This window comes from Centropristis striata, chromosome 16 (genome assembly GCF_030273125.1).
Source record: "Centropristis striata isolate RG_2023a ecotype Rhode Island chromosome 16, C.striata_1.0, whole genome shotgun sequence".
NCBI classification, from domain to species: Eukaryota; Metazoa; Chordata; class Actinopteri; order Perciformes; family Serranidae; genus Centropristis; species Centropristis striata.
The window spans coordinates 6,205,001-6,349,179 of NC_081532.1; the positions used below are offsets into that span (position 1 = coordinate 6,205,001).

The window sequence follows — 144,179 nt, forward strand, 5'->3', positions numbered from 1 at the left end:
TACTTTCACAAAGACATGAGTGGGTGAGCGGCGAGCGGACAAATCCAATGACAGCCACGGTCAAGGCTCAGATTTAGCCAGGCCCCTCTCAGCCAACAGCTGTTAAAATCAAAAACGGACTAGTTGCGGTTTATTTTCGCACCGAGCAGGATGTGAGAGGCCGGAGGTAGCTGGGTTGTGTGTGTTCCCATTGATCAGGGATGTTAATCTTTGGAGGATATGGAGAGAGGTCCTCCCAAGGACAGGACAATGAAAAGGCCCTATTGATTAGTGGAACGTTGATCAATCGGTCCCAAGACAGATAACAAGATGTACAAGTCTTGAGTAACAAAGGGTATCTTGTAGGATGTGGACTGCACAGGTTGATAGATATATAAATATATATATATATATATTTTTTTTTCTTCTCTTTCATATTTTAGCATCCTAATGTGAAGCCTTCTAATTAAATCCACAATCAGCCTGATTCATAGGTTGGTCTTGGCAAGTATCCTAGCTCTGTCGCACACACACACACACACACACACACACACACACACACACACACACACACACACACAGTGTATGAAGTGGAAGACTGAACACATATTCAACCCACGTATGACTATTCAAATCAGATCACTTGTCCATACCAGATTAGTACCCCGACACATCATTGCTAAACCAATTACACTAGACCTTTTTAAATCTATGCAACAACTTGGGCTGCTGTTCTTCCAAGTAGTCACTGGAATGTTGTTTCCACACTGGATTGGCAGCCTTTAGGACCGTGCTCATGATCTTGTGTAACATAGAGGAGAAGGAGAGCAATACAAAAAGCCGCTGGCACATAAAAAGTTATTTATTAAATGTATTAAAAGTTTTTCTTAGAAAAAGATCTGATCGGCAAAGGGAAGTTGGCTTGTGATTGTTAATAATTGAAGTTGGAATGTTAATAAGTCAAAATAAGAGGACCATTACAAAGAAAGCTGGAAAATAACATTTTTTCACTCACAGTTTTGGTATTAAGTTATAAGATAACTGCCGACAGTGCCATACTTTTATGGTACAAAAAGATTATTGGAGTATGCACATTTTTAAATCGATATAATGTAGCTGTTAGCAGTGGTGGAAAGTAACTAAGTACATTTACTCAAGTACTGTACTTAAGTATCATTTTGAGGTACTTATACTTTACTTGAGTATTTCCATTTTATGTAACTTTATACTTCTACTTCACTGCTTTTTGAGACAAATATTGTACTTTTAACTCCACTGCATTTAGCTGAAAGCTTTAGTTAATTCACAGGTCAAGTTTTAACATGAAAAACATGATCAATTTAAAGTGATTAGACATTCTTTTTTTTAATTAAACTTCATAACAGTATATTAAGTGGTTTAAATGAGCCCTACTTTGAGAAAATTTGAACACTGCTTATATAAATGCATCCATCATAATATATTTAGAAGATATAAAATAATCTAAGTGGCTCCATTCTGCATAACGAGTACTTTTACTTTTGATACTTTAAGTACATTTTGATGCTGATACTTTTGTACTTATACTTCAGTAAGTTTTGAATTAAGGACTTTTACTGTAGTGGAGTAATTTCACAGTGTGGTATTAGTACTTTTACTGAAGTAAGAGATCTGGATACAACTTCCACCACTGCTCCATTTAGTATACTGATATAAGATTTAACTAAAAAAAAGTCTCATCATTTTAAATTGATCATATTTTTGTTAAATCTCGACCTGTAAAGTAAATAAAGCTATTAGCTAAATGTAGTGGGGTAAAAAGTACAATATCTGCCTCGAAATGTAGTGAAGTAGAAGTATAAAGTTACATAAAATGGAAATACTCAAGTAAAGTACAAGTACCTCAAAATTATACTTAAGTACAGTAATTGACTAAATGCACTAAGTGACTTTCCACCACTGCTAACAGCTACATTATATTAATTAAAAAATGTTCATTCTCCAATAATATTTTTGTGCCATGATAGTATGATATATAGATAATAGAGTAAAAAGTACAATATCTGCCTCAAAAATGTAGTGAAATAGAAGTATAAAGTATAAGTATAAAATGGAAATACTCAAGTAAAGTACAAGAACCTCAAAATTATACTTAAGTTCAGTACTTGGGTAAATGTACTTAGTTACTTTCCAGCACTGCTAACAGCTACATCACATCAATTAAAAATGTTCATACTCCAATAATCTTGTTGTACAATATCTGCCTCAAAATGTAGTGAAGTAGAAGTATAAAGTTACATAAAATAGAAATACTCAAGTAAAGTACTGAAGTAAAGGATCTGAACACTTCTTCCACCACTGGCTGTTAGAAAGGAAAAGCAGAAAGAAGTAAATCTGTGCTATTCTGTGTTGACAACACTTCTGAGGCATTATGTGCATTCCTGCGCACTGCACCGCATTGGCCCGAATTTCTGTCACTCATTGCACCAACCGCCACGCCCCGCCCCGCTTGTTCGGATCTGAGCGCTCATTGGTTCTCCCATTAGTCCCTGAAAGCCGCGCCGACCAATCGCCGTGCAGGAGGACGGAGCCTTTCCGGTGGAGCAGGCTGTCGCGCCTACAGTGGAGGAATCGAGCGTCCCCGAGCGCACACGGCGTAGAGGAGAGTACGGCGAGTCTCTGGAAGGAAGATAACGGTGTCTGTGTTTGCCCCCTCTCCACTCAAACAACAAGAACAAACCAAACCTGCGTTTTTTTAGGGGGGTTTACAGAGTCTTCTCATACCAAGGAGGAGGGAAGCGAGGGATTGGAGCCGCAAGTTTTTTTTTTTTCCTTTTTTCGTGTTTTTTTTTTCTTCTCCTTTTCCTAAAAGAGGATTTTCTGTGTTTCACGGTGGTTTGTTCTCCGCTCTCGCCGCAAAGATGATGGTCGGAGAGGTCGAAGTGAAGGAGCGACCGAGGCCGAGTCCCGACTATTTGATGCAATTATTAAACGAGAAGAAGCTCATGACCAGTTTGCCAAATCTCTGCGGCATCTTCACACACCTGGAGAGGCTTCTGGATGAAGGTAAGAGGGAGTCTGGGAGAAGGAGGAGGAGGAGGAGGGGATAGGGGGGCAGCGTGGCCACGGCGCAGTCCGGCTCGGCTCGGCTCCGCTGGGCGTCCCTGCTGCAGAACGGTAGCCAGACCCGTACGCAACACTGACAACGGGCACAAAGATATTGCACAACACGACTTAAAACTACTACTCCGCATCCAAACAGCAGGACAGCCCGTAGAGTCCTGAGTGGCTGTCTTATTCCAGTGGATCTCAGAGTTGTGTTGTTAGGCGTCCACTGAGTTTGTTTCTGCACTCTTGACTTTGTGGCGACGAGGCGAAAACTTTCTCTTACGCACTTAGAAAAATCACCATCACTGTCAGTTTATTAACAAAAAAAAAAAGCCCGAGCACTCGGAGCCCTTTGAACCACTCTTTAGGCTTATCTCAGTTAATTCACACGGGGCCCTGGTTCCACATGTTCCCCAGCAATTTAGCTCGTGTTAGCCACATTTTGCGCTAGCGAGCCTGGGTGTCTGCATTCCGTTGAACTCTTCAGGAACCAAAACGGTAGCGTCAACTTAGCTACGTCTTTTGAAATAAAGACTTAACCAGCCAGCAGAGCGGTTCACACACAATGTCAAGAAGTGTTAGAAAAGTTTTCTTTATTTTTTTGGCTCAGAGGCTTGTGTTAGTTGTTGCCCAGCGGCCGAGTGTAAAAGCAACGGAGGAATGTGTCTGCTTGTTGCCCAAACAATGGCCAGCGAGTTGCTGCTGGGAGGGGGAGTGCACCAAGATTATTTCAACCGTCTAACTTTTTTAATAAAAGGGACACCGTTTTGTTTGTCTCCCTCCACTACAGTATTTGTCTTCACGCGACGGTATGCTGCTCTCGGTTCTATTTCCTCCCCTTGCTGCAGCAGTCGTCGTGGGGTTTTTTTTGCCAGTCAAGCGTGCTCTACCAAAAATTGCGTCGCCTTTTGTCGGCGGCGCCGTCCAGACGGGATTTATCAGTCGATGTGTGTTTTCTTAAGCTTTGTCACTGATTTTGTTTTGGCACAAAGCCTCTGTGCTCGGAGACAATCCTTATTCCCCATTTCTGTTGATAGTATCAATAACATAAGCTGGTCTAAGCGGAAGGTTGGACCTATGCTTTATGTAACTGAGCTGGGGACACTAGAGAGCGCCACAGCCCCCTAGCACACTGTCCCCGTGCTCTGTGTAGTGTTCAACTGGACACCATGACACTTTGATGAATAGAAATAATCGCTATACTGACTGATCCGAGGCGTTTAATAGTGTTTCCTCATAGACAAGACAGCAGGAACAGATCAGTGCATACCTCGTAGTTTCGGTTGCATGTCTGGATGAGTAGGCTCTGTACTATGTAGTTGACAAACCGGTCTGCAAAGATTTTCCTGCTTCCCTGATGGGGGATAAACAACACTTAAAGGCCTTAAGTGGACTATTTACTCCACTTCTCTGTATTACAGCTATATAAAAATAAATCTGTAACGCAGGACACACTTCCCCCTACCCAAAAAGGTAATGCAAGGTCCCCTTTGAATGCCAAAGACACTGCATGAGTATTTATAGAAATGTTATAGCGCCTTGCTTCTTGGGGGGAAAAAATCGACATTTTTAAGTTTCAGGTTGAGGCCTGCAGAAAGTAAAGCAGTTGAGCAATAAATCAATATGTATTTTTAAAAACAAGAGAGAGAGAGAGATTTCCTGCTGTGTGATGATAACATTTCCCCAAATATTTGCAACCTGATTTTGTCTTTAAGAGTAGAAAATGTGATTACTATGCACGCCCCTTAAATTCCCTACAAAAGAACTATTGTGGTGTTTTTTTTTATTCCAAAAGAATCCATTACTTTATTGGACTAAGTTAGTAATAATGGGTGTGCTGGTGTTTTCATTCAGGGGAGAGTCAGGAAACAGACTTGTTTTCTTTTTCGTCCCTGTTCCCCTTTGCCATTTCCCAGCCCCCATACTCCCAGACCCTAACGATCGCCTCAACAGTAAAGAAAAGGGAACATGCACACAGTCTGTGAAGTGCTTAGTGTTGCTGTTGGCATGCTGTGTGAGCTCACTCACTGAGAGCAAGAAACTGTGCTTTTAGCTTCTGTGTGGTCAGCAGTGATTAAAAAAAAAAAATCTAATGTATAAAACTATCTTAAACTTACTGGCCTTCACTAATTTGGTGCCAACTTACAAAAAAATCTTTCTGAACCAGAATGAACAAAAGCACTGCATTGATTGGTGAAAAGAGTTTGGATTTGTGTTTTTAAATAAACTGATAACTCAGGAAAATACTTAAATTTAGTTGATTCACATTGAAAAATGTGAAAAGTTTGTTTCTCTGTGAACTCCTAAATCGGTTATATTTCTTCTAAATACCAATCTCCACAACTAAGGCTGTTTTCAGTAATCCTGGGGAGTGAATTGTCTCACATTTTATTCACCTATCTTTGCATTTGGTCTGTGGGTCCTGCTTATATAAACCACTAAAGCTGTGCACTAACTGTGGGCTTTAAGAGGGAAATACGTTGTACTCTGTAGAGATGTTGTGTGCTGAATGTGGGATAAGCAGTAAGTGCCTGTGAGACATTTACCGTCTATATGCACAATGTAAATGGTGCTGCAATAATTTTGACCAGTGGGGATTTACGGTTACAGATTTATATTTTGCTTAATTTGCAAAAATGAAGTAAAAGTCAGTGAGCGAATGCTGGAAATAAGATGGTGGAATTAATTTGCGTGTCATTCCTTCTTTTCCAACATGTAGTTTCATGTCATGCAACATGATTATGTGCATTCTAAGAGGTGTTGGTGTTTAAGGGATTTACAAGTCAAGTCATTAATGACGGACTGGTCCGACACGCTCCACAGATAGACGTTCTCACCTCTGGTGTTAAAGAAATCACAACTGGGACACTGGTTACTCCCCAGCCTCAGTCTCGCTCCTCTAGAGCCACACAAGTCTAAGGTTTACAAGCGTTTCCACGGCACCAACCCAAACTTTACCCTGCCGCCAAATATTGCGTGTGTGTGATGAAAGCCAAGCCACTGCAGAGGAGGCCTGTCTGACTGTCTGGTTCCTGTTAGGGACTCTTTGCTTTGCTTTCCCCTTTGAACGGGAATGAAGCTCTGATGTGATATTCGGGGCCAGCCTCCTCCCTCTCCCTGTCCTGGACTGGTGAAACCGACCCCACCCAGGTTAAATCCAAAGGCACACTCCAGTCTGGGCAATTTATATCAGGCAAAAAAAAAGACAGACAAAAACAGTAACAGTGCTCAAACTAATAGCCCTTCCCTTTGGCCTAATAATCTTAAAATAGTTATGAAGTGTGTGTTATTTTTAATGCGTTACACGATGTGCCTCGTGCTGTCAGATTGCTGCAATTCCAGAAGTTATTTTTATTTTTTTTCTGGTAGTTTGAGGTTGTTTGTGCAACTTTTAAAAAAAATCATGTTGACGAATGAAGCACGTTTTGTGAATGTGGTCTTTGTCAGCAGTCAAGATAAACCTCACACTCCACTGCAACTTCCAGTCAGACAGGATAGACTCCATGAGGAAATCTTTAACTTGTGGTATTGTGGTGTGACTAACGTTTGATCTGGAAAGTTAGTTTGTTAAGTGTGTGTGTGTGAGTAGTTTTCTCCTTAATGTGTTGCAAGAGACTTCTCAGTCAATTCTGTCTAATTGAAAGTGGGTGCCTTTTCAAGGCGACGTGGAGAGAGCAGATGCAACATGAAAAGCTATTTATTCTCAAGCAGAGGTGCAAACAGTCAGTCAGTTTACTGGAGTTATCAAATAATGAAAAGAAAATCCCCCCCGAAAAACAGTTATGGACTGTCCTAATCTGTCAAAAACAACAGCCGTCTTGTCTCCTGAGGGACGAGGTTTTTGTCTTCTGTTGATAAAATTACAATGACGGCACTTCTCTTCTGAGAAATCGCTGTGTCATAGGCTTAGCTGTGATTGAACATCTTAAATGCTCTCCTTTAGTCAGACTTTAATGTGCCTAATAAGAGCTAAAAAAAAAAAAAAAATCTAACCAGTTACAGTTGAATGCTTCAAACTCTTCTCCAAATTATCCGCATCTCAAGAGGATAGCCTCCGACAGCTGCACGTCTCCCTCGCCCATCCTTCGTTTGTGCGTGTCTACACAGCTGTTTCCATGGCGGAAGAAAGCTGACACCACCCTTGTGTGTGTGACGGCTGCACCCACCCCTCCTCAGTGCCGTGAGTGCACGGACGCCCCTGTTGCGTTCCCAATATGTGTGTAGTCCCTCAAGGTCACTCTAGCCGATTGACAGGCCCCTTTTGAAATCCCCTTGCGTTGCAGTTGTTCATCTCCCTGAGGTGACACCTGCTATGAAGTTTTTTTTATTTCCCTTTACGATCTGCCAGCCAACAAGCTGCTTCAAATTGCTATATTTTCTCTTGGCAGGAGGAGACAGCCCATATAACATCTAGAGATGTAGCTTAGTAGTGAAGTGCAGGCTGCATAGGAGAAAGAGGGGTTTTTATTTTTTTTTGTTGTCATGAATCGTGGCAAGTGTCCGGGGGGGGAAATAATAGTTAGATTGATCGGAAATATTTATTCTATGCTCCCATTACCTTTCCTTGTTTCGAGCTGTGTTTGTGTAATAGATTAAATGGTCCGTTGTTCCATCGCACGCTGTGTGGCGGAGACACGTGGTGCTTTGTACCATTTGTTCCTGGCTACAGCACCCCCCTTTGCATATACAGTCCTGTGTCTGCTTGTTTGTCTGTGTGTGCCGTGATTTAACAGGACCTTCCCGGGAGAGCTGTCAGCGTTTGGAGGACAAACTGTCTGCTGTCCACCGAGGTGCCTGTGTAGGGAACCGGTCCTCTGGGAACAGCTGTTTAGAGAACAGATTTTGATAAATGGGAGAATGCTCCAAGTCCGTGTTTGGTTTTTCTATATTTCTGTCTGTTTGTCTACGTGGTTCTCCCCCTTTTTTCTTTGTCTGTGTCTGTCTGTCGCAGCACTGTTTTCTCCCTTGACCCTTGACTTTCTCTGTCTAGGCTAGACTCGCTCTCACCCCTGACATGCAATCAATTTAGCCGCTAACAAGACTGAGTAGCGCTCACAAAATAAGATACAGCTTAGAGCCGTGAGAGAGCACAGGAAGAGAGAAATGGGGGTGTTAGGCCAGGACTGTTGTTGCAAGCAGAAACCTGTTATATCCCCTCCACCCCAGCCCCGTTTCTTCCCCCCCGCATTCTCTCCCAAAGCACCACTTATAAGCTGGAATTTAATTAACCGAGAGCCATTCTGTGAGCTGGTTTACTGAGCCGTCGCCACCAGTGAGGAAGCAGAATTGGAGGCTTTGTGCTGTCTTTCTCTGTCTGCCTCTCTCTCGCTCTCATGCGGTCCCTCTTTTTCAGTCTCTCCTCCCTGGTAATGAATTAGGTGGTGGCATGAGTCTGACAGGATGAGGTGTAGGGGTTGTGGCAGGACCCAGCGTTGGCTTGCCTGTCGTCCCGGTGACGTGCCTCTTCCTATCAGGAAGCCCCACCGCAGCGCCGTGTGAGCTCCGGTCCCTGTTACCAGCTCCAACCCTGGACCCGTCCTGCTCCCCTGGCCCCACTCCAGCCCCAGCAACGCCACCCCCCCAGCGGGTGCTGTATGATAAAGTCATCCAGCGACAGCTCCGGGCTCTTATCTCGGGCCTCAATCCCGTGAGTGCTGGGGCCTCCTTATCGCTGCTGCCTCTGCCTGGCCTCCTGTCTCCGTGCCCTACCCTGACTGCCTGGCTGACTATCTGGCTCGCTGTCGCCAAAACTAAGTGTCTTCCCTTCTATTACTGCCGGCTGTTAGACAACACATTGCTAGAGGCAGTTTATCTCTCTCTCTCTTTAAAAAAAAAAAATTCCTCCAGCCTTAAAGCAGAGCAATCACATTAAAATTAATAGTGAATAAGGTAACTAGATGCACAGTGAATTTCGCCGAGGGGATTTTATTGTGTCGTTTCTGTCAAAGCGAGAGTCACAGTCCTGTGTATGTGTATGTACTAGATGGTGACAAGCAGTGTTAAAGAGGATGTTGTAATAATTATGTCACAACAGCTTCCTGACATGGACTTGTTCATTAAATTGGGTTGTTTATTCCCCTTTCTGAAACAGTGGCTCCTCCCGTTGCCCTTGATCCAAGTTTTGCCAGTTTTTACCATTTTATTCTTTATTTTTTTGCGGCTCATGCAAAAACATCTGCGGGAAGTAACACCCATTTCAGACAGGAACGGACTATGGAGAATGCGAGTCAGTCAGTGGTTTGTTTTTCCTTCAGACAGACAGACAGGAGGAGGGGGGGGGGCTGTTTTCTACTGTGGTGACAAGAGAAGCCTGCTCTCCTTGTGCCCTCTCACAGAGGTGGCTCTGTCTCTCAGCTTTCTTTTGATTAATTTAGATTACATCATGAATCATGGCCTGTCCCTCCTCCAAACATTTGTGTGGATACGCATCACGCACAATATTTCCCAGTGAGGAGAAGTATGGGCCCCACCCTGTTACATTCTTTAAATGCTTCAAATAGCTCTCCCACCCCCCTCGCTCACTCACACTAGTCCCCCTTATTGACTCCTTCTTTCTCTTTGTGTCTTGGTTTTCAAGCCTCTGAACTGTCACAACAGATATAGTGTCTAACAATTAGGTTTTTCAGGAATCATACCAGCAACATTTGTCACTGTTTCCTGTTGCCTTCCCCGTTTTTATCATAGAAAAATGAGCTGAATGCTCACTCTGTTCCTCTCTCTGACTCGCCCACCCCTCTGCATTCATTTTCTCTCTCTCCTTTCAGAGGAGGAATGGCAAGCGAGCGTTGGCAGACAGCTCAGGAATTTTACCGGGAGCACAGTCAGAGCACTTAACCTCCAGCCTGGTGTTTGTTTTCCCCACACACTCTCTCATAGTGTGTTTTAGCTCAGCTTAACGTGAATACCATCCACACCGAGGCACAGGAACTTCTACTTTGCTTTAAATATCTAAAAATGCATAAAGATGCATAATTTTTATGTGATTTGATAGTTGCTTTAAAGCTGGCACGAGCAAGCTCCCTTCTACTTGTGTGAAACTATCAAAGTTCTGTAGTCAGGGTTCGTACGGGTGCTTGAAATCCTTGAAAATGCTTGAATTTTAAATGTATTTTCAAGGTTTGAAAAGTGCTTGGATTTTGGATAAAGTGCTTGTAAAAGCTTGAATTCTTACTTTATTTCTCTTGCAATCTGACTATATCCATCTATAGACTATAGATAATAGGGTTGTCACGATACAAAAATGTTACACTCGGTACCGATACTCAGGAAAATATTCAATACTCGATACCATATTCGATACCACAAGGATAAAAGCAAAGACCCCAAAATTTAACAGAAATATTTTTTTTAACAAGAAAAATGCAACATGTAAAAATGAACAGAACCACCAGAGGTTAAATATTTATAATAAACAGTTGTGCAAAAAGAAACTGCAACTATGATAACAAGCTTCAGATACTCGATGCTTTTGAAAATGAGTATTGTATCCGGATACAACGTTTAAGTATCGATACTTTTTTGAGTATCGATACTTTTGACAACCCTAATAGATAATCACATGGTCAATGTAAAAAGTAATGAGTAGCCTATCCTAAAAGTGTAATACATCGCTGTTGGTATGGTTCAGTGAAATCTCCCCCTTTTTAGTATGTAAGTACTCATCTAAAACATGCAATTTACAACAGGTGTAAGATACTGGAAAAGCTTGAAAATGAACCTTGAAAGTCCCTGAAAAATGCTTGAATTTGACCACTGCTAAAGTGTATAAACCCTGTGTAGTGTTTCCCTAAACCCTTTTGTTTCTGTTCCACTCTCACCCTTATCTCAAAGGCTACTTCTATTTGCCACATTTCCCCGTCATCCCCCTCCAAGCTCTAGTCCAAGAGGTTCCCCAGCCCCATGTTCCTTTAAAACACCCCAGTGGATCGGCCTGCCTGTGGTTAGCAGCCTTTCCCTTGGTTTCTTACTAGTTGCAGGCTGGCCCGATAAATCAAAGATGAATAATTTACCTGTCCCTCAGCAGCCCGTGTTGTTTCTGTGAGGCTTGGCAAGAGCAGGCGGTGCTGCCATAACCTCCCCTTAGGGCCACAGAAAGTGAGGTGGCAAGAGGTAGTCAGGTTCCTCTGCAGCGTTCTGCCATCTAATATGAAGCAGTGGGAACTCTTAACCAGTCTCAGCTGCTTCTGACTCTCAACAGCTTCAACACATTTTTTTAGTCCCTACATGTCAAAGTCCATGTCATGCTGTTCACAGTGCTGTTGCTCTTTTTTTCTGCTCGCTTGATATTGTGCCAAATTCAAAGTCCTCTGACATTTTTCACTTAAATCTCTAATTAAAAGCTTCTTTTCTTAGCTCATATTTTGCACTACATGTTTCTGCACAATTTGTTCGAATCAGAGTTTTTACTCTTTTCCACCACCACTTTTAGCTATAGTTTTTATCCACTGTTACATTGATTTCTCATGTGACTCTGAGACTGTAACGTTGTCTTTGATACATCTGTTAACAAGCTGTCCAGTGCCCGTCCTCCGCTAGAGAAACTGTATTATTGTTTGGCCTGTCGTTAACATTTAGACTTGTTTTCATGTTGAAGAAGTGGTTTGGAAAGAGCCACTCTCACTATAACGCTTCAGTTTGTCAATCATGTTTTGTTTGCAGTTTACCCAGGGCAGTCATTCAACTGGCTTTGTATCTTGAATGCAGATGATGTCTTGTAAAGATGTTTGCTACACTGTTTTTAGATGCTGTTGTCCCTTTAGATTTCTCCGGGTCTTGCTTTGAATGAAATTGACATATTATGTGAAAAATCTTTCTAGCATGTGTTGAGCTGCCACCCTGGGATTGCTTTTCAGCGCTGAGGAGAACAAATCTCTACCTAAATAAGTATTTTCAACACAACTGTAAATATTTTTAGGATGGTGTTTGATGTTAAGGTAGCGGTAGGAATTTTAACCCACAAAGGAAAGTCTTATTTTAGTCTTTCAGAGCTCAGATTGAGGTAACAGTGTGGTTCACCTTTTAAAAATTGCCTCTAGGTAAACCTTCCATTATTAATGTATTAATTGTCTATTTTAAACAGGACGAAACAGATTTAATCGTGTGTGTGTTAAGTGCAAAGTGGAAGCACAGCAGTAGGGGGAAGGAGACTAGCCTCTGAGCCTTTCTGTAAGTACAGAGAGCTCTGTGTTAGTGTGCAACTTTGAGATGTTTGTGAAAGAGCTCATTCCACACTGCAGTTATTCAAGTTCATGGTGGTTCTACAACCTGTGCCAATCCAACCCTGGTTTGAGTCCGTACAGTCTTGTGATTGGTTGCCATCGAGACTTCATTCATGTTTTCATTTTGAAATGCACATGTTTTGCCATGATCACGCCTTGTATTCACATCACTCTGTTAGACTTTTGAAACCTCTGCTGACCCAGTTTAAATTTAGAAACTCGTGGTTGTCTTTTAGTCTTTGTGGGCGGAAATGGAGACGTTTGAGAACGATGATGCAGTCAACCACGTTGACTTTCTGATCGCGGCTTTTCAGTCACAACCTGTCGAGACATCTCAGCTAGTCCGACATAGCTTTTATGATTTCATCTTTTTTGTGTGGTTACTCCTTCCCCATAGCCAGGGCGCCCTCCAGCAATGATAACAGTTAATGCTCCCTGTACTGCTCTAATATCGTTTGACTTCAAGTTATTGTTTACGGACACAAAAAATACACAAAATGACAGAAAAACAAAATTACAAAAAGACACAGAATTGTTTAAAAAAGACACAAAATGACCAAAACAGACACAAAAAAACTAAATTACTTAAAGAAGAAACAAAATGACCAAAAAAGTCACAGAATTACCAAAAAAGACACACAATTACCAAAAAAGTAATTAAAGGAACCTTCCACACACAACACAGTAAAGTGCCATTTATATAAAACTCGCATTAAACTTTCATATCAAGGTAGGGGCCACAAAATATCGTCACAAGGGGGGCAATTGGCCCGCAGGCCGCAAGTTTGAGACCCATGCCTTAAAGATTTGCTTTAAGTAACAGTTGCACCTTTTTGTTGGTCCAAGCAAAGAAATCTGTGGTCTTACTTTTTGTTGCCACTGCTGTTCTTCCTCAGTAGTATTTTCTGTAGTACGTAAACCGTCATGTGATGTGCTTTGTCAGGTTATTTGTGATACTGTGTTGAAATGCTTATGTGGACAGAGATTGCGTTCATTTTAAAATGACAACATTTAGCCGTGGCTGTAGTCTAAGCCATCAGATCAGAGAGGGGTTGCAGGTAGTGCTGATCAACTAACTTTAATAAGATTTATGCTGATGTCTTGGTGGAAGTATTCAGATTTCTAGAAGGAATGTTGCAAAGTGCAGTCACTTCCACATGGTTTTTAAATCCACCCCTCCCTCTGCCTCTTCAGCAATGTTGCATTTGCTCAAACTTTGTCTCCCGACAGTTGCACACAGTGACTGTCTAGCTCAACTACAGCTACATGTGTTAGGCGGTTGTATTTTACAGTGGCTGTCTGCCTCGCAGACTTGTGTCATAACGTACAACATTTTGCTTAGCATAATTTATGCCCATGTGCAACACGTTTCCACCCAAAGTGATTATAGCGACACATGGATAAAGTCAGAGTTGTAAAAGTGTTCTGGGACTGAGCCGTTTGTTTGCTCTCTGTAACTGCTTGTGCTGTTTGTGGCGCGGCTTAAGTCTGCCCGTCCTTATCAGTTCAGTGGTTCGGAGGAGATTTGGGAGCAGAAACAATGGGAGGTTTTGTATGATTAGACTTTAATTGGTGGAACAAAGAGCCTCTTTAGCATTAGCACCGTGTGTGACATAGGAAAGAGTGGCATAAAACCCCACAGATAACTGGCAGGAAGGAATGTGCTGTGTATATGAAAGGGTTAGTGAGCCTGAGCCTCGTCCTGCTCAGTTGATTGATTGTGTTCGCTGAGAGAAAAAAGGAGAGCAAGGCTGCCGGGAGGGGAGGATGGTGAATGTGATAAAGAACAGTGGGGGGAGACAGAGGATTCCTATGTGCTGTGAATGAGGTCATTTGGTTGGTTATGAGGAAGGTCACTGACCCCTCCCTCAGCTCCACACTCCACCCCTCTGTCTCTCCCTTCCTCCCCCTCAGCTAATGATACACAATGGCTTTTTGTGCTTTAATGGGCCAGACGCACACACTGGGTCAGTCCTACCGGTTCACATTGAAGTGTGCACACAAGTGCTGTCTGTAGAACAAGCCCGGCACATTGCAGTGCATTTTTACTTATTGCATTTGTCGGAGGGTTTATTATCTTAGCTGCATGCACATTGCTGAATGTACTGTTCTTAAGCTGCTGAGTGATGTGGTTTGTGCAACCCAAGACCCTCCCGTCAGGGCTGTTGCTCTCACAGTTGCACGCTGATCGTGGAGGCAAGTTGGAGCATGTTGAAGAAGGTCCTGTGATATTTCTCTTATATATTTGTTATCTAGAAAAGACATTTTCAGTGTGTTTTCAGTCGCACATATGGCTTTGAATCACAAAGTGAACAGGAAGCATATGCTTTTGTATCAAGCTGTTTAGGCCATTTCCTGTCAATTTTCTATACTGGAGCTGGGCTATATGTCCAAAAGCATATCTTCATATCTCTATATCTATATATCTATATAGATAGATAGATAGATAGATAGATAGATAGATAGATAGATAGATAGATAGATAGATAGATAGATAGATAGATAGATATTTCTTTCATGTTTTTTGGTAATTAAATAAATAAAAAGTCTGTATAAAATAACAATATGGTGAAGCCTATTGTTATTTTTCTATGGTTTGTATTTTTTATATATTTTTTAAACACTGCAACAGAAACGATATAGAAAAATGGACATTTTTATTAGTTTTGATGATATATATTGCACTTATATAGCGCTTTAATAATATTTTATATTTATTTTTTACAATATACAATATTGTCATATTCTCCAGCCCCACCCTATCTCATTGTAAAACAAATTAACACTGTAAACATTATATTGAATGTATGAATGAATGCACAGAATGTGTTTGTATGCTGCAATCAACCAGTAGGTTAAATCTTAGGTTGCTAAACTGTAAAATAGTTCTAAACTGGAGGAGTCTATGGTAGCATTGTAAGAACATCTACATGAAGCATCCTAATCGTGCAGATCAGCTCAAGAACGCCCTCAACACACACACTACATAGACATTCACCCCCCTGACCCCGACTGGGATCCTAATTACTGTGGACTGAATTCTGGATGCACCTTTGACCTGGCAGGTCTGGGTCACATCAATTATAAACACACTGTCACAAATAATGCCACTTTACATTGGTAGTGTTGTTGTTGACAGCTGCAGAAACATTCCATGCTGCCATATTTGACAGGTCACACAAGTTCTAATTGAGTTAAAAGAACTCAATTGATGTTAAAAAACCAGCTGGCCCAGTTAAAGTGTTGCTCACCACCTTGAGGATGCTGCTCCAGGCACACTTTGATCTTAACTTTAGCCATCTCTGCTCGGTGCCATTACCGAGGAATGTTGGCCATAAAAAGACTTACAAGGTGTTGCTTTATTGTCGTCTTGGATAAGATTACAGCTGCTGCTCCTGTCTGGCTGGTGTATTTATATTTTCTTTTCCGGGACGTGCCGGGACACGCTCAAAGACATGCAGAACAGTGATTTTACACATGCAGTGATTTGATTCAAATTGCGATAACAATTAGAATTTTTCGATTGCATATATGTTTGCGATCACCTGTTTGTGTGGGAGACTCAAATAATTTATTGTAAAGCTTAATGGTGCTTTAGGGAGAGTTTAAGGCAGCTGGGGCTGGACGGCGTGTAGACACAGCAGGCAGACAGGTGTGGCTATGAGCCAGGTGCCAGGCAGCCAGCTGCTGTTGACACCTTAAGGTGAAGAATACTCTGCCAGGAGATGGACTTGTCTCTCTCTGTCCCCTCTAATCCGTCTCTCCCCTTCCCTTTTCCTCTCCTCTCCCCTTCTCTGCTTTCTTGGAGAGTATTTGTCTGACATGAGTTTAGGCTGTTTGTGATGGGAGCTCTTCCTGCAACCTTATTTTTATTGAGCGTCTGACACTTTCAATGAACCAAACCTCGATTCCATCTCTGCTCCTCCTCCCTCATCACCATGTATAAAATCCGACTCTCTTCCAGTTTCACACGCTCAGATGCAGCGTGATTTGCTCTCTCCCTCTTATCGCTTCCTTTACGTCTTAACCATGTACATGCTCCCCCTCTCATTTGTTTATTTTATACTGCCTTTTATCCTTGTCATAGTGTTTTCCAAAGGAGAATATCAGTATCCATTTTCCCAAAGGAATGACTCATTTTTCCTGGCTTTGTGTTTCTACCTATTTATTTTAGCAGACTCTACTGCTCCCCTGTCTCTGTGTTCTCTCCTCTCATCTCCTGTTTCTCCAGATTTCTCTGCACCCGTTCTTTCCTTCCATTCGTTTCCTCCTTTGCAGCTTCCCTTCTCTACTACTGGTATGTGAGGCGAAAAAAAAATCCAGCCTTGGGGCTACATTGCCTCTTTCATGTGAGGACCAGTGGTGACATTAAAGGCCTGCTACGTGGTCTGTCGGTTTGCATCAGCCCCGCTCTCGCTGTCACTCTCACTCAGGACCCTAGTATTCGCTTGGCTCTCCACTCAATCACTCCCAGGCTCAAACGCTGGTTGGTAGAGAACAACATGCCTGCTGGATCTAATTGTGCACATTTATATGCACTTGCAGATTTGTCGAGTCCTCACGCCCAAACACTTTGAGGCAGATCGATGTTTAAAGGCTTAAGCGTGCTGCAAGCTCGGTCATTGACAGTTAAGTCAGAGACTCGTTCTCTCCTCCTTTTACGACACTCTGACCCAGTTGTTGCAGCCCCTCCAATGCCTTGTTTTTTTTTAAATGCTCTAAATGATACATGCAGCATGACTTGGCAGACAAAACAAATCAACTGAATGATCTCCAGGACCAGACAACCAGACCAAACACGCAGCCAAAGAGAGGCTCCTCTGATGATCTGCAGATAGAAGGGAGTAGGTCAGGGGCAGCCGCTTCCTCCTCATTGTCTGTCCTTTAAGACAAGACGTCCTATCTGGAAGTGCATCAGATGCAAAGAATGTTTTTCAGTGTCTCTAGACTGTGCTGTTTCGGTTTTGTTCTAAATTGAGAATCAGTATACGTGTCAATGACGTGATCTAACCCAGTGTCAGGTGGGGTAACCAGGTATTTTTTCCCCATATAAATCTGATAATATACAGGAAAATAAATGTGAACTAAAATGAGAAAAAAAAATACAATCCATTGCAACTTTATGGTATATAACAAATTTTACATAATTTGTCAAATCTTTAGAAAAAAATGGTTGTATTTAGAATATGTTCTGCTCAATATTGACGAAATGTGTAAATGTAGAAATACAAAAAAAATGATGATAATTATATGTATAAGTCCACTTAAATACACTGTAGGTGGATAAAGTATTTAATATGTATCATTCTTTTGTGGTTACACCATTTGATATCTTGCCAACCCTTATTTGTCACAGTTTAACTTAGGTCAACCTACACAATCCATTCTTGTGTACTTGGACCAGAACAGTTGGGCTTCTGGCAGCAGTTCATGCATCCATCCAGATATTCATCACATTTCTTATACGTCTAATTTGTGTTTTACAAGAGTAGGCGTTGAAGTGATTGGGGAAATATGGTATGTCACGCTGTGAAGACGATGAATAGCCTGCACAAAGACACAACAGCAGCTGTGGCGTTGGTCTGTGTGTTGTCACACCCAGGGACGGCCACTAAGTGGCTGTTGGACTTCAACTTAAGATGCTAGCTACAAGCCCCAGCAGGTCCTGAGCCTGAGGATGAAACAACAGCTGACAACTGCATACGTACACGTTGTGATGTAACCTGTTTGTCTTCCTGTGCTCATAACTGGGGCCTGTCTTTGGATATTTCTGCACATAGAGTTTAAGCCTTGCTCAGATTCTGTGTTGCATTAAGTGCGTCTCTGTCAACTGTAATCTCAACTGCAAAAATGCTTCAGGGTAATCACAGGTGATGTAGCTGAATTATACACTGGCTTCTAAAAAGCTTTCTTGAAACTGCTTTAGAGAAGACCTGATTAACCCATTTAGGCCTAAAACACCTGGGAAAAATGCCTGTAAAACCTCTGGGCAAAGTTTTTCTGGAAATTCAACAGAAGTGTCAACGCGTCACCTACTAAATAATAGATTTTTCAGCCTCTGTAGCAGATAGAAATGAAATTCAAAAAGTATTTGAGAGCTTATACCTGTTATATATGAGCTCCCTCCGCTATAGTCGTCTTCCGCCATGATTCCAGTTCTGGAAAAGTCCCATGTTGCATTGCGACACTCCCACATGTATTCTGATGCATTTCATTGGCCAAGAGACCGAAAATAGATGGAAAAAACTACAAATACTACAAAACGACGTATCCACTTTCCCGGCTTTAATGGTAGAATAACACAAGAGCGCCCCAAGTTTTAATGGTAGACATGCAGTAATTCTTTCCCGGCTTAAATGGCGTAAAAGTTATGGCCATTTTTAATGTTTTAGTTTGTGTTGCAGTTGTTATAGTTTTGAATCTGGTTTAGCCAGGTGTACCAAATAAGGTAGCAAAGAGCACATGTTTCAAAAAAGGAAATATGACATTGAGCTGTCTTCATTAATGCTTTGTTTTTGTTGTTGTTGTTTTCATTAAAATGCAATCCAATAGAACAAGGACACAAGCTTCAGCAAGTTAAGCAACCATAGAGTTGAATCAATGTCTCTCTGGCACACAGCTGAATATGATAAGATTAATAAAGGTAGGAGTTATTACAGGCTCTGTTCGGTCTGATTGCATTAAATTCTAATAGTATTTTTTTAGTAGTTATCATTTTAATTAGAGCTCATTTAACAAAAAGGAAACTTATTGACTAGGGATGCAATGGTCAATTAATTAGTTGATTATTTTCTTTATTAGTCATTTGGTTTATAAAATGCCAGAAATTAGTGAATAATTTCCATCAGTTTCTCAGCCAAATGTGACTCTTAAAAAGTCTTGTTTTGTGAGTCCAAAACCCCAAATAAGATATTTAGCCTAATATGATATAAAAACAAGAAAAGCTTGCTCCATATCTGGGAGGCTGACATACATCTGCTGCAGCATTTTCTGCCATGTTTGCATGTAAAATAAAACTGAAACATTTAAAATTTTGATTTAAAATGACATTTTTTCATCGATGGTGTCTCAGATTAGTCAATCATGTAGCTGTGCTGCATTGTTTCTCTTGTGATCCGGGGAAAAACAACTTCCTGCAGGTCAGCAATCAGTTTTTATTTTGCTCTCTGGACAGATGATGAGACTGCTGATGTCTGACAGCCTGTCACAGAAAACATGTTTGAAGAATAATTGATAACAAAACTAAGACATGAAGGCAGTTGTCGCTCATTTTGCTTCAGTCTCTGTTTTGTGACATCAATGCTTTTCTTGTAATCAAGTGACCTCATTCCCTGATAATGAGGGAGGGAAGGGAAAGTGGTTGTTCCTCATTCTGTCACTCCCCACCTACATAAACATATTAAATAAAGAGATTTTTTTTCACTCCGTTTGTTGACATTCTCAATACTCAACTTCTGGCAGGCTTCTTCTGCTCCCATCTGTTCCACGTTAGAAAACCACAAGAGTCACAGTTGATGTAAGGATTTGCCGAAGGTTTACTGTTAAAATACAAGCCCAGTCTTCAGTCCTATCCTCTCTGTGTTGCCCGTTTATCTGTGATGGAATGACCACCTGAATGGTACCATTTCCCATTGTGTTCCTTTTACGTTTGACCATTTGGTAGGGGTGCACCGATTGCAATTTTCTGTCCGATTACCGATTTTTAAAAAGCCTGACCTGCAGATTTCCAATTTTTTAATAACTCACAGCATACACCTTCAATGTTTGAATCTTATTTTATTGAAAAACAATAACACAGACGTTTTTTTCTTTAACAAATAAAGGAAATCACAATGTCTGAGGTAGTTAATAAAATATTGAAGTTAAAATAAATAGCAACAATTTACAGGACAAACTAACAAAAGAACTGCAACCATAAATAAAGTGAGTTTTTGGTTTCGTTATAGTACAACAAGAACAAATGCAGCAGCTTTGTGGCTATTCAAATGTTAAAATAAATGGCAAATAGACCTTTGTGGAGGTAGATAAGATCGCTAGATAAGATCGGTTTGACGTAAAAGAATCGGCCGATCCCACAAAATGAAGGAAATCGTTGCCCCCCTACCATTTGGTGTTCTGTCAGACGACTTTATAATCCCACCAAAGGCCCAGTGCTTTCTCGTGGATTCAGATTATTCAAGAAGCATTTGGCAGCATTGGTAAAGTATCTCTTTGGATCAAAATCTTTTTTTAACTGATGGTGGGGAGTGTGACAAATTATCCTCCGTATCTTCCTCGTTGGTTGTGAGCACTGTGGTCTCCTTAGTTACGTGGGTGTGGACAGGAAGCAGCGTGCATGTTATCTTCTCCCGTCACATTGACGGTCAGAGCCTTTCCTTCCTCCCTCTTCCCGTCTTGTTTCCTCTTCTGACAGCTGGACCTTTCCTGCCATTGTTGCATGAAGGAGGGGACAGCCGTGTGTCAGGGTGGACCCAGTGGAGATGTGTTGAATAGGTGAATAGTGCCCAGAACGTATAGAGCATCTGAATGTTTGTCGACAGTTTAAGCTCAGTTTTTCTTCTGTTTGGTCCACCTTGGAGCCATAGTCGTTTCTTATATCCTATAACTAGAACCAGTCCGCCTACTGACAGGAAAACATTTTTTTGGGCCCCTCCAGGCAGCAGGCAAAGGAAAGGGATACCCTCTCTTTACAGGCCAGAGGACATGGTTCCTGGGCAACAGTCGACACAAAATGAGGCCACGGATTGCTTTTCCAGTCCACAGACATGCCCCCCATCAGCATGCATCCTGACTCTTCATCCTGTTATTCTTCCCATTTCTTATCTCGTATTCTCACATCTTGTTGCGCGCACAACATGCATCCTGTGCTTCATTTTACATAGCATCCCCGGCATTGTTGGGGGCCGTGTGTATATATGTGTGTGTGTGCAAGTGTGGATGCATGTTTATAAAAGTTTGCCTGTGGCCTCAGTGGATAAGAAGGTTGTTTTTCTAGATGGCTAAGTAGTGCGTGTACAACGACCGAAACACAAAGTAAAGCTAAATGGGGTAAAGTAGAAGAGTGAGGGAGGGATTCTTGAGTAGCACCCTGCAGTACGGCTCGGGCCTCACTTTTGTTTGTCTGCCTGTTTTTTACTGGCAGGTAAAGTCTGTGAAATGAGTTCCCACGAGATGCAGAAGAACCAACAATCTGCTTGGCTGTTTGCACGCATGCTTTTTTCATGCTTTGAGAGTGTGTTTGTGTTCATATTAATTAATCCACCAGGTTTGACTGCTCCTGTCTTAAGCAAGCATCCCTTTTAGTATGCATGGATCCACACATATACAGGTCGTATTGCATGGAAGTAAAAGGTGGGACTCGTCCTTGTTTTGTAGCTTAGTTGAGGAAGGTTATTTCCTTTTTTTCGACCCGAGTGTATCCTCTCGAATTTGTGAAACCATTTTCAGCTCATGAGGCTTTTCTTTTAAAGCCAGCCTGTTTAAATGACTATTGCTGTGACTTCCAATTTAACGCTACATATCGTTCCCCCTTTAGATGGCAAAAGCAGCAGTAAAATACCCTATCTTTGCTTGGTATTTCAGAGGGAGCCTGAGTCTGCATTTGTGTGCATTAGGTTGGCTGTTTCAGCTGAGCTAGGGTATTGGGCTACTTTAAAAGGTGAACCGAGGAGAGGGGAAGTATTAGCACACAACTCTAGCTTCTGCTGTGCTGGATTAGAATATTTTTTCGCAATCATTGAATAATTAGCAATGTTATGAAAGTAGCCTAAGAAGGAGCTTTTAGCTTCTCTGTTAACTATCACACACACACACACTCCCCTGTGCTTCCTTTAAGGGAATTTTATCAGAGTGTGTGAAAGAAAGAAAACAGTTTCTGTAGCGTTCCACCTTGCTCCCACGCCTTGGGGTGCCTCCCCCGAGTTTAAGTGTGTGTGAGTGTGCATGCACTCACAAGTCTCACCCCAGGATCCCGTTGAAAGTCCCCCCACGCAGAGAGTAATGAACGTTGGCCCCTCGCGGCAACCATTAAGAGTAAGCCATTATGGTTCAGTATCGAGCCAGCCCTCCCTGCCAGTTTCACCTCACTCTATGGTAGACCCCACTAAGTGCACAAAACTGGCACTCCAATGGCTCATTGAGCTGCCAGCGTGCCCCCCACCAGCACACAGCCCCATAAAGCAGTTCCACATCATCAAATGTGATGATCCCTAGTTCTAATTTTAGTCCGCGGTCTTAATAGCTCTGCAGATACTGTCTGAACCATCATTTCACTGTTGAGCTTCGGATGGGTTAGCATGGCGGCGGTGTGAGCGAGGAGGAGAAGATGGGTTTTCGCTACAACTTTTTTTTAGGATTCATGTAAATTATTTAGGCTGGTAGTAGAGCCAAATGTGACTGAGTGACTATAAAAAATCCCTTTTTGTAAAATATGTCTGAGGAAGTGATGCTTTTCTTATTTTTAGAGTCTGGCAGATTTATCAGTCACACGACTTTATCAGCTGATGGTGGCGTCTCATAAAAACCCCCTTTAAGGACATATAATGCATAAAATGAATGCTTAGTGTGATTTAGTAATATATAATATGTAATATATTTATTTAATTTGTGATTTAATTGTGATTTAATGGTCCCTAATTGGCTGATCTTGAGAGTCCTGTTTATTTTTGCTATTTATTTTATTTTTATGTATTCTATTCCATATCGGTCAGCCTCTACTTATTTTTATCCCAAACTTTTGACAGGTTTTCTTCTATCCGGATAGAGAATCCTGCCTTTTGCTAGACTGATAACGTTTTTAAAATTCATTGTCCTATGTAAACAACAACTACAAATAAAAGAATAAAATCACTAAATAGATTTGCCACAGTTTTAAGATTAGATTAGATTCAACTTTATTAATCCCACAGCGGGGAAATTTCTTTGATACAGCCGACCACAAAATTTGCACACAAAATGATTTCCCTTTTAGATAGATAAAAAATAAACAGTCTAATAGAAAAAGACATTTTACAATACACTATGTACAACCTAGTGCAAATTAAGTTAAGAATGTCTAGTGTGCAAATTATATGCAAAGTGTGCAGAAAAGAAAGAAAGAAACTACAACACGTTCAATTTGTGCTAAATAGGAATTTTCAAAATAAAATACTCAAACAAAAAATGTCCCACTAGTCTTTTTACTTCCATTTTCCTATTCCAGACAGCTGGCATTAACCAAAGGATGGAGGATTTGGCAACGTCTAAGTAACAGCTCTAGGAATGGCCATTCTGTCATTACATTTTTCAGACATGTACTGACACTCTTGGAAGCTGCTAGTTTTGGGACCACAACAAGATTCTCTCTGACATTTTAAAGGCCTCCTTTGTGGTTTCGGCACATTAGGACATTCTGTAACAGTGTATTTTTTGTTCACTTGACAGTTGTGTAATGCCTTTGCCTCACTGATTATCATGATCTCAAAATTGGCATCATAAGAACTCCTTCTCAAGCCTCAGTTAACTTGGCCTACTTTAGCGCCGTGTTTTCCAGGACAATCACAGCACCTGTTCATTTGTCACTGCTGCTGCTCCAGTCAACTGACATTAGTCACTCTAGTCAAACTGTATTAGTTTTGCATGGACCTGCATGCTGCCGTGTGAAGGTAAATACATTTCGTCAAACGTAGGACCACCAACTTTTTCAAATTAATTCCAATACAGGCTAACATTGTATTTTTTTTCTGAAATGGAATAAATAGTATATGGGTGATTCTCATGAACATGGTACAGCTCATAGCAAAAATCCAATAGCTTTGAATACATATTTTCTTTGACCCTTTTATAACCTATACAATCTAAAGTCACTGTTTAATATGAATTTATAATCTGTTTAAACATTTTAAGGTATTTTCTGACATTTTTAGAGACACTGTGAGCAAAATTCATTACTATAATACATTTTTAAATAAAAAAACGACAGTTTTTTTTTTCTTTTTTTCTTTGGCAAGCACTTAAATATGCTCAAGGGTAGCTGGTAGCACCAACATGTATTTTATTAAGATATACACATATTTTAATGCAAACGATTCTATCATTACCGTAACATTTAACCATTTTTCTCATCAATTTTCATTCAGATTTTGTTCTTTATACATTGTTAAAACCATTTTTAACAAATCTATTTTTATTTTTATAAAGTTTATTAAATATTTATTGTGCATAAGTGTGGGGAAACCATGACATTTTTACCTGGATGCATTACAGTAATGAATTTGTGAATCAAAAATATGTTCAAAAATATAGAAAATATTATTTTAACACAAAACAATGAATTCTGCCTCATTATGGTTTTATTGTCCGTTCATATAAAAGTGAAATATATTTAGTTTAATAAAGTATGTCCTTATAATCTTCACAGACATAACTTAGACTGGCTTCATGAGAATCACCCATATTCAGTCCCTTTTGTCCCAGTCTATCACTATTTCTGCTTCTTTCTTTCTTTCTTTCCTCCTCTCAGCTCAGCCTTCCTTTGCTCCCTCTCTCCTTGTCTCCACTGTCTGTTTGCTTTGTTTAATCACCAAACTAACGTGCTATGACACGCTCCTATAGCACACCGTCACCGTTTCTGCCAGCAGCCACAGAAAGCCACATTCAGCTTGGCACCTCTTCCCCTTTCTGCATGCAGTCACAGTGACAGCCCCAGAAAACATTGCATTTGCCACCGGTTATGATTAATGGCTCCGCTGATTGCTGTTCTTCTTGGCCATCACCACACCTACACATTCTGCTTTTAGCATGCATATTCTCAGGGGTTCGGCTAGAGTAGAGGAGGAGGTAAACTGTGTGTCCAATTCCTTAATGTTTCAGACGCAGTTCTGAACGGTGGAATGTGCTCAACTCAGAGTTTGATTTGATAGACCAGTGATTTCAGGCACTTGAGGAAAAGTAAAATCAAAGCTTGTGTTGGAATATTCCCATTTATGCTTGCCTTTTACAAACTACAACTCTGTTGCACTGGTTTCCACTGATGTAAGCCATTGATAAAATATTAAAACCAGTCATGGGAGAATATGAAGTTGGTTTGTAATAAAGAGCCTTTTCCCTCCATCTCTTTGTCAGTAGACTAAATATGTGTCAGTGGATAGTAAAGCGCGGTAGAGGAGAGATGTAGCACTATTTCCTACTTGTTTCCTGCTGTATTTGTTTAGCAGATTTTCCTCTCCGGCAGTTTCCCTCCTCCTTCCATGTGGAGTGTTATTTCTGTGGGTTCACTGTCTCAGGAGACTTGCCTGCAAACACACAAAAGCTCATTAGCTCGTGTGTGTGTGTGGATGTTTTAATGTTAAGTTGGCCGTTTGTTTTTATATGTATTACATGGACTTAAGTTTGTGTCGGGGCATTCCTGTGCATTGTTGGACTTTAGCTTAATGGTGTGTGAGTTGTTATGAAGCAGCTTCAGGTCATTATTGATAATCAGAGGGTGGAACTTGCTGCTTTCAGGGGCTGGGATAATTAAAAAAAAAAAAAAATGTGTTATCGTGTAAGCATTTTATTGGTGAAGAATGCACCAACTGGGTGATTCTCATGAACATGGTGCAGCTCATAGCAAAAATCCAAGAGTATTGAATACATAATTTATTTGCCCCTTTATAACATATACAATCTAAAGTCACTGTTTAATATGAATTTATGATCTATTTGAAAAATAGGTATTTTCTGACATTTTTAGAGACACTGTGAGCAAAATTCATTACTGTAACACATTTTTAAATAAAATAAAACAATGTTTTTTGTTTTTTTTCTTTGGCAAACACTTAAATTTGCTCAAGGGTAGCTGGTTTCACCAAAATGTATTTTATTAAAATATACACATATTCTAATGCAAACGATTCATCATTACTGTAACATCCAACCATTTTTTCTCATCAATTTTCATTCAGATTTTGTTCTTTATACATTGTTAAAAAACATTATATTTGATTATATGCTGTTAAATTATACATTTTTAAAGAAATATATATTTATTTTATGAAGTTTATTAAATATTTATTGTATATTAGTGTGGGGAAACCATGACATTTTATATCTGGATGCATTACGGTAATGAATTTGTGAATCAAAAATATAGAAAATATTATTTTAGCATAAAACAATGAATTGTGCCTCATTATGGCTATATTGCTCATTCATATAAAAGTGAAATATATTTACTTTATTAAAGTATGTCCTTATAATCTTCTCAGACATAATTTAGACTGGCTTCACGACCCAATTTGATTGAAAGCCCAGTTCCTCTGTGTCTTGGATGCCTTTTACCCGTGAGATGAGTAAGCATGTTTGTACGAGAGTGTTTTTCTGTAATTTAATAATTTTCTACCTTGCTCAGGGAGGAGAGAATCCAGAAACCTTGTTACGCCAGTCGTTTATTTAGTAGCCTATCTACTTAAAGACCCGACGCTGGAGCTTTTTACCCAGCCTGCCTTAGGAGAATCCCTGACACACAACATAAATCTCTCCCTCTGGCTGCCAGCAATCCACACCGTCATTCCTATCTAGAGCCATTTAGACCCTCAGCCTGTGGGGGCCGGCGCGTATATCCACATCATGTCAGGGTTCAGGAATTGTGTGGATAAGTCACTGAAAAGCAAAGCTGAGATGTATTTTCTAGTATTATTTTTGAATTAAAATACATTGTGAGAACATTAACACAGTTTAATGAATAGGTTAATAATATTCCACATCGGTCTCACTATACCCACATGCCATATGTACATTTAAAAAGTTGTTGTTCACTGCGATTATATATTCTTCCTGTTCATTCTGGCTGTGAAGAGATTCTCTGTTAGTGTAACTCCTATGTAAGAGGTGTGCAAAAAAAAATCTCCTGCCAAAAATGTAGCCGGAGCTAATATGATGCCTCAGCAGTCTGGGTCAGTCGAGTCAAGTGTTTATCTTATTTATTATTTTGTTTTCTTACCTCTTTGTGTTAGTGTCCCTGTGCTACAGCTCAGCAAGGAAACACTTAAAGGGGAAACTCAAACAGGGAAACACAAACAGGGAATTGAAACAGAAAAGACTTATATCTCTGGAAGATACCCAGTAAGTAATTTAATGAAAACAAAATGCAATATATCTGTTTTGCTCCAGCTTAATTACGAAACTATTCAGATGGGAATGAACATTATGGTGGGGGGCCCGGGCACTTTGTGTTTTTCTACGACTGAGTTTAGTCACATATCCACAGCAATAAACACTCCTGTGCCGTTCATTATTGCCTTTTCTCTCTCTGAATCTGTGGGAAGTGGCTGCCTGGATGCCATGGGGAGAACAACTTGCCAAGTGTGTTTTAGACAACCGCAAGTAATGGACACACTTGGGTAATGCTGTCGCAAATGAGTTGGTGTGTTTGATGCAGCCATTCCCAGAGACATAACATTGCCTTAATTGGGTTGAACAATGTTGATGCACAGTCTGATCTGTTCTGCTTGTCCATTGTTGCTGTTATTTACTTGGAAACTTATTTGCTAGCCCAATATTTCCCTGGGTTCAGAGGGTCACCAGAGCAGAAACAAGCCACATAATGAACAAAGCATCCTGCACTGAACATCGTCTATTGTTACACTCCTACTGTCCATTAAATCAACTTTAGAATCTGGTAAATTATAAACAAAGGCAAGTGACCCTCTGCTTACAGCAGGGGTCTCAAACTCAAATTACCTTTGGGCTGCTGGAGGCAGTATCAAAATGACCCAAAAAAGACACAATTACTTAAAAAAGACACAAAATGACCAAAAAAGACACAAAATTACCCAAAAAAGACAGAAAAGGACACAAAATGATAGGAAAAAAAGCTAAATTACTTAAAAAAGAAACAAAATGACCAAAAAAGACACAGAATTACCAAAAAAGACACAAAATTATTTTAAAAAAGACACAAAATTACCCCAAAAATACACAAAATTACTAAAAAAGACAATTATTTAAAAAAAGACACAAAATTACTAAAAAAAAAGACACAGAATTACCAAAAAAGACACAAAATTATAAAAAAAAAGACACAAAATTATCTTAAAAAGAAATTAAAGGGACCTCCCACACACAACACAGTAAAGTGCCATTCATATAAAACTCACATTCAACTTTCATATCAAGGTGGGGGCCACAAAATATCGCCACGAAAGGCCGCAATTGGCCCATGGGCCGCGCGTTTGAGACCCATGGTTTACAGGATGCTGACATTACAATTCACTGATCCAAACTCTTAGGACAGGATATTTCAGAGCTAAACCTGGTATTTTTCCTTGTAAGAACTGAAATAACTCTGCTGTTCTTAACTACACTGATGGTGCAGCATACTCATTAACAGCACAGGAATAGTTTGTGCATGAACATCAAAGGGCTGTGCAACGTAGGCCTACTGTTAAATCAAAGATTAAGAAGTAGAAATAAGACAGAGGCATAAGAAAAGTTTTTTCCCCTCACAAAGAGGGAGGGGGAGAGAGGAGGCAGCTGTGAGTTGACGATAAGACCCAGAAATGCATACGTTTTCATGGCTCAGTCACCCCCACCAATGCACACTATATTTCCGCTTCTGCTTTAAAAGAAACCTCCGTCTTTCATATGCTTGGCCTGCCAAACCCCTAAACTGTTGAAGTGGAGTGTCGTCTTGGATAAAGTCGTCTGTGCCGTGAATAAAGGGCAGGAATGCATTAAACGCCCAAATCCTTTCGTTTGCAACGGGTACCCAGGCTTTGTGATTGCTAAAGTGCACAGCTTTAAAGTGAAAAGGCTTGTTCCTCGCCTGAGTCTTGTTTCACTCAGCACCGGCACATTTAGGTGTATCTGTGATTGCCGTAGTTTCTTTGACATGACCACCATGTTTTTATGTCTATATTTACCTCGGCTCTCTTGCCTTTTTTTCTTCTCCTTCTCTTTAAATCATGAGTTGAACATGCATGCATCTGAGAGCAAAGAAATGAAATGATTGAAAAGGAAATGGGATGCTTTAGAACACTAGAGGGTTTTAAATCCCCCTTACAGGTAGGACTCATTCAGTCTCTGCAGAGTTGAACATTTGATCATTTTGGCTTTAAGATTAATTGGTGTTAGACTCAATCTGTTTCAGGTGCCAGATATTATCAGGCCTAATACCAGGCATCACAAGGCATCTAAAGCTGCTTTCCTCAGGCAAAGCTGATCACACTGATTACTCACCCATTACATTTCTTTTGCTCCTTCTCTCTCTCTCTCTCTCGCTCTCCCTCTCTCTCTCTCTCACACATCACACTTCTATGGACAGATGTGCTCTGCGTGGTCAGGGGACGTTTGGCTGTGAGCTACAGGAGGACAAAGCAGTTATGGAGCAGCTCTATTTTTGGGCTCTTAATGGACCTGTTCCCATTCTCTAGTGGAGCAAGTCTAACTGAATGATCTTCACCACTCTTAAACCTGATTACATTATCTCCTTCTTGACTAGTCCATTGTTATCTCTGCCAGACATGAGCCTGGAGGGGATGATGGGTTTGGTCGTGTGTGTGCATGCATGTATCTGTCAGTCTGAAGATAATCTCACATAATTCTGACCAATCCACCTAATATTTTCTGCACATTAGACTGTTTGCTCAGGATAGTTTTGCTTGTGATTATTATTATTATACCTAGTCTGTTGCAGGTCCATATTTTGGCATTTTCGTGGCTCAAACACTGACAATCCTAGAAATGTTTAATTCCATAACCAATATTTTTCTGTCCCCCTAAAGTTAGTTATGATACAAGATGAATAAATCCCTTTTTTCATTATCTTCTCTGCCATCTTGACTGTGCAGGAGCCAATCCCGTGGGGCAACACAAATCTTACGGGAGCAGGCAGTTTCAACTTTGCTGAAAGTCGGAGCAGGCCGTTAGAGATAGAGGGTAACCTTAGAAATGGGTAAAAAAAAGAAATTTGGGTCCCAGAATTTAGTTACACCAACCAGAAGGATGTAGTCAACAAATTAAGTTATAAAGAAGCTCAAAGCAAGTCATGAGCTGCATAATCCACCAAAGAACATGTGTTGATGTATTTTAATTTTAACCAGATACTCCCAAAGAACATGTGTTCTCATCTCACCAGATAAATGAGTGAGATTCAGCTCTTCTTTGTCTGGTGGAGGAGAGGGAGACGTACCTGGCTGAGCTCTGCATTAGACTGAGTGCCCTTTACTAGTTTTTCATTTTACTTTCCCCCTTCCTCTCTTTCTCTTAGCTATCTATTTGTGCCTTCTTTGATCTCTCCTGCTCTCCATCCCATTCCCCATGTTTGTCCTCATGCTGTGTTTCCATTCATTAGATCACATTAGATTGGGGGGGGGGCTGCATCATTAGAAAACATTTCTACCTCATTGGCTATTCTTTTGTCTTATGCCTTTCCCCCATCTCAGCCTCTCCTGAATGCTTTCTCTTGATTCTGCCCGTGCTTCTTCTATGGGATCATGAATTTGTCTGGGTAAATAAATGAAAAGCCTCCTTATCCCGCGGTGCCGAGTTCACCGTGGCTGTGTCTTTCAAATATCACTCATTCGAATGAGTAGATGCGTTTAATGGATTGTCCCCCGTGTCATTTCCGCCCTCGTGCACATGACTCTTCAGCCGAGGCCTAGTTCTTCTTTGCCCTATCGAGGGGTAACAGTTTGTGTGTCGGTAAAGAGCTAACATCACACCACTCAGTGCTGTTTTCACTTGAGAGGAAAGTCTGCCTGCCAAAAGAACTGATCGTGACAGTGGTGGGAGCTAAGCAAAAGAGCTAATTGTGCAGATTATTTGCTTGGCATGCTGCTTTTAAGCTTCATTACATGATGTCAACACATTTCATTTTGCTTATCAGTAAATTAATTTTTGTAATTTCTAAGAATTTAGCTATGTTTACTCTATCAGCGTCTTGATTAAATCTGAACATAATTCTACAGTCTATTAATTGCTTGAACCCTAGAGTCATTAATGATGGGTTTGTATTTTAGGATTATCTTTCAGTCTGAACGTTTTCACGTGGTCATGAAAGGCCCGTTGTCACAGCAAAGATATTCAGAATCTTCTTAAATTTGATCAAAAAACTCTTTGCTTCAGATGTCTTGGCCGATGGTTTTTGGTCAGTTTGTCCTGAGAGGTTTGGTAAATCACACTGGGTCACATAATGACACCTAAAATGACAACCTTCCGTTAACCCATTTAGGCCTAAAATGCTTGTAAAAAATGCCTGGAAAACCTATGGGAGATTTTAAAATAACCCGCTAAAACCTGAAGTTTTTCTGGAAGTGTCAACATCTACTAAATAATCGATTTTTCAGCCTCTGTAGCAGATAGAAATGAAATTCAAAAAGTATTTGAGAGCGTATACCTGTGGCTTTCATGAGAAGTTGAGTTTATTTGTCCAAAACCTTCAATAAAGTTTTTTTTTTTTTTTAAATCATCGTGTTGCATTGCGACACTCCCACATGTATTCTGATGCATTTCATTGGCCAAGAGACCGAAAATAGGTGGAAAAAACTACAAATACTACAAAACGACGTATCCGATTTCCCGTCTTTAATGGTAGAATAACGCAACAGCGCTCCCGGTTTTAATGGTAGAAATGCAGTAATGCTTTCCTGGCTTAAATGGGTTAAGGGCGAAGTGGTTAAGATGTTTTTTTTTCTCAAGGTGAAGAAATAACTTTCACATCCAGCCACCAGACCACTTGCTAACTCTTGGCTCTCAACTCACAGCCACTTCCTCTTCCATACTCCTAAGACTGTAGCCTCTCAAACCCCTTCACCTACCATTGTCCTCTCCCATATCCTTCCTTCTGGGTACTCCTCTCTCCTCTCTCCTCCTCCTCCTCGCCATAAGCCGAGGAGAAATCATCCTTTTACTTGAACTTACAAAGGGCAGCAAGATCTGCAGCCACACGCTGTGACATTTTCTTTTTTCACTTCAGGTTTCAAAAGAAAGGGCAGAAATTGAGAGAAACAAAAAAAGAGAGCGAGAAGGATAAAATGAAATGTGTTTCAACTTACATCGAGGCAGAAAAGAGTTGCATGAGTCAAGCACAACTGCACCCTGCTGACTCAGCACCCTGGTTCTAATTCTCCCTCCTTCCTTTGTCTCTGCCTCATCAAACCTTCTTCCACTCTGCCCTCCAACTACTCCCAAGGTTGATTTTTGTTTCTTCCTGACAGATGTCTGGGTGAAACGCTAAACAGAGATATTATAATCTCTTCCTGAGAGTGTGTGTGTATGTGTGCAGCCACCCTCTATAGGTAAATAGACAGCTCTGACAGAAAGTGCTGTTTATGTGTGTGTGTGTGTGTGTGTGTGTGTGTGTGTGTGTGTGGTTTGCTGAGTCAGGTTGTGGATGTCACACTGGCAATGAGCTGAGAGACTCTTGAAGGGGAGTAAGAGCAGATCTGTTACTGGCCCTCATGTATAGCTGCATGCATTTTTGTCATCTAATGCCAAAAGTTCAAGAAAAATGTTCTTTTTTACGCTTCTTTCAGTTCCGCTGATTGTCTTCCTCTATTTTCTGTTCTTTCAAAGATGGTGATCCTCAGTCTCCCTCACTTGTATCTTTCTTACAAAAGCCTTTTCTGCCTGGGTGGACAGCTAGACAAATGATTTTGTCGGTCGTGCAAGGCAGGGGGTAATTTTTAGGTGAGCGCAGCGCTTCAGAAAAGACTTGCCACACTGAAATTAGAGGTTGTCAAATGCCGCACGTCTCCACTGATGGCCCAGCACGGCCCCCTTATGTTAATGTGGCATTTCAGCAAGAGGAAATAGAATTAGAAGCAGGAGGGGGGGGGTGCTGCTCGTTGTTGGGTAGCTTTGTCACATGTGCACACTTGTTCTTTTTATTTTCTCATGCTATTTGAAGAATCTCTTCGCAAATAGCTCACAGCGAAAGCAAATAATACTGTATGCTATGTGCAGAGAATTGATTTTCTAACCTACAGAACACTGGCTCCTCTTTACTCGTCATTAATGGCTCCTACACACATGCTTAGCCCACCAGTGGTCTGTTAAATGGCTCCTCTGTGTTTATAATGTTAGCTTGAAGACACAGCAAGCAAGCTACTGAGATTTATTATGATGAGGAGCATTTCATTTTTTATAGAATACCGTTTAATAGTAATCATCTTTTCTAGAATTACTAACTATGAGTGATTAGGCTGCGGGTAGATTTGCATATTACACATCAAGGAGTTCCACGGATTAAACTTGTGACCTTGTGGTTAAAATACTGTCTCTTTAACCACCAGGCTATCTTATTTATGTTTTATGGACTTTTTTTTTGGACACCCAACACATAATAATTAGTAGTTTACTGTTTTGTTTTTCATATTCCCATTACTCCCTGTGTTATGCTGTATGATGTGTCAGTGCCAAGCCCCTCTGCTCACACACAAAGACTGGATGTGGCCTGGAGCCGCTGGTGTCGGTTAGTGCTGATGTAATCTGTCTTCTGGGCTAGATACCACGAGGATGAATTCATCTTTAGGGACGACTGGGAGTATCTGTGTGGACCACAGAGTGCTGAGGTCATGTTATTTGGGAAGGAGTCGCTCTGGGCTCGTTGTACGGTTCCGATGGTTCCCGGCGGTGTTGCCCACGCAGCTGCAGGCCAGATGTTTGTGTGTATGCTCATCCGTGTCCGTGAGCCCATCAATCACACATTTGTCAGTCTGTCATCGACAGTATCCAGAGAAAAAACACTTTCTCAGCTCAACAGGAAATCCCCACAAACTGATTCCACGGCAAATCCAATTGTCTTTTTATAGTGTATTTTATCCCTTTTTATAATTCGTCAAAACAGGGTCGTACAAGGTCTTGAAAGTTTGAAACATGCTTAATATGAAACATTTTGTTTCAAGTTTAGGAATTTGCTTGAATTTGAATATAATCCTGGAGTAATGCTTCATTTTTAGCAAAATCTGGTTTTGTTTTTTTAACTGGTTTTCCATTTATTCAGTCACTGCAAACAGAGAAAATCTTTTAATTTTTTAAAAGAAACAATCCTGTCCTCTATTGATCACTTACTCTAGAATATTGCAAACATAAAAAATAATAGTTAGTTTAAGCAGCCGAAAATAGTGTAATTTATTACTATGGGTATAAATAAGATATGTGAACGTTATTTTTCACAATACATTTATAGTAATAATAATTATAATACCTTTTATTTGTAAAGCACTTTTCATTATTAAAAGCAATCCAAAGGTGCTACAGAGTATAACAAGATTAAAAACAGGTTAAAAAGGAAAAGCACAACAATACGTTTAAGAATCGGCTTAATGAGGTTTAGTAAGTTTAAATGTACTGCTTAAAGCTCAGAGTTTTTTGGTTTAGGTGCCTTTAACATGTTTGAAAAGTACTTGAATTGTACTTGAATTGAACTCTTAAATATCTGTTCAACTCTCTAGCTCAAAATAAAACTAAAGACCTCCACTAAAACCTTATGATGCACGTTTGACCCACCTTCTAATTTAGCCTCAGCATAAGGTTAAGGCTTAGAGGTCAGTCAGGCTTTACTGAGGGCATCTATAGTCGAGTGTCAGGTTCCGCAGCGAGAGTTTAATATAGAGCTCCCAACTGCTTGAGAGTCTCTTGAGAGATGGAAATAGTGCCTAACACCCACCACCACCCTCCACCTCACACATCATTCATTAACCCTTTATAGGGCACTCCTGGAAATTGAAAATATCAACCCTGAAGTGTTATTGGAGGATATTACAAGACTTTTTGCAAAATGTTTCATTTTTATATTGCAAATTGAGGTCAATTTGAGTCATTATTATTATTATTATTATTATTATTATATTTATTATAGTCTCTTTCCCACAGCAACCCTAAATAGACAATAACACATCATTTGCATCCATCACCACTTTATCTTTTACCTTTAAACTATTTATTATCTTTTTAGACTACTTATTACATATGCGTAATGTCTGAATGTCTTTTTTTTAAAGCACCTTATATATTAGAAGCACACGTAAATTCAGTAGTATACTTTTTTAATACAATGACAATAAAGGAAAGCTTGACTCTTGTATGATTTACTGATCGGTCAGTGATGTATTAATCCATGTGGTTCTATGAGCTCACGGAGAGAAAGGAGACCTGTTATAGATGTCCGCTCAAGTTAACAAATATGGTTCTTTGCCTGATAAAGGGTTAAGGCCTCATTCCTGGAGCACTACCACGTCGTCTCAGCTGTTTCAGAAGTAAAGCCCTGTATCTTTCTTGTGCTGTTATTAACAATTTGGTTCGGCAAAGGCACGACTGTTTGTATAGTGGTGGCAAACGTGGGAAGTTAGAAGGTGCGACTAGTGTGTGTTTCTTATTAATGGGTGTTACAACTCCAAACGTCGATCGTCATCCAACTGTGACACACTCACACACACACACTCACACACACACACACACACACACACTCAGGACGGCAGGATGAATGAATGTCTTTTCCTCAACCTGCACAGCACAGCATTCCTCTGCTGTGTGAATTTGTTTGAGCTACAGAAGCAGTCAGAGTGGGGTGCGTGTGAATTAGAGGTGAGCACGTTTGTGTGTTTGTGTGAGCGAGTTGGAGCGGAAGTCTCTGTTGGCTGTGTGTGTGTGTGTGTGTGTGTGTGTGAGAGTGAGAGAGGTCCATTAGTTTTATCTGACAGCAGGATCAGATGTGAAGGCATATACCTGAGCCATTCTTTGCGTCTCTTCTCCGCACCTGCCCAGCCGCTCGCACAGGCTGCTCTATTAGAGAAGAGCCACAGGGGAGTAGCAGGCAGAGAGGAAAGATGGTGGTCTTAACCCCTAAATAATGCAGTGCTTAACTTTTGTGTCTGGCATGTAGAATAACTTGCACAAAAAACACATATTTACAGTTAAAAAAAAACAAAAAAAACTCTGCAGGTATTAAGAAGTACTCATGCTCGGCTGTCATATTATTTTTACACTCGCAGGCTATGATAATTAATCTCCAAAAACAAACGTACACAACTGTTTGTCTATAAAAGACAAACAATGCTCAAGGCAGTCGACAAATTTCTGTTGTTTTTCTTTTCTTTTTACAACAGAGATTTATATGCTACATTAAGCCTTTGCCCAGAAGTCAAAATCAATATGACAGTGATATATATCAAATACAAAATAAATAAATAAATATTTGATTGTATTGTTGCTACTCGGTTGCTCACCACAGTGTACATGTTTGTTGTGTTTCAGAGATCAACAGAGTGCGTAAAGACATGTACAGCGACACAGTGAATGGCCTTGTGGACAGACACCCTCTGGAGCTGCCTGAGCCTATCGGACCCATCGTCCACCTGCAGGAAAAACTGTTTGTGCCTGTCAAAGAGTACCCTGATGTAAGTAGCTGCTTCACACACCTCACACCATTACAGCTGTGTCACACTGACAGTAATATTGTTGCACTTGCCTTAATTGACCCTTCGCTAGGCCCCTCACTACGGCTGCTGTCAAATTCTACATTAGCAATTGTGGCTAGTGACAGAAGGCCTGTCAAGCTTTCAGGGTTTTGCAGCATTTAGAAAGTAACGTTAACCCTGGAATTGCATGGGATAATGCCAAGAGTAGTGCATATGAAACCTGCAAGTCTAAAGGCTGGTTGAAAGCAGAGGAGATGAGAAGTTGAGTTGCAAGTATTTTTGTTGTATTGTATTGTTTTTTGTCCCTTATGTGAATTGTCTAGTCGCTGGTTGCTGCTGACGCTTAATTAAAATGTCCTTGAAAAATTATATTGTGAAAGTAGCTCTACTCTCTGATACTTTGGAACTATTTTTCCAGAAGTATGCTATTATTTTCTTTAGAATATCTCTATATATATATATAAACGCCCAGTGCAATAGCAGGTCTGGCAACAGTTCCCAAGGGGGGCAGGACTTAGTGAAAGGCCACTTGTTATAGAACTAATATTTACACTGGAACCAATGTAAATATCCATCTTTCATTTCACTTTCTTTTGATGGTTTTGTTAGTTTGTTAAACAACAGATGCTCCACTCACAAAACGCATACCAAGCTGTTAATGGAGTGCCTTTAAATATATATCAGGTGGCAGTCTAAATTGGTCCTGGACTCAGGAAAACATGGCCTGCTGGGGTGTTTACGGGCCGCCTCAGTGGTAGATTAGTGCTGAGAGGAAGAGAAGGAGGGGATTGAGACGAGGACTGTCATCAAGTGTAAAGTGCGATTCCATAAATATTCAGTTGAAGGAGATGGAAATCATTTGGACTTACCACTCGAATCGGTCAGAGCTGTGGTACAGACTGATGGAAAGACAAACACATTAAAAAGTGCACACACAGCTGAGGAAGAATAGCACATGATGGAGTGATGATGCTGCTTGAAGAGATGAGAAGGGTGAAGAGGTCAGTCAGCACAAGCTTTGTCTGAAGAATGACTGATGTGTGTATTGGTGTGTATGTGTCTCTACTGTATGTAGAGCCAGGCAGTGGGTGTGTAAGAGTCTGACCACGCTCAGTCAGCCACCTTCCTGTCCTCATGGTAATCCTCGGTACCCACATGAATGCTTGTGTCACATCTTGAGGAGCAACGTTTCTCTTGGTAATCCCAGCAGCTTGCAGTGAGGAAATGAATGGAGGGAGGTGACGAAGGATAAGAGACACTGTAGAGCAGAGCAAGGCTCAGCCAGCCGTGGATTGCATTTTCCCCCTGACAGAATTGATAAAGGGCACCGGGGACCGGCTGGGATCAGCTTAGCTCCAGCTGACCCTCGGACCAGACCCAGCCTCTGAACTCCAGCTACACCAACCGACCAACCACAACACAGACTGGCACCTCTCGTCTCTAGTGCCACGGCTTCAGGTCCTTGGGCTCCCCTCATTATATGTCAGGATCATATTTGCACTTGGTGCTTTTATGTGCTAATTGCTTTGTTATTATTTCTCAATTTTTCACATTATCCATTGATATTTCTACCAAAACAAAAAAAATGTGGCATTTCATGGCAGTTAAGTTGAGTTTACTTCTAATTACAGGGTTTCCGCTATATTCATTTAGTAGCGGCGCCCCGCCGCTGCTATATTATTCCCTCTGCTACTACAGAATAGGTTGCTTTATATTTTTAACTCTGTAGCAGTGACCACAGCAGGAGGACTGCCTGGACGTCAAACACTCGAGATGCCATAACAACCATAACAGCACAAGCACTCTGTTAGCATTACTGCAGTCTGAGTGAGCTTAGACCATAGACTGTATATGGGTTAGACTACCTGTTAGAGCGAATGGTTAGTTAGCATTACTGCGGCCAAGCTAGCCTCCACTTGTTATCCCGGTGCACGTATTTATTAAGCGTTACGGTAATAACGTGCTAGACCCGCCTTCAAAATAAGAGCAATGTTCTGACAAACTTTATTTTAGTGCATTTTTGCAATTTAGAAAATTCACAAGTGCGTCACTTATGAATACTGTAAAAAAAAAAAAAAAAAAAAAAGTATAAACAAGTAAAACTAAATCAATTATAAAGGGAAAGGCTCAAGCTTTTTGATTGTTGAGACTTTAGTATTTCAGCTATGAGTAGCCTGGACAGACTTTAATAAGGACTTCATTTACAGAACCCAATGTGACTTCAAAGAGAGTACACCTCCTGTGCCAATGAAAAGTTGTTTATATCCCAAAAAGCTAAAATCTGTACCCTAGTATTAATAGTATTATAAATTAATTTGGTATTAATTGCTAACCGTATGATTTACTTTTGTTGCTAGACACATGTAGTATGTATGTTATGCTCCTTTGAAATAATTCATTAAAGTATGCAATGATTAAGATCAGTGTATATGATGGAATAGTGGCATTAGAATGCGTGAGAGGCACCAAATTAATCATTTTCTCATTAAATCCTGTCGGAAACACTGGTGATTCACCTCCAGGTGACTAATAACCCTTTACCCCCCGCTGCTGAAAGAATCCTAGAGGAAACTCTAAATGACATACATTACATATACTGTAAATGATGAAAGTAGAATATTATAAGCAAACACCTTCTCTCTCTGGGTAGTGAATCAGGTATGCAGTTGACTCATCAGAATTTCAAGTTAGCAAAATTGCTGTGTTTATGTTGTTAAAAATGTTATTTCTGAAGGGAACATTTCATCGAAATTATCTATTTCCTGTAGACCATTCTGTTAAAAATGTAAGGCAAAAGCCTTTCCTCTTTTTTTGCTGTCAGATCCCCTACAGTTATGTTATCCATTACAACTGAAACCACTGTTTTGTGTGTCAGTCACTGTGTGTGTGTGTGTGCTAACCCTGTAAATGGCCGTATACATTTTATAGCAGATTGATGGAGGTCTGTGAAAATATGTGGAGCAGTGGGTGCCACCTGTGGCTGTAAAGACTCATAGACTCATGACTCCCTCACACACTCACTGACACACAAACTATTAAAAGTGTGGCATCCTCAGATGACCCCTGTGTTCCCTTTGCTCGGCGTGCTATGCTGGTGTGAGCAGAGCAGAGCTGTAACTCTGTGTTGTGTTTACGAGCTGCCGGGAAAGCTACTAAATTAATTAGGCTTCCCCCTGGTGGCCGAGATGACTCACTGATGACCTTAGTAGACACTAATTTATACACACAATAACATGCACACAAGGGTGTGCAAATAGAAGCAAACAAACACTCATGGTGATGCAAATCTTTATTGGTTCACACATGTAACACATCCTTTCTACCATGTGTGGTCATTAAGTGTGCAGGAGCAGAGGAAAGTGTCAGAAAGCTTTGTTATGTACGGATATGATGATTGGAACCAGGGGAAATCAGCAGCAGGTCGAAATTTAATTAATTTTCAATTCTTACTATTTTGTGTTTGAAACAGGGTTTGTGTCCACTGTTATTACATCTGCAGTTACATGCACGTTGTGTACATTTTAGAAGTATACTGACCTTTTACTTCACTTGGCCTTGCAGTTTTTAGCTATTGGGATGGGCAGAGAGGGAATGAGAGCTAGGATTTCATCATTTGGACATTAGACCGTGTCAAATAAAGTGGTACTGTGTGCTCATCTCACGTCCACCTAGAGCTGAGCTTTCCTCAGTACTGTAGTTTGAAAAACAAACACAGCAAGTCACAGTATCTCCATTACCAGCTTTTCAAGCAGGACAAAGACTATAATAATTTATTGGTGAGGTAAGAGGGGAGGTGATGTGATGTAGGATCACTGTGTAGAGGAAGAGAGGAAAGAACTAATGAAGGAAGGGAAGAAAAATGTCACTTCCTATCCCCATCTGCCCGCTGCTAAAAGGGTAGGAAACTGTAATGATGATTATTAGACTGGGGAATAATCCCCCCCCTCTCACATTTCCGTCTGATTTCCCAGATTCCCCCCATCGAGAAGCCATATGCATATGTGTATGTGCTCGGCTGTTTGTGTGTCTCACTGACACAACTCTAGGTTTTCCCAAGAAACTACAAAATGATGGTCCAAGCTTCTGTTCTGTGTTCTTGGCAACAACTCCCCTGCCATGGAAGATTTGTCACCGTTCCTACTATTTCCTCATCTTTTCCTTCTCTCCACACTTCCCTCGTCATTTTGGGACAGTCGCCATCCACTTGCCTCTCTCTCAGTTTCCGCTTTCATTTAAAGAACATAACTCCCACTTACCTTTAGCCACCATATCCTTATGCAGAGGTCACACTCGCTCTGAGGGGCTTTCTCTGTCTCACCTACGTGTCCCCTGCTCTGGTTTCACCAGCAGATAATTAGATTTTCCTGGTGCCTGGATGCAGTGCAGCATGTCAATTCTACCAAAATAACTTGCCTTGCCAGCACGCCTCTACTCTAATTCCCTTAAGTGTGTCCCTCTCCTGGCCTGTGTGTACTTGCCTGTGTGCCCCACATCTGTCTGTAAATGTGTTTGTGTGTCTTTATCATTCAGTCTGCCCGTGTGTCTGCCTCCCCACTCCCTCACCGTTCTTCAAAGTCAGCCATTTCCTGGTGTCGTCAGTGGTGCAGAGCACTGTGAAGCGTCACCGTGGTGACTGCATCTTGACTGACAGCTGAGTCGCAGGCTATCTGATAACTTCAACCTTCAATTAAATGCTATCTGTGGCTCCGCTTCTTTCCCGAGCACACGCTCACACACACATTGACAGGCAGCTGACTGACAGCTCAGCATGTCATTTCCTCTGACCTTCAGGCATCCAATAGGGCGTGTGACATGTCTTTTAAGCGCGTCTCTGTCTCTACTTTATTCCCTGTGTGTTTGTGTATGCCAACTGTTTAATGCCCAGGTGGGTTGTGGGCAGGTCACTGGGTAGTAAGAAATGCTTAGGAGTGAAAATACGCACACGCACCAACCCACAGACGGCACCTTTGTCGTGCTGACGCTATGAAACGAGACCCTCAATGAGACAGAAGCTGTTGAGCGACTGCTAAACAAGACTGTCTGAAGTCCTCTCGGCCCCAGTGAAGAAAATGATCACTTCTAGATAGGCCTGTAAAAACAGCAGTGTGGTAGAGCTCCGGTCCTGGTGTTTCTGTGGCATCAGTGTTTGTCTGGTGTTTAGGGGGTTGTCATGGTACTTTAGGTTGTTTGCCTCAGTAATGGAATCCTTTTAAACCCCCTCCCCACCCACAATTTCCCCTCTTCCGCTCCACCCCGTCGCCTCTAAACTAAAGATCCTCAGCGGAACATGTGTTTGATCCCCCTGCAAGTCTACATTTTTTGGTTATTAGTCCGTGTTTTGAAGGCGAATGAATCCAATCGAACCCCGCAAATGACTTGTCGGCTTAAAAACAGCCATGGAGCGGTTGATCAATAATGGCTCTATGCACTCAGTCGTCGGAGACGGGAGATTGGTTTCTTTTGTTGTTCATCAGTATATTAAAGCTAGAAGAAAGGCCCTCATCAACTTCGCCATGTCTTAAAATCTTAAAGTAGTGGCTTTCTTTAAGTAGAAAATGCTGCACAGAATCAAACACAGGTAAAACATTTTTATTAAAACAGGAAATTAAATGGTTAATTAAAACAGGAAATGAAAATCCAAAGTAGATCAAGAGTTTATTTGTGTGCCTAATTGGTAACAATCAGGATTAAATTTGGTTTGTCTTTCTGTGAATCCTCCTGTGATGGCATGAATATATTTAGGTGTGATGCACAACTCTTAAAGTTGTCCCAAATTTTTTTTTACTACAATATGAAAAAATGCAACATGTAAAAATTAACAGAGCCACAGGTTAAATATTTATAATAAAAAACAGTTGTGCAAAAAGAAACTGCAACTATGATAACAAGCTTCAGATACTCGATACTTTTGAAAATGAGTATTGTATCCGGATACAACGTTTTAGTATCGATACTTTTGACAACCCTAATATGTACACATGTGCTTTATCTTGTGGAGAGAGCATTTTTGCTACAGTGCCTGATGATGCTTCACTTTGACTGCAATGCACAGAGATTTGAGAATACCAAAAAAAAAGTGCTCTGGTGATTCAAGCAGACAGGATGTCCTGGACCTTTCTGTTTCACTGCAGTAAAATTGCCCGGACCAAACCAGCCAGTTCCCTGCACGGGGAAAGTCATTAAGCTTGTTCCCATGAGGGTGTCATCACTTATCATGCCAGCTCCTGATATCCTTCTGACCCCCTTAAGTCATTACCAGTCCTGGAAATGTACCGCCCCACACCTCACCTCACCTCGCTGATAGAGCAGCAGAGTGGAGGATTTTGATATCTCCAGCTAGCCAGCCATGCATGATGATAATTTGATGAACGGATGGTCTTCTAGTTAGCTATTTGATGAGGAGGGTAATTACAATGATAATTTAAACAGAGAGGACTCTATTTGTTGTAGTCAGTTAACATGATGAAGGGCAACAGTGTAAGCTGTTAGATGTGTATTTATAACTGTACTAATGCCAGTGATTGCTGCATATTACCAACTTGTGCTCGTATACTGTAAGTGGATGAGGTTTAATGCTTTGTTGGCCTGTACGTCGTCAGGCCCAGAGGCAGAGAGGGCTGGAAACAGAGAATGAAGGACAAAGGAAGCAGGTTGACCACACAGGAATCAAAGGCTGCTCCAGGGACTTGGTGTGGGCCCGTACAGGGTCTGTGGGCACACACCAGATCCTACTGACACACGACACATTTTGAGACCAAAAACCAATATCGCCGGTTTTTTTTTGAGTTTCATCAGGATCACAAAATTATATACATGACAGTATTATTGCAAATGTCCCCTTTTTACAGAAACACATTTTTTGCAAGGATCTCAGGTTATTAAAAAGATGTGATAAAGACATGAAGGGTATTTTACAGTTAGACAAGTGGGCATGACAGTAGCAGCTGGATAATATGTGATTTTTAACTGCATGGTGTGGTTTGACTCTACTCCACTAAACTCAATCTGTTTTTTGTTTTTTTTCTGGTCCTTTTTTTAGTCCCACCTTGGTCAAGGTTCCAAGTGAGCTTAGCCAAAACTAGAATTGGGAAGTATTGCTGATTGGTCAGAGAGAACTGTTACTAGCCCGACACAGGACTTCTTACATGAATCTGAAACTTTGAAATGGCCAAGCTACTGTCAATGCAATTCTTTTTTTTACAGCCTGTAAAAGTGCGCTGCACACTACCAGACACACTATGTACACTACACCATGCCATTGATGAAGTGCAGTTATTTCTTGGTTTCATTACCAATGAAAGGATTTAGTCAGTGTTGTTTTGAAGATGATGTCACAGTAGGACCAGTAGGCCGTACAATGCAACAATAGTGGCAACTGTGTGGTTGAAAATGCCTGATTAAACTATTAACCTGATTGATTCCTACTAGTCCTTTGGTAGCCAGTCAGATGATGTGTAAGCCAAAGATGAAGCATGAGTGTTACAGCTCATGACTGATCAGCTGATCACAGTGCAACTTGGTGACCCTGATTCAACGCAATTCTCTGTGAAGGGATTGGTATTGGCTAGACGTGACCAATCGAGAGTCTTTTGGATGAGACTGTAGCAGATAAGGTAGCAGCATGCTTAGCATTACAGCTATCTCAGCTCTGTCAAAGGGCAGTCTATTGTTGACTTGTGATGAAATCAACCAATCACTGAGGTAGACACTGAATGTTGGTGTCTCCCTACCCATTATATTTTTTCCCTCTTCCTGCAGCTGGCTTATCTAAAAGTTCACAAACTTTGCTCTGTGCTTCCTTCACTCACGTCTTCCTAACTTCCAGCCGACATCAATCTTTACGCTTTCCATCTCTCCGTCTTCCCTCTTCTGTATTTCCACCCTGCCTGCAACCCCAAAATAAACCCAAACAGAATTATCAAAGGAGCCATGGATTAGGCGCTAAATGCTGGATGTGCTGAATAGAGCGCTTTGAAGTCTATAGGGCTTTGAGGCGAAAATGTCACCATTGGAATCTAAGTCTAATTTTGACTCCTCCATCGCCCCAGCCTCACCTCCGCTGTCCCTCCCGTAGATAAAGCATGCAGACTGCTGTAGGTGAGGCACCTGTCTGCTCCTTCCTACTGCCTCACCTCCACATCCCTTTACTGTGTCTAAAGGTATATAGAGCTGCTCTGTCTGTGTGTGTGTTGGGGGGATCAGACCACAAAGCAAAGGTAGGTGAGATGGATTAATTAAACAATGGAATGTTTCCACCCAGAGATGAATGAGTGATGAAAGGAGGGCAGCCAGCTGGTGCTAAGGTTGTCATGTGGAGTCAGAGAGAAACGTTGATTTGTGCTATGAGAGAGCCATGCACATGAGAGGATGACTGATATGCAGAGAGGAAAGGCAAGATCCTGTGTACTACGACAGAGAGGAACAGGAAGCCTGCTCAGTTTCCAGAAGCTGTGAGTGGACACAAAGAGAGGAGGTGAGGGAGGAGAAAGAACAGTTTTCAACTCTGAACTCTCTGAAGCCTCCAGATACTGTGACTGAAGTGGATAAAGAGTGAAAGAATCTTGGGAATTAGGAAAGGGGAATTTTGCTGTGATTAATGAATAGCCATGAGTTTGGTATGTGTTGTTGTTTCACGTTCAAGTGAGCGAGAGGAGGAGAAGGAGGAGGGAGATCTGGTGTAACCACAGATTCCACCTTGCTTTGATACATTGCACTGAATGAACCGTTCCTCATTTCCATAAGCCCAGCGAGGCCGGCTAATAAGTGATTGGTATTCTCCTCGCGGCCCGGCCCGCTCTTCGATAAGCTCGGCGCGCACACAGCCAGAGCCCTCAGCATGATCTCATTTCCTGTCTCCCCACCGCCACAAACAAACGCAGTCAAAGGCGCAATTGTTCTGCTTCCCTGAGCATTGTTGGTGAAACTGCTGTTGTTTCTCAGTTGTTCACACAAAAAAAACAAACCACAACGCACACGGACACAAACCCATGCGACAATCAGCTCCGGGTGCCGAGGGTGTCTGAGAGAGTTCACTCCATAGATTGTGGTTTCACACACACACTGCTGCTCATAAACATACAGTGTTGTAGACGTAGATATGCTCACAACATAACCCGCCTGTGGAGTAGCGATAACTGAGGCTAAACAAAGGCCCTTTAATGTCAGTGTAAGCCCTTGTCCTGAAGGGGGCTTTGTGTGTATGTGTAACTGTGTGCATGTCTGTCTCTCTGTTTGCACACAAACTATGTTTGTATATACTTCATGCAGTTTTTCTGTATTTGTGTGTTTGTTTGAAAAACGGAGATAAAATGAGACCGAAACAGTGCGAGAGCGAGGAAGAGAATTGGTCCACCAAAGGTCCCAGTGTCTCTAATCTTCTAATTCTGTAAATGAGCAGAGGAAATGAGAGAGCAAATATACAAAGAGAAAGTTTCCTAGTCAGCAAAACACATAGTTTATGCATGTATTCTGTTCACCAGATGGGTGTTGACAGTAGCGCCTGATTAAACAGAGCTAGCAGACATACATATTCTTTTTCACAGTTGTTTTTTACAACCCCATGATGGCCTATTGCTCTCTATCTCCAGTCAGTGGGGAAAAAAGATAACTAAAGATCATAATCTTCACAATTTTACCTAGACACATTTTATATTTCTATCTATTATGTATTATTAAAACCCTGTTAAATCTCAACAAATTTCCCTGTCACTAGTAACTGCTTCAAGGGCTCATAGAGGCTGCAGAGCTTTGGAAATCCAGCCAAAAAGCCATGGTGGTTCCCAGACATGAGTTTTTTAAAGACCTCAGTCTGGGGAGCCAGTGGAGTTGATGTAACAGCAGGAATATAGAAGATGAAAACTCTCTTTTTTTAGTCTGTGCGGAGGAGGCTAGATAGTTTAGCGAGAGAAGGTGAAGAGCGTATAGTGTATTTGGCAGTGAGGGCTCTGTATCCATCCTACTCCTCTGGCTGCACTGAGTGCAGTTCCTGGCAGGCTCAGTTGCCCTGCACCCTTCTGATAACTCACCGCTTGGCTTTTTCATTGTCTCTACATTCCACTGGCTTAAAACGGAGGTCACCTTTTTCTAACGGCGTATCAGCATCCATCGGAATAATGTCAAAGCGTCCGTGCAGAGCAGGAAGCCAGGGAACAGAGAGCACCAGCTACTACAGTTAAAACATGCAGCTTTATTCCACCACTCGGATAATTTTGGCATAATTTTGACTTGCAGAGCAACACTTCTCAAAAAGAGATTATTCCTTGTTACAGGGCCAGATTGTGGTGAGATGCTGGAAGCACAAACAGTCATTTGATGTGTGTTTGCGTTGCAATTTTCCATGAGTGATGTTTGTGAGTAAACCTTGTGGTAACCGCTTGGCCAGACATGACGCCTGCTCTGCTCCGGGCCCTGACTCCGCCCCTCACATGTGTGAGTTTGTACACATGCTTCTGTCACATCTGACACTGGGACACCAGTCTAAAGCCACATGCTCTTACGCCATGGGGGGGACGGCCATAAAACCCGAGCCACATGCACGTAATTGCCTGCCGTAAAGTTTTATCCCTGAGCGACCTCTCAGATGGAGCTGAGCTCCACATCTATAGTGGGAGGACTATGAGAATGTAGTGGCACTATGTAGTTAGCCCTCCCTGCTCATAATAGCTCACCCAGTACTGGAGGAAAAAAAACAAGACATTTGTGACTTTTCCCCTCTTTTCTTGTGTCATCATCTCGCTAACCTTTTCTCTCTTTATTTCTCTCAGCTTTCCTCCATCCCTTGCTCACTGTCAAGTCCAATCGCCATCAACATATTCATGTCCACAGAGAAACACATTCCACTGTCGGAGAGAGAGCGATATTAGCAACAAAGTGAGAGAAGGACACAGACTTAAATGTTAAATGCTTTCTGTGTCATTTTGGGCCAGTGACCACCTCATATTTTAAAATCTGATATACTTTTACTATTTCCATCCATTGGATTAATTCTGTCATTCAGCTACTGTGTGTGTTTAATGTATTTATAGTGGCTTAGTGATGGGATTTTGACTGATGGAAGCTATTTTAGCCTTTTAGGCTCGCGGGAACTCTCACACGTCCAACCTACACGCAAACCGTCATCTAACTATAGAAAGTCTTTAGACCTCGTAGGTGTACGTTTTGTCTGTGCCAAATGACAGCGAACATTTTCAAATATGGCACTGCAGTTGCTAGCGGGGTAAGCCGTATAACAACACCCAGGATATTGCCACTGTAGCTTTTGTGTAATAGTTTGTAGGCCATGTGTGTGTTGATGCGTTGTGTTGGAGTAACACAGTAGCACCATAATGCCCACAGCTCGGGGTTCACCCTTGTCTGCAACGGGTGCTGTGATGCAGACAGACAGCTCTCTCCTGTGCTCCTTGAGGCTGTGTGTGTGTGCGTGTGTGTGTGTGTGTGCATACAAGTCAGAAGGAGGCCACTGTGCATGGTTTGGTGGCTGACCTCCGAGGACAGGTGCCCCCACATCCCTCAGTAGGCACACACACACACACACACACACACACACACACACACACACACACACACACACACACACACACACAAATAGCCTCTGCACCATTTTCCTTGATTTGAGTTAACCAAACAGACAGTTGCCTTGTGACAGAGACACACGCGCATAAAGCATGTGTAGCTGCATGCTATGATCATCCACAGGGCCTCAGCCTCTCTCCAGCCATAGGGTGTGTCCTTCCTGCCCGAGACAGGCTCCAGTTCCAGGCCAGCCCAGCGACGGGGACAAGGAAAAATAACAGCCCCGAGTTTTTGACTGTCCTCACAAGTGTTTGTTTTTCACGTAGTTTAGGGAAAACACACCAACATCGCGTTGAATTTGCAATCCCTCTGTAATTAAATGTGACTTCTCTGATGGCCTTTTGGATGCTGCGGAGGCGCTGGTGCGGCGGAGTGCGTAAGCAGATGTGACGGCGTTTAAGAATTTAAGGCAGCGGTGTCACGGCTCATTGTTACACTTCCAAGAGAACAGTTGTGCTTCTCATTGTCAAGGAAAGCTTTCCACTGTGTCACTGAGCATTTGAATATTTCAGGTTTGGAAAATTTTGCCTGAGTAAAAATATCCCATTTTCATAGTGACAGATATTCTTCCCCATCATGCTCTCTCCCAGACGGAGCCCTGGCTGTTTAAACAGAGGGTTTGTTTACCTCTTCCAGCGTCACCGTGCTCCCCCTCTCCCCTGCTCTCCTCCTTTCCTTCTGTTTTTATTTTGGCTGAAAATTGTGTTGGATTATTTCAACACATTTTCCCTTTATCCCGTTGGAAGCCAGTTTCAAGTGGAGAGGATTACGTCGGTAAATACGTTTCCTTTTGGTACAAAGCTCCAAAGCCACTCACCAGTGAAAGGGGGCCTTGATAAGAAAATTGTGTCAAGCACGCTACCTCACCTCAGGATTCACCTCCCCCTCATCACCCTTCCACTCCAGTCTCCCCTTGTTTCCTCTCCACCATTCCCACCCACACTAATTCCCTCTATTTCCTATTTTCTCTTCAACTATTTTGACGTCTAGTGGGGATGACAAAGCCGACCCCTAGAGTTGAAACACATTAGTTATCCATGTGTTAATAAATAATTTTTAACTTGCAGTTAAGTGCCTCAGATCCTTTTTAGACTGCCAACAAAAACCATAATAATAATAATAATAATAATAATAATACATTTTATTTGTAAAGCACTTTTCATAAAGATATCTCAAAGTGCTACAGAAACCAGAAACGAAATAAACAAAAGACTAAGAGAAAACTCAGACACATTAAAATCAGCAGTAGATAAAAAAGACACAGGTAATAAAGTACATTATTAAGAGATTAAGGTGCAGAGACAATAATAAAAACATTGAATAGACTTCTAGTAAAAGTAAGCTGGGCAGTAATTATCTTTTATTCCAACGGAACTACTTGATTAATATCAGGTGCCAACACCTGATATTAATGCTATTGTACTGGTGACAGCCATGGCCGAGGCATTTCGATTTTTCGTGTTGCACGTGTAGATCCGCCCCCTGGGGGGATAGAATGAAATTTAGCAGAAACGGACATTTTTAAGTAAAGGATACTTAAAAATGGCCTGATTAGAATTTGGAGGTCAAAGGTCAAGGTGTCTGTGACCTCACATACACTTTAACTAAGAATTTGTATGCTGATTATGAATTATTTTTTATTCACTGGGACATTGTAATGTTCTGCAAAAACACTTGCACATACATACCTCGCATAGATTGTGACCATGTTTTACATTTGATTGGATAATGAATTGGTGACTCTAATCTTGAGTGTAAACCTTGAAACTTCATGAAATTCCTTCAAAATCTTCTTCATATATTAAGAGTCTGCTCAGACACAAATGCAAAATGACACTTGATGGCAGAGGAATGTAACCACAAAGTGTTTCTGTTTTATTCTATCATCACCAACTCCAAGTTTCTTACAATGTATTAGAATGTATCTTTTAGCTTGTATAAAGACTGCACTCTTTTCTTCCTTGGTATTAATCAGTTAAGCTAATTTATCAATATTGCATATTGTTTAGCTGATGGGAGCCCCCTTCACTTTGTTGTGGAGAGGCAGAAAGCATGTAGTAGGTTTCTTGTGCTGTGTGTCGTTATGGCAGCAGAGGCTCGATATCCAGGAAAGCTGATGTCATTCTCTCTGGAAGCTCATGGAAAGTTCAGTCTTTGTGTCTGTTCTGTGTTGAGCAAATTCAATATGAACTTGACCATCTGTATTCAGCCCTCGTTATTGATGGGATACATTTAATAGCTTATTATGTCTTTCTCCACTGCGGTCTGATATTTTTTATACAGACATCTTGATGTAAAGTCATGTCTGACTGTATATTCACCCGTAGACTCACTGCTTTATTTCTTCCTCTGTCTCTGCAGTATAACTTTGTGGGGAGAATCCTTGGCCCTCGGGGACTCACAGCCAAACAGTTGGAAGCAGAGACGGGATGCAAAATCATGGTGCGAGGCAAAAGCTCCATGAGAGACAAGAAGAAGGTAAGCTCATCGACACGGCAGAGAGAAAGCCGAGCATGTTTCATGTGTTTTAACTTGGAGTCCACTTACAGAATAAAAAAAAAAGTCCTACATTTCTTTTACCAAAGCAAACACACTAAAGCTCACCTCTTTTTTTTCTCCACAAGCATTCATACCCTGTCGTGAGTATAGCGTAAAACTTGCAGTCACACAAAAACATCCCAGTAGCGCTGTGCACAGACAGACATGAGGCAGACACACGCTCCGTTCATGCCTGCTGGCTGCATTCTGACATCTGATAGGGCTGTTTGCAAAATGCTGCGCAGTGGAAAGTACAGAAGGCAGTAGTTGGGAGGACGGCTGAGGCCAGGGTCAGCCTCTATTTCTGGACCTCCTGAGCTGAGGTTGAGGACTTAAAAGGTTAATGTTGTGTGTTTACACATCCTGAGACCCGAGAGGTGAACTTAGGCAAAAAAACTGCGACCAGATTGGTGGTCAACAAAATTCCCCAGCAGCCACAATCTGCCCTAGAGCATGGGTCTCAAACTCGCGGGCCAATTGTGGCCCTCGTGATGATATTTTGTGGCCCTCACCTTTATATGAAAGTTTAATGTGAGTTTTATATGAATGGTACTCTACCGTGTTGTGTGTGGAAGGTCCCTTTCATTTCTTTTCTTGGTAATTTTGTGTCTTTTTTTCGTCATTTTGTTTCTTTTTTAAGTAATTTAGGGTTTTTTTTGGTCATTTTGTGTTTTTTTTGGTAATTTTGTGTATTTTTTTTGGTCATTTTGTGTCTTTTTAAAGTAATTTAATTTTTTTTTTCAGTCATTTTGTGTCTTTTTAAAGTAATTTTGTGTCTTTTTTTGGTCATTTTGATACTGCCTCCAGTGGCCCCCAGGTAATTTGAGTTTGAGACCCCTGCCCTAGAAGGCTGAATGGCATCGAGGTCACATGTCTGTGGTGTGTATGTGAATGCACATACAGATACATCTCAATCTATATTATATAGATTCATTACACATAGAGTGAAATATTTGTGTAATATTACAAGAAAAACAGGCTTGAAATATTTCTCTTTAATACGAGTTTCACTTTCTGAAATGATTGAGAACATTTTTTGAACTTTTTCATGATATTCTAATCTTTTGAGATGTACCTGTATGTGGCCACAGCTATTTGCACCTGTTGTGTTATTTTACCTGTATTTTCACAAATTCACAAATACAGCCACATTTCACCATTTGAAAACCATTTGAAGACTGACTATGATGTAAAACTATGCTGGTGAGAGTCTGACCATGTTTGGTCGTCCTGTATTGCCCTACTGTCAGGTCAACCTTGCAGAGTTCCGTCTTTAAAGCCTACACAGTTGACTCATGGCACATTTGAGCTGCCTACATACTGAAATTTGATGCACCATACCACTAATGCTACAGCAACAGCAATGTACATGCATCCCCAAGGGACCGCAGAGTGTGTCGCATCAGATTTGATGATGTACTTTGAAGTTACTGTGAGGACAAAATGACAAATTGTTTTAAAAATCGTGGTATTTCAAGCATCTGTGCATACATTGCCCATGGGTTTCAACTGTGTGATAATAGCTACTTTAGGCTGTTTGTTTTTTTTTCTCTTCCTCATTGGGTGACACCTTTTTTTTCTTCTTTTTTTTTTTTTTTAAACTAAGAGAAACACATGACATTGTTTTTAAATACTTTCCCAGTTGCTCAGATTTTCCAGGCAGTGGTGCTATATTACAATACATTTACATAAGTCAGAAGGAGTGTATTTTCATCCCTCTTGGTTTGGGAAACACCTTCTCTCCACACACACACACACACACACACACACACTCTCTCACAAGCTCAGTCCACAGTGCATAGTAACAAAAACAGGATTCATACTCACAGACGTACACATATTTTTCAGCTGAGTCATAATCTTAGAAGCTCCAGTTTGCTGCAGGGCCAACGTTTTCTTTCCGCTTTGTGTTTTTTATGGCTCCTCCATTCGTACTTTAATTTCTATCTCTTCCTCTCATTTCCCTCTGAGTTTGTTCATTATCACAGAACAAGATAAAGATGCTCTGCTTTGGTTCTTTCTTTGCAATTAGATCCAGAAGTAGTTTAATGGGGTTTGAAGGCACCAGTACAAACTCTCTCTCTATCTCACACACACACACACACACACACACACACACACACACACACACACACACACACACGCACACTGATGTTCGTGTCACTCAAGTTCGTCTTAGCTCATTACATGAATCTATGATTACCTTCATAACCTCTTACCATCTTAAAACTTAATGGGCTGTGACAGTTTGTTTGGACAGGACATGTCAAAGGCTTTGTGCAATTACCAAGCTAACAAAGGCTCAATACAGTTAAACATTTTTATAAAAACACAGCTGAGCAGGGGATCATGTCTTTTCTCAGTGTTGTGATATGGGCTGGTCAGGGAATTGCCCAACACTAAGAATATTTCACAGACAGAACTGGCTTCTATCTAAGGTAATTATATCATAATTATAGAGGTAATTGTATTTTTAAGATGGCAAAATACTTATTATCATCTATATAATTAACAGATTTTTGCCTCGGGAAGCACAGTTTGAAATATATTTCTGATGGCAATCATTTTAACTGATTATATATATCAGATTCAAGATCTTTTCATTAGAAAATATATTAAAATCATTGAGATTTGTCCTTAAATTGATTTCCTTTTTTTGCTAGGATCTACCAAACAAAAACTTTTTTTCTAGTCTATAGAATACAATTTGGATACTGCATATCGTTCATAAAGCCATTACTTTAAAATTTTGAAGAGCCATTGTTGCCCAAAAAGAGAGAAAACATGTTGGAATGGAGCCACAAACCTTATTTTGAGCTTTGCAATGAAGATGAAACAGCCTACTAAGTCTAAATTTGTCTACAAACATTACTAATAGGTCATAATGAGCATTTATTAATATTATTTTATCAGAATGCAGCGAGGACCTGAGTGCAAATGTGGAATCGAAAGCTTGCCTAGTTATGGAAAACTCAAAACTTCACTTGAAGTTGGCAAATTTAGAGGTAAAGGTGCCGGGCTGTAGACTTTTGTAAGCTATAATACACAATTTAGTTGACTAAAATCTGAAAAAATAAATAAATAAATAAATAAATAAATATATATATATATATATATATATATATATATATATATATATATATATATATATAATGATACTGTATAAAAGCTATTAGGGTTGTCACGATACAAAAATTTTGAATTCGATACCGATACTCAGGAAAATATTCGATACTCGATACCATTTTTGATTCCACCAGGATAAAAACAAAGACCCCAAAATTTAACAGAAATATTTTTATTAGCAAGAAAAATGCAACATGTGAAAATTCACAGAACAACAGGTTAAATATTTATAATAAAAAACAGTTGTGCAAAAAGAAACTGCAACTATGATAAAAAGCTTCAGGTCTGAGGTAGTACAACAAGTAAAACATAAATACAATAAACAATAACAATTATAACAATATTTTCATCTGCGTGTGTTTGGGGGGTGTCGATACTTTTGAAAATGAGTATTGTATCCGGATACAACGTTTTAGTATCGATACTTTTTTGAGTATCGATACTTTTGAAAACCTTAAAAGCTATACATTTTTACAGTTGAAGAATACAAATAGCTTTGGGCCTACACCAATGTAAATAAAAACATTTTGTCCCAGCCACAGGGAGCCACTGTAGATGGCTTGAAGAGCCACATTTGGCTCCGGAGCCTCAGGTTGCCCACCCCCTGGTCTAGCCCTAACTGTCAGTTTTCTATACAACACTTAATATTCTTAATTGTCCATTAAAATGAAATTCTCCTACCTCTCTGTCTCTGTCCCTGACGTCAGACTACACTGGTTCTAGGTTTTAATATTTACATTAATGTTCGGGTTAGGCCGCGGAGAGGAAAAAAGACAAAAATAACCCCAAAGGTCTGCCAGTTGTTACATCCGTCGCTGTCTCCACTGTCATTAAATCACAAGAACCAGTGTGGGGTTAGCTCCCTGGGACCAGCAGCTTGTGGAGGGCCGGGGTGAGGGTGTCATCACCGTGGCTCGGCCCCAGACAAAGCCTCCGCCGCAGCCTCCAGTCGCTGCGTCCTCAACCTCAGTATTTCCAGCTTGATGCCCTGTGGCAGCAGAGGAAGCCGCGGGAGCAGCTTAGCCAGTGTGTTTATTCAGGATCCATTAGCGGCAGCGTTTTTATGCTCTCAATAATTCAGCTGGTTGCTCCCTCCTGGGCTGCACTGCCTGGCGGGGAGTCGGCTCACTGGAGCTATGCAGTGGGAGAGAGACGAAGAGACGGAGGGAGAGAGGCAGAGTCAAATAAAGAACAATGGCAAGAGGAGAGCAGATCAAGGAGACAATAAGGGGAGAGATGCAGGCGAAGAGAAAATGTGCTATTTAACAAAATATTGCTTATAATTAGGGATGCACTAATCTTTTATTTTTTGGATACTGAGTATCTACCGATATAAAGTTAAACCATTTGTGTTATAATTATTTTTTGGATTTCCTTTGATTTTTTCTTATAATAATTTGTATGCTAATTATTTTTGATTGACACCATTTATCATTTGACATCATTTGTACTTTTTAAACCTGCTTTCACTAAATATTTTCCTGAAAAAGACTTTGCTTCGTCAGCTGTTTTACCGTTTTCGTCACAGATCTGAGTCACTGTAATGATGTCATAGGAACTTTGTCATTTAAATGCATACAAACTACAACCCAGATTCCAAAATAAGCTGGGATCCTGTGCAAAACAAGTAAAAAACAGAATGCATTTAATTCAGATTGTAGATTTACAGAAACAATATATATTATCTATGTACAGTTTTCAATTTAATATTTGTAAAAACGGATTGTCAAGTTCTCATAATCTGATTTATTTTCATTTTGGATTTTTTTTTAATCATTTGTATTTCTTTATTTTTTCTTTATTTTCTTTCTACTGTTTTTATATTACAATATATTACATTTATGTAAATTCCACTAGAAGAGGTTGCATATTTAGATTCGAAAATCGAGAAAGAACCCTGCAAAAAATGCTTTTATGATACATGTATTTACATGGCAGTTATAATTAGGGCTGCAACTAAGGATTATTTTCATTATCGATTAATCTGTTGATTATTCAAACGATTAATCGATTAGTTGTTCGGTCAATAAAATGTATAAAAATATCAATCAGTGTTTCCCAAACCACAAGATGACGTCCTCAAATCTCTTGTTTTGTCCACAAACCAAAGAGATATTCAGTTTATTGTCATAAAGGAACAAAGAAACCAGAAATATTCACATTGAAGAAGCTGAAATCAGAGAATTTGGACTTATTGTCTTTAAAAAACTGCTCAAACCAATTATCGGATTATCAAAATAGTTGACGAGTAATTTAATAATCAATTATTGTTCGATTAATGGAATAATTGTTGCAGCTCTAGTTATAATCACAGTATGGAAACAGTGCAATTCCTAAACCCACCTGTGCATGTGTGGGACTTTGTTAAGCTCAAATAATGGGAGACAAAAGAGACAAAGGCAGAATAATAAACTGTCCCAGGACTTCACAGCCTGATCAAACTAGACTAAATATAAAGTGTCGGTGAGAGTGACTCAGTTCAGCTAGGATCCTGTAATGACACTTCTGGACACCAGACCAAACCAGTCTTTGTTCAGACAGGATGAATCACAGACTCTTCAATAGGGAGCACCTCCTTTAAGATTTCCATGACACCAGTATGCTCAGCCCTCTTCCAGTCTTTAGTATTTTGGGGCTTTTTCTTAGTTTGTTGTTAAACCTTGTAAAGTCTTTGGTTATTGCCCAGAGGGATGAAGCTTGTGTGCTGTGTCCTTTTTGATGATTGTTGTCTAAACAGTTTGAAGGAAAGAAGGACTCCTCCTGGATCCTTGTTCCAATCCAACTTTCATCTAATGTGGCAGCTTGAGTCCCACTGGTTTTCCCTCTTACAGTCAAGCTTAATGCAAAACAACAGCAGGAACAACAGCAATTAAATTACAGGTACGCTATATCGACCAAGTAGAATAGGGATTCCCCTCCCTTTTTTTTTTTGCAAAAAACAATTTACTAATTCTATTTTGGCTACCACACAGTGTGAGATTACAGTTAGCACCACAGACAGCTGTTCCACTCTGAGCCAAACTAAGTGTCCTTTCAAACTTGCACTGTGAGAAATGCTTTATATCAAACGAATTTCTTGTGATGAGTTTTTCTGCTGATTGTCCTGATACGTTATAGCTAAAATTGTGGTGTCAGCACGGCCACTGGCAGGAGAACAGAACGGTTCACAGTGTTGGACCTTCAACCCTCTCCAGTAAATTAACAGTGCCACACACAGCACCCACATTCTAGTGCTTAGAACTAATGTGTGACATTGCCAATCAATATGTTAAACTTGATTGGCCTCCTGGCACTGCAGCACGCCCACTTGTTTTATTTAAAGTTTAAGCTGACTTGTTTTTTTCCCCCCAGAGTTCTGATTACTTGACCCGCTGCAACTGAAAGTTAGTTTCTTCTTCATTAAGAGTTTATAGGGAGCTATTGTGTTGATGAGCAAAGCACTGTGATGTCCTGGTGTTACTTTTGATGGGCTGTGAATGGCTTTGAGAGAAGGAAATAGATGTCACATGAATGGCAAATATCATGAAGTGTAGTGGCTCCTGAAACATGGTTTACAGGGGAAATCATTTATATAATTTCCTCTTTGTGTGTGAATAAAAGAACCACAGTACAGCACTCCTCCAGAGCGAGGTAACCTGACATGTCGGTAACTCTTTGTCCTTTTAAATGTAGACCGTTCATATAGTGTTATTTCTTAACAAAAAGAGACAAATTAGATCATTGGAGTTGACCTGTTGACCTTGATATTTTGTGAATATTTCAGTTTTTGAAAAGAAGGCTACATGGAGTTAAGTGTGATATAATTGCCTCTTTTTTTTCAAGGCAATATGGTCATTTTCTTTCTTTTTTCAATCCCGCTTTTAATTGGAATAATTTAAATTAAAAGCTGATTTTGATTGATTTTGCATTCTGAGATAAATTGTGACACCCTTTAATTTGAAGGCTGCCTGTGCTGTCCTGTGATTTGTTTTGTATAATATTCAATTCATCATTTATTTTTCATCATCCTTCCCATACAGCCCAGCCTGTCCTCTCATGTCCTTCTATGCCTCTGCAGCTCTCCACTGCACCTGTTTGCTGTGCTGGCATTTAGCCTGTGTTGCATTGACCCCAGTTGGAAACGTCCTCTAGGATCAAAGGAGAGGGGACTGTTCACAGCAGAAGAGTTAAAACAGTGCAAATACTTTCATTTATGAGTGTTACGAGTGCAACATCGGCATGACAAAATTGTAGCGCCGCGTAGTCCGAAATCCTGTTGAAGCAGCAGCGGTGTGGTATATTAAGTAGGACTGACCTTCAGTCAAAACTCCATGGATTGAAGGCTTTGTGTCTGCAAATATGTCCTTGAACAATGCAATGAATCTCTTCTAGCTAAAGGGGTGAACCTGACCCTGTGACCTAACTCTGTTGTTGAAGGGGGGGCAGGCACAATGACAGTAAGAACAGGATCAATAAACAGGGTTGGTACGGGTGCTTGAAATCCTTGAAAATGCTTGAATTTTAATGTCGAATTTCACGGTTTGAAAAGTGCTTGGATTTCGGATTAAGTGCTTGTAAATGCGTGAAATGCTTACTGTATTGTCTCTTGCAATCTGACTATAGATAACCTATAAAAAAAATATAGGGCTCCTGAAGTAGCCTATTTGTGGGTCTTTCCTCCTAGTTTGGGTCGTGTTTAGTTCCACCAGCTGCCGGTTGATGATTTTATTGAGCTTCCTTTTGCTCCTAGCCCCTAGATTCCCATACCAGCATGTTTTATGAGATTAGCAAACTTTTAGTTGTTAAAAGTGTAATACCATTGCTGGTGGTATGGTTAAGTGGAGGCACTATCAAAATGACCAATAAAAGACACAAAATGACCAAAAATAAATAAATTACTTTAAAATGACACAAAATGACCAAAAAAAGACACAAAATGGGGGAAAAAAGGGACACAAAATGGAAAAATAGACACAATGACTGAAAAAACACTAAATTACTTAAAGACACAAAATGACCAGAAAATACACAAAATATTTTTTTTAAAAGACACAAAATTACCAAAAAAAGACACAGAATTACAAAATAAAGACAAAATTATTTTTAAAAAGACACAATTATTAAAAAAAAGACACAAAATTATTAAAAAAAAGACACAAAATTACCAAAAAAAAGTAATTAAAGGGACCTTCCACAAACAACACTGTAAAGTGCCATTCATATAAAACTCACATTAAACTTTCATATCAATGTGGGGGCCACAACATATCGTCACGAGGGCCGCTAGTTTGAGGCCCATGGCTTAGAATAACCTAAAAAGGAAGGGAAGGGTCAAACGATAAAGACAGTCTTCCATTTCTGTCACCATTTGCATGGGAGTGTCACCCATGTTGAGAATTGAGGCCTTAAACTTTATTGGGCTCAGGCTGAAGGGTGTGAAAGCCAGAAGGGAAACAGGTGCTGTACAGGCCATGGAAGTCTGGCAACATGACCAGTGACCATCAGTCTTTCCCTCTGATCTATTCTTAGATGTTGTCTCTAGAAGCAGCGTCCATGCTATTTATTCATGCTACATATTTTTGCCATAACCGATTACCCTCTGGTATGTGGTCACTGCCACGGCATTTGATGTGGGCAAGTGTGGACATTCTCTTCAAAGGCCTTCCAAGTGTTCCCCTCAGTGCTCGCCTCCCTCCCTCTTTTCTCACCCTCCCCCTCCTCCCTTCCTCCTGTTTGTCATGCTGTCACTTTCTCTCAGAGGGCACACCGTGACCTTGTTCACAGGCCGTCATGCTGCTGTGTGGGTGTGCGTGGATTCATGTGTGTGTGTGTCAGTGTGTGTCTTTTGCCATATCTTTGTCCACAATCCTAAATCAGAATCTGTCAGAGCAAACACACTGTACACACACACACACATGCACACAGATAGATGATTGACAGGTCTGGTTGGCTCCAACTTGGGCACCAATCAGTCAGTACAGTGCATTACCTGTATACCTGTATGGCTTCATACGGTGCCCTGAGTTCAGAGGCAGCCCTTATGGCCTGTCTGTCTGTGTCCCCTCTAGAAAATGCTGAGTCACCTTCCAGTCCCCATGTCCCATAATAGGCCATAAGCAAACAGCCATGGTGAAATAATGGCCTGACTGCTGAAACTAGGTCCTCCCCCCTGTGTGGAAAAGGGGAAAACGAGAGTGGAATATTGAACTCTCTTTTGTGCGCGTGTGTGTACACATGTGTATGTGTGTGTGTGTGTAAAGAGCAGTGCCATGGCAACAGGTCTCTGTGGAGTACAAAGCAGGTGGGTGGCACTCAAAGTGTGTGTGTGTGTGTGTGTGTGTGTGTGTGTGTGTGTGTGTGTGTGTGTGTGTGTGTGTGTGTGTGTGTGTGTGTGTGTGTGTGTGTGTGTGTGTGTGTGTGTGTGTGTGTGTGTGTGTGTGTGTGTGTGTGTGTGTGTGTGTGTGTGTGTGTGTGTGTGTGTGTGTGTGTGTGTGTGTGTGTGTGTGTGTGTGTGTGTGTGTGTGTGTACCCCCTGCAGATCGCCACAATGCATTGTTTGTAATTAGACACCCTCACAGTGGTCTAACTACTCACAAATGAGCAGTGATGTGAAGTTGGGCTGTTTGTGTTGTAGTGTTCATCAACAGTGTGTACAGACCTGCACTACCAGCAGGAGGGAGGAGGCTGAGATGCTCTTGACTGCTTGAGACTCTGACCTCCTTTTGGGAAAGGAAATCACAGTTTGGATTTTGAATCATGCTTGACTTACATTCCTTTTGACATTGCTCTTTTTTTTGTCTGTATAAATCAAATATTAAATATTACAATTGTAACATTATAGTCCTGTTTCAGGGTTTTAATGTGGTGTCACACATCAGAGAGTCTGAGGTTGTGTCTGTTTCAGACGACCTAGACCTCAACTCCTCACCTCGGGGGGAAGTCGTCAGCTTTCAAACCGCTGACTTTCATGGTTGTACAGTGACATGCGATACAACCTCAAAAGCTTTTTAGAGCACTCTTAGTGTCTGCTCACTGCATTTACTGTCAGTGGAGCAACCAGAACAGGGAGGAAAGCAGCTATGCTGAATGGAGAGGCGTGTTTTTAAAAAATGCAAATGTGAGGCTACTCCATATTTGTCTCTACATATTCTAACTTCTCACAAAAGAGTCAGGTTGGACTGGGCTTTTCATGGAGGCACCTGAAAACGTTGTGCAACATTTCCTAACCTCAGCCTTCCCAATTCAAATCTGGAAACGGCTTCCTATTTAACTGCATTGAAAGGCTATCGAGCTATGATGTCGGTTTTGAATACAGCCCATTTTGCCTTTCAGGCACCGCTAGTGCTACAATTTGGCACCCTCTGAGTGCTTTGGCGCAGCTTTTTCATGGGGGAAAACGACTCCCTCAGAGAGCTATTGTTACCCGAACAGCATTGTCCAGGCAAACACAAGTCAGAGACAGAGGCACACACTTTTATACCTTCACACAATGCTGCAGCACTTTGAACTATATCCATGTATCATTATTGCATTGCTACTAGTTAAGTTGGTGTGGCTTAAAAAAATCCCCATCTATCTCTCTCTGATCCCTTCATCCATCCATCTTTCACTGATATTAATTGCTGCAGGGCTAGCTGTCTTCTTTGTCTCTGTGAAGCGAGGGATCTATTAAAGAAGGGTGTCCTTTCAAAGTTAAAGCTAAATAGCTGACTAAAGGACCGCTCCTGTCATCCTGCTTCTCTTCACAGGGCCCCGTCGTCCTCTGTGTATGCCTGCCTCTCGCCTCCGCTTCCTCTGATATGCTGTGTTACTGCACTGGTGCTCCAACACACCCACACTGTCACATTCACTCACCGTCTCTCTCCCGCTCTCTCTCTATTGCTGTCCAGGAGGAGCAGAACAGAGGGAAGCCAAACTGGGAACACTTAAACGAAGACCTTCATGTCCTGATCACAGTGGAAGACACACAGGGCAGAGCCGAGATCAAGATGAGGAGAGCGGTGGAGGAGGTCAAGAAGCTCCTAGTACCTGCTGTGAGTACATACCACACACAAGCTCATAAATATATATATATATATATATATATATATATACAGTACAGGCCAAAAGTTTGGACACGCCTTCTCATTCAATGCGTTTCCTTTATTTTCATGACTATTGACATTGTAGATTCATCAAAACTATTAATGAACACATGTGGAATTATGTAGTTAACAAAAAAGTGTGAAATAACTGAAAACATGTCTTATATTCTAGTAAGCAAAGGGTGGCTACTTTGAGGAATCTAAAATACAAGACATGTTTTCAGTTATTTCACACTTTTTTTGTTAACCCTTTGATGCACAACATGGGTCTAAAGTGACCCGACAGAGATTTTATGTTCTATATCTTTGCAATAAATGATTTTCATCATTCAGTATTCAAGGTTTCCCTCAATTAGTTTGTTTTTGGTCATCATACATCCTAATTTTATGTTTTCCTTAATTCATTTTTTAATAAAATCCCTTTGTGTGTCACTACCCTTCTAATGCACAACATGGGTCAAAAATGACCCATATCAAGTATTTTGCAAAGCTAACTATTTAGCCAACTTTTTGGCTAAGTATTTAGCTATGGAGCTTGCTAAGCTAACTACTTAGCTAACTTATTGGCTAAGTAGGAAGCTTAGCAAGCTACTAAGCCAAGTAGTTAGCTATGTAATAACACAAAAACTTTTTTTCTTCATAAAGTATGAGAATCAAAATGGAAATAATTATCTGTTGGCATTTTTGACCCATGTTGTGCATCAAAGGGTTAAGTACATAATTCCATATGTGTTCATTCATAGTTTTGATGCCTTCAGTGAAAATCTACAATGTAAATAGTCATGAAAATAAAGAAAACGCATTGAATGAGAAGGTGTGTCCAAACTTTTGGCCTGTACTGTATGTGTATATATATATATATATATATATATATACATACACATCACGCACTATGGTAGCTGCTTATGGCTTAATAACTTATGTGATGTCATTAAAGTTTACTAGAAAGACGTGGTTTAACTGTGATTCAGTAGTGCTGAGAGAGGCCTTTTCCACTGTCTCAGTCCAGACAATACATTGATGGTGCTGCATATGGAACACCAGCGCTACCCCACTGTTAGCATCCTGTTTGGTTCCACATATAGAGCAGGAGAACAGGTTGGCCGTACCCCCGGTGGAGTGGAAAAACATAGCTAGCTGCATACACCTCCTGTGACTGCCACATTTCATCTCCGCTTCCCCCTGCCTCAACTTCCTCATACACTGTGCCCCCGGTGATTGCTGCTGATAGCTTTTTGGCGTGCAATGTGTATTTTCCCTGTTAACTGTGGCGACCAGGTGGACGGGGCAGCTGAAGGCCCAGATTTGCCATCAGGTGGCAATGCACAGGGATTGGTGGCCTGCGGAAACGGGGCCAGCCAATGCCAGACATGCAAGGTTAAACAAGAGATGCAGTGTCACTTGAATTGTAATGTTGTTAAGCTGCTTCCCTTCATGCCCTTTCTCCTGTAAATGCAAAATTATGTTTACACATGTACTTCATTTACATTCTTCCACTTTGGGAGAAACAAATGCAGCAAGGACAATGTTTGCCCTAGATATACCTGCATTACAATGTATCAGCATATACTTTTAGTATAATTATGATGCTTTCTGCAAACACTCGGCAAGTGATATCTCAAGGAAGACGACCTTTCTTTAATTATAAACCAGGGTTCATTCAGTCTTTTAACTATAATGGTGCCAAAGTTCAGAATATGCATGGAAATTGAATATACTCCAAGAAAAATGCTTGATTTCGAAAACAATCTGGTGCTTCATCTACACAGCCACTCATGTAAAACATACCTTTTAATATTGGAAATGAAACAATCTTTGTGATCATTGTGATATTTGTTTGTTGTTTCCTGGCGTCTCACACCAGACAAGCTAAGCTAGCTAATAGCTAGATAAATCCTCTGTTGATCCCTTAGTCTGGAAATTAGTAAGAATTTAAATAATGATGATCAAAACATGGAGTAAAAGTTGATATAAAAAGCTTGCTTCGAGGGTTTGGACATTTTGGGTTTAGGCTCCTTGAAAGTGCTTGAATTTACTCTTAAAAGGTTTTATGAACCCTGATATTAAAATAGAAAAATCATACAGGGGTCAGGAAGAGGTCAGCAGCATTTTGTCATGATACACATTTATATGTGCACTTTTATCAGGTTTTATCTGTAAAAATGCCTGATGGGGATAAACTTGGCTTCCAACTTCATTATGGCTGTATCTATGGCATGGGTCTCAAACTTGCGGCCCGCGGGCCAATTGCGGCCCTCGTGACGATATTTTGTGGCCCCCACCTTGATATGAAAGTTTAATGTGAGTTTTGTATGCACTTTACTGTGTTGTGTGTGGAAGGTCCCTTTAATTACTTTTTTTTGTAATTTTATCTCTTTTTTTTAAATAATTTTGTCTTTTTTTAAGTAACTTTGTGTCTTTTTTTGGTCCTTTTGTTTCTTTTTTTAAGTAATTTAGTTTTTTTTCTGTCATTTTGTGTCTTTTTTTAAAATAATTTGGTGTCCTTTTTTGGTAACACTTTGTGTTTTTTTGGTCATTTTGATACTGCCTCCAGCGGCCCCCAGGTAATTTGAGTTTGAGACCCCTGATCTAGGGTCATGAACTTTAACTTTTTGTTTAGCTCACCAGAACAGTGCAAGTTATGGATGTTAATGTGACACCAGAGGTGCCATCATGTTAGGATCTCCTGTCTAGTATGATCATTGCTCCCTGTCAGTCTCAGCGAGGCCTCAGTCCAGCCTGACCATGTGGAATGCTCTTCAATTCATGTCCTCTTGTTTAGGGATTGCTTGTTTTTATTCAGCCTGCCTGTCACTTCTTTGGGCACTTGTTTTGTTTCTGAGAGTAGGAGTGTTTCAGATCTGCACAGCCTGTATGTACACAAAGAGGATGTTGACACACTTATACATGCACACACACACACACACACACACACACACACACACACTCACACTCACACACTCAGATATATGTGCGTGCACACAGAAACTTGGAGGATGAAGCCATCTCTGGAAGCGGTAGTGTTCTAAAGAGTGATGCAGAATGAGTCACTGTTAACACACATGTGTAGACACATACACAACAAAAACCCCTTTCGGCGTCCTTTTAAGTCAATGACAGCTCTTGGCAGCGAACACTCATCTGAATGGAGTGCCACAAAAATAGCGTCCTCACTTTTTCTTGAAATCTCTGTTCATTTCGCAGCCTGACAAGTGCATCAAAGATGGTCTGGTGATTCAGTACCTGAACCATTTATTGGGTTAAGGAGAAGCTCCTCTTTTATTTCTCACACGCAAGAAAAGCGGCGTCAAGCTCTTTTGAGACACTAATGAAATTTTTCTCATAAAAAGTTTCACTTTACCCTTAATTCAAATGAGAGTTTTATAGGGCTAATTAATGACCCATTGCAATCCACCAGAGGCCATTTTCCTCCAAGCAAAGGCGTCTTTGTTCATTTAAATGTAATGAAAAGATCCCTGCGTTAGATAGACGTCGTTTGTTTTAGTAAGCTTCTCAAATTCACCTGGAAATGCTTTTATTCTTTAGGCTTAAATAACATCAAATGCACATGTCCCTGACCTTTCATTGTGCTTGCACTCAATGGCCTCGGATATGGAAAATAAAGGTCAATGGAAGTGACTTAGTGTCAGTATGGAAGAATAAGTAATCTTTTCCCTAAATGTAGGGTTGGTGCATTATCTCCCCATGAACCACTGAGGGTACGACGTGTTCTTATTGTGTTGCATTCCAGTGCATGAGTGTGTGGGCAGTGGAGCTAGATGGCAGTAATGCCCTTTATCATGCTAAACTTGATTGGATTAAAGTATAGACACGCTGGGAACACACTGTTCTAATGAAGGGCATCTTCTCCACATTTAGCAGCGTAAAATCGCCTTTATTAAATCGCACAGGAAACAAAATGTGAGGTCATGCTTTTTATTTCCTTTCAAGGAACGGGCTTTACTTGTCATTGAAGAGGACCCAGCTGCAGCAGTTAAACAAAGAGGGAGAACAGGATGATAATCAGAAGGTTGCTTTGTCTGCAAAGCTGGTAAACTGGAGTTAAGGCTTTATAATGATAGTTTTGCTTTTAAATAATCTTCTAATTGACTCACTTGGGATTAGAAGTCAGGATGTCTGACATTAAAACAACCTATACTTTACCAGCTAAACTAAACTCACAGTAACAGTCAGTCATTTGATGAGAGAACTGGGTTCTGTATACAATATTGTTTCTCGGTTATGTGTTTAATTTGAGAGTTGTTCTGTTTTGAAGATTTGTTCAAAGTCTTGAAACTAATTAGCTGCATTTTGCAATAACAATGCACTTATTCAGCTCAAACAATGTTTCAGAAAGATTTGGGACCAACCAAATGTGAGATGTTAGATGCAAACTCATCTATCAAGACATGAGTAAAAGGATCAGTTCAGTGGTTGACATGTTGGTCAAACAAACATTGACTGTTGCCCAACACCCTGTCAGTGGCCCCCCTCACTCACAGATTGATTGACAGTTGAAGATTATCCTGATGGGAAGCGTTAAAGGTTCCCAGTTGTTTCTCTTTGCCCTCGGTAGAGCTCGTTTGCTCCCTCGTCCTGTGAACTCTTCAACTCTCCATGAACTGGGAGCAGGGGAACATCGGCGAGATGAGAGAGACAGAGGGAGGGAGAGAGAGAGAGATGGGTGGGAGAGCTTGATTGAGCTACTCTTTCAAGTGTGGATTTACTCCACTGATCCTTCCCTAGTACACGCACACACGCGCACGGAAACGAATGCCCAGAAAAATACTTCCACATACATGCACGTACACTCACATACACACTCAGTAAAATGCTCTGCTCATCCCTTGAGTCCTGGTTAAGGCCCTCAAACGGAGCCGGCAGCAGAGCCCCACTGCACTTTAGGTAACCTCCGCTCAGATACTTGCAGAGCCGTATGCATAAACCCTGACTGGCCCGCTCTACTTGCCCTTTCTGTCCCTAGAAGGGCTGCAGAGCAACAAGCGTTGACCTGCAGGCTGCTATTGTCCTGGAGGCCAGTTATAGAGGGACAGAAAACCAGGCTTGTGTAAATGCCTTGATTATGTACGATGATGTAACCATTACAAATAAAAACCAGCTCTCAAACGACATTACAAACAGACTTAAGTCCAAATCCATCTAAATTACCTCCATATGTTATTAATAATCCTCTGCTGAATTGTACTCCCCATGTCAAACACATTTTGGATGCTGAACACAGAGATTCTTCTGCTGTGTAATAAGACTTGGTCTGGCAAGCGTTTGCACATGGGGTGTCACGACTTGGAAATAAGCTGCCTTTGGATGTGCAATTAATCATTAGAAGGCCAAACATGTTACATGAAATGTAGCAGCGGCACGGACAGTAAACACATTAACCATGAAAATCAAACCAGAATCACTTGAGACAGCCACTACTGTGTTCCTCTTTATGGGTTGAAACATGTGAGCATGTTGCACCTCTGGCCACAGGTATTTTTAACCTTTGACAACTGAGACAAAAATGGCTGTTATGACATCATTGATTGGGCTGCTAAAGTTAAACCTGCCTTAAAGTTTTACCGCAGGTCGTGCCGCAGCAGTTGTCTCAAACTCACACTGTGCTTTGTGATGGAGTGCAAATTTGCTTTTTAATAGGAAATATTTATGCTAGTTGAGAGATGCATTACAATGATATTAAATCCAATTTAAATGCACAGAATGTTATGCACAGTGGGTGTTGAAAAGAAGAGAGAATATGATATCTTTTATATTTTTACTTGCTTTTTCGCTTCTACAAGCTGGCTTTCTATACTGGTTCACACCTTAACCACGGTGAAGTCAAACTTAGCAACCTTTGCCCCCCCATGCATGCTTTTTACAGTGCGGTTTAAGGTGTTGTTGGGCTTATGGTGTCATTTGTTGGTGGTGAGCAGCAACGTGATCCCTCACAATGACAGCTTATTTAGATCTATGACCGATCCCCTCCTTTTGCATGAGGTATTTGCAGATGAAATGTGTGACACTGTGCTTGTGTCCGCACACACATTTGGCTCTGGCTGTCTGTTTGTGTGTCTTTATGCACACATGTGCTCATTTGTGTGTGGGTTTGATTGACAGATGTGCACACTGGACATTGTTATGTGTATAAAAAAAAATCTCATTGGTCCCCTCTGGTCACTGTGCTGTATGAAGGGCTTATGGGAAAATGACAGACAGGCAGACAATTGGACAAGGCCATCTGAGAGCAGACAAAGGCCTCGTCCTTAGCTAACCCTGAGTGCTTTCGCCAAAAGGCACCTTTTCCTTTCTGATATTAGAAGTCCTAGAACGCCCTTGTGTTTGCATTTTGCTTTTAGGTGCTTGTGCTAAGTCTCACACAGGTATTGTTTCTTTTGGGGTAAATTAAGCAGTCCTTAGATTTTCACCTGAGCCTTGTACAAAGTTGTCTGGCTTAGACAGCAGAATCATATTCTATTAAGACGTCTCTTAAACCATTCTGATATAATTGGGGCGCAATGGCTTTGACTTTTGCATTATTTTCAGTTACGATGTTGCTGATCTGGAAACTGAAGCTTATGATTCTGGCACATTGCACACTGCAAGTTGCACCGTAAAAATCCTAAGCAGGCAAAATCCTAAAATGTCAATGTAAACACGTTACCCTGGAAACGAACCCCCAGTGCAGCACCTCGTGCTTTCTAAGAGATCACATTTTTATGCTCTGTAGTGATAAGTCAGCTACGTGCAGGGTTTCTGCTCTGGTGAAAAGTCTGTTGATTCTGTTCTCTTATGAATATTATTATTTGATCTGAAGGGACGGCTGTAAAAGCAAATACACTTTTTGATTTGATGACAATTCTGCACATGTTGTGGTGAGTACCGCAGTCACGTAATGCTGTTTAACTTGTGTCCTGACAGCTACAGTACAATAAGATGTGTACACACACACACACACACACACACACACACACACACACACACACACACACACACACACACACACACACACACACACACAGCTCCGGAGAAGCAGGAAAGGTTAGGTTTAAAAGGAGAACAGTGCACAGAGAAAGAAAGAGCTCATTGGCGCTGCAGCATTGTGGCCCTGGAGAGCCAAGTGCATGTCTCCCTGAATGAAACTGTCATTGCAGAGAACAAAGTGAGCACGGTAGCAGCCTGAGCAGACCAGCAGCCTTGAGCACTATTCCATTTGTAGCGCGGTGGAAACCCAGTCCTGCTCTCTCACTCCAGCTTACTGCTCCCTCTTGTGCTTCATCTCCCCACTTTACCCTAAATCCTTTTTTAAAGTTCTATTTTTGGCATTTTTCTCACTTATGAAGTTCTAGTGCACATTATGGAAATTAGGAGACGGTTTTAATGCTCCACTTTTATTTTTCATTTTTATAGATGTCTTGGCAGTGGATAGCAAAGTCAGAGCTCTTCAGTTGGTGCCATGTTAAGCTCACCAGTCTCATGTAGTGCTTCTAGGCCAAGAGGAAGTTTCTCCTTTGGTTAAACCTGTACACCCGCCCCTTGATTCTTATTCCTGTCTGCTGCTCCCCCGAGCCTTCTGTCTCTCCTCATCTCTCCGTCTCCTTTTTTCTCTCCTCTTTCACTCTGCTACGGACCACCTTTGAGGAAGAACATACAGTAGATGGTGTTTTTGTAAAAGCCAGACAGATGGACCTTAATGGACGCCAAGTTTGGCGATCTGCGGGGTGTTGTGTCTGTACTCGCCAGTATGCATCCGGCTTGGCAGTGTGCTACAATGGCAGCACCATCAGAAGCACTCAGACAGGAAAGGCACATGCACAGAGAGAAGATGATGCAGAACAAGCAGAGCTAGATTTTAACAGTGGAAGTCTGTTCTAGGCAGCAGTCTTTGCAATCAATAAACACCTCTTTTTCTTTTTCTTTCTCTCTTTCTAGCTCTCACTCCGTCCTCCTCTCTCTCTGTCAGCAGTGTATGACAAATGAGTACAAAACACCATCTGGCTGCATCCATCCTTGTGTGCCTCTCCAATTAATGATGTTTATTCTCTGTTAGGCCTACCTATCACTACCATTCTCTTCTTATTTACTCTTAATCTACTCCAACCCCCCCCCCCCCCCCCCCCCCCCCCCCCCCCCCCCCCCCCCCCCCTCCCCCCACTGTCTTCTGTCATGCATGATATCCAGCCATATCCCCAACAACACAAGCTCACATTTGTCATTGAGCCTGATTGGGAGGTGCATGCCTTCCACTGTGCTTGATGTTATTGTTTTAAAGCCAATCGTCTACAACAGGTGTTGTGTCTAGCACAGTGTAATTAGCTAAAGATATAATATGGAGCTTCGTCAGTTGGTGTATCTCAACACATAGCATTTAAAGTTGGCCCCTCTTCCCCGACTCACAGAGCCAAAGAGAGAGAGCGGTGGTTGAGCGAGGTAAAGAGTGAATGAAGAGGGAGAACAGCATTGGTGAGAACAAAGTAGCGAATCTGTGGAATAAAATGTTATTTTATGATTGAAGACAGCATCCTTTAATTATAAACTAGGGTTTGTACAGTCTTTTAAGTTTGATTCCCAGTTAGGAATGTAGTTGAATTTGAAACTTTTTGAAAAATGCTTGATTTTCGACATAATGTGGCATTCTGTAATCTACTTAATCACTCATGTAAAATAAAAACATTTTTAATATTTGAATAAAACGATCCACTCATCATATTTGTTTGTCTCCAGGTGTCTAATACCAGTCGAGCTAAACTAGACAAACCCTCAGTTGATCCCACTCTGGAAATTTACAAGCACTAAATAATCATGATCAAAACATGCAATCAAAATAATTACGAACAGCTCATAAAATAAACAAAGTGTCAATATAAATTGATTGCTGTGTGAATAAATATATTGTGTTAACATTATTTTTCACAGTTGCATTTATAGTAACAATTAATATTTTAAGATAACGGCTTCAGGAATCTGGAAATTTTATTTTAAGTACCTTGAAAGTGCAAATACTTACATTTTTTCTCTTAAAAAGCTGTGTGAACACTGTATGTGGGAGATTTTGTGTCTTTGGTTGCTTGAAAGGAAAAGTCTAGGTGTGATGAAACTTGCTCGTGCGTTTCTATCATCCATGGACATTTTTGATTACCCCCACACCGTCTCGTTTGCTGCCTGTAACCCAGCCAGTGCAGCTGCAGAGTGAATGCAGTGGCAACACACAACCCAATGAGCTAAAAGCTGTAATATCTGTCCTTGTCCCATGGACTACACATTTCTGTGCAAGAAAATGTGATTAATGACAAACGTAGCAATGATGTCACGGTGCCAGCCAGCTCAGGTAGGCTTAGCGGCCTTGCAGGTAGGCACTGGGTAGGTAGCTTTAGCCTAGCTTGCAGCTGCTCCGTCCCTGTAGGCTGTTATTACCTTCATCAGGCTAATGAAGGAGTTGGATTGGATCATATTAACCTCCTGATCTCACCCTCCCAGGACGCCACAGTTACAACAGGCTGGACTGCACTGTTCACTGCTCTCATTATATATGTGTGTGTGTGAGAGAATGGTGAGCTCATCCCACCTGCACGTAGACGCCGCATCTCCCACATGAATGTTAATCATCTTTTTAATTGGCTTCCTTGACTTGGTGACCTCTACTTGAGACGGCAAGCCTGCATCACCGTGCTCCTCCTTCAGCGCTCTTCGGCTGTTTTCATACTTTGTATGTGTGTGTCCGCGTCTGTGTGGAGGCTGTTTTTAGCTTCCGTTCACTCTCAGACAGTGGAGATTGGAACTGGCCTGGAGGCAGTGTGACCCTCGACTCGCAGCCATCCTCTTGTCCTCCACTTTCATCATTATCTGTCTTCACATACTCACACTCTTTGTACTCATTTACTCAGCCTTTTGGTCCTCGTGCCCTGCTAACACATTTGAGACAGGTACTTCACAGACACCTATTGAAGGCCTGTAACCAGGAGAGCAAACACTAAAATTGTGTGATGTATAAATCGCCTCTGATTAATGATCTCCAAGTGATTAGTGTGTAATTGAAATTGACCACTCAAACCGTTTCACCGCAGGAAGCAGATGTGGCTTTTCCCACACTTGTGTCAATAATAATTACTACTTCATGTCATTTCAGTGTGTGAGAAGTGACCGTGATAGGGCATGTCAGGTGAAACAGTATCTGCTCAAGCATGCATGTCGACATGAATTCATGCCCTGCTAACTGCTTTTTTTTTTCATGAACTCCTTAGTTACATAAATAACTGGCAGGGTGAAGTCCAGCCGCCTCTCTTCAACTGCTCTCCAGACACAATGCTTAATTCCTCTGGCCTGAATGTTGGCATTAACTTCAAACACCTGAAAGCGGGCTCGAGAACAACCCCGACTGGCATCCCAGTAAAGACGTGGTCGAAAACAAACACACATGCAAACCAGCCACATCACACAGAAGAGCCACACAGTAAAACACAAATATTGGCAGACGAACCTGTGAGCTATTTTTACCTGGGCCTTACCTCTGTACCTCTGAGAGAAGACGAGGACAAAAGAGTATTTTTGTATCCAGCTCACAAATGTGCAGGAAGGGAAACCACCATCATACTTCCTTCAGTATATTTTACTTATTTGCATTCAAACCTTTTATTTCTTCTTTTCTTTACTTCCACCAAATATGTCACCTACAATTTCTGGCCAAGTAAAAGTGTACACTTGATCTCCTGTACTGCTTTCTTTCTTCTCGGTTTTTCTCTTGCTTGCTTTCTACACATCTCTCCCACCCTCAGCGTGTCCTTTCTGCTTTAGTTTTTTTGTTGTGCGTGTGTGTGCATTTGCCCTCTCTCTCGCTGTCTGCTGCTCTCTTTCCCTCTCTGTGTGATTGAGGGGACAAGCTATTCACCACTCTCTTCCATTACTGTATCTGCAGTGGCCTGAAGGCCACCACATCCTGTTAACAACACACAGGTTACAAACCACAGAACAGGCTGGAGCTGTCTATCAACCATGTCTGTCACCTACAGAAAAGAACATGATGGATAGTCTCTGATGCATTTTGAAAACTATAAAAAGATTTTTCCATATATTTTGAGGAGAGGATGTGCATAAAAAGCCTCGGTTGTTACTAGTCTGGACCTAATTTTAATGACTCCCCCTACGCACATATTCCTCCAGTCTAAGCTTTTTATTTCTGTTCTACATACGGTGACTATTGAGCTTCTTTCCATGTGTGCCAAGTCCCTCCTGTCAGCTCAGACCCAACAGGAGGGACTTGGTCTGGTCTTGGCCCAAGGGTTCCTCCCCTGCCATCCCTCCCCTCCACATCTCCATCTGCCCATCTCTCCTCATCTCCAGCTCCATGGCTCTCCTGGGGGGCAGACAGGTGGTTCTAACCCTAAAGAAACAGTTCTCCTGCAGGGAACAACCTGCCTAAACCTGGCCACCTTCCCCACTCTTGTCCTCCTCCTGTTTAATTTCCTGGCCCAACAACTGAAAGGCACTCAGCCTTGTTCAGGCATACTTGGGCCGCTCTGCCTCCTATATGTTGACAAAAAATCAAGTCAATTGCAGACCATGATCAGATAAAGCTAAATGCCATTTAAACAAATCCTAATCATCGTCAGCAATTTAAAGCTTCCCAACAAAGAAACAGCTGATTGCAATGACTTTGCGATCATGGTAGTGATTGTGTTTAAATTAGATAGAATTTCTTGTGTATATGCACCTCCCCAGGGGCAGACTTATAGTATTCTCATTAGTTGTGGGGATTGTGTTTCAGAAATGTGTGCTCGCACGCACATGGTGACATAAGAACAAGGAAGGAGGCTGTGTGACTTTGAATTCCACTCTGCCTGCTGTTCTCATTATTGGGAGTCTGCTCACGCAGCCAGCAACAGGAAATGGTAAAAAAAAAAATTCTAGAGCAGTGAAAAGATTCGGATTGCAATAACATTTGTGCTGAATGGCACCTCTCATCTGCTACCTACCTTTCCTCCCTTGTTTTATTCCTCTGTCATTCATGGACTGACTGTAGTGGCCAATCAGGGAAGAAAAAAGTAAACCACAGTGATATGCACATGCTTTGCTGCTGTTTAAATCAGAGATGCCAGAATTGTAAATTATGTGTAATTTGTCACTGTAAGCTTCAACTTTTATCTGTAACCGCACAAGGCATGAACATTTAGCATAAGTCCAGTCACTGAAAAATATCAGCACATATGGAACCAATGTACAAAGTGGATGTATATATATAATCCATCACAATTTTTAACGATTGATCGATCAACAATTAATCACTTACACTCACCTGGTTGTTTGACTAGTTCATCAAGTCCAAGTGATGTAAGCCAGCTGTTTTGTATTTTTTTTGCTTTGCCGAAGCAAAATTGCATCGTATTGCATCATAAATGATCCGTAAAGGACTTCATTGTAGGTCTTCTTATCTAGGTTTTCTTCCATTCTGTTCCATTATAAGCTGTTGTTAGTGTGTTGTGTTGTCTACACTGTGGTTGCCAGTGATTCATTGGCTGTGTTTGACCAATCAGCATTACACTAAGTCACTCATGGTTCACCTTGTGTGAGAGTAGCTACTCCGAAATAGTAGCAAGAAATCCTTGTAAAAACTCAGATCGTTTATAGTTCCGACTGTGGGAACACAATACAAAGGGGGAGTTTTCTCAAATATCTTCTTAGAAATAGATCCCCTGGACCAAAAAAAAACGCTCATGTCACTTATTGTTTGTGGTAGCTTTAAGTCCTCAGGTTTAAAAGCTTGTTTAAAAGCTGCAAGCTACATCACGCTGCAATTAGCACGTTCTCTTTTACAATCTCTCTTGAGTTCTTCCTTTCCTTATTTCTCCTTGAAACATCATCCTGTTCCTAATCCATCTCTTTCATTTCCTCCCTCTAAGGGGAATTAGTCCTGTATCTTCTCTTGACTCATTCATTTAGATTTCTAAGTCAGCCAAGATCCCCAGTGAAGGTGCATTCTATGTACACAAGCCCTCTGCACCACTTACAAAATTGCCTTGCCCACTCGTACTGGCCTTTTTAATTTCAGTTCACACACACACGCATGCACTCCAGTCCCTAACCACCCAGGTCCCTCACATCATTGTAAAATAGCCTGCTTCCTAATCCACCTGGTTGTGTTCGACTTCTCTAGGGTTTTTTTTCAAGTGCCCTAATACCGTGCGTAGGAAGAGGAGGCGGGTAACAAGGCAGGCTGAGGAGCCCGGGCAGTTTTAATCTGCCCTGGTCCTCCAGTGGCAAGGAGAGGGACCCTGCAGGCCCCTGGCCAATCTCTCTGCCTCTCTTTGAAGGTCTCCTTAATCCCCTTGCAGAGAGGCAAGGAAATGCAGATGTGTGTGCATGTGTGTGGATGTTTTCATGTGTGTATGCCTGAGGGTCGATTGTAGTGGAGCCACGGTGAGGACCCTGCATCTCCAAAGGTCCAATGCTGATTGAGACTTGTGCACATTGTCTCTGTGCCTTTCACACAAACCCCCCGCTTTATACATTGTCCACCCATAGTAGTTTCTGAACTTCCCTCGGGGCATTACCAGGGCCAAGCTTGAACATCTGCAAAGTGGGAGCACACACACATGCACACAGGGCTTTCATCTCTGCCTCTCCAGCGACTTGTGTGAGTGTGTCCCAGTGTTTAGGCAGGAAAATAGGATTGTGTAGAGCTCAGCGTTTAGAGAGCCCAAAGGCCGCCCGTCAAATTCAGCTCCTACAGTCTGTGATGTCTCGCTTTGCCAGCCGTCGCTCAAGTCATTTCAAACCGCGTTCTCTCAGTCCCAGCAGCCGACTCTGGACTGATGGCTTTCTTTGCCTCTTCCATGGCGTCTTGAGTCCAGAAGCCTTTTCATCTCACTTGGGTTCATTTGGTTTGTTTATCGCAGTCCCCTTCTTTTCTCTTTCACTTTCACAGTGTTATTGTTTGTTAGTGGTGATGTTTGCAATACTTCACTTGCTGTCTACTGCGCTGACTGGTTTTCCCATGGTGAAACTCGGGTTGTGTTCAGTAGGGCAAAGCAAAACTCCAACCAAAACATTTCTTTTTTCTGTTCAAAAAGCTCCGTTGAAATTCTAATGTTTTTTTTTGCTTGACAGCAAAGGCACACAACATCTATAACCCAATCATACAAAGAAAATAGAATATCCTCTTCAGCAATGCATTGTAGGGAACTAGCTTGGCCTCTATTCATTGTCAGTGATACAAATAAAGAGAATAATCATGAAAGTTGTCATTTGGGTAACATGGTGACACAATTTTTGCAAAGCAGAGAATATTGAGTTTTATGTCAACAAACTGGAGCCTCATATCTATCTCACAATCAGCCTGCATGGAGCAAGGTAGGCCAAGGACAGCCAGGGAACATGTCTCGAAAATAAATAGTTGACTGTATCTGTCCAGGTAGATCCATCCGATGGGTTCCAGTTTGAATCCACGTCTTGCAGGTGGTACTTAGATTCCTGTTTTAGGAGTCAGGATCTCTGAATGATGCAAATCCCCAGCAGTATTTAAAGCGCCCAAATCATCCCTGGCCAAATCCCTTCAAGATATTCCCTGCTCGATTGGATGGCATTAAAGGATCGCAGCAACAGAACAATACACCGTCTGGCAGCCTGGTGGAATGAGGGATAAAGAGAGGGGAGGAGAGGGACAGCGGAAGGAGAAATAGAATAGAAGGAGATGAATAAGATAGAGACCGAGGGTGCAAATTGGGAATATGTGCTGGGAGGACAGAGGGGAGAGAGGGGGCTTTATTAGTGGGCAGGGAATAGATGATGAGAGAAAGAGGAGAGGAGAAACAGACAGCTGTTTGTTAGCTTGTGCAGCATGGTGTGACTGAGTGATCCCTCCTGCTCTTAGCCTTTAACATCATCTGTTTGTTGAAGCCGGTGGAGGCCACCAAGCTTTTAATATATCTAAATCTTGTTGTTAAATCTGTATATATTTTTCTAGGTTATTTATATGAAGTTTAATCCTCTCTTAATGCTGTTATGTTACATGGAATACCAGCCCAGTTTCTGAGGATAAACAAGATCACTCAGAATTTCCGCACAGCTTTTCCCCGTGTAAGATTGGAAATGCTTTTGATGGGAGAGAAAAACTGATTTTTTTTTTTTTCCTCCTCTAGTTCTGGAGAGTACAGTGAGCTGGTAGAAAAAAAACGTATTTTCTTTCCTCCTTTCTTTTCCTTTCTCCTGTCGGTGGCACTGAGTCTGTATGTGTATGTCAGTTGATATTGATGGGACTAGCACAGAGAACCAAGGCTGCCCACTTCACTGCTTTCAGCACAATAAAAGGTTGTTATAAGCCCCATAGATCCAGCAGCCAGTGCTGAGCCTGGGTCCGCCACCCATACTTACTTTGTATGTTATGGATAACCTCGGAGAAACCTTGGGAGTGAACCGTGTGCTACCAATTAATACTTAGCCATTCTCTGGTACATATAGCAACACCCTGAGCACCCGCAGCACTACATCAGACCACACTTTTACTCTGAAGCCGTGGCACTTATGAGCTTTGTTATGATGCAGAAAGTGAAGTATTAACAGAAGAGTTAGCTCCTGACTTTGTAATGCGCCACTTTAAACTGTACCTCAGTAAGCCGTGTGATTGACAGTAATGGGGCGGAGCAGCCGTGATGAGTTTGTAATAATCTGACTGGAGTCAGGTTCACTTCTATGCTAATGAGCTAGTGTGTTGGTGGTTTAGCATGACTAATGGCGCACGTCGCTAACAGAGCTGTCTGGGAGTGAGGAAGGGAGGAAAGGCGAAATAAAGAGGCTTTGCTGGAGTGTTGTGAAGGTATAAGACAGTCAAGAGAGGAGAGTTGCAGAAGATTGCATTGTTAGTCTTTGGGGAAAAGGAAAATACAGTTGAGGCCTGATTCCCTTGGCAGATATGTTCACAAAAGCAGAGGAGCAAGGAAGAGGAAAGAAAATTGCCTTTGAAAGTGCAGCAGTGAATTTGAGAAAGGACATGCAGCACTTACTCCAGCACACTCTTTACAGGTGCTTTTTATGAAAGAGAAAGGGAAAAAGGTTATGTGTTTGTGTGGCATTTTATGTTTTTCTCCTTCTGTACTTGATTGATACATGGTCTTCTTATTGAAACGTGTTAAATGTGTTTTCACGTTTTGTATACATGTAGTCTTTACTTGTGCTATAGTATGAGTTTGATGCATAGTTTTCCATGAGAAAGAAAAAGGTGTATGTGTGTGGCATATGTATTTTTCCTTTTTGCTTTTTTGCTGGAGTAGTTGTTTGATTTATAGTCTTGTTGAAGAAAACATGGGAATCAGGTTTGCTGCACATGTGTTTTCATTTTTTTTACCCCGGCCCAAACTTCCAAGTTTGCTTTAGTTGACTTGGATTGATTAAACTTTCTTGTCACTTATTTATTTAGTGTGGAGATGTTTTGAAGCTCTCTACAAGTACTCATTCCTTCCTCTTCTCTTACCCTACGCTTCTGGAGAGTGTGGAATTGTTGATAAGTCGTCTTGGCAGCGTGGCGAGAGTAATCATTTTCCTCCAGATGTTAGAGTTTGGGAAGGAACCAAAAGGGAGGCGAGAAAGGGAGGGGAACGGGAGAAAAACCAGCTGCCGCCACTACCAGTTCCTCCCCTCTACATGAAGTCATCTACTCCTCCCTCCCCGAGGCTCCCAATACCACCTCCTCCACTCCACTCGGCACAATTTTTCTCCCTCCCCTCTCATTCTCGGTTCTACACATTCTGCCTCTCCCTGTATCCCAGGAGGCCGCCAGGGCAGGCTGTGTTTACTGCTGAGGTAATTGGAGTAGTTTGGAGAGAGCCTGACCCCAGCCCTGCTAAGGCCTAAGATATGTGTGTGCAGTTGTGTGTGTGTGTGTGTGTGTGTACACACATGTGCGCATACGCCTGTTTGTGATGACTGGCAGTGAGGCCAGGGAAGGAAAGCAGGCCTTAGCCAGTGTCAGCCCACTGGGGAGCAGACAAATTGGTTTTCACTACGCTGTCTGTCTTTTCTTGTCTCATATTCTCCAACTATCCCTTTCTTCTTCCTGCATATCTCTCCATCTCTCCAACTCAAAGACAATCATTCACGCTTTCTCTTGTACTTGCTCTGCAGCGCTTTTTTCTCCTCCTGGTACTCTTTTGTTCCACCTCTCTTTCTATCTCTCTCTCTCTCTCTTTCTCTCTCTCTCTCTGTGCTCATCATTTCATCTCTCCGAGCTGAGCTGTTAGCTGAGCTGAGCTGCATAGACGGTGACTCTTGCCAGATATGAGCAAAAACTCCCCCTCAGTTTCAGCCATAGACATGAGCAAATTCAACCAAGCTAATCCAGGCGCCTGTTGTGTTTATCTGTGGGTGAGATGGATAGGAGAGGGCCTAGAGTCAGGGTGCCGGGGAGAGCCAGGGTGCGGCCCTATAAACGCTCTCAGACAGCTACTTATCTGTTGCTTATTGTCATCCATGTACACATACACTATATAGAATTCAACATAAGCTCTATTGTCTGTAACAATCGGCATTAGCTACAGTTTGTTTGTCCACAGCAAAGCAACACAAGCTCTGATCAGAAGAGAGGCAGCAAAGAGAGCAGCATGACAGTGATTTAGCATGCATCTAGTGACCTCATGGCAGGGTTGTCAGGTAGTGGCAGTGGGACACGGCTCACCTACTTTAGCTCATCCCACACCCGTCTCCCTTTTCCTCCCTCCTGCTCCTCTCCCCTCCCTCCCTCATCCCTCTGTCTTGCTCCTCCCTGATAGCTTTTACCGCTCTGCTGATTTCACAAATAGGCCTCATTGATTGAATCTGATTCTTGTGGATAGAGCAGCTTTATTGAGTGGCTTTTTCGCTGATGGACAGGAGCGCGCGGTTGTGTGTGTTTGTTACACACATGCATGTGTGCATGTTAGTGATGGTAAAGGAAAACTTCCTCTCCTCATCCCTCTTATTGTAATCCAGCAGCTATTCCTCTCTTGGGAATTCCAGCAGCCAGATCATTACAGACACACACATGCACACATGCAGCAGGCTTCACACAGGCTCCTAGTAATGGCCACATCTGAGTGAATGTTTTATTATGGGAAGTCTGACTGAGGAGTCAGTTAATTGTGGTGGCACCTTGAGTGAGGCAACATTGAAGTGTTAACGGCTCTCCCTGGCGCTGTTCATCAAACATTCATCTAAGCGGTGCTCCTGCGGTAGGAAGCTGGCCCGCTCCACCCAGGGCTACACCTTTTAAGTCGGTCCAACTCCACTCCGGCTGTGTCACCAGCATTATCTTCCAGGTTTCTTCTGATCTCCATGCTCCTGTCTGCAGCCATTTTGAATCTGCCACGTTACTTGTTGTGTAGCTCCAACCACGGCGCCAACACTGCCAGCTTTTCCCTGACATCCACAGAGAACAACAACAGAGAAAAGCAGGGAAATGTTGCAGCAGGGAATCAGTATTTTGATGGCGGGGAATGAGCTTGTTTCACATGTAAAACAGAAACGATCTGTCGGGGTTTGAGAGCTTTAGCTAACAAACTGTGTTAGTGAGAAGATGGAGCTATATCATCCGCACTCCACTGGGGATACACACATTTCACACACAGCAGCGCGCACCTCATCCTAGCAGCAGCATCTGTGCTCTTCCCCTCTCGCTGCCCTCTATTCTGTGTGTCTCTCCTCTCAACAGGCAGTGTGCCACCTATGCAGAGTTGGATGGATGGTAGCACCCTCTTGCCCCGCGCCCATTTAACCCCCATAACCCTGCAGATCCATCATCATACAACACACACAAACACACAAAGCTGCATTTACACTCAAATCCCAGCATGCAATGGTCCTGAGCTGCAGCCTGCTGCCAAGCTGCCCCCATTCTACTCTCTCTCTCTCTCTCATACAGAACGTCTTGTGAGAGAGCAACCCACCTTTAACAAAAACCCCAAATGTGCTCATTATTTTGTCTGAATTTTAAAAGGTTAGTGTTCTTATAAAGACACAAGGATCTTTCTTTCTCCAGTTTGCCTTCATACCACAGACGCATACATTGATTTTTGATTTTAAGTTCATTTCGAATATGAAAACAAAATAATAAAAAAAAGAGTCAGACAAAACATTTAACATGACATGTAGAATATATATACGAAAAGGAGTGAGAAGAAGTAAAGCTTATGAACTCCCACCCCCTCTCCTTAAATATGACAAGTTAAAATCCTTGTCTAAACATGTCTTGCATTACAAAACATAAATATAATTTACCTATACACCGTAATTATACATGCATACATACACATGCCCACATATGCATGCATACAAACACAAACACACACACATACGAAATGAAAACAAACAACACAAAATGACAACCAGTGTAAAAAAGATCAAAATAAGTACAGTATCCTCATAATACAGGCTCATGAAGCCGTCCTTTGCTTGATTTGACTAAGGAGCCATTTAAATTATTGTTGGGAGACAGCAAGCCTGTGTGTTTGGGAAAGCTACCTAGCAAAGAATGGTTTCAGCAGAGAGGATAGTGTTTATACAGCTCTTCATACAGTGACAAAAAAGCCAAAGACAAATGTTTCATTTGTTGTTGCCACAAACGTGTTAAGCTTTGAAAGCACAACACATTTAGCCCCCTCCATGATTTGCATCTGGTGAAGTTATGTTCTTATTTGTCTAGTCTTTTGCTCTTACCTTCCCTCAGTTTTTCAGTTTTGTTTTGGAAGTCGGCTTGGCCAACTTCCAAAGAAATACTGAGAGAGTTTTTTAGGAGACATGCATGCACACACAAAGATGGAAGGAACAAATGCTGTTTTGATCGAGAGCATCATACTATTTTCCTTTTTTCTATTATGTGCAAAGTTGTAGAGGTCAATTTAATTTATGATGTGAACTACTAGAGAGGAACACAGAGAAAAACAAAATAACAGAGTAGGGAAAAATTGGAAATTGGATTTGATAACTTTAGCTTTTGTTCAGGTGCTGTTTCAGGGCATGTTCAGTCATGTGTACAAGTGTTTACATAGAGATTGTAGCATCTAATTAGTTGTGATTTTGGCTTTCTATTGAGTCGGGTTTACTTGCCAATATTAGCCATGCTAGCCATTGACCTGGGCCATGTTCAATTAGCCTAGTCTGGTCGTCATTGTTGACACTTGATGTCAAGTGGCCTTCTCTTCACCTCCAAGGCTGATAATGAGGGAACGAGATGAGGCTTGGCAACTATTTAACAGCTACTTGTGCTGTGGTTGCTTTGATGTTTTAGAATGTGTGTTAAAATTCAAATTTCCATGGCTACTTAATGTGTTATTGGGATAACTGTAGCTTGGTGTTTGATTTAAAATAAGTACTCTATTAACAGTTCCACACATTACCATGTCAGAACAGAATGAATAATGAATTTATAATCAGATAGTAATGCATTTGTAGAGTATCGTCTTTGTGATTTTTAGGCCTGTGATGCACATCATCAGTGATAACCATGAATCATGCGAGTTGCATGGCTAGTCTGTTTGCTTTGCTAGCCTTTTGTCTGTCTTTGCAGGCAGGATTGTTGTAGCTTGGAAAGACTTCCCCATTAGAAGAGAAGAGAAGCAGAGTACAGTGGAGGTAGCGAGGGAGAGAAAGCAGTAGAGAGAATTTCCTTGCTTCATTAATTGGCAGCTCTGTGCTACACTAAACATTGCACCGGCACACACACATACACACAGCTGAATAGTGTGACTGCTCTGAAGCCACTGCCTTATATTTAGTCAAGGGAGACCAGCCTCTGTCACTTTTTCTCTTGCTTAACCTCGCTCTTTCTCTTCCTCTCTCTGTGGCCATGTTGAAGAGGAGTCTCATGGGAGGGCTTAACTCTGAGCCCTCATTCTTTTTTCTTTTCTTTTTCCCTCCCCTTCGACGTCTTTCTTTCCTTATCTTGCTCTGAATAGAGCAGCATACTGTTGTTAAACTTGGTCCAGGAGACGTACTCTTTGCAGAGATATAATAGAGAAACGGAGGAGGTTCACTGACTGGCTTCCACGCTTTTATTACTGCCATCACTAACAGGCGGGTGGGTCTTACTTTATGTGCAGACTGTATGCGCACGAGCCGCTTTTCTCTGTGTTTGAGAGTCGAAATGATGAAGAAGCATCACAATTTTACCTTTTGCTGCAAAAAGCATGAAATCAATAGTTCACTTAAGGTGGAACTGAGGTCAGCAGCAGCAAGGCTTCACATGCCCGTCTCTGCACCCTTCAGTCTGGAGAGTAATTCACATAAGGCCCTGCTTAAATTATGATGTACAACCTGGAAAATCACAGGGGCTTTTGTGTTGTCATGGTTATTGAGTGTTCGGTAGCTTCAGGGGAAATGGAGTTTGGGGGTGGAGGGGTGCAGAAAGGAAAGGGGGAGGAATGGGTGGGTGTGAGGGGGAGGAGGGGTGCTATCTTAATTGCTTTCCGTGAATAATTTCAGTCCCCTAATTTGGCGATAATGACAGTGGCTGCGGCTTTTGTATTTATTTATCCAAACATTAATTGACAGGACTGACATTAGCCAGGGCGGTTATTGTGCATTTGATTGCGCACAAGGGAGCAAAGAAAATTACAGTAATTATCATTCTGATATGGATTATGAATATGCATTCCCACACTTAATGTGTCTGTCAGCATTTTGGTAACAACAAGGCACTCTGGCATGACAACAGCACTTTAGCTTATCTCCATCTCCGTTCCTCTAAACTCAATCCAACCGCTGCTTGTGGAGAACAGATGACATGTATTGTCCAAATGATTTAGCCGCCCCACCGTAGCGTTTTAACAACACCCGGGCATGTAGTTTGGTGGAATGGTCGTCATGTGGATTGTTTCAATTGGCCTATAAAGGGGCCTCGGCTAGTGGAATTAATTGGAATGAGTGTTTGGTGTGTTATTGTGAATGGACATTAAAGTTTTTCTGTTTTCCACAGGCGGAGGGAGAAGATAATTTGAAGAAGATGCAGCTGATGGAGCTGGCGATTCTCAATGGGACATACAGAGACAACAACATCAAAACACGTAAGTGAACTTCCATGGACACCAACATGTACATCCACAATTAATCCATTTAATTTTACACCATAAACAACTAATATTTTAACTGCATTGACCATACTTGAGTATAAATTATATTTTCTGTATTTCTCATTAACTAATACTGTTTACCTTCATTAAATGAATGTGTAGTCAGACCTCCTATGTACATACATCATATTATCTCTGACCACTAGCAGAGCTCTCTCTCGAGCTCTCCTCAACTTTCCATGTTTACCTACCCAACCATGAGTAGGACGACTTCCATTCTGTTCCACTCCGTATTTCTTTCCTCTCCATCCATTCCTCCATCCATCCTCCCCCCCTGCAATCCAGATGCCCTCGCTCTTTATCACTTGCTCTTGGCGGACTCTAAACTTTCAGCACATTGCAGTATTCCACCTGCTCAACTCTGCATGTTAGTCACCAGCTCACACACCTTGTGTTTGCTCCTCAATCACCAAATGCATTTCGAAATATATTATCAGATCTATGAAAGTCCAGAACTTGTGTATTTACTCTCTGGACCCTTGATTATTTTCTTAATTATCATTAAAAATGTATCTGGGTTCTTCTATATATTTTTTTTCTATATACTTTGGCTCAAATTAATGATAAAAAAGCCTAAAGTTTGATTTTCTTCATTTAACATCTTCTAAAATGTTATCCTTGATGAACTGGACCAGCATCTAACCACAGTTACTATAGCGCTTGATTTAATCGATCTGCCTCTGGGACGCTTGTGTTGCACAGCTCACGGCACGTGCTGATGCAGAACCACTTGAAAAAAGATTTTGTGTGTGTTCATATGTGTGTAATCCAACTGAAATGGACTGCTGACTATGTGGTGGATCAACATTACTCAAAGGGAATACTTCACCCCCATAATGATCATATCAGTTACTTTGTTTTTCTGTCCGGCCTCCATGGAAAATGATGAATCCAAAAACTGAGAAAATTCCTGATGAGTGAAGTAAATGGTTATACAACTCTATAAAAACATCTGTTTACAAACTCACACGAATTGTGCAGTTTCAATCCAAGTTTAATTTATCCAGCTGTATACTCAGGACTTCCCAACACGCACTTTGGCGAGCTACTCATCTGGACTCGTATACATGAGTGGTGCATATGTGAAATGCATGCGTTTGGGAACAATTCAGCATATGACTGGACAAATGAAACTTGTAGTATAATGCACAGGTTGGGTGCGAGTTTGTAAACCGTTGTTTTGATATACAATACAGGCCAAAAGTTAGAAAGCAACTTAAAGTTTCTGTTCACAATGGCTTTCTTGGATTTTTGGATGTGTTTATGCATGATCAGACTTTACCTTTATTGAATTGAACCATTTTCCGCAATTGACCTTAAGGTATATATTGATGTTACCAGACCATTGCTGAATAAATGTTAACAAAAGCAAAGAAGGGCTTAGTTTTAAGGTTGAGAAGATTTGGAAGAATCAGTAAAAAAACAAATCACAGATTACATTATTCACTTTAGCTCTTTGGCTTTTGAGAGGTTGGATACAAAAATCCCATTAAATCTCAACTGTGTTTATATCTCTGACAAACTACAGAAATGGCTAGAATGAAGCAGCTGAGTAAAGAAACAAGAGTTCAGATTTATACATTAAGGAAAGAAGGATGCACAAAGTCTAAGCAATAAAAACCCAAAGACCTGATAATTATAATAAAAATATGTTCTAATAAGTGACTCTTTATATAATAATCATGTTTATTTTGTTGCAAAGTATAGCAATGAAACTATGATCTTTTTTTGTACAAATTTGACCTTGCTTCAAAGTTCTCCTTTTACTATAAAGGCATGCAAGAAAAACGCTTTCTTTGCCAATTCAAAGTAAGCCAGGGTCAGTAACTGATGTTAAATGATCATTTTGGGGGCTAAGTATTCCTTTAAGTTGCTTACAACTTGTAATAAATGTAATAAATGCCCATTGTTCACAGTGATCTTCACATAGAGCCCAAAGTGCTGATCAGTCTTTTGTGAAAGCTGCTCTTCATTGAGTGCACCACCTCCACATATAATCAGCAGATCCATTTCTGTTGGCATGTGTGTTGTTGATCTCACCTATGCCATTTCCAGTAGACGACTGTATAGCTGCCATGGTGATTTGTATGCTTTGAATGCATTGGGATGACGGCAGCATTTTGTGCTTCATGTGTTTTGGTGTAAGGGGTATTTTTGTTATTTTGTTTGGCTATGTTTATGTTTTCTTTGCTACAGAGTGTGGCTTTTGTGGTTCACCACCATGATCATTGCATGGACTAATTTTCCCTTTTGCCCCCCTCCTCTCCTCTCTCTACCTGCCAAATCCCGTTCCCTCTTCTTTTTCCTCCTTTGTATTTTCAACTCTCACTGTTCATCTGTGATTATGATCAACCACACTACACTTTTATCTCTTGTCCTCTTTCTTTCTTCTACTCCTGTCTTTCGCTCTCTTGCTTATGGCAGCCACCCTTGCATTCTCTCTTGCAGCAGCGGCAGCATCCGCTCAGGGCCAACGTCTCATAGCGACCTCCACAGGTCAGGTGTTGCCTCCCCAGGCACTCCGGCCCCAAACACCAGCCGGGGCCCCCATCATGAACCTCATCCGGCCCACTCAGATGGCTGCCATGCTGCCCAATGGCACCCCCACCCTGGTGCCTCCCACACCGGATGGCGGGCTTATCTACACCACCCCTTACGACTACCCTTACGCCCTGGCACCCACCTCCCTGCTGGAGTACCCCATCGAGCACAGTGGGGTTCTAGGTAAGAGAGCCTGGGGAAGCATGGGTCCAGCAGGTACAGCGGCCAGCTTTAGCCAGCCTGGACAGGAGGCCAGCTTGTTTTACCCCGGAGCTGGGGTGCTGGACGCGGCCGCCATGAGCCACAGTCAGGACTTGTTGAAAGGTAAATATGTCGTGTCCACCTGAGGATCAAAAACAGACAAAACTCACAGAGTGGATGTGCTGGTGAAGCTCTTGGTAATGGGATGACCAGCTATGTGGCTCATATGGACACTGTATTAAAAAGGCAAAAGGGGGACAAAAATTACCTTGTAAGGGCGAGGCTCTTGGAAAGTTCTCTTTATAATTTAGACTTCACTGTTTCAGTTACGCTCTCGCCAAACAATTATGCTCTCAGGTTTACATAGCCTCGTTTCTGCAGGGTTCATATAGGAGGACTTGCCTCGGTGTGAAAGGAGGCACGCCGACAGAAACACACTCGTACACGCAGCCTGCTCTCTAACCCTTTCATGCACTGGCCTGGAGGCATATTCAGTCTGGCGGCAGATCCCTTCGGATTTCTGCAGCTTTTGAAATCATTTCTCTGTGCTGTTCTCTGCAGGCAGGCCTTGATGCCTGTAGATAGTCCCTCTCTCACTCCCACTGGGGATGTTCATTAAATTCCTCCAGTCTTCCCTTTTTTCTCCTCCTTCCCCTCTCTCCATTGTCTTAGCTTCACCCCTCTTGAACCTGAGCTCCGTGCTAATACCTGACGCTCCCCTTAGTTTCTGTGTCAGGAGTACAGTTCAATACGAGGGCCTATATATTATATTCACTCTCAATGGTGCTTTAAGCTCAACACATCTGCTACCAAAGAGAAGACTGAACATCTATTGATGAAACCCAGTCTGATATGAACGCCATATGTTGTATAGAGGCTGTAGTTAACAGAAACAAAGCCGTTTCCCACGTTAAGACGGGAGAGGCCTTTGTCAGTTGCTCGCCAGCTTTAATTTGACACAGTCCTCCTCTAATGTTGTCCGCAGCATCATCTGGCAGCAGCAGACACAAGCGTGATTTTAGCTGACCTATGTATTTGACTTGCCTCTGGGAGTCATGTGTAGAACAGACAGGGGCAGCTGACTGGCTTTTCTCTCTTTAACTTGCAGGGTTACACCAGCTTAGTGCATTTTATTTACTCACACTATCGATTGGTGCCTTCAGCAACACAGGGCCCTGTGGAACACACTCACTCTCATACTCGCACACACACATGCACTCGGTTCGGCTGCCTGCGCTACTGTATCTAGCCACCATCGGCTTCTCTGAGAATAAAGAAACGTCAGGCCATCTGCTTCTTCAGAGGAGTGTAGGTGGCCGCGCAGTCATTGGCCAGAACTCGCTCTTAACTCGACAATGCCAGAACAAAATCCTTGTGGAATTTTTGTAACTTATTTCCCATGTCCCCTCCTCCTCTGGGAGGGCCAGACTTATTTTTCTTAATGCCTCCCGCTCACATTTTTGTAGCACTTGAACATACAGAGACGTGCAAACTGTTTGTTGGCGTCGTGTAGACGAGGTGGCGTCGAGCACTGCAGTAGGAAGGAATCAGTTGTGGCAAATATAAGAGGAAAATGACAGCCTCTGCCGCCAGTGAACAGATTGACCTGGAGAGAAATGGTGAAAGAGGGAAAGAGAAAATGAAAGAGAGAGGAAGAGGCAGGTGGTGTCTGGCACTATTCAATTACCATCAGAGCTGTATTGGATTTCCCCACCTTTCAAAATAAAGAGACAAATTTCTCTCAATCCCCCTCTGGATCCCAGAGGAAGAATCACATTATTTTTCCAGACAGCCCAGAAGCCTGTACCCTTTGCCTGCCCCCTTTTCAAAGAGTCTTCTATATAACTCTGAGCACTGTGGAAATTTTATTACTTTAAGTTATGCATTTTTAAATACCAAGTTAAAACTCCAAAAAAGGCGTATTATTTTTTTCTACTGCATTTTTCTACACGTAAAAAAAAAAAGAGAAGCTATGTGTGGTGTGTGTATATGTACTATAATCTGTATTATGTTGCTATATTGTGTATTATTGTATTATCCAAGCATTATAATGATAATGTTTAAAATGTGAATGTTATTACTGTAAAAGATGACTGTTTTTCCCCTGCTCAAAGTGAATGGTTTCTAACCTTGTGGACCTGTTACAATCTAGGTGCAATGGCTACTAAAGTGAGACGGCATGACACGCGGGTCCATCCTTACCAAAGGATTGTGACCGCTGACAGAGGTCAGTTTAGTCTCTTAGCTACACTCTGCTATTGATTGATGACTTTCAATGATTATTATGCCTATTATGCCTCGATGCCTTAGTTGGGAATTTGTATATCGTCTGTATTGTATTTTTTGTTTTCCTTTCCCCCCACCACCTTTCTTACCCCATACATCCACACACCAGCTAAATGGTCGACTGTGGTATGCACATTTTGTTTACATTTAGTACTTAACATATACAGTATGTGTAGATGGTGTATATGTCAAAGCTCAGGCAAAAGTGATCCAAACAGCTTTTGGTTTCTGCAGCTGTGAAGCCAGGACAGGTAGTGTTGAAGGTGTATAATGACATTCCTCTGATGTGAGATTAGAGCCTCAGACGGGGCTGGCTTGTTCCCATACATGATTTATCTCCTCGGCTCATAAGGAGCAAAGAAACAGGAGAAGCATTTCTATACTGTATCTGAGAGACCTGGTAGGCAGAAGACAAGTAGCCACGCTGCTACCACGCACCATTTCACCTTGAAATTTAAATTTATTTTGCATTTTATTTTTCTATGGAAGATAGACACGCACAGACATAAGCTAAGGTAGCTTGCATTCTCTCCAGTGTATTGCAAATAGATTGAAAGGAAAAAAAAAAAAAAAGAAGCTAAAACACATTTCAGTTGTACATGAGGTACTGTCATTTTATATTTGAGCATTTTATATCAAATGTATTTATGGTTCTTGTGTATATTTATATTATATAAAAATATACTGCTAAATAAAGAGAAAGAATCGGAAAGCATCGATTCATCTATTCATTGCACATTTAACTCTAGTCACAGTTATCCTTCACATAACATTAGCGAGTCTCCTTACAACTAATCACACTGTTTGTAACTTGCACTTCAACGTGTAAAAGACACTAAAACACTAGATTTTTGTTGTTCTTATTTTGTTTGTCTGTTTCGACGTCTCTTTGCTTCTGTTTTGATTTTTGGGGGCAATGTGCACTTAAATTAAACCACCTAGCTACCTGATCAGGGTGGGGGCTTAGTAGAGTGGATCATGACGCGACAGCGTCATGATTATAATGAGATTATCTGGGTTCATCTCACATTGGCGAGGGGCATTAGGACCAGGGGGCGACATAAGAGATTGCATTCATTTTATTGTTAAAATGATGTCATTCCAGTCTCTTCTTGCTGACACTAATATCCTTTCTATCTTTTTTTTCTGTTTGTTTTGTTTTTGTTTCTAACCACCTAGCCGCCACCGGCAACTAACACATGACCTTCTGACCTCTGAACTCTTCACCCAATGACGAGCCGCCCCAAGCCTGCCTGCTGATCAGTTAACTGGTAATTGCCTTTTGCTAGCCTCTCGGACGCAAGTGAGAGAGAGAGAGCGAGAGAGAGAGAGAGAGAGAGGCGCCTGCCCGTACAGTTACCCTAACACGTTCTGACAAAACATAGAAACCAACGCAGAATCTTCACAGAAACACAACAAAACCCAACAAAGTTGTGTAATATTCATTTTTTCCCTCTGTTCATTGAGTTTAATTCCCATTCTTTCTCTTTCTTTTTCTTCATGAATCATATACTGGGTGGATGTGTTTGTGGTATTACTCATAAATCTGCACTGAATTATATAGCAATAAAGACCCCCACCCCAACCTGCCCACCCACCCACCCGCCTTGAATCGCTCTAATTTGGTGACCTCACTTGTCTGAATCAAAGTTCAGTCTCTATTTGACGCAAACCGTTTGGTTTCAGAGTAATGACATCACGGCAAAACAAACCCCCTCCCCCCCACCTGTCCCACCCTGTTCAAACACCCACCTACCGGGAGAGAAAAAGAAATAGAAGGAAAGAGAACAAACGCTCATATTAACTTGTTTAATTTCTGTCATTTTTCACATGTAGTGCAGTTGTTTAGCTCTAAAAATGTAATTATGAGCTGACACATTCTGGGTGTGCCCCTCCAAACAGCTTTCTGTCTGTTTTTAAAAAAAAGCATGGCTGAAATGATTGCAAAAAAAAAGCTTTTTATGATTTATGTGTTTTTCTTCTGTCTTTTTTTTTTTTTTTTTTTTTTTTTTTGGCTTTACTTTTGAGTCATTTTCTCCACTTGATTTTGGTTTCTCTGTTGTTCATATTTGACTAATTAGCTTTGCTTGAATTGACAAGCCAAATGAGGCAGGTGGTTATCTCTGGAAAACAACGCAATCTAATGTTTGAAGCAGGCTGCAGAAACTTAAGACATGATGAAGGGCAAGATGGGAAGGTCACTCACTATTTGGGCTGATGAGTCTGTGTGTGTGTTTTTTTTAATTAATACTACAATGAACGTAGGGTGTGCTGAGGCTTCGGGGACATTGGAGCAGTGCTTATAAGCGACTGACCATTGCTACGCCCCCATCCACACTACATCCATTATACAGTGCCTGATGTATTTAGAAAAATCTCTCAATGAGTTAGCTGAGCTGTGATTGAAAAGACAAAAAAAAAGTATTAAGTGTGCATATTTAGCCAAAGGGTTTTCCAATGAATTATATATCTGCAATTATGCATCTGTCTCACAGAGGGCTCTCTCTCGTGATTTTAGAGTTTTGGAAGTGAATTTGTGGTGCCTGCCTTCAGCTGGAACAGACAGTTAGTTAGTTTTTACCCATTAATGCTCTACTTTTTTTCTGAGGAGGTGAACGCAGGCAATTAACACTAAACCAACACGCTACTCAACGACAGTACGTTGCTAGGGGGAAGGGCACTTTGAAGTTCTGTACATAAATGCTTTTGTCATGAGGCTTCTATATTGAGTTGTTTCATCAGCCACATTGCCAAAAGAGTCTTTTGTTTCTTTATTTTTTCATTTTTGCATCACTACATTTGGCCATTTTTGTTAAAGTTTCTTTTTTTATTCTTTTGAACCCCAATCATCAGATGGGACACCAGGTGGGCATAATCTGAGCCTTCCTGCAAATTAGGAGAAAAAAAAAACAACTTTTTTGCTTATTTAAGTGATGAAACCTTTATTTTGAACACACAACAAACCCTCCAAAAGCGCATCCACAATGTGTCACACCTCCCTGTGAACGTAGTTTAGCTCCTGAGCCCACAATCTTTTGTTGAACTCTCTCAAGAAAAAATAGGATGTGAAAGCCATGCCTGCCTGTTCAAATTGCTTTATACATACGTCTTATATATATAAATATATATATATATATAAATATATAAAAATGTAGATATCTGTCATTGCATATACAAATACAGAAGAGAACAAAAAATAGATAATTTTACAGGGTGCTGGAGAAGAGAAAAAATTGAAAAATCTATTTTTGGCAATTTTAGCTTTTGATACTTTACTTGCAGTTACAAAATCTGAAAAAATAAAAACAAAAAAAAAAAAGTTTAGAACAGTATAGGGGGGAAACAGAAAAATTGAGTGGGTGAGGAAAAAAAAAAGTGCTGTTACCTTGGATATGATTGGGAAAGGAAGACCAAAAGAGTGGTAACCCTTGAAGAGTCAGTGAGGATCAGAGCGCCTCGGGAGAGTTTTAAAAGGATCAAATCAAAGTGCCTTATCAACAGTGGTTTCTGTTCTCTGAGTATTCCAGTTGTGTTCAATAATATCCAGCACCCACCAAGATGGCGCAGAGAGGAATGGCTAGTGTTACACGCTCTGACTAGTGGAGCAGGGTAGCTCCCACCGTACCGTGGTGTTACCGAAGTTATTCTATGCAAAAAGAATAGCAGTCGTTTTGACCAGCTAAAATATGTGCCATGGTTTTGTCTTCCTGAAATTTTTTTTTTTTTCTTTTCCTTTACTTGATGGCCCTTTACTCTGCTGTATGTGCAGGTTTTTGTTCTCTTTTTATTTTAGATTTTATTGATCAACATGAAATATTGTCTTGATTTTTGGTGACTGTGACTAACTTCCTAGAACAAATTGAACTGCCAATAGCAATGCAGTAGTCTGCCAGAACATGTTTTGATCATGAGCTGAGAAAAATACATAACGTTGAAGGGAATGGAGAGGGAGAAGGAGGGGAGGGGGAGTGGTCCCCGCTGGCATTAAGCCCGTTTGTTTCAACAGCTGCAAACTGAAAGCGCTCCATGTCTCTCCATGTCAATCTGACAACAAACTATCAATACAATCAGGAGATATCTAATGGACGAATGAAACGCTGCATAATGAAAACGAGCAGCTCTATTTCACAGCCAAATAGTTTCCAGTTATTGAAACAACTGACAGTTTATTGCTGGAAGGTGAAATCAACTCATAATATATAATTGAGGAATTCTGAGATCCCAATATTCCCCTTGGCAGTTTGTTTTTCTATTCATAGCTCTTTCATCATGCTGTTACACCGAAAGGTCAATGAATTTTTCTTCTTCAGTGTTATTATTTTAAATTGAAATGCAATATTAAAGTGGAGCAAGTGATGGCTGTTCAGCATTTGACAGTATTAAGAAAATTCCCTCTGCAATGTTACAACTTGCTGTGTCATTGTGAAAGGCTGGATAAGTCCATCAGGTGAAAGGTTAACTCTTTACCTACCGTATTCTCTCTGGCCTGCCTACTACATGTATGATAATGTAATTAACAGCCATTGTTACAGGTTTATAATGTATTTTTCTAATCTCATTTTATATGTATAATAATCATGTTTCTGAGTGCTTTTTCTTTTTTTTTTCTTTTTTTTTTTTTAAATGAGACCCACTGCAACTTTTTATTTCCTCCCCAAACGGCCCCTCTCTTCCTCCCCCACCCCTTCTTCTCTTTTACATCTTGAAAACTGTCTCTTGTGGGGAGTGTTGCCTTTTCCCTGTTATATTTGGTTTTGATTTTCTTGCCAATTCCCAGCTTGTTTAACTCATTAGCTACTTTATTAGTTTTCTTGTCATAAGTATTTTTACATGCTTGCATTTAGTTTTCATGGTGTATGCTGTTATTTTTCTTATTAACCTCTTGGCATTTATTTTAATAAAACATTCTTAGTAAGAATTTTACTAACTTGCTGATATTTTGTCTTGTGTTTTTAACCAGTTTCATGAATGTATTACCTTGGTCTGGTTCACGGACTAACACGATTAAAACTGGTGTCTGGCCACCACTTACACTGACTGATTGACACCACATAAACACACACACACACACACACACACTAGTCGACTGTGCACGTATGCTCCACACACACACTAGTCGACTGTGCACACACTGCATAAAAAGGTGTCTAAAATCAAGATAAGAACACAATCTGAGGAAAATGATCTTGCTGCATGGAGAGATAATTTCACTTGACAAGATTTCTTGAACTAAGATTATTCTATTATCTAGAAATAAGCATGTTGAACGCTTAAAATAAGAAATTAACACTTTTAAATCGAAAGTTTTTTTTATCTTGGTAAGAAACAAATAATTGTCAGGTCACTCTGCTCGGGCCAGTTCATTGCTACTTGCAGCTTTAATTTATCTTCTTTAAAGAGTTAATTTCTTATTTTAAGCGTACAACATACTTATTTTTGGATTTAATAATCTTAATTTAAGAAATCTTGTCAAGTGAAATTATCTGTCCATGCAGCAAGATAATTTCCCTCAGATTTAGTGTCTTTATCTTGTTTTTAGACACACCTTTTTTGCAGTGCATATGCTCCAAACACACACACACACACACTCACTCATGTGCACACACACACACAACCTAACTGGAAACTGCACGAGTTGATAAGCGTCCCTCACTCCCGCTCACGCACTCTCACCTCTGTGCTGGAGAAATCTGCTGACACTCTTCATACTTGCCCTCCCCGCTCCGTTCCAACACGCTGCTGTGTCTCGTCGTCTCTGTCATAGAGACAACTCTCTTGTTAGTTGTCCTGTCCTTCTGTGTCACTGACCCTGTGAGACGGCAGGAAGTGTCGCAGTGTGGGGAGGGGGAGGGGGGAGGTGATGGGTAAAGCTACACGTTATTCGAGGTCACTGGTTAACTTCTGGGTCATCTGAACTAAACAAACTCGGATTAAAAGGGTGATTTGTCTGCACATACGAGTCAAAAAAGTCCATTTCCCACCAGTGTCCTCTTTCTCTAACCATTATTTAGTCCTAATCTGTGCAAAAATACTGCGTATTAGTCATCTCAAAAGGATTAATTTTACTGTGAATTATGTCGAGAGCATCTCATGAGCACACATTGTAGATGTGGTGAGTTATTTACAGCAGACACATAGATGACAGTTGTGTGATAGTCTAAAGCTGTCCCCAGCCTTTTTTATTTTCTCTCTCCATTGCCTCCATGGCTTGTTATGCCTGGATAGCAGCATTACAGTTATCACCAGCTGTTGTCTGTTTGGTGAACACTTCTCCCCATTCAGCTTATTGATATAATGGCTAATACTGGGCCATTTGGGAGCATCCATAATGCTTAGACACACACCAGTACACCATGCCAATATGAAGTACTTTGGGATCAAAACAACCTTACTATTCCTTCCAGTGTAAAATGCTGATCTGGCTTTCAGCTAGCTGGTATTTATTGTTTTTCGTCTGAAACACTGCCAGTGTGTGTTGTTCATTCTACTACAGTGTCAGTGCACTCGTCCCTGGGTTCATTCAGCTCTCCTTTCTCTATTCAGCTTTTTTTCTCTTCCTCCACTAATTCAAGGTATTGACACTGACACACAAGCAAAAGATTAACTTCATTAATCCCGATTATTACTTTAACCCACTGAGTGATGCCTCCAGATTCAGCTTTTTTTTTCTCCTTTTTAAAAAAAAAAAATCTGCACAACAAAAAACAACTTGGCCTTAACTGTTGCAATTCTCTTCATGTCTCAGCGAGCAAAGAACAAGTATCAAAAGTGTCTAACATGGAATTTAACATTTCTCTCCTCTCTGAAATTAACATTTTTGTGTCCTTGATCTGAATAAACGGGTGTTTTCGCCTATAACACCTGCTTAAACACCAGCAAGCAGAGACAGATTGAATTACTGGCAGCCAGCCTGAGTAGTGTTTCCTCCTTTAATCATTTGCTGTTGTCAGCCATATGCTTATTTTGTATTTATTAATGTAGGATTGGCCTTTAATGTTCCTGATTGGCTCCTCTGTGCCATATGCAACTTGAGCTAAAAATCCGTCCATTAGCAGTTGATATATTTATACCGTCACAAGCCTCGCCTTTTTTTATACGTCAGGTTTTCAGGCGCGCCTCAAACACCAAGCTGATTAAAAAAAGTTAAGGTTATTCTCAAGAGCACAATGTGTTACAAACACTGCCGAAAATATTGCATCAAGTGCCTTTTTTCCTGCGATTGGGAAATCATATATTTTTGTACTTTATCATTCAAGTGCCAATTTTCTGTCTTCCTTATCTCGCCAAAAAGCTTTTTTGTTGAGCACAAAAAAACTAAATGCCCACGCTTTATTTTTTTTTTTTTTACAGCAATGCACATACTCTAAAAACTAAACTGGGAAAGTTTGACCAAACATGGGAATTTGGTCTCTGGTGTTTTTCCCGCCATTAAACTTCAGCTTAATGGATCCTGTATGTAATCTGATGGACTGATTGGACCACAGTATGCAGTAAACGGCTGTTTGCATACTGCTGCGTTCTCAGCGCCTTTTCAAATCTGTCGCAGGGCATTCAGTGCATTTATCTACTAACTACCTTTTCACCTGTCAATCTTTTATTTTTATTTTTGTTCTGTTTAACAAACATTCCTCCAATGAGTTAAACGGCAGGTTAACCGATCAGTATTGGTCTCAGCGATGTAGCACTCAGGTGGTTAAAGGGCAAATGCTACCAAAATACAGAATGAGAAATTTTTTAGCCCCACTGGATTTTTGTGTTTTTCTTTTTCTTTATTTTTGACTGTGATAAGTATGCATAAAAAGTATAATACATATTTTTCCTAAAAATTATACTAGTATGGTATATACTGTAAGTTCCTCATCCATATAGTGGTGCACTAAAATCTGTGAGATATTTTTCTTTTTTTTGTGGAGTTGTAAGTTTTTATGTGAAGTAGTCTTTATTTTGTTTTGTGTTACCTTGTTTTTATAGAGGGTTAGACTGAGAATTTTGAATAGGGTGTAAAACATGTAATGCCAGTTTTTGTTGCTCACACCAAAAAAAAAAAAGGAAAACAAATGTCATGTGTGCAATAAAGAACCATATTTACAAGCTTCCCTCTGACTGCTCTACCTGGACTGGTCCTTTTCTTCTTTATCGGTGACATCATTTCTGTGGATTTGCTGTGATCTGGGGCCTTTTAAAGGTAGGTGTGCCGCATTTGCAGAAAAAAACAAGTGAAAGTTCAACACTGGGAAAAATAGCTCCGGCCTAAGCCTTCAGAGTGAGATCAAGCCCTCTCTTGGATTTTAGCGTGTTGGTGGTGAAGTGTTGACCTCCTGCCAGGGTCACAGTAAAAGCTTTCAGTCTGGAGATGGTATTTAGCGGTCAAATCCATTTCTGGCTGAAGTCATTCTGGTGTCTAAACCGACTTTTATCATTCAGGCTGAGGAACTCGCTGCACATCCTCAGAGCTTCTCCAGCTGAGTCCAGTCAATCTGTTTCTGCACCTCCAGCGATCGTGCATGACCGAAAACATGAAGTAGTTTGACACCCAGTTAAAAGTTCATACTTGTACAAACTGACATATTTCCAGACATCTGTTTTAATAAAGGCTGACCATCCGCAGTGTCTGCATGTCACTGCTGCACACAGTGAACTCACCACAGGTCAACCACCCACTAAGAGCTGCACGTCATACTGAATGAGCTGCAGCATTGAATATAAACTCTATAAATAATTATATATCATACATCAGGCTACAATTTCCTTATTGAAAGAGCTCTAACACTGAGATTCTCATAAAGGTATTTAAAAGTCAGTATTTCATGCCTCTGCCAGTATAATAAAATTGATCAACTCTGATGTTTCCCACTTAGTCGTGATATTTCTGCTTGAACAGCTCACAAAATAAACTTCTCACCATGATGGTAACTGACTTTTTCTAATTTTAAGGAGAATTGCTTCAAATGAAACACAGTAATGACACATTACTTCTGTCGGGGGCCTCAGAGACCCTGGCTGTAAAACAGTAAAATACAATTGGGGTTTTTTTTATATGCTCTATATTTGCTGTTGATGTTTACTCTTTGTACAAATAAATCTATTTCTATTTGTGTCACAACAGTTTTTTCACAAGATGTCTAACAGGGGGTTCTCAAAAGCTCTATTCTTAGTCTGTAAATGACTTTTTGGCACACAAAAGAAAAAGATTTGTTCATGCCGAGCCAATTTAACATATAAAACATGAAATTTCTCCTGAGTTGGTAGGAAAAAAAATAATGTTATAATAATGTTATGGGTCATTTGTTTTTCTTAAGGGTAATTCTAGTGACACCTTCATCAAATGGGCAAGCTCAATATGGGATACACACTGCAATACATACAACAGAAAAGGATTTAAAGGACAAGTATCATTTTCACACATAGAGCACACATAAAGCTTTGTGAGTCCCCAAAGAATGAGGAAAAAAAATACACAATTTACATCCATATTTGTGGTCAAATTGGTCGATTAGCATCCAGATATTATCCTGTCAATTAGAGATGCTGCACCAATTGTTCACATCAGAGAAATTTAACTGTTTCAGCTGCCATCTGAACAATATATCCTCATGATATTAAAGCTGAAAGCAGCAGCATAATCCTATCAACAGATTGACTACAGGTGAGTATTTATACCTTCTACACGTACGCCAACTGGATGCAAACTGTGTTTCTATATTTAATCAGCTCATGGCAAAGCACAGGTGGAAAATCAAACACAGGAGCCTCTCAGTATTTCTTGTCTTATTTTTAGGTGTCAGTGTAAGATGTTTGCTGCAGGCTAGCACACATCCTTGCAGACATTTAGCCTAATTATCAAACACATCATGTCAGCTGTGGGTTACTGGGGGAGTCAGGTGCATGTAAATGTAGCTGCAGAAGCAACAGAATTCTTAAAGCCTGCAATGAAAGTAACGACAACCTGCCGCTTCAGTGGGTAATTATCACTTTCTCCCTCGTCAAAGTGATGAGTCAGTTCTGCGGCGTCTTCCCATTTATACCAGTATACAACTCCTATGGGCTTCCTGATGACTTACGACCTGTTAGGAGGTGAAGCGAGCCAGCTGTTGTCACACTGTGAAAGTAGAGCAGTGCAAATGTACAGTTACATATATTCTCAGCCGGAGTTCCCCACTCCTTTATTTGATGCAGTAATATATAAAAAAAAGAACTTTGAAGTGGACGTCTCATTAGGGCTCAAGCTGGCAACTCTGCAGGAAAGACTCCAAAACGACAGGGACACATCTTCCTCTCTCTTTTCTCTCATCCTCTTGCTGGAGGACAGAGCTGCTGCTGCTGCTGCTGCTGCTGCTGCTGCTGAATAGGACAGTGGGGAGTAAACGGTTGGCGAGGGGGCTGCTGGAAGTGACTTTAATGTCATGCAGGAAGCGGGGAGCAAGAAAAAGAAGCAGAGAAGTGGAAGGAGGGGGGTGCTGATGGTAGCTTTGGCCCCCGGGAAGATGCATCAAAGGAGCATTTGTCGCAGAGACCAGCTGGGAGTCTAATCAGAGAAAGAGAACTAGAGTTTGTGTGTGTGTGTGTGTGTGTGTGTGTGTTTTGAAGGGGTAGAGTGGAAGGGTTGCATCAGTAGTGACAGATGAACCAGCTTCCTGTGGAATGAATATAGGGCATTCATCAGAGTGCAGCTGTTTCTGTGTGTCTGCTGCCTGTGTGTGTGTGTGTGTGTGTGAGAGAGAGAGAGAGAGAGAGAGAGAGTTGTTTTAGAGTGCACAGTTGTTGCAAGTTTCAAGCTCAGATTGATGAATGAAACTCTGTAGCTCTTAGGGCACCTGTGCCGAGTGACACAGTGAAGCAGCTGGAGTGGTGTGTAAGAAAGAATGAGAGAGAGAGAGACAGACAGAGAGACAGACAGTAAAGGGAAGAGCGGTGGGTTTATTTATTTTGTGGCTAGAGAGAGTATTTCTCCTTCAGGAATCAGTAACAGAGTCATTTTGTGACTCCTTCTGAAATTCATCACTCTGGATTGTAAAGCACAGGTGGTGATGTCCACTGACGAGGATCTGTCTCTCCGAGAAAAGCTCCTGAGGACATTTCCTGCTGCAAATAATACTTCAAGGTTGGTTTGTGGATACGTCATATGATCTCCTGGTTCAAAGGGCTTCATACAAGGCCAAAAAACTCCATATTTTGACATTTTTATTGTGATTTGTCCATAACCACGTCCAGTCAGACAGGTCGGTTGACATTCCCCCGCCCTGTCATGTCCCCACTGACACACAAATGTCTCAGTGAGGAGTCAAATCGTCGACCCATCAGTCACGTCACTCCGGCGCAGGACAAACAATGAATCTTCCTCGCCAGTCTAGCGGGCTGTCTAGCTGCTTTTGCGCTGTTTTTGTGTTGAGTGATCCCGACAGGTGTGAATACTGCAGGCCTGCTGTGTCACCCAATGCTGACAGAGAATGTCTAACAGGTGCGCGTGTATGTGTGTGATGTCTTCTGTCAGGTCTGAGCCTGTTCAAAGGGGGGCTGCTCGGAACTTGGTCTCCAGTCTTGTAGCTTTCCTGAGAACCATTCAAACAACTTCACACTCAACACCGCGCTTCCTTTGGTCTTCAGCAGCAAACTTGCCAAGTTTAAAAACGACGGGGTGAAAGGTTGTCAAGAACATCTTAGGACAAACATACACAATTCAAGATTCAAAACTTTAATTGCCATACAACAGAAGTTGTTAGGGATTTGCTGCAGTGTGCTCTACAATACAACAGACCAGACAAACACCAGACAAAATAGGAAGCCATAGACATAGACATAGACATAGACATAAGACATAGTACATGCATGATTCACTCATTCATTCATGGCTCGTCCCCACATAGGAAAGAGTCTAAAGTGGCAAGTGACTTTAGTGGAAGTTCACCAAAAGTGCAGGTTTTAAGTTCACTTACAAAAGTGCAAATGTAACAGGATGATGCTGATGTGAGAAATAAATAAATAAATAATATATATACATACATATATACATATACACATACACATACATATACATATACATATACATATACATATACATATACATATGTATACACATACATACATGCATACATACCCATACATAATACTGCGGCATAGTAGCATACTTACAGTCAAGGAAAAAATTATTATAATTATTATAATTTTTACACTTTTGTACAGCACTGTGGTCAACGTGAGTTGTTTATAAATGTGCTTTAGAAATAAATTTGACTTCACTTGACCCATATATACAGCCATGGAAAAAAATATTAGACACTTGTTTTCTTCAATTTCTTGTTAATTCTAATGCCTGGTACAACTAAAGGTACATTTGTTTGGACAAATATAATGATAACAACACAAATAGCTGATAAGAGTTTAATTTCAGAGCTGATATCTAGACATTTTCCGTGGTTTTCTTGATAATGATTTTGGTTATTAGCAAGAAAACCATGGACATGTTTAGATAGCAGCTCTTTAATTAAACTCTTATGAATTATTTTGTTGTTATCATTATATTTGTCCAAACAAATGTTCCTTTAGTTGTACCAGCCATTAAATGAACAAGAAAATGAAGAAAACAATTGTTTAATAATTTTTTCCATGGCTGTATATATGGGTCAAATTTATTTCTAAAGATTTAACATTTAAAAACAACTCACGTTGACCATAGTGCTGCACAAAAGTGTATAAAATTGCAGGAAAGACAGTAAAAACATAATAAATTCATAGTGACAGTGGTGACTTTAGTCAGCAAACATCTTTAAAACAACACAGTCTCAACATCAAGTCCTATCAGGGAACGCTAATGAAGAAAAGTGAGTTTTTAGCCTGGACTTAAAAGACTCAACAGAGGGGTCAGATCTGGTGGAGAGGGGGATGTTATTACACAGTCTGGGGGTCTGGTCGTCCCCCCTGAGATTAAGTTTCAATCTGGGAACAGCCAGCAGCCCCGGGTTAGATGACCTGAGGGGCCTGGAGGTGGAATGGGGGTCAGAGTTCAGAGATGTAGGACCAGGCCTTTCCATTCAGGGCTTTAAAGACCAATAGGAGGTCAACCGCACTGGAAGCCAGTGGAGGGAGGCCATATTAGGGCTGATATGAGGGCTGTTTCCACAACCGCCCAATACCCGGAATGAGGCGGGTCTCACTCACTGGAACGCCCCTAATTTGAATACGAGCCGTCCAGGGCGGACTTTTGTTGGGACTTTTTTCCTCCCTGTAGAAGAGCAGGGTCTTTTTTCTCCCCTATAAAAAGCCTGGTTGCTGATTGGATAGAACACTAAGCAGGATGTGACGTAGTACTTGATGCCACAACAACATGCGCCATTTGTAAAAGCCGGTGAAGCAGTGTGGCCAACTAAGCGACTTTGTTGCTATATTTAGCGACTTTTCAGACCCCCTTAGCGACTATTTTTCAAGAAAGCGACTGGAGACAAATCCAGCAACTTTTTCTAGTGTTATTGGAGACTCCTTCTTACTCTTCTTAACAAGCCGCGGGGGTTGGCGGCTCGTTAAGAAGAGTAAGAACGAGTGGAAGCGGCACAGTCCTCCTGCAGCAGTCTCTCTCAGTTGCAGAGCCGGAGGGGATGTTAACCCCTTAGCGTCCAGTCTGCAAATTGCTAATAGGCTAACAGTTAGCTCTGCAGCAGTACAGTGTGTATGTGCTGCTGCAGGAGGTGTTCACTTAGCGACGGCTGTTTGTTTACAACAAGCACCGGACACTCTGTGCACAGTTAGTGATGCCGGTTAATTCATTATCACTATGTTTATGTATATAGGTTTACAATGTCATTTAGCAGACGCTAATGACAGTAAAAGGTTTAATCCACTTTGTGGCTTTTACTTGCTAAATCGTGGAGATTCAACCTTAAAGCATCTTCTTCCATTTCCACTAATATGTCAGAGTGCTGATACCAAAGACATCCATGTCGTGAACTGATTTTGAAATTGCGGCGCTGAATTTAAGCAGAATGTCCAAATAAGACAATGACGCACACTCGGAAGGCTGTTCCATTTATCCGTTACACCAGCGAAAGGAAGGATTCTTGCCTCGTCTGTGGAGGGGCCGGCTCCGAAGGAAGGAGCATACCAAAGAAGGATCCTTGACATTGGGATACAGCCTGGATGTTGAGATTTAGGATGCACTGCCTATATTTTCCTGGTGGCTCACAGAAAACAAACTGGCCTCTCAGAGTCAGTCAGTGCCTGTAGCAGCTAACAGCTAGCTCTGCACTGCTTTTCATCTCTTTTTTTCAGTTCATTTTTCAATGTGACTTCTGAGCCTTTTGTTAAGCGCCACCGTACCGGCTCTTGCTGCTTTCTGCCATTGTTGTTGCTGCTTGAAAACAGACTTTGGTGATGTGAAGGAGAACATCAGGAAAGGTGGTCGCAAAAAGCACACAAAGCTCGACCTTTGTTTCTTTTTACTGAAGCTCTTTGAAGAGGGAGCCCCTTCCTCTGACCCGGCTCCCCCTGTGGTTTAAACCTCGGACATGGCGGACATGTAAGATTATTTTCACACACTCATACATAAACACAAACACAGTCACAAACGGAGCCATAAAAAACTACTTCCCTCCGTTTTTGTTGTGTCTCATACAGACTGAGAATCTTTGTCTAGATTCAAGAATAACTCCTAATCCGACTTATCTGGGAAGTGTTCATGTGTGTGTGCATGCATACTGTAAAAATGTGTGTGTGTGTGTGTGTGTTCTTATGCATAGGATGTGCAGGTGTGTTTGCATCAGGGCTCACTTTGAAATAGCACAATTCTGTTAGAGTGTGTGTGTGTGTGTGTGTGTGTGTGTGTGTGTGTGTGTGTGTGTGTGTGTGTGTGTGTTCACCCTGGGAAATGAAAACGCTGACCCAATTTAATACACCTGTGTCTCGCTGCACTCTGGCCTAGCACTCAATCACACACACACACACACACACCCAAACACACACACACACACACACACACACACACACACACACACACACACACACACATACAAACAAACAAACACACCTCACCCTGACTCCTGTGGAGTACAGCTCTCCAACACCACATAATCCCAGAGCGCTGCCTCGGCTATACAGATAAATTCAGCCAATTCAAATGCATGAGCTGTTTTTTTTTTCACCTTTTTTTTTTTTTTACTTTAAATATATAATATAATAACACACCAACATGAAGATTTGTTTTTATTTGTTTCACTTTCCTTGGTGGTGCAGATACTCAAGTTTATAGATTTACAGTTTTAATAATTATGAAACAAAGCTGTTTGAATTTAATAATTTCCAGTCACTTAAACAAAACTGTTCCTCTGCAGGTGTACCGGATTTAATAATGCAGGGAGTATTAATAATGTAGCCAAATATACAGTGGGTACAGCAGGTGGAAAGTATTCTGGGATTATTTGTTTTCAGATTGATGCTTTCATGTTTGTGTTATATGTTTGTGTTATATGTCTGCCTATGCCTCCATACTGGGCGTGCTTCCCCCCTCAGGCTGAGCTCCCAGCATGCCGTTCAGGTCCCGGTGAGCAGCTCTGCGCCGGGTGACCTCACACTGAGCACTAAGGCGGTAATGAACTTCCTGCCATCCGACTTCCACACACACACACACACACACACACACACACACACACACGCAGACACAGACACACACACAGACATAATCTCATCCACATCCCCGAGGCACAGAGAGATGTCACATTAGCATGGTGCTATCTTTTCTTGACTGTGTGTGTGTGTGTGTCGGTATGTGTGTGTGTGTGTGTGTGTGTTCAGGGAGACAAATGACTACATTGTCCCTGGATGTGTACTTCCTGTGTGTGTGTGTAATTAATCTGGGCATGCAGCGGGTGTAAACATGAGGAAGGACAGTTTTTTTTGTTCTCTTCTTTTTTTCTCTCAGATTAATCTGTCTTGTCAGATCTGCATCCGCACTAAATCTCAACACACTGGCCTGGCAGGGGACTCGTCAATGCGCACAGTACACACACACACACACACACACACACACACACACAAAATAACAGATTTACCGTGTTGCTCTGCACATCCTTGCACATGTATTTGTCATGTTCTCTGCCAAGTTGTCAGTAGACTCTCTGTGTTTCCATCTACTACCTTCATGCAAATACATTAAAGAAGACGTGATGAGATTACAGAATTAATTAAGCACTAGTCACTCTGATAAATCTCAATATTTCGGCGTGCTTCCTGCATAAGATGCCTCTTGTATTTTCTCATGATCCACATGTACTCTGGTGTATTATGAGCCATGATGGTGATCCCCCAGTTGGATTATTCTCAGTATTTGAAGCCACAGTGTGTGTGTGTGGATGTGTGAGGATGATAAGGCAGGTGCAGCTTCCATCATCATATATTTCAATCTACCAACTTTTAATGAAAAGCCCAGCTTGTTTTTTAAAAAAAAACAACTGACAAAACACTTCAAAAGCCATTTGATTCGTGTTCAGGAGACACAGAGACACGCTTTGATAATAATGTGTGACAAGATCCAATAATAATGTTTTTTGGTCACCGGCCTGGCAGGGCAAGAATCGACTGGCCTGTAAAAAAACAACCAAACACCTTTTCACTTGTCATGGATGTTTTCTGAGCATTTTTAAGTTGCACCTTTGTAGATTTTTTTCCTTTGATTGTGCTTGTGGTGATGACCCAAAAAAGACACAAAATGACCAAAAAAGACACAAAATAACAGAAAAAAACTAAATTACTTAAAAAAAGTAACAAAATGACCAAAAAAGACACAAAATTATTTTAAAAAGACACAAAATTACCAAAAAAAGACACAAAATTATTAAAAAAGACACAAGATGACCCCAAAAGACACAAAATTACTAAAAAAAAAAAAAAGACACAAAATTACCAAAAAAATTCACAAAATTACCCCCAAAAAATTTTTTTAAAGGGACCTTCCACACACAACACGGTAAAGTGCCATTCATATAAAACTCAGATTAAACTTTCATATCAAGGTGGGGGCCACAAAATATCATCACGAGGGCCGCAATTGGCCCGCGGGCCACGAGTTTGAGACCCATGCTCTAAAACATCAGTGTGGCTGCATCCTAAACAGGCGATCAGCTCCCCGTCTCTTCATTAGCCTCAGTTTTTCTGTAACTAAGCACTTCTCCCTAAACACAGCGTCTGTCCTCACCTCCTCACCCCTGCTCCTCCTCTGGCCTCTCCTCCCTCCTCAGCTGCTGCCCTTCAGCCCGAGTCACGCTATCTCCTCCCTGTGACCCCCAGTCTGCGTTTACCCCTTCCCTGGGCCTTTCCCTCTCCTCTGATCCAAGACATTACATCTCTAATTGAAGCTGACAGCCACATCAATTTGTCAGCCTGGTGTAATGTAGCACCAGGCTGTCACTGATGCTCACAGCTCTGCACAGGTGAAACTGCACCCTGGTGAACACAAGGGAAGCTGTAATATTAGCCTGTTAATTATTAGGATGGCACATCTGGAGTCTTCATCAATACGACTGTAATTGGCACAGAAGGGAGAAATTATTGTGTGGTAATTGGAGAAATGAGGGAATTTGGAGCTTTTAACCTCTCGCTGTTTCAGTATTAGGAGGTAGCGTCTGATTTTGTTTTCATGTTTTGGTAACTAATACCCCCGTGTGAGCAACTGCATTACTTATCTGCAACATCTGGGGGAGGCTTTTTGATTTTTAGCTGAGCACTGAGACGTACAGAAACCCTGATGCTGTCGTTTATGGGTGTAAAGCTGCTGGTGGCAGCGGAAGCAGAAGAGGAGTAGAGGGGAAGAATAGATGCTGAAGGATATCACTTTTCCTCTTGCATTGTTGGAATTTTTGATGATATACTCTATAAATTATACATAAGTAAACCTCACTCTTAGCATTCGCTCTCAAATTAAATTGGTGCATTAGAGTAAATATGGTGTGAATGATATTTTGTGATATTTTTGTCAATAAAATTCCACATAATGACTGGACCATTTGTGTTATTTTCTATCAATGTTTTTCTTTAAATGTTCTGTTTTGAGCATCTACTCATTAGCGGTTTCCATTCGCCTGTTTTTATGTGCACTTGGAGTATCGCATTCGAAAAGTTGAATGGAAATAGCCAACTTTTATTAAGCTGCCAAAGATATGGTTTTTGAATTAGGTTGGATCACAGTCTGGCAGTTGTGGAAGAAGTATTCAGACCCCTTACTTAAGTAAAAGTACTAATACCACACTGTGAAATTACTCCATTACAAGTAAAAGTCCTGGATTCAAAAAAAAAAGTATCAAAAGTACTCTTTCGGCAAAATGGACCCACTCAGACTGTTTTACATATTCTTAATATATTATTTGGTTATTATTATTACTACTATTGATGCATTTATGTAAGCAGCATAAGCAGCGTAAAATAAAATAAAAGCACTTCAGAGCTCATTTGGGACCAGACTGAGATCACCGTCTTTGAAGGGAGCTTTCACAACCCAAAGTTTAGTCCATTTCAGTCATACTCTGGTGTAGTTAAATACTTGTTATGGTTCATTTGGTCGCTTGTGAATGCTCCAGTCGTACTCTGGTGCGGACCAAAACAACTAGTTTGAGACTGAGAACTTCCCAACCAACAAGCAATAATACTGCAAGTATTTTTCCAGCCTTCTGCAAATCTTTTTTTTAAATTTGGTTGTGCTCTCTGAAAACAAACTGGACAAAATACAGTCGAACCAAAAGTATCAATTTCACTGTGATTCAGACTAACCACTTGGGTTGTGAAAGCTCCCTAAAAGATCTGTGTGCAGTTGTTTTGGTACACACCTGAGTGCGATTACTCTGATCACACCTGCACAAAATGAACCCCAGCAGGGGGGAAAACGGACCAGAGTCCCGGAGTTAAAATGCAGTTAAAGGAACTGATCCATCATGCACAAAATGTTCTTTCACCTGTGCTTCTCCTGCTGTAAACAGGCCAAAAATACCTGCTTTTTAAAAAGGCATGTTGCATACTGCTGCTGTCATACCTGATGAGAGCTTCACCATAATGCTGCAGCTAACAGATATACATAATGAATGTGTTTCGGGGGAAATAAATACATTGCTGCTCTTTTTTAAGGCAAAGAATTCAACTGATATCCACACAGGAGACACACACCTCTTTCCTCATGATTGTTGGAGGTAAGTCTGTGTTATGTAGGAGACTGTGGCCACAGAGGACCTTGTACATGTCTGCTCTTATCACAGTCTGCATCTCCCTCTCTCTCTCTCTCTCTCTCTCTCAGTGTCTGTCTGCCAATATCTGCCCATCCAGCTCTTTTTTTATCTGCTACAGTCTGAACAGCAGCTCTCTCTCTCTTGTTGCTTTCATGTTTTCCGCCTCTTCACTGCATCACTTTGTCTAATGGAGAAAAAGGGGGAAAGGACAGACACAAGAAGTCCCTTAAATGTGTCTTGCTGTCTGTGGTTATTCATTTTAATGCCAAGGTTGTGGTATTTCTGCTTTGATTAATTGGCACCGCTCCACTTAAAAGAGTGTCGGCGAGTGCATGTGCATGTAAACGGGCCTTTGGAGACCAAGGTTGGCTGGTTTTATTATTATTAGGAAGATGAGGGCGAGCTTGAGAAATTGAAAGGATGAGTCAACCTTGTTCACACTTTTTTTTGTAATCCTTTAAAACAAGTGCAGTGTTCTCAGTAAGTGGATGCCCTGATAATACAAGAGAAGTTGTCTGAATAAAGCCTGTATTGCTTTGGCAAAAGAATCCAGAGAACAGAGGGCGACTGAGGTGTGTTTTTATGGTTCAGCATGTTTTTAGCGACTCCATCCCATAAATTAGCTGCACCCAGCAGGAATTCCCTCTGTAGCTTTATCTGACATTGCAATAAGGCTGCATTTAAATAACAAAAAGAGAGTTTTATGTGTGCAGAAAAATGGCTGCAGCACAAACAACTCAACAATACACGTTTTAGAAGGGCAAGTTTGAGAAGTATTTGCATTTACTGAGCTGAACAAGATCAAAAGTGTTTCCAAGGTCATTAGAAAGTGAGATGCAGCCCTGCCAGTGCAGATAATCCACCAAACATAAAAGAGTTTAATTAAATGTGTTATGCTATACTCCTCCTTTAAGTTTCTTTGAACAAACCGGAGGAGAAAATGTAAATTGAACATTGAATATATACATAGATAAGCAGACTTTAACAACAGACTGTGTTACATCTCACAAGTTTAAGAAGTCCATAAAAACAGAAACACATACACAAGTAATCAGCATGAAAAAAATCTAAAAATAAATTCACAACATATGGCCATGACTGCATTGCAAATCAACCACAAAAAAACAACAGAAGACAATAACATCCGCTCTCACAATAGCCGGGCGTTTTCAATGAGCTATGTTAAGAACAGCTTATCGGCCAATCTGCTTTCTCTATCTCACTCACACACACACACACACACAGACGAACCTCCCCACCCAATCATGTAGGCCTGGGGCAACTTTTCATTAACGTTGTGGTATTACTTCAAACCCATTAAAATAGGCCCCTCCTAATCTAAATCCAATAATTTGTGCACTTCTCCCTCCCGTCACTGGCATCATGCTTTCCTCTATCTAACCCAATACTAAAAGAGAAGATTCATTATCTCTTGTTTGGACAGGGATTATGCTGATCGGGGCGGCTTAAGGCAGAAGATATAAAGACTCTTAATAAAATTCTTCAGCCGTTGCAGCAATGTGCCATCTAATTTAAAGCAGTCAGACCCCTTAACACACACACACACACACACACACACACACACACACACACACACACGTCCATTCCCCTCACCTTTCCCTTCTTACCCAAATCTCAACATCCTCCTTCTCATCTCCATTTCCACCCCCTCAGATCATCCCTATTTCCTCAGCTTTTGTTACTAAAACTTACATGGAAATGTTAGTCGGGGCCACATTACTTATCATACTGACTTTCTACATCAGCCTGCTTCCATCACAGAGATGTCCCTACTTCACCCCTGAAAACTAACTGAACTTTAACACATATGTTCAATTCACCATAGATGGTTTAACATGAAAAAGGCCCCCCCACCTCCCTCAAGACTCAGAGACTTTGGTCATTTTCCTTTACAGTCTTTTGGTCTTTTTGTAGTTTTGTCTGTGGTTGTTTTACCCAGGGTTCGTACACTTTAGCAGTGGTCAAATTCAAGGACTTTCAAGGTAAATTTTCAAGCTTTTCCAGTATCTTACACCTGTTGTAAATTGCATGTTTTAGATGAGTACTTACATATTAAAATTACACTTTTAGGAGGAACGGTCTTCATTTCAGATAGGCTACTCATTATTTTTTACATTAAACATGTGATTATCTATAGTCTATAGATGGATATAGTCAGATTGCAAGAGAAATACAGTGGCAATTTCAAGCATTTACAAGCACTTTATCCAAAATCCAAACACTTTTTAAACCTTGAAAATACAACATTTAAATTCAAGCATTTTCAAGGATTTCAAGCACCCGTACGAACCTGTTTACCTCTTTTCATAATTATGTCTCTTTGTGATGTCTTTATGTCCCTTTGCAGCTCTTTTAATAATAATAATAATATTAATAATAAATATCACAATCAATTTATAAAGCGCCTTTCAAGAAATCCAGGGACGCTTTACAATACACAATACAATTCAGTATGATGACAAAAAATTGGGCATTGATGAGGGTTGAGGGGGTTAAATGAGTCCAGAAGCCTTTGTGAAGAGATGGTGCTTGAGAAGTTTTATGAAAATGTCCAGGGAGGCAGCATTTCTAGTTTGTATTCGATGCGTGATATAACCGGGACCCAGTGAAGGTGGATGAGGGCCTCTTTGTAAATATTTTGGTTTTTTTTCTGGTCATTTTGAGTTTCCTCCTTCTGGTGACAGAGGTCAGGGTCAGGGGGGCTCCTGACACTTTGAGACTGTCCACCCAAAAAATGAACATGTTGTTGGTACAGCAGCTTATTACGTATCATATTTACGCTTGCAGTTAGCTGCGCCCTCTTGTGGTTGTAGCAGTTATGAAGTATACCAAGGCAGAAGTGACGTTACAGAGAGTAAAAGCAACGGGGGAAGCATCATCTGAAGTATAAAGAGCGACAAAGTCCACATAGAGCAGGTGGGGGGGCACGGTATCGTTCTGTGCATCACACTAAGTTATCAACATAAATATGTCACTTCCAGCAGTTATGTACATTTCTTATTCTTTTTTTAATCTTTTGTAATGTGTAACCATGCACTTTTTGAAAAAAAACACAAAAAAAACACAGAATGAAGAACAAACAACAACAGACAAAACACTTAAAAATATTATAAACAGTTGCAGTGAAAGGCAGAGTTATTGGTTATCATAGTTTAGTTATTGGTTATCATGGTTTTAAACTGGCCCAGAGTTATAATTGTGTTGAGTTTGAGTGAATGCTGTCAGATGTTCCAGGTAGATGCAGCAGAAAAACTGAAAGCATCCATCCATCCATCCATTTTCCTCCGCTTATCCGGGGCTGAGTCGCGGGGGCAGCAGGCTAAGCAGAGCATTCCAGATGTCCCTTTCCCCAACCACAACGTCCAGTCCAAAAGCAATTTTTCCAAATTCAGTATTTGTCCGGGGAACATTGAGCATTAAGCATTAATCACTAGAGCGTGTTGGATAATTGCTATGTGACCAGTTTAATAAAGTGTATCAAGACTTTATAAATGAAAAGGAACCAGTGGATGTCTCGTCTCACACATTAAGGTACCATCCCACCTTGTTGTATAGGATGCAATGATGGCTGGAGTAACTGTCACCAATGATGAATCAGAGTGCAGAATGATATTTCACATGCATTCAGTATGTGATGAACTCCTGCCACCAGTAGGGTGACTTTGGGCCCCTGAGCTGGTCTCCTGTAGGCATCTTCTGCAAAGCTGTGTGATCTGGAAAAGAAACAAACAACACATCTTAAATCCAGTTTGAGTACACAACACAGTGTTGTTGGATGTAGAAAACCAAAGCAGTTATTTTAAGGCTGTTATTTTCTCTCCCTATGTGTCATTACAGTAGTTCAGGAGCACTGGAGTACCTTTTTTATTGGTTTCTTTTCACCGAGGCACCGGAGTGAAAGTGTGTGGAATTTAAATGAAGAGTTGCATTTCCAAAAGGAATCATATCCTTCAGCATCTGAACTTCATCATTCAGCACTAAAGTATTCAACACTTGAGAATGTGGAGCATTCTGTTTAGGAACACTTTAGCGTAAAAAATGCTGCGATTGTATTCCGTGCAATCAGTCTTTTTCTTTTTTCTCTTTTAAGTTTACTGTTACTATTTTTTTTCCTACTAAGTGTAGAAGAAAACGGTGGAAAAATCATTTTGCAGAGTCCTGAAGGAGACTGCGTTTGCATTTAGATGTAGCAGATTAAGTCATGAGAGTCAGATTAACCTACAGAGCAGCACACACAGCCAACACACTGGCAGCTCTGCAATGTTTTCATGGCCTTCTAATATTCATGCAAAAACGAGTCTGGGGAGATGCAAAATTCTTGCATGAGGCATGTGGACGGTTCAGAGCGCACCGGAGACTCTTGGGGGACTCTTGTGCATCCACCCCCCCCCCCCCCCCCCCCCCCTCCTCCCCTTCCTCCTCCTCCTCAGCGGGTTAATGATCATAGACCTCAGCACATCGCAGTCCTTTGCAATTCAACTCCAGTTCATTTCTTGCTGCTGTTTATGTGGCACTGAAGGCAGTTTTTATGAAGGTATCTGTCTTCTTGATGTCGCGGCCATTTGACAATTCATTGTCAGCTGAATGGCTGGAAGAGTGATCGCTAGCCACGGTGCTTTAAACAGAAATATTATCAGAGGATATTTTTCCCCGGCTCACTTTCCCCCTTGCCTTGTTTATTTGTTATTTACTTGTATGCCATTATGGTAAATAATCTGCTTCACAGTATCCAAGTGCAATTCAGTTGATGCATCTATTCGGATTTCGTGCAAATTTGAATTTTAACTACAGGAGGAAAATGCAGATGAGAGCAAACAAAAGTTATCATTTGCAGAGACGGATGAGGACAGTGTGCTTAACTAGAATGACTGGTGCAAGGGGGAGTAATGCACACACACTGACATAGGGAGAGTGATATGGCCCTAAAAGATGATCACGATATTTTTGCGATAACGATATTCTAGATGATATTACAAAATACTGAAAAAGATATAGAAAATGTTTTTTTTAGTCTGTATAAATAAATAAAACTAAAAATAATACTCTTGACTCTTGAGTACCCCCCCCCCCCCCCCCCCCCCAAAGAAAGTTTTGTACATTTTTAAGTACAGTGCATCAATCTCGTCCACTTTGAAAGCTAAATGTGAGCAAGCACCTCACATAACACTTTTCACAGTCAACATGTTTTCACTAGGACATGGAGCAGCCAGACAGTGTTAAAAATAGCTGGCTAGGACCTGTCATCCTGGAGAATTTTTTTTCATAAAAGCTCAAATTTGGTGCCTCTCACACATCCTAATGCCACTATTCCATCATATACACTGATCTTATCATTGCATATTTAATTAATTATTGTAAAGGAGAATAAAGGTTATTCTATGTTTTATTTAAGGCATCTTGTTTTGACAGTCTTCTTGTAAATTCTGTGGTGGATTTAACACACTGTGCTCTTATTTTGAAAGCTGCATTGTTTAGCGACAGGAAGTAGCTTTTTGTGATTAACACAACTTTAATTGTTAGCTAACATTAGCTTGTGGCTAACGAACGGCATAATACAGTGAGTTCGGACCATTTTGGACCTCTGACCGCCCTGACAGGTTTATAGGATTTAGTTCGGCTCGCGTACACGGAGAGATGATGTGGGGACGGGACTCATACAGACAGGTAGGAATGGCAGCTCGGTATATTCAGTGTGTGTGTGTGTGTGTGTAAGTGTGTGAATGCGCCTCATGTTTCGGAGGCGGACTGAGAGGTGGGTCGGGGTTTTGACTGACTGATGGGTGACTGCAAAATAACTTTATATTATGAATAGTGTAGATATACTTTCAGTAACTTGGAATGTGACGTTAGAAACCCTTACGCCACTACGTCAAGAAATAGGAATGTATCATGATATGCATTTTTTTTTTACTCATAAAAAAATTGTACCGGTATAATCGTGAACAATACGATATGGCACACCCCTACACTTACACACTGTAGGGTCAAATGGGAACCAGGGAAACACTGGTCATAGCAGTCCACACACGTACACGCACAAACCAATCCAATTAAGATTCATTATGTGAGCAGGTTTCTGAGGTGACCAGGCAGTGAGTGCACGTCTGCTTCAGTCATCATTAATGTTAATTTTCAGGCAAAAGTCCTCCCTCCCAAACCTGAGAAGCACTGAAGCACAATATCAAAATCTTTAAAACAAATACATAAAATATGACCTGTTCCGAAAGAGAATCAATATTGCATGTTTGTCTGGAGGAAAGCTGCTGATGCATTTGCTGTGCTGACTTTTCCAATTTCTACATCTGAGATTACCATCGCTTTCGAGTATGCTGCTCATTTTGAAAAACAGAATTTCATTCAGTCGCAGCTCTAGCTGTATGCCCCGAGGCTCTGTGAGAGAGGGAAAGTGTATTAATGAAATGAGAGACAGACAGTGTTATTTAAATCACCTCAACAGCATAACCCGAGGCCTAACACGGGCTCTCTGCTGCTTTCCAGACCTGTTTTCATACCTCAGCCAACCAAACCAAACTTAATCATATCCAAACAAACTCCGCCGAAGACGACCAAACTGGCACACACTGAGTCTAACTTAGACACGCTGAATCGGAAAACAAACACCAACATTATAGGAATCATTTAATGTTTTGGCAAAAAATTGTGAGGACAGAGACATCACTGTGCAGGGACCAAGCTGCAGCCTCCGAGTTTGAAAAGTGGAGCCAATGCAGCCAGTGCCTTAAACCTGCATTCCTTCTAATAGCCAGCAGGGGGCGACTCCACTTGTGATTGTGTAGTCTATGAGGAAATAACCCTAATTCTCACTTGCCTATATTGTCTCAATAAACATTTACATAATACGTTTATGATCTCAATCAGGGTTTCCCATTAATTACTAGTCTGGCGGCCCACTGAATATATATCATATAAAGTTATTTTGCGTTGTGTTGCTGTTGTTCAGCAGAGTGTCTGTCACCCGTAAGTCAGTCAAAACCCCGCCCCACCTCTCTGTCCACCTTCGAGACATACACTCGCATTCACACACTTACACACTGAGCTGAATTTACTGAGCTGCCCACCCCACTCTGCTTCAAAACAATTCCAGCTTGACAGAGAAACGTGCCTACTTGTCTGTATCAGTCCTGTCCCCACATCATCTCTCTGTATGCGTGTGCGCACGCCAAAATAAATACTATCAACCTGTACGGGCCGGTCAGAGGTCCAAACACACTGTTGAATACGCCGTTTGGTAGCCACAAGCTAGCATTAGCTCACAATTAAAGTTATTTGAATCATAAAAAGCTAAACTGTGACGAAATACTTTCCTGTCGCTAAACACATGCTGCTTTCAAAATAAGAGCACAGTGTGTTAACAGAATCCAGCACAGAATTTACAAAAAGACTGCCAAAATAAGATGCCTTAAATAAAACCTACAAGAACCTTTAATCTCCTTTACAATAATTCAGTCAAATATGCAATGATTAAGATCAGTGTATATGATGGAATAGTGGCATTAGAATGTGTGAGAGGCACCAAATTTGGGCTTTTTATTGAAAAAAAATTATCTGGCGGGGCATGCGAAAATTGTTAAAAATGTTATGTGATATGTTCGTTTTCATTTAGCTCTCAAAGTGCACAAGATTGATGCATTTTACTTTTTTTTACTTACGACAGTTTCAAGTTCAGTTGTTAGTTTCAAGTCTTTTTGAAGACAGCATGATGCTCATTTTGTAAGTTATTTTGTTCCATTTAGAATAAAGTGGATGGTAAAGCAGGGTATGTTCAAGGTATGCTTTAAGTAGCTGAAACCCTCCCATGTGCATCTGTACTTTAAAATGAACAGCCAGCTCCTCAAACAAAGTTAGCTACTTAGCATTAGCGTGAACAGATAACATAGTGTCCTCCCCACCTCACACCCTTGTCCAAATATGGTCGCTTCTTGCTCCAGAAATCAATTTGGTGATGACCAAAAACCAAGACTGAAACCAGTGGTGGAATGTTTCTAAGTATATTTACTCAAGTACTGTACTTAAGTAAAAAAAATTGAGGTTCTTGTACTTTACTTGAGTATTTTCATTTTATGTAACTTTTTACTTCTACTTCACTACATTTAGAGGCAAAAACTGTACTTTTTTACTACATTTAGTACATTTAGCTGACAGCTTTAGTTACTTTTGACATGAAAATCATGATACATTTAATGTGATAAGATTTTTTTTTAAATAAAATAATTTCAATTGTACTTTTACTTAAATAAGAGATCTGAATACTTTTTCCACCACTGACTGAAACTGAATTACCACCAAAGTACATCTAGTCTTAAATATCAAGCATGCAGCCAATGCAGACAGTCCTGTTACCATCAAAACATCTAGCTTCCAATTAACCTCTAGGAGGACGAGGGTCTGAGTTCTGATCGAATCCAACTACTACACTTTAGAAAAAAACGCTTCAAAAGTCACCACCGTTTTGAAGACACACAACTTGTTTTAAGGCCACACAATTGGTTGATAGTGGAGTACTGTGTTTTAACTATGGACAATTATGTGATCAGAATTAAAGGTGCAGCAAGGGGTCTGGGGGTCTCAGTCCCAGCTCATCATATATGCAAGCTTTGGGTCAGTTTAATATTTAACGACCTGGATATTAGACTACGGATCACATACTGCACCTTAAAAAACTGTAATCGATTGACAGCACTAATTTAGATGAAAGTCTTCGATATTATTATTCTAAAAATGGTGATGAGCATAACATTTCTACCTTATCTGTAATTTAACATCACTAACTTTAATGCTACAGCTGGATGAACGCACTTAGTAAACACTTTCCACAACAACTCAACCGTGGATCCAGGCTTCTGTTTGTGCGTTCAGCAGGAAATCTCCAAGAACTCATCTGGTAAAAGCACACAATGTGTATATTTGTTTGTGTGTGTGTGTGTGTGTGTGCCTGTGGTGCCTTTTGCATGCCAAGGCTTCAGAAGCTACCTGTTCTCCCAGAACAATTAAGCCAAGCCTCTTTACAGTATCTCCGCTCCAATTAATTTTAATATTTAAACAGCCATGCAGAGACTTCTGAACCCACTAACGCAAGATTAGAGTAAACTCAATTAAATATTGATGGCCATAAATAAACATTCTAATTTGGAGAGCTGCCATGGTGCGCAGTAAATCAAGAGAAAAAAAATGGTTTCAGCTGAAATGCTATGCTTATTAGCTGAGCAAATGTTGAACCGGGGGGTCAGGAGAGGAGGTGAGAGGAAGGACAGAGGATTAATGTGGAGGGATGTCACAGGGAGCAACCGGCAAGAAAAACAAGAAGAAGACTTACTGCAGGTGTTTCTGTCCTCACTGAGCGATTACATCATGATGATATACACATGGCTTTTCTGTAAAATACAAATCAGGATTTAATTCTATCTATGATTAAAGCTACAAACCATTGCCTTCCACCTGTTTATCATCCTGCCCACTTTTATAGAGAATTGGGAGTTTGGGGCAGTGGATTTTTAGGGGGAGATAGCAGGTCAACAGTAAGAAGTGGTGTACATCATCTAAAAACTGGGGATCTGAAGATTAATTTCAGATGCAGTTCAGCACTGTGTGTCAACTTGTTCTGGTCATAAATCTCTAATAAAAAACAACTTAATCCATTAAATGAAGCTATAGGTGTATAAGCGTTCAGAAGATGAATGGATGCTTTCCTGAAGACTGTTGAGTGATGCCAGTATGCAGAAATATTCATAAGCAATAGGCGGAAATAATGCATGAGAAAAACTGTGGTTTTTGCCTTAAGCTGCCTTTTATAATCATAAAGCAGGCATGTATGTAAAGAGGAGACTTGGTTACACATAGAGCCCATTTTCATCCAAATATCTTGATCCAGCAGCAGCCTCTGAAGGGGAACAATCCAAAAACACAGAAAGGCCATCAGATTTTTGCCGTCTTTCCAACATGATATCATGACATCATAGGTACCAATGGATTCTTATCTTCTAGTTTTTGATTATATCGATATCTGGAGCCTTAAAATTTTGTCCACTACAGCCTCTGAAAGAAAAAAAGCGGCAAAAGATGTTTTATCAGTGAGTCAGTCCAGGTTAAACTCCTTTAATTGATTTTTATACTTTGTTTTTTGTTGGTATGCTGTAAAAATGTCATTCACAGACCAGCTGATAACGTGTACTGTATAGGATTTACTGTAAGTTTAAAGTTATTGGCATTGATGCAAACTCTTTTTAATATTTGTAACTACCACAAAGTAAGAATATATTTACAAGTTTTCTGTGTTTTACTGGTAAAAGGTATATGACGTATATGACAGGAAGTAATATAATATACTATTTATCCATATACTGTGCAAATTGAAAATGGAGTTAAGTGACTACATATAAGGATCGGACACAGCAAGTATCATCAGAAGATTGAAGCTCATATTGGATTTGATATATACAGGATGAAAAAAGCATGTTTTCTCTCAACTTGACCAATTTCCTCGGTATAGGGCCAATCATCATTACATAGACTATTATCTCGTCCTCCAGACATCCTATTGCACAGAAAGACAGATAAAAGCAACAGTCTAGAGGACTATAAGTGTTCTGTATGGAGCCACAAGTCCACAACCTCGGATCAAAAGTAGTACTGAACAACAGGCGTCTTTACCCGAGTGAGTGCTCAAGAATTACTGTCTTATATTGCAATGTCAACTCAAATTTAAACATGGAAGCACTGCTGGTGTCAGACTACCAGCTAGCTGATTTCAGCTACTACTCTCTTCTAGGTGAACCACTCTGAGGTCTCCTCAAACAGAAACACAGCACATTGTAGTTGCATGGCAACTCAAGACATGTTTAATTACTTAACGTTAGTTAACTCTATGGAGTCTTGGGCTATTTTGTCCATTTTTAATCATTTTCATCCTGCCTGTATACACCACTTAAAAAATGTTTAAATGCCATGTTGGTCATCTTTATGACCTAATAATAATTTATTTTTTATTCTGACTTACTGGATCGACATTTTGAACCAACAATTTGATCATTTTGTGTATTTTTAAATCATTTTGTGTCTTTGTAAGTCATTTTGTGTCTTTTTTTAGTCATTTTGTGTCTTTTTGTGTCCTTTTTGGTAATTGTGTGTCTTTTTTAGTCATTTTGTGTCTTTTTGTTCCTTTTTTTTAGTCATTTTGTACAGTACTTGAGTAAATGTACTTTGTTACATTCCACCACTGCAGGCGGGACCATAACCATGCATTTCATGAAAGCTTTTTATAATTGCTGCCCTAGCTGCCCTGTTAAAGAGTATAGTGGTTCTTTCTTAATAAATAGATGCATGGAAAAAGATTTACCGTATGTTTCTGGGAGCTGCAGTAGCATTTCCTTTAGTATAAAGACTACCTTTTTAAAAAGTGGTTTGTTAGCAGCCACCAAGGCTGCAACAAGGAAATATACAGTGTTAATACTTCTCTTTGTTGGTTCAAGTTGATGTTGTTAAGTGCAGGGACAAATACATGAAAGCAATGGGAATCTTGCATGCTCAAATGTTATGAATACGATTGAAGTTTAAATACATTTCTGATGTTTGTAACAGAATTATTGGCCTTCCTTTTTATTACAGCTGGACTCTAACACAATATAAAGTAATACCTGTGTCTTTGGGTGTACAGAAAGTTTGACCTGAATGTTTTAGAGGATTTAACTTCAGAACTCTGGCCTCATATTCAAGCTTCATTGACCTGCAGAGCACCGCGGTGGCGAAGGTTTATCACGGAAACGTCTTCTGTGACATTATAATATCCGCCCTTCATCCCCTGCGCCACTGGAATAATTTTGTTTTATCTAAAAAGGCTCCAAGATGTTACAGAACTTCCAGACAGAAAACAAGTCCTTGAGAGGCTGTCCACGTGCTCGGCTCTGACTGACAGTGAATCATTCATGGAGCGCAGGAAACATGATGAGAGCTTGATTAAGGACAGGGGGAGATGGGCTCCAATGTTAAATCAGTCCAGACTGAAGGCTGATTAGATGAGAACTTTTACATAAAAAATCTAGAGGAGCTGAGAAATCTTTTATCAGACAGGTCGGTGAATCCAACACCGTAAAACTGGCAACTTTTTAAATGGTAAAGGTCATAGCATGCACATATTTATACACCTGTGCCCTGTGCATAATTCAAATTATACAAACGTGTACAGATTATTTCTTATCATTGCTTTTATTAATATTTCTGCAGTGTTACATTTATGCAATATGTCATCAAAGCTGTCCCACCTACATGCAAATGTAGAATCAAAGGCAAACACATGTACACACACAGAGAGACACACACACACATTTACAGAGATTTTTCATCTTCAAGCTCATGAATTCATAAGACAGTGCGTATGCCGAGCAGAGCTGGCTAACATGACAGCCTCCTGACAGCTCCCGTACACAGGCAGCCTGCTATGTGTTTTAGATATACAGTATATTTTTGAAAGTTATTCAAGAGCGAGAGGGGTGGGGGGGTGGAGGAGCAGAAATGCCACATGAATAAATAGAAATCAAACATTCAGTGGCGGTGGTTTTGGCACTTTGAGCGGAGATATGGGGGAAGGTGTCAAGGGGTATGGCAACAGGGTTTGACAAGGGGGCCACGACGGGCAGCCGCCGCTGTCAGAGCGCCAGGTGGTGATGCGTGAATTGGGGGGAAAGGAGACGTGACGCGGTGGATTCCTCTGCTGGTCGCTGGAGAGGACCAGAGGCGGTGGGAGGGGCCCCTGAACACACCGTCCACCTGTCAGAGCTCCGGCCGGCTTCACACACACTCACATGCATGATAGGAGACATGCAGGTTCCCTCTTTATGTGGATGCAAAAACACACAGTGGTTTGACAGGCCAGGGCTGGAAAGCAGAGGGAAGACATGACCTACGAGAGGATATTAAGAAAGGTCATATCCAGATGATATAAAAGGATAAAGGAATTAAAAGGCCAAGCATTTAGTGGCATTGATCATCACACAGACAGATCCACAGATAAGGCCACTTTCCTTGAAATGGACTCGTGTCCTGAGCTGTGCTGTGTGATTGGCAATATTGACATCTAAAATAAGTGATCACAGAGAAGTGACAGGGCACGCGTACGTGATTGTTTTGCAGAAAGCACAGTTTTCTCTCTATGCAGGCTGAAGCACCAAGCGGACTTTTTAAGATTACTGATGCCTGCAGCCCAATTGATTTTTTTCTGTTCTAATCTAACATGCATGAATGCTGGATGAAAGCATATGTGTCCTTGTTTTTCTCTTACTGATATTAATGTGTGTTCTTGTTCTTGATATAGTATTAATGAGTCCTCAGTATTGGAGATTTAATTAGCTTTTAACTGTATTTGGATACAGCTTGTTTACTAAATGAGAAGATAAACTGTCAAACACTTGTCAAGCACTTTCAGAATCACTTTAAAACTTGAACACACTGGGGTTTCAGATTTCACCGCAGGATGTGTTTATTGAAAAACAGATGTTTTATTCATCACATTGCAATTATGTTACATGTTAGATACATCAAGTTTTAAATGTGGCCATGATAAAACGGATTTAAAAGAAAGGAAAAACATAGAAGTGTGAGAAGTGTGTACACATACATGCAAATGTACTCCAACATTTAGATAAATTAGTATACATGACATATTATTCATATTAAACTGGTATAATAAAATAAAACAATAAATGTAACAAAATGAATAATGAACTCAAAAAATTTAAAGGTTTAAAGGTAATTTGTGATTTCTGTCCGCAGTAATTCACAAGGTCACTTATTTTCAAAGATATATGGCCCCCAAATTGAAAGATTGAAGGTATCTTTTTACATAATATAATATATTATCTGATGCCAGCAAACAAGTCCTCCAATCCATATGACCACATACATCATTTGTTCCAGTGTTTTCAAAATCAGGGCCCCTTCCACTTGCAGGAAATCACTTGGACCTCATACCTAAACATAACGCTGTTTTAAACATGTGGAAATGTTGGTTAGGTCTTGTCAACAAAACTACCAGCTGAAAGTTAAGGGGGAAAAGTAAATGTTAGGCGTAAAAAAAGGTTAAAAAAAATAGTGACACAGACCTGAAGTGGACTTTGTCGTTCTTTATACTCCACATTCTGGCTTTTACACTCCATAACATCACTTCTGCCTTGGCGGCCTTCATACTTACTACAGCCACTAGGGGGCGCTGCTAATTACACATGTTACTATGGGTCATTTTAAGCTGCTGTACAAATGACCTATCACCTACACTGAAAAAAATTGGAGTGACATTTACTTTAAAAAAGCTCGGCAAGTTTTTCCACACAGAAAGTGTTTGTAATCTTTACTCAGGCTGTTTCTAAGTAATATTTATTTAATACAACCACTTATTTTTTTAAATGAAAATACACAAGTAAATTGCAGATTCACTGATGCCCCTCAATTACATTTTACATGGAATTATCAACTAATTAAGCCAATGAACTGGTTTAGTGAATATTACTTGGAGCGAATGATTCAATTTACATACAAAACTGAGGACACATAATAACAAACACTCAAATCACTAAGTAATGCACTACAACTGCTATTTTAAAGTAAAAACACTGAATTCGTATTTCTTTGTAGAATTTTTATAGATGATTGAAATAATAATTACAGGGCCAAAAAAAATCTTTATTTTTTCAGTGTATGATCAAGATTTGATCCACACTTTAAATGCAAATTCTGTATTTCTTTCTGTCTTTACTTCCTCAATTTTATGTATGTAGTTCCCTTTTAATTCCTTTTAATTGCTTCAGTAGCTTATACCAGATTATTTTTGAGCTATATATTCTGTTTTGGGATTGGCTACATGTTCAGATGACAAATCACCAAATTTTTTATTGTATGTAATATTCACAAATCATGTAATGGATCTCAAATTCAGAATATAAGCTTTTTATCTCTCTCTCTCTCTCTCTCTCTCTCTCTCTCTCTCTCTCTCTCTCTCTCTCTCTCTCTCTCTCTCTCTCTCTCTCTCTCTCTCTCTCTCTCTCTCTCTCTCTCTCCATCTGTCTCTTTGCATCTCTTGAGGGAAAAGCCGGACAGTGGGCAGAGTGTTTTTTGGAGCCGGCATGGGAAGCAAAGGCAAAAAGCAGAGAGGGGGGGAAAATCTTCCATTCACAGCCCCATAATACTCTATTCATGAGGCCCCATGTGCTTTTATTATTTAAAGCATTCTCCCAGCACAGAGAGCTCCATCCTGTCTCATTGTGAAGCCATCATCTGAGGAGCTATTTCCACAGAAGCAAAAAATAGTCCTATTTGTGAAATACTGATTATCTAAAATGGGACCCCAGGGCCTCGATGGAAGGGAATACCGGATTCCACACGCTTCCACATCCCACTGGTGGATTATGGGTTTTCTTTCTCGCTCTCCTTCCCCTCATCCTAACTCTGCTTGATATCATTACACAAGCCTTGGATACCAACCGTCAGGAAATGCAGACTGTAATGCATCACTTGTCAGCGTGAAAATATATAATTATGCTCATCTAACAAGTTTTCAAGGCCAAATGGAGGTAATATCTCTTGTGTGAAACAATAATCTTGCAATGCATCAGTGTAATTGAAAAAAGCTACATTTGCTTATTTGTCACCTTGCAGGAAATGTGCTGTGTTGACAGCTAAAGTAAAAAAAAAGAATGTAGAAAGCATGCCAGTAATTAGCTTTGTGTGGGCGGACTTGTGTAGATGCTGCACAAGGGTGTGTGTGGTTCTGTGTGTGTATTTGAGGTGCTCATTTAGATTACAATATATTGTCTTAACTGCCTGTGTTTGTTTGTTTGTTTCATGGTAATATCATCATATTACCTTGACACCAAGGCCCATTCTTGCTACAAACAAATCACACGAAAGCCAGACTAATTGAACATGTATTGATGGAAATGCGTTGCTTTGACTCTTCCCTTTAGCAACCCTGGAGCTGACAGCTTCATCGTCACACCGGAGCCGAGAGCTGCAGGAAGACAAGACCCTTTAAATACACATTGAGAGACAAGTCTAGAGATGAGGATGGACAGGAATCTCTGCAGAAAAAGATGGAGTTGGAGCTCAAAGACAGACATATAAGAGAAAGAACTAAAAAGATTAACAGCTACCTGTCACATGTGCTGTGTGTGTGTGCAATCAGGAAGGTGCTGCTAAATACTGGCAATCAGGGCAGATTCATCAGAGCCTTCTTTTCCTGCCAAGGAAGGCAGCACACTGTAATTATGTAGGCATCAGCCTCTGCGACAGCCACCCGCGCTAGTTGTAATTTCGCCCAATTTACGTTCGAAGGCTTCAAAGGGCCTATAATTTGAATCCCTTCAGCTTTATGGTAATGTGTTAGCATTGACTGTTGCACCTTTGTGCACACCATAAAATGAGCACATGTGTTGAAAGATGTGCTGGAGGGAATGTGAAGGGAAGTGGCTGCAATGACAGACGGATTGAGGACTCTTTCACACCTGTAGTTCACTTCATTTGGTCCACACAGAGGAAAGAGAAAGACATCATTGCCTTTTAGTTCGGGTACCATTTATAGTCACTCATGCTTTTCTTTACAAGCGAACAAAGAGCTGTAAATATGAAGTCATATGGACCCACCGGTGACTCATTGATTAGACAGCTTTGGCGACTGTCTTCCTGCATCATCAGCTCTACATGAAACCACATGGAAACTCTGCTGACTGACAGCAGGTTGTGCTGAACTTTACTGCCCCCGTATGAGTTTTTCTCCTCTGGTGTTTATAATGAGCTCACGAGGAAATGGTTGTTTTTGAGCATTATTAGTCAAGACTGTAATGGACCTCATAGAATATAAATAGTGACAGAAATGGGACAAAAAAAGAGGCTATTAGGCTCCTTGTTACAATCATTTTAGCTTGCTTCATTCATTTATGTGAATTAACATGATAGATTCTCTCACAAAGTTCTGTGGTCTGTCGGGCTTTCACACCAAAAACAAACCACACCAGACTTGTAAGTAGACAGAGAACATCCCTTTCAACCAGTTGTGGCCTGCATGGATGGATTACTGAATGCGCCTACTGGGACCTGCCACAAGATATGCAAAATGACCAGAAAGAGACATAAAACACAGAGATGAAACACAACCACACAAAGATGAAAATTACTTTAATAAAACTACACTTTATAGACACAAGACGGCCAAAAAATGCACAAAATTACTTAAAAGAAACACAAAAGAAACAAAAAACACACAGAATTCCTCAAAAATGCAAAAAATGACAGAAGAAGACTCAAAATGTCAACAAAAAGATCCGAAAAGACTCAAAGTAGTCAAAACAACAAGAAAAGATGAATATAACTACAAAGATTTAAGATTAAAAAAACAACACAAAATGAGGATTGGGGTCAGGTAGGATTTTTTTTTATCACAGACACGAGGGATTAAACACGGGAGACTCAACTGTGGCCACCATCGCAAACTGCACAACATCAGCAGCTGATCAAAACAAAGCAGCATGGCTAATTATCATACACATAGCGATCTTGAATTATCCGGCATCGCTAGCTGTGCACAGCAGCACATACACACTGTACTGCTAGAGAGCTAACTGTTAGCCTATTAGCAATCTGCAGACTCCGGCTCTGCAGCTGGGAGAGACTGCAGCAGGAGGACTGTGCCGCTTCGATTCATTCTTACTATTCTTAAGGAGCCGCCGGCCCCTGCGACGTCATTCTGGTTGCTTGCTGCTTCCCTTCCTTCTCCTCTGAGACTGAATTTCAACACCATGAGAAATATCGTCGAGTTTAATCTCGTCACACCCATAGAAGTAAGGGATCTGGGACCCTGAAATATCCACATATATATATACAAACACTTACAAAGTACACCAAAAAAAAAAAAAAAGAAGTAAGGGATCTGAATACTTCTTCCACCACTGTCTGCGTCTCTAAGGAGAGGTGGGTGAGGCCTTCTATGAGTCCGTCTCTGGTTCTTTCATGGTGGGCTGGTTGTTTACATCAGAGGTTGATTGACAGCTTTCATAACAGCCCATTAAAAGTCCATTTTACCAACCAAAAGGTGTGAAAGCAGAGAGAGGCGTGGGTCGTGGTTTGTGGGTTGTGGACACACATGATGACACTGAGCCTGTTCGACCTCTGGTCCTCTGCCCTGCATGTGCACGTCTTTCTGTCCATATGGTCAATTAGAGTGTGTTAAAGAACATGAAGACACCAGAGAACTATTGGCTGAGGTCAAAGAGGTCAAAGGTCAACACAGAGCAGTCGGTGACATCTAAAAGCCACACAATGTGTTTCAAACATGAAAGAAAAATCAGTGAATGTGAGAAAAAATACAAGCTGTTGGGGGTCAGAGGTCGCTGTGCTTCACATTGTGTCTGACCAGGGTTAATAACAAGGTTCTTCTCTCAGACTCTCTGCTCTCCTCTTCGTCCTTCCCCTCCTCCTCCTCCTCCTCCTGCTCTGTCTCTTCCTCCTCTCTGAGGGCTTCTTAATGACTAACCTGTCAGGATTAGCATCTCTCCCTATTTCACACTGTGGTATCCAGCTTCCTCCTCCTCCTCTAATGAACAGCCCCGGCTCCAAGGACAGAGCAGACAGGGGTGAAGACAGATGAAAAACTCAGAAGCGAACATCACAGCTTCACATTTCAGGTCTCCTCGCCACCCGCGTCGAGCCGAGCCGGCTCTCTCTTCTCCTCTCGCCCCCTTTTAACGTCCTCTGTCGTTCCCTGCTTCCGATGGTCAGGACAACTTAATTAATCACTGTACGGCTCTAATGAATTGACCAGCCGGGGTGTATTGATCCCTGGGGTATCAACAGCTCGCCTTTGTGAAGTCTAATACCCTCCTCTGAGCTTAGAGATCAAACGTCTTTAGAAAAAAAGTGGGAAAGGAATATCACACTGAAACCTTCAGTTTTTTTTTTTTTTCTTTGAGTGAGAGGAGGTCAACTCAAAAGACACTGGCTGGAGCCACTTCAGCAAATATGTGCATTAGGCAGAAAGCAAATCCTCATCTTCATCCCCCACACGCCCCCCTCCTCTCCTCGCCCTGCCTCAGCTTGTGTTACATGTGTCACATTTATAGAAATAACATTCCTTTCATCAAGGGAATTAGTGTTATATTTCAGGTTGTCTTAAATCAGAAGAGGAGCTTACAGCTTATTAAAGTGTTGTCACGGCACCACCACTAAGGATGCTGGGGGATTTGGCAGCCTTCTTCAAGACTGGATCGCTCAGATCTTTTTCTGGGCCGAGGTTAGATTAGGCATTGATCTGAAAGGCTAATTTGATGCCACATTACAGCTGTGAAATTACAGCACTGTACGCCTCCCATTTAGGAATATGAGCCGGACAACTCCCTCTCCACTTCTCAGAAATCAGTTATGTAAATGCACAGTGAGGAGCAGCGAAGGCTCGGCCATGTACAATTATAGCAGCAGAATGGACGAACAGCCGAAGAATTCAATTATTATCTGTCAATTGTTAATCTGATACATGTTCCACACCTTTATCCATGCTGCATATTCATATTTTCAGTCCATTAGGTCACATTAAAAGTCATGCAGGTAATAGGCTTTGATTTATTTTGTGTCTCCATATGCCGAGGTCCAAACAATGTAGTAATCAGTGTGGTCAGTAGGTAGCTATGACTACACTAACAGTCACATGTTGCCCTATTCACTTGTTGATTAATGCTCCTATAGCAAGTCTCTGCCCACTGAAAATATAAACCAAACCACCACTTTGTTTTTTCACCTACAAAACTTTTCTCCGCCCTGATGAGGAATTCATTTGGCTGATTGGCAGAACACACACTTCATAAACATCCACACAAACAACTTTGTGTCAAATTAGAGGTAGCATGATCAAAAGAAAAAGAAAAAAAAAGGAGTGGGCAAAGTATAACATTCAGTCTGTAATTATCATCAGCACAGACGGAAGCAGAAATCTCACAGAAGTATGAATTCATTAGCTTTTCCTTGAAATACCTCAAATTACTGTGTTTAATAAGTACTGCACAGAGGATTTACATCACAAATACTTGGACATGTGAATTCTATTCAAAACGTTAAAAGAAGACGCCATTAAACATACTTTTCTTTTTCTTCAATGTACATATATATATATGAGAAGCAAGGACACGACTATATGATGTTTTGTGGCTTTGATATTTTTTTTCTTTTACATTATGAACACTAATTGCCTTCTGTAAGACACTTCTGTATTTTAGTGCAGTGCTATTCATGGAATCATGTTGTCCTTTATTTTTTGCATATTATTGATAACCAGTGAAGATTTTATGGATAGTTTGTTCCACTTTTTAATGGGTACACATTATAAAAAGGCTAGTAAATGGAAACAAATAGCTTCATTGGCTAATGGAGGAGTAATAAACCAGTAGTTTTGGTAGGTGCCATTTGTCACCACGGGAGGATTATAAAACAATGGGCCCCTGGGCACAGACATGCAGACATTTATAGTCATATTTTGTCTCCTTTTAGTTGATTTGTGTTTCTTTGTAGTCATTTTGTGTCTTTTTGTGGATGTTTTTCCCCTTTTCATAGTGGTTGTGAAAGTCTCTCCGTCTCTTTGCAGCTGCTTTGCATCTCTTTGTAGTCTTTTTGTGTTTCTTTTGAGTGGCATTTTGCAGGTAAAAGCCATGGGGGCTCCTGACATGTGCCAGGCGGTACCTTTTTATTATTATTCATCCATTCTTGTGACTAGTGTTTGTCCTCCTGCAGCTTATTCTGTCCAGTGATGGAAGAAGTATTCAGATCTCTTACTTAAGCAAAAGTACTACTACCACGCTGTGAAATTACTCCACTACAGTAAAAGTCCTGCATTCAAAACTTACTGAAGTAAAAGTATAAAAGTATCAGCATCAAAATGTACTTAACATATCAAAAGTAAATGTACTCTTAATGCAAAATGAACCCACTCAGATTGGTATATATGTTCTAAATATTTTATTAAATTATTTGTATTGATGCATGTATATAAGCAGCATTTTACTGTTGCCCTGGTAGGGCTAATTTTAACTATTTAATATACTTTTATGTGGTTTTATTCATAAACATGCGTAATCACTTTAAATTTATCTTCAACATTTTTTATGTTAAATCTCGACCTGAAAAGTAACTAAAGCTGTCAGCTAAATGTAGTGGAGTAAAAAGTACAATATTTGCCTCAAAATGTAGTGGAGTAAAAGTATAAAGTTACATAAAATGGAAATACTCAAGTAAAGTACAAGCACCTCAAAATAGTACTGAAGTACATTACTTGAGTAAATGTACTTAGTTACATTCCACCACTGACTGTTACCCTCTCTTCATGAGAATTCCCATCTATGGGCAGTTTGACCACTTACATAGCAGAACCCATTTAATAACAACATTTTGACATTTACAAGTGCTTTATATTGCTCTAGAAATCATTATTAAATCATTATTTAAGACCTCCCTTCAAGCATTAAAGAGCCCTCCCAAGAAAAACCACATCATCACCATTACATGCCATTTGATTTATTACACTGCATTTGATTGAAAAACCTGAAATAGCCCAGCTGTGTAGGTGTGTAAGCTCACATGTCGTCCTGCTGTCTGCTGGCTGTATCTTGTGTCTTTGTCTGAGCGTGAGGCTTTCCAAGCATTATTTCACTTGCACGGCCGTGTTACACTGTGACTGAGTGAGTGACTGGCTGGCTGGAGATGCCAGCAGATTTAAGCGGAGAGGACACTCTCTCCGACTCTGATCCACACACCAGAGAGCACCAGCACAATGGAGTTAGTCAGTGAAGTCTATCTGCCATAAACTAAATCCCTCTCACTCTCTGCGACTCACACCATCCCCTCTCAACTGCCCTATCCCCCCTTCTCTCTCTCTCTCTCTCTCTCTCTCTCACTCACACACACATACACAATGAAATGCTCTTTAACTTTGCTAAATGCCCAAGCGTAACCACCACCCTCCCTCACCCTCTCTCATGCTCTCATGCTGATGCATTGGGTGGGATTATGCGCGGAGGCTGTGCGCCGTGGCGTCCCCCTGCCGCGCCGGGCCCTGTGCCGCCGGCCCCGGTCTGCATGGCTGACTGTATTAAACATAAGCAGCTTTACTTGATAGGGCTCTATCCAGCTTTAATTACCACAAACTCACAAAGTCTGTGGACAGCACTCCTCGCTCCCGCCACTCTGCAGAACAAACAGGGCAAAAGCCACTCGTCTGTATAATATGAATAAGAGGAGAGAGAGAGAGAGAGAGAGAGAGAGAGAGAGAGAGAGAGAGAGAGAGAGAGGCATGATGGTGATGGAGGCACAATGACAATTCTGATGATAGCAGAACATATGCAACTCACATTTACCATCATTACAATCATCAACTTTATAACTGAATATGATGATGATGATAGGACACAATTCATTATCGCAAAATGATGGCGCCTGAAGGTAACGCTGACCTGGATTTGTTCATTGCATCTGCAATGTAAATACTAATTCTCAGTCATACTGTGTGCACAGCATGTCAGAGCGACAACAGCCTCGGTAATATACAGCAGAACTGAGTAACTCAAGGCAGGCAAATTGAATTTGTTTCGGCATACTGAATTTGGGATTTTGACCACATAGGACAAAATAAGACTGTTAGGATAATTTGACAACATTTCACAGTGAGTTTAGTCAAGTTCTCTCCAACTGACAGCCAAGACTGGATCTACCAACAGGGTGTCTGGATGCTGAGCAGGAAATTGCAATCCAGCATTACAGAACCACAACAGTTTGTTCATTTTGACTGTTGTTTTTGATTATTCTCTTTATAACAAAGCCTGTTTTAGAGGCCCTGCAAACTCACACAGGTTTTTTTAATTATTCTTTTTGATCAGGCCTCTGCTGCGTTCAGCCCCCCCATATTGTAGTTTTTGTTTGTTTAAATGGAAAATGCTGGTTTGTTGTACATCCTGTTGTGTTACACAAACACGCTGTCTTTTTGATATGCTGGGGTTTCATCAAAACTTTATTACAGTTTCGGGATCCAGATAAAAAAAACGACCTTATATAGAATAAATTACATATAAAAGTCTAATAAGAAACCATGGTTTTTAAAAGAATATAAATCACTGTCTTATAAAGAGACAACTCTAACAATATCTCAAGGCAAAATCCTTAGATAATTTCATTTTCAGAGTCATTAAGTCAGCAAATTAATTTAATTTAAATTTGCTGCTGATTGGGCAACACCTCTGACTAACTCAGCAAACGAGAGAAAATGTACGACAAAGCCTGTTGCACGTTGTTTCAAACCATTTTGAAGAAACGGATCAGATAAACATGATTTTTAGATTGAAGGTGCCCCAGATTGAAGGTGGAGTAGAGCTGTCACTAAGCTCCGCCCCCTACCACAAGTCATTTCAGTAAGCAACTCAAAGATTATATGTATCCTTTATTGTTAGTATTAAATAATATGTTTCGGTTTTACATGAGAAAAGACATATAGGAGAAACTATAGTGAGTACATGTCCACACAGTCCTGAGAGGATCTAATGCTGCGTTCGATTGCACTCAGAACTCGGAAAGATCCGAGTTGGAAATTCTGACTTCTGAGCTAAATGCCTTTCATTGCTCAACCTCGGAAAACATGAATTTATAAATTATCAATCAATATCAATAAATTTATTATATCAAGCAAAATTGATGTTTGCTTGATATAATAAAAATAAGTGCAGTATTACACCTTATAGACTAATGTAGTTTAAATATGGGAAAAACTATAATATTTTTTATACTTTAACTGTGCTTCTTCATCCCTACTACGCTCACACAAACTCTTTAATTAACAGAGTGGGAGTGCAAATACCACTACAAAGTAATCCTACACTTTTAGTAACACAAATGCTGAATTAAACGACACATAACAGACTAAATGTTGAACATAAAGTGACTGTTAACCTCTCACGGTGTGCGGCGCCATTTTGCGTTTTTCACATATTTCCGACCTACTCGGACTGCTTGGATCCTACCTGAATTCCCGAGTTGGAATCCTGAGTTCAAGGGCCGTTCTATTGCACTTTTCCGACTCGGAGGTCTGATTCTCCGAGTTCCGAGTGCAAACGAACGCAGCGTAATCAGGCAGAGTGAAAACACCTGTGTGGGTGTGGCATCAAAGGCCTTCAAGACAAACCAACAGCTGTGATTGGCCGATTAAATCATATGGGTCTGGACCTTGATTCAGTTTGGTAAAGAGGAAATGTGCAGCAACACAGCAATACATTGCAGAACATGTCCACTAGTAGGGCTGTATAAATGAAACAAGAGAAACACCACAAACTAAGGAAGAGGAGTTATGATGCTGCTGCCCACAGTGAATGTGAGCTAAATGAGCCACAGTAAAGTTGACCAGAAAAATGGAGGCAGCAGCAGTAAAGCTGGTCAGGAAGCTGGATTTTGAGGATTTGCCAACACAGTTTGCCAAGACATAACAAGGAGCTACTCAAGGTAATAACCAAACGTCTATTTACTGCTTTGGGTTGAAGATGTCATTGATATGCAATGGAGATGTTTGTCTGTATAAAAGAAGTGGATGCAGCCACTGAGAGACCACCCACTGGTTTGTTGGCTGTGATGTAGAAGCCAAAACATTTTTTGAAACCAGAGTGGATGGAGCTGTGGAGGAGGATGCTAAGTTATCAACTGATGCTAGTGTTAGCTTGTTAGCTTGGTTAGAGTGTCTTTTAGCATAACCAAATGCTGAATAAGACATTTTTGGTGATCAAATGTTACAATTAAGAAATAAAACATGGGAAAGGGCCAAAGTTCTAAGAAAAACACACAATGTGCCATGTCCACAACCTGTCAGTGACGAGATATCCCACCCTAAGCATACCCTATGTTATTGTCTGTTTTACTTTAAATGTGACCATAATTTACTAAATAACAACCATGCCATATTGAGGAAGACTTGAGTTAGAATTTGAGATCATAAACTCATTAGAAAAATGTTTACTGAGTTAATAAATCAGTAGTAGTAGTTTCCCCGTAGACTAAATATGAAAACCAATGGAGTCGCCCCCTGCTGGCTATCAGTAAGAATGCAGGTTAAAGGGAACTCTATGGGCTGAAATATGTGCCACCAGAAACTGAATTTGAATTATTTACATTTGAATTTGAATTGCTTAGCTTGAATAATTGCATTAAAAACCTGAATTTGAATCACATAATTTGAATTTGTATTGTTCAATTTGAATCATTGCATTGAAAAACTGAATCTAAATTGTAATTTGAAATAGAATTTATTAGTTTGGAACTGAACATTCAGTTCTCACAATTCAAATTCAGTTCGCAAAATTCAATTTAAATTTTCTGCGACGAACATCCAGGTAGATGAGGCAGAGCAATCGAGCGCAGATACACAGAGCGCCTCTTCGACCAATCAGCACCTCTGTTTTCTTTTGTAACATTTGTTGCCACCCGGTTGCCATAGCGCCTCTTCGGCCAATCAGCACCTCTGTTTTCTTTTGTAACATTTGTTGTCACCCGGTTGCCATAGCGCCTCGTCGGCCAATCAGCACCTCCGTTTTTTGCTCTTGATTGCTCTGCCTCAACTACCCAGATGTTCGTCACAGAAAATTGACGGATTTGATTGAATTTTGCGATCTGAATTTAACTTGTGAGAACTGAATGTTCAGTTCCAAACTAATAAATTAAATTTAAAATTACAATTCAGTTTTTCAATGCAATGATTCAAATTGAACAATACAAATCCAAATTATGTGATTCAAATTCAGTTTTTAATGCAATTATTCAAGTTAAGCAATTCAAATTCAAAAGAAATAATTCAAATTCAGTTTCTGGTGGCACATATTTCAGCCCATAGACCTCTGCCTTGGCTCCAGCTTGGTTGAGATGCATTGATGTGTTTGTTTTTCTGTCAGCCCTGGCCGGCTGTTATGAGGTTGTTTCCTCTATGCTTTTGCCAGTGAAAGTCTTCTGCTGCTTCCTATGATGTTAACTTTAAACTGATATAATATGCTTGTTGTGTGACATTGAAGTGTCCGCAGCATGTTTTGACATGGTGGGTGGCCCTTTGACATTAAACACCCAGGGGCCTGTGGAGGCCCTGCTGACAGCCTGTCTGACACTATCTGAATGTCCCAGTAAACCCACTTTTCTAAAAGAATTAAGGGCATTTAAGTCGCGCCTCTGACAAGAAGAACAAGTTGACCACACACTGTAATTGCTCAAAGAGGACTTTAGGATGTCACAGTGCTGTGCCATAAATTAATTATCCTAAAGCGCTTAGTGAAAGTCACTATAATGGCTTCATACTGAAGGAGAGAGGGTGAATGGAGGTGAGCGTGCAGCCGTGAGTACAAGGGGAAAAACTTGAGTGACTGTAAATTCATACAGTAGTTATGAGTCTCATCAAGGCAGCTTGACTGAGTTATGGTCTGCTCTGAAAATAGTGTTTGTGCTCTGGCTGTGGACTGCACTGTCTCCCCGAAAGGCTTAAGGAAGAGAGCAGAGAACCAGAGCAAGTTATTTAATTCTATAAAGAAAAAAATCACCCCCATTTAAAGGCAGGTGGTGGAAAGTAAAGAAAAAGGTCAGGAAGACTGGGTTTGAAGTCTGGTGGGAGGTTTAGTGTGTGTGTGTGTGTGTGTGTGTGTGTGTGTGTGTCTGGTGTGTGTGTGTGTGTGTGTGTGTGTGTGTGTGTGTGTGTGTGTGTGTGTGTGTGTGAGGTTGTTTCAGAAGCCCTGCAGCCCTCTGGGAAGGACCTGGCTGATGGAAATCATCCATCTTTTATCTTACGGTCTTTCTTTTATTCATTCTTCTCTGTTTTTTTTTTCATTCCTCTCTTATTCAAAATACATTATTGCCTCGATTGTTCGTTTTTGCTCATTTAGACAAAATTCCACTTGTATGAAAAATGTGAAAAGTGCATTCTTTGTATATTACATTTTTAACTTGATATTCAGTTTGGAAACTGAGCTTGGTGCTCAGTATGTTGCTCAAGGACACTTGAGCTTGTATTTGCAGAGATCAAACCAGTTACTTGTCAGTTACACAACAGTCTCTGTGATCACTCGACAACACTCTTGAGCTTTTGAATTGATGGTGTCCCCTTCTCGTGTGCAGCTCCAAGATGTTTCTGCTTTTCAAGGCTTTTGCCTTAATTTGGCTCCATGCGGCGGACTGTGGGGCCATGAGAGTGTTTGTGCTGTTTGATGTAACAAGCTGACCTAATTACCCACTAACAAGATACATTGAGGCACAGCTGAGTACCAACATCCACTCCAACATTCGTCCTGCTCACTTCAAGTCTGAGTCTGCCCTGTGATAGGCTGTTGCTTGGTTACCTTTAATTGCAATCAAATTCTTTTCAGTTCAGTTCAAAATTTTTATTGCCTAATTATGGAAATTGCTCTGCAAACCTAACTTCACAGTTGATGCATTTTCAAAATGGCAAAAAGAATTAAAGTGATGGGCACAACATACCTTCAATATTTGATGCAATGTATGGTTTATAGTGCTGGATTCTTGTGATATCATGAGATTGAAGGTCCGAGTTGTTGGGTGTCCTGTGAGGATCTTCGGGCAGCAGGTTTGATAGAAATGGCGGCTCCTATAGAGGTTAGTGTAGAGGCTGCAAAAGCATCAGTAAAACCAGAACAGGAGAGTATCTATTCCTTGAAAGAAGAGCAGAGACTAACTGTTTCTAATTAAGTCGAAGAAAATTTTGAAAAAGTAATTTTGAAATGTCCCCGCGACCCGATTGTGGATAAGCGGTTAATGGTAATGAATGAATGAATGAATTTTGAAATGTTGCATTAAAGAAAAAGAGAATTAGGGACTTTTCCATCAACTGATATAGAGCAAATAAGCAAAGCTGCATAAACTTACTTTAAGTACATGTAATGTATTGCTGTAGGCCAGGGGTTGGCAGCCTTTTTGGGCAAAAGAGCCACTGTTGGCCGAAAAAAGGGAAAAATGTTGGAATGGAGCCGCACACCTTATTTCAGCCTTACAATGACCATAAAACAGCCTAGTAAGTCTAAACTAGCCTACCTACTTTACTAATAGGTCATAATGAGCATTTATCAATATGATTTTGTCAGAAAACACTTAGAACCTAAATGCAGATGAAAGGCTTGACACTAAAGAAATATCTCAGGAGATTTGGAATCGAAAGATAGCCTAGCTAGGGAAACTTAAAACTAGACTTGACGTTGGCAAAATTTGGAGGTTGAGGTGCCGTAGACTTTCGTAAGCTATTATGATTTAAGCTAAAAAAAACGTTTCAATGCCATATATAAGGTGCACATTTTTACAATCGAAGAATTGCTTTGGTTCTACACCAATGTTTGATAAAAATTAAAATGTAAACAAATAACTGTTCCATTTCGTATAAATGTTTTGGTCACAGCCACAGGGAGCCACTGCAGAGCCACATGTGGCTCTGGAGCCACAGGTTGCTTAGCCCTGCTGTAGGCTAATCCATCAGTTAACAGTAGAAGAAGAAGAGATTGAGTGAGAGAGAAAAAACAACACCAGAAAGAGGTTGCTAATCAGACAACTTTGTCCACCCACTAGAGAAAATGGAGAAAAGTCTTCAGGAACTGGATTCACTTGGGCAATAAATTATTCTTTCATTGAGTTAAATATTCGCCACCTCAGAACTTATTTGGAAAAGAAAGCTTTTCCATCTGCCATTTAGCTCATTCATTTTCAAAAAAGACAAAAACAACCTGAAGCGAGCATAAAAGCAAGTTTTCAAAAGTTTATTGAATTTTGGTGTTTTCATCAAGCTCTTCTCATGAAAATCTTCAAAGTGCACTTAGAAATGAGTTGATGGACACACGCTGAATGGCACTGGAGACTTTTCTCAAATCAAAAGATATTTTCACTCTTCTGCATTCAGGCTTTGGCAAGTTTGATTTACCGACTGGCTCCACTGGTAGTTTGCTGCTCTGATTGTGATAGATAGTGATGGAGTGATTTTAATCTAATCACCTTACAAGAACCTTTTCCAAACAGTTCCCCATGACAGCTTTTAGATGGTTCTATGTAACAAACCATCTGATGTGTCAGCTCAGTTTAAATGTGTTGATTGCTCTCCATCAGCAGAATGTAGTATGTAAAAATAGACACACTTCAGTCAGGAACACTCTGGTTAGAGATTAACTATTTATTGGAACAAATAGAAATACAGTCAGACCAAGCAGCATGCCAACACTGAGACTGGGAGTGCCATGCATAAAACCATATACCATCGACAAGACATTAGGCGTGTTTCCACTGAGTTCTTTTTGGAAAGTATTTTTGGCTCCGCCCACTAGTTAGTTCCCCTCGGCCTCTGTTCCTATACAGATACTTTGGTAGCGGCTAACCAACGGAGTCCGAATGTGACGTAAATATTTCTGGGACATTTACGTCACAGTTGAGACATTCTTTTTCTTTTGTCCATCTTCTTCTCTTCTTTGGTTTCTTGTTCTTGATTCTCTCCTTTCAGTCTGCTCCCAGTGTTTCCCTTAGTGCATGCTCCCCCGGGAGACGAATTTGTACATTTTTAAGTAAAATGCATCGATCTTGTTCACTTTGAGAGCTAAATGAGAGCAAACACCTCACATTACATTTTCACAGTCAGGAGATACCGTGACATAGAATCACTGTATGGTATATCTTTGGTATATGGTGTATCTTTGTTATCCTAATTTTTTTTTCTCCATAAAAAGCCCAAATTTGGTGCCTCTCATGCATTCTAATGTCACTATTCCATCATATACACTGATTGTAATCATTGCATATTTTAATTAATTATTGTAAAGGAGAATAAAGGTTCTTGTATGTTTTATTTAAGGCATCATATTTTGACAGTCTTCTTGTAAATTCTGTGGTGGATTCTGTTAACACACTTTGCTCTTATTTTGAAAGCTGCATGTGTTTAGCGACAGGAAGTAACCTTAAATGACTGGCGCTATATAGAATTTTTTTTATTTTTTTAACTTGATCATCAAGGGGGGCGGGGGGTGCCGTTGGCTCTGCTTATTTCTTTAAAAATGGCGCCGTTATGTTGTGGTTGTGTCGAGTTCTACTCACGTCATATCCCGCCTCAACCGTATCCAATCAGCGTCGACTAGTTAGTAGCGGCTCAGAAAAGTACCGACCCAAGGCAGGGGTTCTTTCTGAGTGGCTAACCAGTGAAGATGGCCGAATCTTGGGCGGATCCTCTCTCCCAAACCACACTAGAGGGAAAAGTACCTAATGGAAATGCACCTATTGGAACCAGTTTAAGTTGTTTTTAAGCCACTAGGACTCTTGACTAGAAAGGTGAAGGCTGTGTTGGTGGCGGTTTTCTCCGGTAGCAGCGATCAGTGAGGAGGGAATCGTATTTAAACAGAGAGTGGGCTGTGATTGGTGAGTCGGTGTGGCTGATTCAATTCAGTGACTATCAGCTTATTGCAACTGGGGCGTATGACTTCTGTCTCCTGCATGAACTAATGCAAAGCTTGATTAATCTGATTCTTCTGGAGAGCTGCTTTGATATAAAAATCATTTAAATATTTAAAAAAATATATAGTACTGTAAAAAATGATGAGTTATCCTTTTGGTTTGTTATTTTTGGCATTTATATCCCCAGCCATGGTTTAATATTTTATTGTTGATGATGCTATTGTAATCACTTGTATTTTAACACTATTGTGGGTAAAACAACAGCAAGCCTCCCTGAGCCAGCTAAATAACACCATGGCTTATACTGGGGCTTTAGAATAAAATAAAATCCACCATAATTGTTTTTATATGACTGAAAATTGCATTACAAACCATACCATAAATCTTCTGAAGAAAAACCAAGAGCCCAAGAGAGTTTAATAACTTATTTATAAGAATAATTATCCCCACTTAATTCACTTTGCCCGACTTTAACAACAAAGTGTACATGGGGACATCTTTCTGTGCTGCCATCTCTCCACCCCGATGTTTTAAACATGGCCATCAATTATAAGACATGTGACTAAGGGGAGTTTCACCAGCAGGGATCCAAAGTTAAACATTACGTGTGTGTGCACATGTGTCAGATATGGCAGAGTTCCTAGTTTGACCACATGTGAAGCTTTTGCCAGAAAAATACTTGTAAGATCAGTGGGAGATGAAAAGATTTCCCCTCACGTCTAAGTTATTGATGAGCCTCAGAATGAAGCACGTTAGGAGGAGGATTCAGATGCTTTCTCTCTTTACTCCACCCATTCATCCTCAATTTTGCTCCCATCCGTCCCCCTCTATGTCATTTGCCTGTGACAGTTTTATCTTTATGTTGTCTCCCAGGTCTTATACACTCCTCATTTCTGCAAGAGGATGCAGATGTCTTCTTTGCTGCAATCGAACAGATGTGTTCATTTATTTCACCCCATCATCAGGAAACTTTGAGAGATTGAAGAAAAAAAAAAGTTCCTTTACGGACACAGTTTGTACTAGGGAAACCTGTAAATCGATTATGCATGCTGCATGCATACATGAGCAAAATAAATTATTTATACAGTACTATGCAAAGGCCTGTTTCGATAATGGACACTCTTATTTTGAAAGGACGAAAAGAGACGTGATCCTGTCGATCGTAAAACTAACCAACATGAGATTAAACTGTAAAGAAAACGTCAAGGAGTTCAGTGTTTTATATTTTAGCCCCCGAAGAGGCATGAGGTTAGTTTTCACAGTAATCTTCATATTTAAATGTGTTTTGTGTTTAAATGTGTTTTGGATCAAATTAAACTCATGCTAATTCATGCTAGCAAGGTTTGAAACAGTAAGCTAGTTTTGCTGAAATGAATCCTCTTGTATTTCTCTGTGTTTTATAATTGTTATTGCAACTTTCAGTTTGCAAACTGTAACTTTATCCAACTTAATTCTCAGCTCGTTGGCTTATTGACGTACGTCCGCAGAACTGAACACTCGGCGTTTTTCTGATACACAGTCAGAGATAAAATAAACAATTCACAGATTGTTTTAAAAATTTTACGTGATTGACCAAATCATCGATTAATTATTCCCATCCCTAGTTTGTACAAGTAAAAAAAAAAAATTAAAAATGTGTCTGGGCGAATCCACTGAGTGGAATAAGGATGCACAGACACAACACAGACACACACACAACCACACACAGCAGGTCTCTGGGGTATGAAGCCCAGTGCAGTGGAGCTCATCCCACTTTTTCCTCCATGTGCTCTCTCATCCCTCGTCTCCCTCGGGATCTCCTGACCCCGTCATTCTTCAACTCCACTTCCCAGTCAGGATGCTGCATTTCTCCATTTTCTCTTTCTACCTTGTCTTTCAGAATCAATCCAAAAGAAATGCTCCAATTCTATTCCACAGTTTCTGTCTTTTCTCTCCCTTTCCTCCTGCACAGCCCAAAGCCACCTCCATTTTCCCCGTAGTGGGGTTTTGTTCTTGATGAACTGCCGCCTCACAACTGTTTGCATCCTGCCCTCCGCTGCCTCATCCCCATCACCTTCAGAGAATAGAGAAATTCAATATGAATTGCTGTCATTATTGCAAGGACAGGGCGAGAGGGAGGGAGAGAGAGAACGCAAAGAGACGGAAAGAGATAAGTAGACGAGAGAGCGTAAAAAGGGGTGGGAGGTGGAAAGGATAAAATCTATATTCTCTCCCTCTAACGTGCCAGCGATAACCACAGAGGCCAAGCTCCTCTTTTCAAAGCCGTCTAAACGAGGGCGCCACTAAAAGCCCCGCGAGCCTTTCAGCCAGGCCTCGCCACAGCTAGCTTGTCAATACAGCACGGCCATAGGCTCAGAGAGAATAAAAAATACAGCAAAAAAAAAAAAAAATGGGGGCGAAAAAAGGCAAACGCCCTGAGGCCGAGCGCGAGACTGACATACAGTTTGTGTATTCTCTTGTTTCTAACAGCAGGCGAGGTTCCAGTCTGCATCCATCATTGATTACTCAATTACTTGAGTTTGAAACAGAAGAAATACGCGAGCATTTAGAGAGCAGTTTACTCCTGAAATTACACACAGACAGAAGGGAAATGGGATGAGGGAGACAATGAAGTGATGGGGGACATGCAGGGATTAGTGCTGGCTGTGAGAAAAAGAAAAAGGATGTAGAGGAAACTATGGTATGGAAAACAGTATTCATAGCCCTGTCATCAAAGAGATGATATTCTGTATATTCCTTATGAAGAATGACATTTCTTGGCGGTTCGGTGAGTTGCAAGGTGTTGGGATGTGCCTCTCTGTAGCTTCTGCAGTATTAAATAACTGCCAGTCCCGAGCTTAAATTTTACACGATATGGAAATGCCACTATGGCAGATATTTTGCATTATGCCTCTGTATTGCATTCCTTTTTATTTTCAGTCATTAATAATGTAGGGGGAAAAGGGCTTTCCAGGGCTGTCCAGCTGCAGTATGTACGTGACAAATGTTAGTAGTAGGAGAATTATGACTGGGTGAAAAATGTCTTTTCGTTGCACTTTGGTTCTGTTTGAAGGTGCATCAGCACGCAGAGCAGCTTGACAATGAGGAAAGGATACATCAGAGCGCCGTGAGCTCACAAACTGGCATCCGTATTGTAATAATCACACTATCAGGAACAGTCAGACACCTCTTTAATACAATAAGTCAATAATAAGCCAATCATTTATGAAGCTGCCACTTTCCAACGCACTTCATGTACACCATGTAGCAGTTACATTTAAAGGTGAATTGGAGATTAATGAAAAGGTGATTATAGACTGGGAATACCAGAAAAGAATCACTGATGATGTGATCAGTGTGGAAGATATAGAGTTTGAAAATGTGGAACATTTGCTAGAAAGGGAGGGTGAACATTAGAGGTGTGAATTAGCAGAGGTCCCACGATACAATTTTATTCCAATACTTGAGTCACAATACGATAACATTGCAATTTTAAGCATTTTGAGATCTGATGTTGAGATGCAATATATTGCGATTTAACTGTTTAACTGCTTTTTGTGTCCACAAAATTAAATTCAATCAATAATTATTTTGTCCAATCAGAGAAAATTCTCAGTGTATTTATCTCACTTCAGTCTTTTTATTTCTCCACAATGAGAGTCAAACCCACAGACTGACCAACAAAGTATTCAGTCAAACTGAACTGATATCAAACATGTATGGACGACAACAACTGCAGCATTTTATCAAACTTTCAAAAACAACAAGCTTCACTGCTCTGAAAGGTTCGATACGGCTGTGTCGCGATGGAGTCACACACATGTAGTTTAACTAGCTAACTAACTTTGCAGCATTATTTCAACAACTTCCCAACACGATATCCTGACGCACATGGTGCCTAGAGATCCCTTAGATCAGGGGTCTCAAACTCAAATTACCTGGGGGCCGCTGGAGTATGGCAGTATCAAAATGACCAAAAAAAGACAAAATATTACTAAAAAAAGACACAAAATGACCAAAAGAGACACTAAATTACTTAAAAAAGATACAGAATTACCAAAAAAGACACAAAATTATTTTTTAAAAATACACAAAATGACCCAAAAAAGACAGAAAATTACCAAAAAAGACACAAAATTAATAAAAAAGACACAAAATTACCAAAAAAGACACAAAATTATTAAAAAAGACACACAATTATTAAAAATGACACAATTGTTTTAAAAAAGACAGAAAATTACCAAAAAAAGACACAAAATTACAAAAAAAAGTAATTAAAGGGACCTTCCACACACAACACGGTAAAGTACCATTCATATAAAACTCACATTAAACTGTCATATCAAGGTGAGGGCCACAAAATATCGTCACGAGGGCCGAGAGTTTGAGACCCATGCCTTAGATCTTCTAGTTTCATATGATACCACTATCTCCAGTATTTTCCTAAAAGTGCCGCTACGGCCCCTGAAAAAAACCTTGAAAATACTGACGGCTGTCAGAATGCTAAATATCTACACTTGGCAGCCATGAATCGATATAATATTGCCACGCAAAATATCTCGATATTATGCTGTATTGATTTCTTTCCCCCAACCTCTAGTACTCACAAAAAATCATGTACAGCATGTAGCAGTTACAATTAAAGGTGAATTGGAGATGAATGAAAAGGTGAATATAGACTGGGAATACCAGAAAAGAAACAATGATGATGTAATCATCCACGCTGATTACATCATCAGTGTGGAAGATGGAGAGTTTGAAAAATGTGGAGCATTTACAAGAAAGGGAGGGTGAACATGAGGCTGGAGTTGCATTGTGGGAAGTGTAGGAGACAGACTTCTTGGAGCTTGACCCACACTAATAATGGTCGGCCAGTATGATGTCCCACTAAAACACTCAGTGCCAGTAAACACAGGAAGAGGAGACAGCAGCTGCCCACACACAGCAACCCGTCACAATCTGCCCAACTTAAACAACCGTCACTTTTCTTATAAATTGAATGTAAATTGTTCCAGTGTCAGTTTGTTTGTGCCCAGCACAGACCTGTGGGTTTTTAATCAGTACTGTAGGGATCCCTGCTGCCCTTCCAAAGCTGTTTAGTTACTGCTGGCTAATGTCAACTTCTGCCTCGGCTGACTGTCTCATATCGAGTGCTGCGGGTTTTTGGCAGGAAATCGTTTCCTGCAAAAATCACCCGAATTAAATGACAAAATAAGTTGTGATGTTTCACGATGTTCACGGACAGCAGATGCAATTTCTGCGTCTTTACCTCCTAAACACATGCAGTGCTTTTGAAAGGTGCGTTTGATTATTTGTTCTTTCGATTTTATCACAACCAAACCACACTTTATTGATGCCATTCCCACTGAGCAACAAACAATGATAAAGAATTCTGAAAATGTTTGTGGTTTGTTGTTAATCAGTTTGGTCTTTATACCTT

The 144,179-nt window shown here is 40.8% G+C and overlaps 1 protein-coding gene across 5 annotated transcripts; it reads left to right on the top strand.

Moving 5' to 3' along the window:
- The first annotated feature begins 2,568 nt into the window (after positions 1–2,568).
- qkia (QKI, KH domain containing, RNA binding a) lies at positions 2,569–97,175 on the top strand. Of its 5 annotated transcripts, none has more exons than XM_059353317.1 (8): positions 2,569–3,024; positions 36,498–36,640; positions 50,594–50,710; positions 61,765–61,908; positions 83,891–83,978; positions 86,469–86,909; positions 88,939–89,013; positions 90,252–97,175. In XM_059353317.1, the coding sequence occupies exons 1-8, from the start codon at positions 2,880–2,882 to the stop codon at positions 90,266–90,268; spliced, it is 1,170 nt and encodes a 389-aa protein (XP_059209300.1). In that variant the 5' UTR covers positions 2,569–2,879; the 3' UTR covers positions 90,269–97,175. The 5 variants fall into 5 exon arrangements, with proteins under 5 accessions (XP_059209300.1, XP_059209302.1, XP_059209299.1 ...); XM_059353319.1 differs by having other exon boundaries at positions 2,570–3,024; positions 86,469–86,768; XM_059353316.1 differs by lacking the exon at positions 90,252–97,175 and having other exon boundaries at positions 2,571–3,024; positions 88,939–89,784.
- Positions 97,176–144,179: the final 47,004 nt, after the last annotated feature.

Coding starts and splice junctions, on each gene's coding strand:
- qkia (XM_059353316.1), top strand. CDS start 2,880: ATGATGGTCGGAGAGGTCGAAGTGAAGGAGCGACCGAGGCCGAGTCCC. Junction 50,711..61,764: donor CCATGAGAGACAAGAAGAAG/GTAAGCTCATCG, acceptor ATTGCTGTCCAG/GAGGAGCAGAACAGAGGGAA. Junction 83,979..86,468: donor AGACAACAACATCAAAACAC/GTAAGTGAACTT, acceptor TGCTTATGGCAG/CCACCCTTGCATTCTCTCTT.